General features: G+C 42.5%; 2 protein-coding genes across 8 annotated transcripts; one reads left to right on the top strand and one right to left on the bottom strand.

Annotated features, from left to right (window-relative positions):
• Window positions 1-28,018: 28,018 nt before the first annotated feature.
• PWWP2A (PWWP domain containing 2A) lies at window positions 28,019-71,127 on the top strand. 7 transcript variants are annotated; one of them, XM_024247527.3, is made up of 4 exons: window positions 28,020-28,703; window positions 53,304-54,268; window positions 66,273-66,392; window positions 68,845-71,127. In XM_024247527.3, the coding sequence occupies exons 1-4, from the start codon at window positions 28,120-28,122 to the stop codon at window positions 68,856-68,858; spliced, it is 1,683 nt and encodes a 560-aa protein (XP_024103295.1). In that variant the 5' UTR covers window positions 28,020-28,119; the 3' UTR covers window positions 68,859-71,127. The 7 variants fall into 7 exon arrangements, 6 of the variants coding, with proteins under 6 accessions (XP_024103294.1, XP_024103295.1, XP_024103296.1 ...); XR_008525601.2 differs by lacking the exon at window positions 68,845-71,127 and adding an exon at window positions 57,705-57,809 and having other exon boundaries at window positions 28,033-28,703; XM_024247528.3 differs by lacking the exon at window positions 66,273-66,392 and having other exon boundaries at window positions 28,021-28,703.
• Window positions 71,128-81,416: 10,289 nt separating this feature from the next.
• Window positions 81,417-137,760, bottom strand: TTC1 (tetratricopeptide repeat domain 1). Its single transcript, XM_002816143.5, has 8 exons — window positions 137,624-137,760; window positions 135,982-136,340; window positions 111,777-111,837; window positions 110,193-110,305; window positions 103,811-103,847; window positions 97,362-97,510; window positions 95,831-95,885; window positions 81,417-82,029 (listed from the first exon to the last, which is right to left on the bottom strand). The coding sequence occupies exons 2-8, from the start codon at window positions 136,309-136,311 to the stop codon at window positions 81,896-81,898; spliced, it is 879 nt and encodes a 292-aa protein (XP_002816189.1). The 5' UTR covers window positions 136,312-136,340; window positions 137,624-137,760; the 3' UTR covers window positions 81,417-81,895.
• Between the last annotated feature and the right edge of the window lie 6,419 nt (window positions 137,761-144,179).

Raw genomic sequence — 144,179 nt, 5'->3', positions numbered from 1 at the left:
CCTTGGTGAACAATGAGCTAGAAATAGAAAGGAAGAAGTGTCTGGTGTGGGAGGAGGCAGATGTGAGCAAAGGTCATAGCTGCTTTTGCACCTCAGCTGGAGAACGTTCACTACAGCTGAGCCTTATTAGAAGAGCCTTCAGATTGAGAAGAGAGAAAGATTCATTAAAGAAAGGAAACAAATCTGTTTTATGCCTGCTGCCAGCCAGGTATGATGGTATGATGCATTGTGGTTTTTGTTTCAGATCATCTAATCTTCATACAACAGTTCTTTTTTGTCTTTTTTTTATTATTATTTTTTTGAGACAGGGTCTCAGCTGGAGTGCAGAGGTGCAATCATGGCTCATTGCAGCTTCGACAGCCTGGGCTCAAGTGATCCTCCCACCTCAGCCTCCTGAGTAGCTGGGACTACAGGCACTTGCCACTACGCCTGGCTAATTTTTTTTTTTTTTGAGACGGAGTTTCGCTTTGTCACTCAGGCTGGAGGGCAGTGGAGCGATCTTGGCTCACTGAAACCTCTGCCTCCCGGGTTTAAGCAACTCTCCTGCCTCAGCCTCCGGAGTAGCTGGGATTATAGGTGCCTGCCACCACATCCAGCTAATTTTTGTATTTTTAGTAGAGATGGGGGTTTCACCATGTTGGCCAGGCTGGTCTCAAACTGCTGACTTCAGGTGATCCACCCACCTCAGCCTCCCAAAGTGCTGAGATTACAGGTGTGAGCCAACATGCCCGGCAATGTCTAATTTTTAAATTTTCTTGTGGAGACAGAGTCTCGCTATATTGCCCAGGCTGGTCTCAAACTCCTGGGCTTAAGTGATCCTCCTGCCTTGCCTCCCAAAGTGTTAGGATTATAGGCGTGAGTCACCATGCCCAGCCTCATAATACTCTTGAGGGCAGTAATTATTAACCCACATAGCAAATTGAAAAATTGAGGCCCAGAGAGAGCCCCAGAAAGGATAAATGATGAAGCCAGGATGTATTTTCAAGGTTACCCCAAAAACCCATTATTTTCCAGGATTCTTGCATCTCTCTAAGGGCTAGTGCTCAAGCCACATTGCCTGGAGACTCTTATTAGCCCTGCCTGGTCAGGCATTAGCTCTGTTCTCCTGCAGGTAAATCAGACTTCGCTGCTAAGTGGGTGTGGCTGCTTCACAGACCATTCATTAAACCATTAATTTATCAGCCACCCTAATATGAACTAATAGAATGTTTAAATTTTAGAGTTGGACTGCCTGGGATTTACTGAGGTTTCTTTTTTTTTTTTTGGTTGTTGTTGTTGTTTTCCGAGACTGAGTCTTGCTCTGTCACCCAGGCTGGAGTGCAGTGGCACGATCTCGGCTCATTGCAACCTTCATCTCGTAGGCCCAAGCAATTCTCCTGCCTCAGCCTCCTGAGTAGCTGGGATTACAGGTGCATGCCACCACGCCTAGCTAATTTTCGTATTTTTAGTAGAGACGGGGTTTCCCCATGTTGGCCAGGCTGATCTCAAATTCCTGACTTAGGTGATCTGCTCGCCTCAGCCTCCCAAATTGCTAGGATTACAGGCATGAGCCACTGCGCCCAGCCTGGATTTACTAGTTCTGTGATATTGAGCCTTTTAATCACAAAAAATCAGTATCATTAAAATGGCATACTACTTAAAGCAATCTACAGATTCAAGGCAATTCCTATTAAATTACCAATGTCATTTTTCACAGAATTAGAAGAAACAATTCTAAAATTCATATGGAACCAAAAAAGAGCCTGAGTAGCCAAAGCAATCCTAAGCAAAAAGAACAAAGTCGGAGACATTGCATTATCTGACTTCAAGCTATACTACGAAGCTATAGTAACCACAACAGCATGGCAGCGGTACCAAAATAGGCACATAGATCAATGGAACAGAATAGAGAATCCAGAAATAAAGTCACACACCTACAACCAACTGATCTTCGACAAAGCTGACACTAATAAACAATGGGGAAATAACCCCCTATTCAATAAATGGTGCTGGAAAAACTGACTAGCCATGCAGAAGAATGAAACTGGGCAAACTGGGCCCCTACTTATTACCATACACAAAAATTAACACAAGATGGATTAGAGAGTTAAACATAAGACCTCAAACTATAAAAACCTTCTAGACACTAGCCATGGTGGTAGGCGCCTGTAATCCCACCTAGTGGGGAGACTGAGGCAGGAGAATTGCTTGAACCTGGAAGGTGGAGGTTGCAGTGAGCCGAGATAGTGCCAGTGCCCTACAGCCTGGTGACGAAAACGAGACTCCGTCAGAAAGAGAGAGAGAGAAAGGAAGGAAGGAAATTAAAAAGTGGTCAAAGGACATGAACAGACACTTCTCAAAAGATGATATACAAGTGACCAACAAACATGAAAAAATACTCAATATCACTAATCATGACAGAAATGCAAATTTCATCTCACACCAGTCAGAATGGCTACTATTAAAAAGTCAAAAAATAGGCTGGGCGCAGTGGCTCACGCCTATAATCCCAGCACTTTGGGAGGCCGAGGCAGGCGGATTGCCTGAGGCCAGGAGTTCGAAACCAGCCTGGCCAAAAGTAGTGAAACCCCATCTCTACTAAAAATACAACAATTAGCCGGGTGTGGTTGTGCGCACACCTGTAATCCCAGCTATGTGGGAGGCTGAATCAGGAGAATCGCTTTAACCTGAGAGGTGGAGGTTGCAGTGAGCAGAGATCATGCCACTGCACTCCAGCCTGGGCAACAAGAGTGAAACTCCGTCTCAAAAAAGAAAAAAAAAAGTAAAAAAATAGCAGACGGTGAGGATGCAGAGAAAAGGGAGAAGTTTTACAATGTTGATGGGAATGTAGATTAGTGCAACCTCTATGAGACACAGTATGGAGGTTTCTTAAAGAACTAAAACAGGCCGGGCGCAGTGGCTCATGCCAGTAATCCCAACACTTTGAGAAGCCGAGGCGGGTGGATCACCTGTGGTCAGGAGTTTGAGACCAGCCTGACCAACATGGTGAAACCCTGTCTCTACTAAATACAAAAAATTAGCCAGGCATGGTGGCGCATGCTTATGATCCCAGCTACTTGGAAGGCTGAGGCAGGAAAAATCATTTGAATACGGGAGGCAGAAGTTGCAGTGAGCTGAGATTGTGCCATTGCATTCCAGCCTGGGAAACTAGAGAAAATTTCATCTCAAAAAAACAAAAAAAAAACAAAAAACTACCATTCACCCACCAGTCCCACTACTGGTTATCTACCCAAAGGAAAAGAAATCATCTTATCAAAAGGGCACCTGTACTCATACGTTTATTGCAGCACTCTTTTCAGTAGCAAACTCATGGAATCAACCTGTTTGTCAATGATAGATTAAATTTTAAAAATATGGTACATACACACCATGGAATACTACACATCCATAAAAGAAAAATATGAAATCATATCCTTTGCAGCAGCATGGATGCAACTGAAGCCCATTACCCTAAGCAAATTAACTCAGGAACAGAAAACCAAATAAGTAACAAAAACTTAAACAAAAGGTACACAGGAACATAAAGGTAGAAACAACAGACACTGGGGACTCCAAAAGAGGGGAGGGAGGGAGAAAAGCAAGGGATGAAAAACTTCCTACCAGGGACGATGTTCACTCTGGGTAATGGGTTCATTAGAAGCTCAAACCCCAGATTTATAACATATACCCATGTAAGAAACCTGCACATATACCCTCTGAATCTATAATTTTTTTAAAAGTTGTCATTTGAAGAATAATTTTTTTTTTTTTTAGATGGAGTTTTGCTCTTGTCATCCAGGCTGGAGTGCAATGGTGAGATCTCAGCTCACTACAACCTCTGCCTCCCGGGTTCAAGTGATTCTCCTGCTTTAGCCTCCCGAGTAGCTGGGATTACAGGCATGCACCACCATGCCTGGCTAATTTTGTATTTTCAGTAGAGATGAGGTTGCTCCATGTTGATCAGGCTGGTCTTGAACTCCCGACCTCAGGTGATCCGCCCGCCTCAGCCTCCCAAAGTGCTGGGATTACAGGCGTGAGCCACCACACCCGGCCTGAAGAATAAATTTTTTAAAAGAAGAAAAAAAAAAAAAGTGACCACTTCGTCTTTCTATGCCTTGGGTTCTTCATCTGTGAAATGAAGATTGGACTGTTGTAACAATTAAGTGAGACAATACATATGAACTGCTCAGCACAGTCACTGGTGCATAGAAGAAGGTACACAAAAATTGGGTATTACTGATTGAGTGCCTTCTATATCGTATGCATGGGGCTTGCATTTAGAGATGAGCAAAATAAGATGTGCTCCTTGTTCTCTTGTCTAGTTAAGAAGGAAACAAGAAGTAAATAATCACACACAAATAGAGAAAGCTGGCTGAGTGCGGTGGCTCACACCTGTAATTCCAGCACTTTGGGAGGCCAAGGCGGGCGGATCACGAGGTCAGGAGATCGAGACCATCCTGGCTAACATGGTGAAACCCCGTCTCTACTAAAAATACAAAAAATTAGCTGGGTGTGGTGGCGGGAGCCTGTAGTCACGGCTACTCAGGAGGCTGAGGCAGGAGAATGACGTGAACCCAGGAGGCGGAGCATGCAGTGAGCTGAGATCGAGCCACTGCACTCCAGCCTGGGCGACAGAGCTAGACTCTGTCTCAAAAAAAAACAAAAACAAAAACAAAAACAAAAAAACAAATAGAGAAAGCTATGTGGGAGTACCTGCTTCCTATGGCTAGGTAAGGGAATCGTGATCTGAAAGTCGCTAAGGAGGTGAGGAGAGGGCACAATGTTCCAGGCAAAGTGAAAGGCATGCTCCTTGGCTCTGAAGATATTAGATCATCTGGGTTTTTGAGACCCTTCCTCTCAGAATCTCTGAGCCTAGCCCGGGCGTGGTGGTTCTTGCCTATAATCCCAGCACTTTGGGAGGTGGAGGCGGGTGGATCATCTGAGGTCAGAAGTTCGAGACCAGCCTGGCTAACATGGTGAGGCACCCCCCCGCCAACTCACCATCTCTACTAAAAATACAAAAATTAGCCAGATGTGGTGGTGGGCGCCTGTAATCCCAGCTACTTGGGAGGTTGAGGCCAGGGAACCCAAGAGGCAGAAGTTGCAGTGAGCTGCGATCTCACCATTGCACCCCAGCCTGGGTGACAAGAGTAAAACTCCATCTCAAAAAAAAAAAAAAAAAAAAATCTGTAAGCCTACATGCTGTTTTCCACTATTCCAAGGACAAAGTTTGCATCTTGAAAGCTAATCACTAAACCAAAGCCTTCACAAAGGCCATCAGTGGTTTTACCAAACAGACATTCTTCTCTAACAGTGACTAATATGATTAGTACTGGGTCCAGGCAGGTGAGCAGTTAAAAGGGTGAGTTTTGGGTTAAGGCCTAACTGGGTCTAGGTCTTCAATTTTTGGTGGGCTTCAGGTCACCTGTGGAGACTTTTCAATACATCCCAGGGCCACATCCCTGGGAAATCCCAAGTTGGTGACTTTAAGTAGGGCCTGGTAATCTTCATTTTTCTCATGCTTAGCCAGGGATGAAAACAATAGCATTGTCATTTTGAACTCTGGCTCTACCACCCTCCATCTGGGTGGTAGTTATTGAGCAAGTTATTTAACCTCTTTGAGACTCAATTTCTTTCTTTTTTTTGAAACAGAGTCTCACTCTGTCACCGGGGCTGGAGTGCAGTGGTGCGATCTTGGCTCACTGCAACCTCCACCTCCCGGGTTCAAATGACTCTCCTGCCTCAGCCTCCCCAGTATCTGGGATGACAGGTGCCTGCCACTATACCCAGCTAATTTTTTGTATTTTTAGTAGAGACAGAGTTTCACCATGTTGTCCAGGCTGGTCTCGACCTCTTGACCTCGTGATCCACCCGCCTCAGCCTCCCAAAGTGCTGAGATTACAGGCGTGAGCCCCTGTGCCTGGCCTGAGACTCTATTTTTTAATGTATAGAATGAAAATAATAATATCTACCCATAGGGCTATCATGAAGATGGAATGATATTAATATACAAGAAATGCTTATTAATGTAGTCCTTGGCATGTAGTAAACATCCCGAACATGGTAGTTATTTTTGTTAGCTTTTTTGTATAACAATAGAATATTCTTTTGGTAAGATTGGCAATGGGAATGATTTATTATAGAAATCATAGAATACTATGCAGCCATAAAAAATGATGAGTTCATGTCCTTTGTAGGGACGTGGATGAAGCTGGAAACCGTCATTCTCAGCAAACTATCGCAAGGACAAAAAACCAGACACCGCATGTTCTCACTCATAGGTGGGAATTGAACAATGAGAACACATGGACACAGGAAGGGGAACATTACACACCGGGGCCTGTTGTGGGGTGGGAGGAGGGGGGAGGGATAGCATTAGGAGATATACCTAATGTTAAATGACGAGTTAATGGGTGCAGCACACCAACATGGCACATGTATACATATGTAACAAACCTGCACATTGTGTACATGTACCCTAAACTTAAAGTATAAGAAAAAAAATAATAAAAAGAAATCCTGACCCACAGCAGACTGCCAAATGTCTTATATCACATTCCAGGTAGAACGGAGATATTTTCAAATTAAATTCTCTTCTCAGGAAGTTTCCTTTGAACTACTGAGACGGAGTTTCACTGTTGTTGCCCAGGCTGGAATACAATGGCATGATCTTGGCTCACTGTAACCTCCACCTCCCAGGTTCAAGCGATTCTCCTGCCTCAGCTTCCCGGAGTAGCTGGGATTACAGGTGCCCGCCACCACGCCTGTCTAATTGTTTGTGTTCTTAGTAGAGACGAGGTTTCACCATGTTGGCCAGGCTGGTCTCGAACTCCTGATCTCAGGTGATCCACCCACCTCAGCCTCCCAAAGTGCTGGGATTACAGGTGTGAGTCACTGCGCCCGGCCTGTTTTTGTCATTTATAATCTCTAGGGTTTCCTGGGGGAGAGCATGGTCTCTCCTTTTTGTTTCAGTTGGAATTTGGCTCCATCACTTACTAGTTATGACATGACCTTGAAGACACTAGATCACAGTTCTAAGCTATGGAGTCTGACAAATCAGGTTTGGAGCCTTGGCTCAGCCACTACTGGCTGTGTTACCTTGGGCAAGTCACTTCTCTTTTCTTTCTTTTTTTATTTTTTTGTTACGGAGTCACTCTGTTGCCCAGGCTAGAGTGCAATGGCGCAATCTTGGCTCACTGTAACCTCCGCCTCCCGGGTTCAAGCGATTCTCCTGCCTCAGCCTCCTGAGTAGCTGGGATTACAGGCATCTGCCACCATGCCCTGCTAATTATTGTATTTTTAGTAGAGATGGGGTTTCACCATGTTGGCCAGGCTTGTCTCGAACTCCTGACCTCAAGTGATCCACCCGCCTCGGCCTCCCAAAGTGCTGGGATTACAGGTGTGAGCCACTGCGCCCAGCCCATACCTGACTTCTAATGCCTAAGAGGAAACATGCTCAGTACTAACCTTCTCCACCTCCAAATTCAAATCCTGAAGTTGCAGATTTGGAAGATGGGGAATTAGGGAAGCTATGATCATGCTGCTGCATTCCAGCCTGGGCAACAGAGTGAGACACTGTTTCAAAAAAAAGAAGTCTGGCATGATCTCCCTGAGGGCTGAGCTTCTGAAAGTGAGCCAGGAGGTGGACAAGTCAGAAATCAACTGAGGGCGTGTGTAATGGCTCACGCCTGTAATCCCAACACTTTGGGAGACTGAGGCAGGAGGATTGCTTGAACCCAAGAATTTGAGAGCAGCCTGAGCAACATAGTGAGACCCCATCTCTTTGTTTGTTTCTGAGACAGTGTCACTCTGTTGCCCAGGCTGGAGTGCAGTGGTGCAATCTCAGCTCACTGCAACCTCTGCCTCCCAGGTTCAAGGGATTCTGCTGCCTCAGCCTCCTGAGTAGCTGGGACTACAGGCATGCGCCACCACGACTGGCTAATTTTTTCCATTTTTAGTAGAGACAGGGTTTCACCATGTTGGTCAGGCTGGTCTCCAAGTCCTGACCTCAAATGATCCACCCACCTCGGCCTCCCAAAGTGCTGGGATTATAGGCGTGAGCCACCGTGGCCGGCTGTAAGACCCCATCTCTACAGAAAACAATTAAAAAGTTAGCCTGGGCAATAAAGCAAAACCTTGTTTCAAAATAAATAAATACATACATTTTAACTCAGATACGGTAAGCTCAGTCCTAAATCCTCTGTCCCGTGGGAAAGAGGAGGAAGTGGAGTGGTAACTCCACGGCAGACCCTGGTCTCCCGGGGCCTCGAGCACTGCCTGGAAGATGCAGATGAAGCCTTGGAGTGGCCCTAGTATACATAGCCGTGGCCTCCACTGGATATGGGGCACTAGAGTTTTCTCTATGGGCTGGGTTCAAGCACCAGAGCTTCCTGACATTTCCCATCAGAAGGGAAAATGAGAAAGGTGGGTAGATGGAAATCTCTCTTCCATATTCATGCAGAATGAAGGCAGATGTGTTGATTTCCTTTTAAGTACTTGTGTCACTTCAACTGTAATTACCTTTTCCCAAATTCAAGAAGAGAGTGGGGTGAGGAGGGTGAGGAAAGGATGTGAATCTATAATAAGATTCTAAAAGAATTAAAATCTCATCAAATTTTTACCCAAATGCAAACTGCAATCGCTCTTTGGGGCAATTATGGGGAGGAGGAATTTATAGAGAATAGGCCTTACAGCTGGGTGCGGTGACTCATGCCTATAATCCCAGCACTTTGGGAGGCCGAGGTGGGCAGATCACGAGGTCAGGAGATCGAGACCATCCTGGCTACCACGGTGAAACCCTGTCTCTACTAAAAATAAAAAAATTAGCCGGGCATGGTGGCGGGCGCCTGTAGTTCCAGCTACTCGGGAGGCTGAGGCAGGATAATGGTGTGAACCTGGGAGGAGGGGCTTGCAGTGAGCAGAGATTATACCACTGCACTCCAGCCTGGGCGGCAAAGCAAGACTCCGTCTCAAAAAAAAAAAAAAAAAAAAGAGAATAGGCCTTAGAGTTTATCAGATGTGGGTACAAATCCCACAGCCCCCACTTATTAGCCAAGGGGCTCTCAGAGCCTCAGTTTCCTTATCTGTTAAATGGAGATAATAATAGCACTGGCTTCATGGGTTATACAGAACTGAACAGGACAAAGCATAAATTAGCCCAGTACCTGCAGAGTAGTATGTTCTTAAGAAATGTCACCGAGGGTGGTGGCTCAGGACTGTAATCCCAGCACTTTGGGAGGCCGAGGGGGGCAGATCACGAGGTCAGGAGATCAAGACTATCCTAGCTAACACAGTGAAACCCTGTCTCTACTAAAAATACAAAAAAATTAGCCAGGCGTGGGGCACACATCTATAGTCCCAGCTACACAGGAGGCTGAGGCAGGAGAATTGCTTGAACCCGGAAGGCGGAGGTTGCAGTGAGCCGAGATCGCGCCATTGCACTCCAGCCTGGGCAACAAAGGGAGACTCTGTCTCAAAAAGAAATGTCAACTGCTCTTATCTGGGCAAAGCACTGTTTTCCATAGTTGACCTTTTATTTTTATTTTTATTTTATTTTATTTTGAGACAGAGTTTCGCTCTGTCGCCCGGGCTCGAGTGCAGTGTGGCATGATCTCGACTCACTGCAAGCTCTGCCTCCCGGGTTCACACCATTCTCCTGCCTCAGCCTCCGGAGTAGTTGGGACTACAGGCGCTCGCCACCATGCCCGGCTAATTTTTTTGTATTTTTAGTAGAGATGGGGTTTCACCGTGTTAGCCAGGATGGTCTCGATCTCCTGACCTCGTGATCTGCCCACCTCGGCCTCCCAAAGTGCTGGGATTACAGGCATGAGCCACCATGCCCGGCCTAGTTGACCTTTTAAATTTTATTGGTATTAAAAGTGATTTTTTGGCCGAGCGGGTTGGTTCATGCCTGTAATCCCAGCACTTTGGGAGGTAGAGGTGGACAAATCACCTGAGGTCAGGAGTTCAAGACCGGCCTGGCCAACATGGTGAAACCTTGTCTCTACTAAAATACAAAAATTAGCCAGACGTGGTGGCAGGCACCTGTAATCTCAACTACTCAGGAGGCTGAAGCAGGAGAATTGCTTGAACCTGAGAGGTGGAGGCTGCAGTGAGCCGAGATCATGCCACTGCACTCCAGCCTGGGCAACAGAGCGAGACTCCCTCTCAGAAAAAAAAAAAAAAAAAAAAGAAAGAAAAAAACTCATATTTTTAATAAAATAATAATAGTACATAATAATAGGGGGTTTTTGGTGACCTTACCTGGCAAAATGAAGAGTTGGCATCTCCAAGCTTGTCCTTCAGGAACAAAATGTAGATAAACAATACCTTCCAGACAAAAGTGTTGTAAGAATTAAAGGAGAGAGTCTGGGCATGGTAGTTCATGCCTGTAATCCCAGCACTTTGGGAGGCCTAGGTGGGCGGAATATTTGAGGTCAGGAGTTCGAAACCAGCCTGGCCAACATGGTGAAACCCTGTCTCTACTAAAAATAGAAAAATTAATCCGGTGAGGTGGCGGGTGCCTGTAATACCAGCTACTCTGGAGGCTGAGGAAGGAGAATCGCTTGAACCTGGGAGGTGGAGGTTGCAGTGAGCTGAGATCGCGCCACTGCATTCCAGACTGGGTGACAGAGCGAGACTCTATCTCAAAAAAAAAAAAAGAAGAACTAAAGGAGAGAAATGTGCAGAGGTGCCCAACACAGGCTTGCTAAGATGCAATCAGATTTTTCTTTTTCTTTCTTTTTTTTTTTTTGAGACAGAAGCTGGCTCTGTCGCCCAGGCTGGAGTGCAGTGGTGCGAGCTTAGCTCACTGGAATCTCTGTCTCCCGGGTTCAAGTGATTCTTCTGCCTCAGCCTCCCAAGTAGCTGGGGTTACAGGTGCCCACCACCACACCTGGCTAATTTTTGTATTTTTAGTAGAGACAGGGTTTCTCCATGTTGGCCAGGCTGGTCTTCAACTCCTAACCTCAGGTGATCCACCTGCCTTGGCCTCCCAAAGTGCTGGGATTACAGGCGTGAACCGCTGCACCAGGCCTAGAATCAGACTTTTCTACACCAGCTCTGTCCTGTAGCAAAATAACGTAAGTCACACATGTAACTGAAAATGTTCTGGTAGCCATATTAAAAGCATAAAAAGAAATAGGTGGAAGTAATTTTAATAGTGTTTTTAATTTAATTTATTTAGTTAGTTATTTTTTGACAGGAAGTTTCACTCTTGTTGCCCAGGCTGGAGTGCAATGGTGCGATCTTGGCTCACCAAAACCTCCACCTCCGGGGTTCAAGCGATTTTCCTGCTTCAGCCTCCCAAGTAGCTGGGATTACAGGCATGTGCCACCAAGCCTGGCTAATTTTATATTTTTAGTAGAGACGGGGTTTCTCCATGTTGGTCAGGCTGGCCTCGAACTCCTGACCTCAGGTGATCCACCCGCCTTTGCCTCCCAAAGTGCTGGGATTACAGGGGTGAGCCACTGTGCCCAGCCTATTTATTTATTTATTTTTGAGACGGAGTCTCGCTCTGTGGGCAGGCTGGAGTGCTGTGGCACGATCTAGGCTCGCTGCAACCTCTGACTCCCTGGTTCAAGCGATTCTCCTGCCTCAGCCTCCTGAGTAGCTGTGATTACAGGCACGAGCCACCACGTCCAGCTATTTATTTTTTATTTTTTATTTTTATTTTTTGTATTTTTAGTAGAGACGGGGTTTCACCATGTTGGCCAGTATGGTCTCGAACTCCTGACCTCAGGTGATCCACCTGCCTTGGCCTCCCAAAGTGCTGGGGTTACAGGCATGAGCAACCGTGCCCAGCCAATAATGTATTTTATTTAAAATACAATATGTAATGAGTATTTCAATATGTAATGAATTTTTTTAAAAATCAATGCTTTGTTTTGTTCTATTTTATTTTTGAGACAGGGTCTTGCTTGTTGTCCAGGCTGGAGTACAGTGTCACAAACACTGCTCACTGCACCCTCGACCTCCTGGGCTCAAACCATCCTCCCCTCTCAGCCCCGCAAGTAGCCGGGACTTACAGGTGGACGCCACCACGTCCGGCTAATTTTCTTTGCATTTTTTGTAAAGATGGAGTTTCACCATGTTTCCCAGGCTGGACTTGAACTCCTGAGCTCAAGCAATCCACCTGCCTTGGCCTTCCATAGGTTTTGGGATTACAGGAGTGAGCCACCACGCCAGGCCAATGAGATATTTTGAAAAATTTTTCTCCCACTAATTTTTAAGATCTGGTGTGTGCTTTATACTTACAGAACATCTCATTTTGGACAGGAACATTTCATATGCTCGATACTCACGCAGAGCTGGTGGACACTGTGTTGGGCAGCATAGCTCTGGAAGGTATTGACAGCTAAGCTATAGAGAGACACTGACTCAGCTATTTCCTTTCTTTTCCTGTTTTGAGTCTCTTAAAAACTCAAAAATCGCCAGGCGCGGTTGCTCATGCCTGTAATCCTAGCACTTTGGGAGGCCAAGGAAGGCGGATTACCTGAGGTCGGGAGTTCAAGACCAGCCTGGCCAACATGGCGAAACCCCCACTCTACTAAAAATGCAAAAAATTAGCCGGGTGCAGTGGCGTGCGCCTGTAATCCCAGCTACTCTGGAGACTGAGGCAGGAGAATCGCTTGAATCCGGGAGGCAGAAGTTGCGGTGAGCCGAGATCACGCCACTGCACTCCAGCCTGGGCTACAGAGTGAGATTTCATCTCAACAAAACAAAACAAAACAAAACAAAACAAAAATCAAGCTATGAAAATAATCTTTCCAATTCACTTTACTCACCTTGGAATGTCCTTTTTTCCAAGCACTTGGTTCCTAGGCTGACAAAAAGGAAGCCCTTGGGCTCTGGGTGAGTCTGGCAGTGGGATGCAGACTTTCTCTTTTTGTCTTTGACTTTTAAATATTGAAATAATAGAATCTACTTATGAAGTGCCAGGCACAGTGCTAAGTGACTTACACACATTATTTAATCTTTACAATGATCCTATGAAGTAGGTTCTATTGTTATGTTGTTTCTACATCTGGAGCAAAACAGGCTCAGAGAAGTCAAGTATCCTGTCCAAAGTCACACAGCAAGGAAACGGTAGGACTTGATTTCCCTGAGTCAGAAGGCAGTGCCTTTATTAATGAGTTCTTAGGCAATTCTTTATCATTAGTAAATTGCAGAGTTAGGATTCACATGATTCACATTCACCTCTTTTTTTTTTTGAGATGGAGTCTCGCTCTGTCCCCTGGGCTGGAGTGAGGATTCATATTCACTTCTGACTCCAAGTTGATCTATTCAAACACACGTTGAAGTCCCAGGTTTCTCACTTTAAAAAGGAATAATAATGGTCACCTTGCAGGGTGATTTTGAGGATTAAATGAGCTAATTTACTTGCAAATCTGTACCGGAACTAGAAGTCTTTTGACTGGCTAAGGGAGTTCTAGTTTAGGCCTTTCACTAAGGGTTTATGAGCTGATTACCATCAATTCCCATTACCTTTAGTGACAATCATGGAAACTGTGAGCCCCGTGCTTAGCCCAAGAGTTCAAGAAATTAGAAAACCTGGACCAGGACCATGGCCCTGCACGGCCCTGAGTGATGGAACGCAGTGAACACTAGGCCAGGAGACCGGGGTGCGGTGGGTGGTGGGGGGTGGGGGTGCCTGTTCTAGTCCCTGCTGTCCCTCGGAAGGGCTGAGAAACCTTAAGCAAGTCCCTTCTCTGTAAACTGAAGGAAGAGGACCAGATACAATGTGAATTCCTCCGCGTTCTGACACTTGAGCTGTGCCCAACGTCGGCCCGCCCCACCCTCCCTGACACACAGTGTTTAAAGGCCCCGGCGCCTCCGCCTTGTGACTTCAATGCACGTGGTACTCGGTCCCCCAGTGGGCGGAAAACTCAGGGGTGGCCTTATTATGAATGAATATCGAGCAATAACCGCAGGGTTGAGGCTTCAGACAGAAGTCACTATGGTGACCAAAGCAGAACGAAAGAGTGCAGGCTCCAAGAGCCCTCCAAGGTCTCCTGCCTTTCATTCCAGAGCTCTGCCGGGCTCCCCGCACCGCGAGCTCCGCTGAGTTAAGTGCCTCAAGGTCACGGGAACAAAGAAAGGGCAACTAAATTGGCTTCATCTGTTACCTTCCTAGTCAGCATCCACAGAGCTGGATGGAGTGGGCTGAGTCTGGGCGGAATTCGAATTTGAATACAGGAGCCTGCTCATACGGAAGGGGGTTACCTCTCAAGGTTCCCAGGCCAGGACTGGGTGGGCGGGGGCTGAGGGCGGGGGTAGGAGCCGCACCATCTCCATTGCAACGCCACAAAGACAGCCAAGACCCAGAGGCCTCGCCTCCGCTGGAGGAGGAAAGCGCCTTATGAATCATTTAAAGGCCATGAAAAACTCTCCTGGGACTTGCTTTTCTCCTTCACCCAGCAGAGATATCAGGGCAGAAAAGAATGTGTCATGACCCAAAGGAGAACAAAATGTCCAGGCTGGCGGAGCTCTGACTTCTCATATGGGAACTCTCTTGTCTCTCCAACCCGTCAGATCCTGGGGAACCCAGTTACGCCTATTTTTCTGCACACCCTGTCCAGAAAACCCACGTTTGGGATCTTCCTATTACAAGGCGAGCAGGCCCTATTTTATTCACTTATTTATGTGTTTATTTGCCAAAAAAACAATTCGAAGATTCCCCCCTAAGACATACATGTTCACTGTAGAAAATTTAGAAAATTAGGATAATTGAGACATGTAGATGGCCAAAAAGAAAAGAAACTCCACATTAACCCTACCACCTAGAAATAACCATTTACTTATTTGGTCATTTGTTTATAAATTCTATGAATTATTTTTCTTTTGAGACAGGGTCTCACTCTGTAGCCAAGGCTGGAGTGCACTGGCGCAATCACTGCTCCCTGCAGCCTCTACCTGCCATGCTCAAGCAATCCTCCTACCTCAGTCTACCAAGTTGCTGGGACTATAGGCATGAGCCACTGTGCCGGGCCTACAAACAGATATATGTATATTTTGAGACGGAGTCTCGCTCTGTCGCCCAGGCTGGAGTGCAATGGCATGATCTCAGCTCACTGCAACCTCCGCCTCCTGGGTTCAAGTGATTCTCCTGCCTCAGCCTCCCAAGTAGCTGGGACTACAGGAATGCTCCACCACACCCAGCTCATTTTTGTATTTTTAGTAGAGACAGGTTTTCACTATGTTGGCCAGGCTGGGCTGGAATTCCTGACCTCAGGTGATCTGCCCACCTCGGCCTCCCAAAGCGCTGGGATTACAGGCTTGAACCACTGCACCCGGCTTTTTTTGTTGTTGTTTTGTTTTGTTTTGTTTTTGAGACACAGTTTCATTCTGACACCCAGGCTGGAGAGCACTGGTGCAGTCTTGGCTCACTGCAACTTCTGCCTCCTGGGTTCAAGCAATTCTCCTGCCTCAGCCTCATGCGTAGCTGGGATTACAGGCATGTGCCACCACACCTGGCTAATTTTTGCATCTTTAGTACAGACGGGGTTTCACCATGTTGGCCAGGCTGGTCTTGAACTCCTGACCTCAGGTGATCTGCCCACCTTGGCCTCAAAGTGCTGGGATTACAGGCGTGAGCCACCGTGCCCAGCCCTCCTACAAATATTTTTTTGAAGGCCTATCATATGCAAGGCACTGTACTAGGAATAGAGGTACAGAGATGAACAAGGCAGGTCTCACAAATATTTTTTTCTATATAAAACTGTACACACATACCTTCCTAAAAAATCTCTGCTGTTCTAACACTAAACAAATAAAACTAAGGTAGAGAATAGGAATATGGTATAAAATTGAACCAAAGCAACTTAGAACTAAATATTCGGGTCAGTTTGTGTTTGTCTATGTAGTCAAAGAAACAACTGGAGGTAAACATGGAAATAGCTGCTTGGGAGTGAATGGCTATGAAGTAAATGCTAAGACCGGTGCCTGGGCCCCAGTTCCTGGCTCAGAATTTACATTGGCTGAACCAGGTGATGTCCACACTCCTACGTAGGCCTCCAGACCCTTGGAAAAGACAATGAGAAAAGTTACTGGCTCACATGTGTGATCTAATTTAACATAAACTTCACAGCAACTATTTGAAGTAGAAATGACTTATCGGCCAGGTGTGGTGGCTCATGCCTGTAATCCCAGCACTTTGGGAGGCTGAGGCAGGTAGATCACCTGAGTACTGGAGTTCGAGACCAGCCTGGCCAATATGGTGAAACCCCGTCTGTACTAAAAATACAAAAATTAGCTGGGTGTGGTGGCGGGCACCTGTAATCTCAGCTAGTAGGAAGGCTGAGGCAGGAGAATCACCCAGCCTGGGTGACAGAGTGAGACTCCATTTCAAAAAAAAAAAAAAAAGAAAGAAAGAAATAACTTATCATTCCCATATTACAGATAGGGAAACTGAGACAGAGAACAACTGTGATGGCAGAGAAGCAATTCTATCAAAATGATCTCAGGTTTGTGATTCTTTTATTTTGTCACCCAGGCTGAAGTGCAGTGGCATGATCACAGCTCACTGCAGCCTCAACCTTCCAGGCTTAAGCAATCCTCCCCACTCGGCCTCCCAAGTAGCTAGGACTATAGGCACATACCACCACACCTGGCTAATTTTTTAATTTTTTGTAGAGAAGAGGGAGATGAGGAGTCACTATGCTGCCCAGGCTGGTCTTGAACTCCTGGGCTCAAATGATCCTCCCAAAATGCTGGGATTATAGGCATGAGCGACTGGACCCAGGAATTTTGTGATTATTTATTTATTTATTTATTTATTTTTGAGATGGAGTCTTGCTGTGTCACCCAGGCTGAAGTGCAATGGTGCAATCTCAGCTCACTGTAACCTCTGCCTCCCCAGGTTCAAGCGATTCTCCTGCCTCAGCCTCCCGAGTAGCTGGGATTACAGGCACATGCCACCATGCCCAGCTAATTTTTGTATTTTTGTAGAGATGGGGTTTCACCATGTTGGCCAGGCGATTCTCCTCTCTTGGCCTCCCAAAACACTTAGGGAGGCGGAGGCAGGTGGATTGCTTAAGCTCAGGAGTTCGAGACCAGCCTGGGCAACATTGTGAAATCCTGTCTCTACAGAAAAAAACAAAAATTAGCCAGGCATGGTCATATGTGCCTGTAGTCCCAGCTACTCAGGATGCTGAGGTGGGATAATCACCTGGGCCCTGGGAGGCGGGGGTTGCAGTGAGCCAAGATCGCACCACCACACTCCAGCCTGGGTGACAGAGGGAGACTTTGTCTCAAAAATAAATAAATAAATAAAATAAAAAAAGAACAATCTAATAGCTGAGAAGAAAGTCAAGTAAATAAATGTTCCTAGAATTTTTTTTTAAGGGGATGGGTACAATCAGGGATGTTTAGAATCTAAGGTCAGATTTGACTTGTGGGCTTGGAACTAGAAGGTTTGATCAAAAAATGCACACCAATAAGCCATTTGCCCAAGGATCCTGTCCCAGGGGATGACTAAGGAAACAAAAAAGTAGCCAAAGATCAAAGTTGCCAAGAGTACATTCTTTGGAGACTGACAGGCCTAGTCCCATCCTAATCTCCATCTCCAGCTTTCAAAGTTTTCTTTGACCTCTCTGAGGCGTCGTCGGTTCCTTGCTGGGTTGTTGCAAGGATTAGTGTTCATTTCTGCAAGACACATTGCATGAAGCCTGGCCAACCATCACAATTTACCCAGCACCGTCCCACTTTTTTTTTTTTTTGAGTCAGAGTCTCGCTCTGTCGCCCAGGCTGGAGTGCAATGGCACGGTCTTGGCTCACTGCAAGCTCCGCCTCCCGGGTTCACGCCATTCTCCTGCCCTAGCCTCCCGAATAGCTGGGACTACAAGCTTCCGCCACCATGCCCGGCTAATTTTTTAAAAAATATTTTTAGTAGAGATGGGGTTTCACTGTGTTAGCCAGGATGGTCTCGATCTCCTGACCTCGTGATCCGCCCGCCTTGGCCTCCCAAAGTGCTGGGATTACGTAAAGGCGTGAGCCATCAAGCCTGGCCCACTTTTTTTTTTTTTTTTTTTTTTTTGAGACGGAATCTCACTCTGTTATGAGGCTGGAGTGCAGTGGCATGATCTTGGCTCACTGCGACCTCTGCCTCCCGGGTTCAAGGGATTCTCCTGCCTCAGCCTCCCAAGTAGCTGGGGCTACAGGCACGTGCCACCACACTGGCTAATTTTTTTGTATTTTTAGTAAAGACGGTGTTTCACCATGTTGGCCAGGATGGTCTCAAACTCCTGACCTCATGATCTGCCTGCCTCGGCCTCCCAAAGTGGTGGGATTATAGGCGTGAACCACCGCACCCAGCAGCGTCCCACTTTTAACACTGAAAGTCCTGCATGCCAGGAAACCCCTCAGTCCCAGGCAAACCAAATGGTTCACCTAGAACCACTCCCTCCACAGTGGTGCCTGTGGGGTCAATTTTTGAGGAATTATGCTGACATGGGAATTGTTAAGAATATACAAAGAAAAAGGGGGAGCCGTGTGAAAGGACATCCCAAGACTATGGCGAAAATGTTTCAGGATAGGATCCACATTTTATTACTTGATTCCCCCAAGCTCATCTGGTGGCTGTCTCTCCCTGGCACATAGTAAGTGCTCATAAATGGCTGGATTAATGTTGGCTCTTATGGAGACTGTCCTTAATATTGAGATTTACCTTTGTAGTATGATGGCTCTTTCACCTGCGGTGTGAAGTGAGAATCTGTTATCAGAAGCAGGTGGTAAGGGATGTGTGGTATCCATATAGAGCAGGAAGTTTTATTTATTTATTTATTTATTTGAGATGGAGTTTCGCTCTTGTTGCCCAGGCGGGAGTGCAATGGCGCGATCTCAGCTCACCACAACCTCTGCTTCCTGGGTTCAAGCGGTTCTCCTGCCTCAGCCTCTCAGTAGCTGGGATTACATGCGCCCACCACCACGCCTGGCTAATTTTTGCATTTTTAGTAGAGATAGGGTTTCACCATGTTGGCCAGGCTGGTCTCGAACTCCTGATCTGAGGTGATCCGCCTGCCTCAGCCTCCCAAAGTGCTGGGATTACAAGCATGAGTCACCGTGCCCAGCCCACCTGAAATCTTTTGTTTTCATTTCTTCAAACTTTTAAGTTGTGTGGTATCAGTTTCTGAAATTGCTCTCAGTGATCCCTGCTTCTTGGCATACACGCCCTTGTGGAATCCTCTCTCCTTGTAAATAGCTGGACCTGGTGACTTGCTTCTGAAAAGAGTGCAGCGAAACTGCTGGGATGCCTCTTCTGAGATCACACGACAAAATACTGTGACTTCTTTCTTGCTTACACCAATTTTTCCTCTGGCTCTTTTTGTATGCTTACTCTGATAAAGCAAGTTGCATGTTTTGAGCTGTCCTATGGAGCAGACCCATGTGGCAATTAGTTGAGGGCAGCCTCTGGTCAACAGCCACCAGGGAACTGAATCCTATAAATCAGGGGTGTCCAATCTTTTGGCTTCCCTGGGCCACACTGGAAGAAGAAGAATTGGGCCACACATAAAATACAGTACACTAACAATAGCTGAACAACAACAATAACAACAACAACAACAACAACAAAAAAACACCGCAAAAAAATCTCAATGTTTTAGGAAAGTTTACAAATTTGTGTTAGGCTGCGTGTGGCCCATGGGCCGCTGGTTGAACAAGCTTGCTGTAGATGAAAATGTGAGTTACCTTGGAAATGGACTTTCAAAATACATATGCCCAAATATATATATTTTGTAAGAAATTTATCACAAGGAATTGGATCACTTGATTGTGGAGGCTGAGAAGTTGCATAAACTGCCATGTGCAAGCTGGGAACCCAAGAAAGCCTGGTGTTATTCCAGTCCAGGTCCAAATGCCTGAGAATCTGGGGAGTCGATGATGTACATCCCAGTACAAGGAAAGGAGCAGACTAATGTTCCAGCTCCAACAGGCAGGCAGGCAGGCAGGCAGGCAGCAAAAGAAGTGATTTCCTCCTTCCTCTGCCTTTTGCTCTATTCAGGCTCTCAACAGATTGGATGATGCCCACCCACATTGCTGAGGGCCATCCACTTTATTGAGTCCACTGATTCAAATGCTAATCTCATCTAGAAACATTCTCTCAACACCCCAGAAATATGGTTTAATCTGGGTACCCCTTGGCTCAGTCAAACTGGTATGTAAAATTAATCATCATATGGACCCTTTCCTAGTTAAGCTTTCAGATGAAACCACACCCCCAGCTGACACCTTGATTTGTAGCCTTGTGAGAGACTGAGAGGACTTTGCTGGGCACAGTGGCTCACGCCTGTATTCCTAGCACTTTGGGAGGCTGAGGCAGGTGGATCACAACGTCAGGAGATCGAGACCATCCTGGCTAACATGGTGAAACCCTGTCTCTCCTAAAAATACAAAAAAATCAGCCAGGCATTGTGGTGGGTGCCTGTAGTCCCAGCTACTTGGAAGGCTGAGTCAGGAGAATGGCTTGAGCCTGGGAGGCGGAGCTTGCAGTGAGCCAAGATTGTGCCACTGCACTCCAGCCTGGGTGACAGAGCAAGAATACATCTCAAAAAAAAAGAGAGGACTTAGTTAAGCCTTGCTTGGGTTTCTCACTCTGAGACACAGTGATGAAATAAATGTATGTTGTTAAGACACTAATACCACTAGCAGATATAGATAACTGATATAAATTTACTTACAGAAAAGTACACATAAGTGCAGAGCGTGATGAATTATTACAAGCTGAACATACCTGTGTATCCAGTACCCAGATCAAGAATCAGAAATTATCAGAACCCCAGAAAGCACCACTCATTCTCTTTCAGTCACTAGCTGTGCTGCTCCCCCTCATCTCCTATCAAGAGTAACCCCCATCCTGACTTCAAACAGCATAAATTTGTTTTGTTTGGTTTTGTACCATATATAAATAATATCGGTCAGGTACAGTGGCTCATGTCTGTAATCCCAGCACTTTGGGAGGCCAAGGTGGGCAGATAACTTGAGGTCAGGAATTCAAGACCAGCCTGGCCAACATGGTGGAACCCTGTTTCTACTAAAAATACAAAATACAAAAATTAGCCAGGCGTGGTAGCAAGCGCCTATAATCCCAGCTACTCGGGAGGCTGAGGCGTGAGAATCACTTGAACCCAAGGGCTGGAGGTTGCAGTGAGCTGAGATCACACCACTGCACTCTAAAGTGGGTGACAGAGCAAGACTCTGTCTCAAAAAAAAAAATCATATAATATGCACAAAATAACTTTTTAGCAGATTCTCAGAGAGATCCCCCTATACATGATACATTGAGAACTACTGACTGACATACACACACACAGAGGCAGAGGCAGAGACGACAAATGACATATTTGTCAGCAGTTATCCATCACAGCCTTGGTCTGGGAGCACGTGATCTAATTCTAAAAGAGAATTTTTTATTTTTTTTATTTTTCTTTATTTTGAGACAGAGTCTTGCTCTGTTGCCCAGGCTGGAGTGCAATGGCATGATCTTGGCTCACCACAACCTCTGCCTCCCGGGTTCAAGCGATTCTCCCATCTCAGCCTCCCGAGCAGCTGGGATTATAGGCACCCACCACCACGCCCGGCTAATTTTTGTATTTTTAGTAGAGACGGATTTTCACCATGTTGGCCAGGCTGGTCTCAAACTCCTGACCTCAGGTGATCCACCCACCTCGGCCTCCCAAAGTGTTGGGATTACAGGCGTGAGCCACTGCGCCTGGCCTAGAAGAGAAATATTGATTACCTCGTCAGAAATAGGCCCAGAACAGGAGAAGCAATTCACTCAGCCCCTATGGTTTGATGACCATGCTCTCTCCATGTTATCTTCTGTCTATAATTCTATTTCCTAAGAAACCAGGCCCAGAGAAAACCACTAAGCCATATTTAGCCATAGTTATTCCTCTCCAGGGACCAATACCCTCATGTTTGGGTTTTTACTTAAACTTACTCAAGTTTGGTTATTGAGGATCAGCACCCCTTGAGTATGATCAACCACAGATACAAGGATGAGTTTTTGGACTTAGTTGCTAACAACTACTAAACTATTTTTGCTATAATTGAAGGTCTATGCTAAGCAGTTTATATATGTTACATAAATAAAAAAGCAGACCAGGCTGGGTGCAGTAGCTCATGCCTATAACCCCAGCACTTTGGGAGGCCAAGGTGGGTAGATCACCTCAGGAATTTGAGACCAGCCTGGCCAACATGGAGAAACCCCATCTCTTCTAAGAATACAAAAAGTAGCTGTGCATGGTGGCGGGCACCTGTAACCCCAGCTACTTGGGAGGCTGAGGCGGGAGAATCGCTTGAACCTGGGAGGTGGAGGTTACAGTGAGCTGAGATCGTGCCACTGCACTCCAGCCTGGGTGACAGTGAGACTGTCTCAAAAAAAAAAATCAAAAAAAAAAAAAAAAGAGAGAGAGAGAAAGAAAAGAAAAAAACAGAACGGGCGCAGTGGCTCATGCCTGTAATCCCAGCACTTTGGGAGGCTGAGGTGAGCAGATCACTTGAGGTCAGGAGTCTGAGACCAGCCTGGCCAACATGGTAAAACCCCATCTCTACTAAAAATACAAAAAATTAGCTGAGCGTGGTGGTGGGTGCCTGTAATTCCAGCTACTCTGGTAGCTGAGGTATGAGAATTGCTTGAACCTGGGAGGTGGAAGTTGTAGTGAGCTGAGATTGTACCACTGCACTCCAGCCTGGGCGACAGAGCAAGACTCAGCCTTGAAAAACAAAACAAAAACCCCCTCCAGTAATCTCTATTGGTAAGTAGTTATTATTGAGATGTTTTACAAATGAGGAAATAGGTTAAGCGATTTGCCTAAGATCATGCTCAGATCATATAGGTAGTCAGAGGATGACTGGGGAGTCAGATACAGTTTTATTTTTTATTTTTTTATTATTTATATTATTTTTATTATTTATTTATTTATTTATTTTTTTGAGACGGAGTCTCACTCTGTTGCCCAGGCTCGAGTGCAGTGGCATGATCTCGGCTCACTGCAAGCTCCGCCTCCCAGGCTCATGCCATTCTCCTGCCTCAGCCTCCAGAGCAGCTGGGACTACAGGCGCCCGCCACTACGCCTGGCTAATTTTTTGTATTTTTAGCAGAGATGGGGTTTCACCATGTTAGCCAGGATGGTCTCAATCTCCTGACATTGTGATCCACCTGCCTCGACCTCCCAAAGTGCTGGGATTACAGGCGTGAGCCACCGTGCCCGGCGCTATCTTTTATTTTTATTTTTTGAGACGGAGTCTTGCTCAGTCACCCAGGCTGGAGTGCAGTGGCGCGATCTCGGCTCACCATAACCTCCACCTCCAGGGTTCAAGCAATTCTCCAGTAGCTGGGTCTACAGGTGCATGCCACCATGCCTGGCTAATTTTTGTATTTTTAGTAGAGACAGGTTTTCACCATGTTGGCCAGGCTGGTCTCAAACTCCTGACCTCAGGTGATCCATCCACCTTGGCCTCCCAAAGTGCTGGGATTACAGGCGTGGGCCACCATGCCCGGCCTATTTTTTTTTTTTTTTTTGAGATGGAGTTTCGCTCTTGTTGCCCAGGCTGGTGTGCAATGGCGCGATCTTGGCTCACTGCAACATCTGCCTCCCGGGTTCCAGCGATTCTCTTGCCTCAGCCTCCTGAGTAGTTGGGATTACAGTCATGCACCACCACTTCCAGCAATTTTTTGTATTTTTAGTAGAGATGGGGTTTCACTGTGTTGGCCAGGCTGGTCTTAAACTCCTGACCTCAGGTGATCCACCAGCCTTGGCCTCCCAAAGTGCTGGGATTATGGGCACGAGCTATCGCACCTGGCTTTATTTTTTATTTTTGAGAAAGCATCTCACTCTGTTGCCCAGGCTGAAGTGTAGTGGTGAAATCACGGCTCACTGCAACCTCAATCTCCCGGGTTGTCCCACCTCAGCCTCCTGAGTAGCTGGGATTACAGGCACACACCATCATGCTTGGCTAATTTTTGTATTTTTTGTAGAGACAGGGTTTTGCTGTGTTTCCCAGGTTTGTGTCAAATTCTTGAGCTCAAGTGATCTGCCTGCCTCCACCTCCCAAAATGCTGGGATTACAGATGTGAGTCACTGAGCCTGGCCAGTTACAGGTTTATTTACTTCAACTGAATTTTAGCCACCACATTATAGTATCTTGCAGAGCTTGAGATGAAAGTATGCTCATGAGAGTGAGGATCTGTTTCAGCAATCAGCTGCTTTCCTTATCCCTGCCATTCATCTATTCATTCAACCATCCATCCATCTATTCAACCATCTGTCCAGTTCTCCAACTATCCATCCAATCCATCAACCATCCATCCAATCACCTAGTCAGCCACAAATATCATGTGGCCATCCATTAAACAAATATCAAAGGCATCCTCCATACTAATTCCATGCCAGGAGGAGGCTGAATGCAGAGGTGAATAGATTACAAAAGCAAATGTAAAAGCCAGGTTTCTTTTTTTTCTTTGAGCTCAGGTCTCACTCTGTTGCGAGGCTGGAGTGCAGTGGCATGGTCATAGCTTACTACAGCCTCAAACTCCTAGGCTCAAGCAATCCTCCTGCCTTGTCCTCCCAAAATGTTGGGATTACAAGCATGAGCCACTATGGCTGGCCCAGGCTTTCCACTAGATTTGGAGCCCCCTGAGGGCAGAATCCCTTGCTTTTGTATCTGCAGTACAAAACATGATTTGGGTCCTGTTTTCCTTTTCAACCTCATCTACTCAACTTCTTGCTCATTCCTCAACAAGATTGGTTTTCCTTCTGTTTCTGGAACAAGCCAAGCCCTCTTTTGCCTCAGAACTTCAAACAATTGCCATTCCTTTTCATCCAAATGTTCATCCAGCAATGTCAATAGCTGGTTGCCTTTTCCTTTGCATCTTAGTTAAGATGTCCAATCCTCAGAGAGAGCTTTTGTGACAACGTTGTCTAAAGGAGACACCTTTCAGCCCCTCTGCCAGCTACTTCTATTCTCTCACCCTGTTTATTTCTCTCATGGTATTGCTCACATCTGTGATCATCTTTTTATTCACTGTATGCTCATTTTCCAGTTCCCCAACTAGAAAAATAATCCTCAGGAGAGCAGTTACTAAATCTTTCATATATATATATATATTCACCAGCCTGGGCAACACAGTGAAACCCCTGTGTTGCCTAGGCTGGTCTTGAACTCCTGAACTCAAGTGATATCTTTTGTATTCTTTATTTCATGCCTTCTGCCTGACTAGTCCAGTCACTGAAACATAGTAGTCCTTTAATATTTATTTATTATTTATTAATTTTTTTTGAGACAAAGTCTCGCTCTGTCACCCAGGCTGGAGTGCAGTGACGCAATCTCGGCTAACCACAACCTCCGCCTCCCGGATTCAAGCAATTCTTCTGCCTCAGCCTCCTGAGTAGCTGGGATTACAGGTGCGTGCTACTGCACCCGGCTAATTTTTTGTATTTTTAGTAGAGACGAGGTTTCACCATGTTGGCCAGGCTAGTCTTGAACTCCTGACCTCAGGTAATCCGCCCGCCTCAGCCTCCCAAAGTGCTAGGATTACAGGCATGAGCCACCGCGCCCGGCCCCTTTAATATTTATTTGTTGAATGAATGAATAAGTGAATGAACAATATATGACCAAATCTTTCTAGTATTAGGAGGCTTGAAGAGTAGTGGAGATAGACCTTGAAAGGTAAGGTGACAACACAGAGAGGGCTTTGAAAGCCAAGCAGAAGAAGGTACATTCCATGTGAGCACTGGGACAGTAGAAGCTCTTGAGTTACAGAATGAAATGGTGGCTTAGGACAATGACTTGGTATGCCACAATCTGTTATGAGTCTGAAATGTAAATTACTCATTGCAGCATCTTGTAATGAATTACTACAAGAGGTAATCAGGTCCCAGGACCCGAACTATATTTTTCTCCCTATGGGAGATTATACAATGTAAGACCTTAGGGTCTAGGCATTTCAAAGGGTCTAGGCATTTCAAAGACTCTATGTTGTGTTTAATTAGTTGATTATGGTGAACTATAGACAAAGTATTATGGTGAAAACCCTAAAGGCAGAATCTGTATCTGCTTATTGCAAGTATCTAGCCTGAAGGAGATAACTCTTCGTTGAATGAATGATTGAGTGAAAGTCATGTACTTGGAAGGACCCAGGTTAGATAGGATCTGCTGCTAGCTAGCTGTATGACCCTTAAGATCTTATTATCTTTTTATTTTTGTTTTTTTAAGACAGAGTTTCACTCTTGTTGCCCAGAGTGGAGTGCAGTGGGCAGATCTTGGCTCACTGCAACCTCAGCCTCCTGAGTTCAAGCAATTCTCTTGCCTCAGGTTTCCAAGTAGCTGGGATTACAGGCATGCACCACCATGCTCAGCTAATTTTGTATTTTTAGTAGAGATGGGGTTTCACCATGTTGGTCAGGTTGTTCTCAAGCTTCTGACCTCAGGTGATCCGCCTGCCTCGGCCTCCCAAAGTGCTGGGATTACAGGCTTGAGCCACCGCGCTTGGCCCGCTTAGGATGTTTAACATGGCTAAGGCTTGGCTTCCTCATCTGTAAAAAAGGGAGAAGATTTAAGTCACAGGACTTTAAGTGAGACTTTTGGGAAAATCTCTGGTACAAAATGAACACTAAGTACTTTTGTTTCTTTCTGTATTTTTAAATGATATTCTGAAACTTCCCTGATTGGGATCTTCTACTGGCCTTTCCCCACGAGTCACTTGGTTTGAAATAGGCAGAGCATATGGTGATATTTGTTTATTGCTATTTTCAGTCTTTTCCATGTAAAACTGAAATTCTGACTATGCAATTTACCAGCCGAGTAACCTTGGGCACCCTCTTTGTGCCTCGAAATTTTAAGGATTGAGATGATATGCTATAGTGCTTGTATTAGTGCCTGGTACATGGTACTCAAAAGACACTAGCTGTAATTATTCTTCAGGACTTTATTTTTTTTACTTTCGATGCTAGCAGTTTTTCTACCCTCTCTTCTGTAGGCATTCTCCCAGAAAAAAGGCTGATTCTGAGGTGCCATTTGAGAGAAATAGGTTCAGTAGATTCTTCCAGAGATAAACGAAAAGACTTGATGTGGGAGTAAGAGAAGTAGGGGCGTCAGGACACTGAAGTGAGAGAGCTTTTGTTCTCGTGGCATTGGAGAAGCCAGGAAAGAAAAAGGCTTTAGCAGGGACCAGGTGCGTCCACTTTGCAGTGGACTTGGAGAGAACAAGCAGTGTTCACATATCAGTCCAGCAATGTCTCAAGACTTCTTCCTGGAACAGTTTAATCCAGTGAGGATGGTGTCTCTCCTCTTTCATGAGCATTTTCCTATTTTTGAAATATTAATAAGTAGGTGCTTTGTTCCTAGGAAGTGGAGAGAAGTCAAGGAAAATACTCCTCCTACTCCTCATGGCCGCTGGAGCCAACTGCTATGAGGTTATGGAGAACGTCTTGAACATTCTATTCCCCAGCACCTAGTGCAGTGACTAGCATAGTAGGCACTCAAAAAGTGTCTGTAGGATTGTATTTCAAACTTTAGTTGCCTTTCCCAAAGAAGCCTGTCGTGCCCACACGCGGCCGCAAGAAGTCCGCGCCTAGAAATAACATTTATTCTAAGGATCTCTGCGCAGAGATTCTTGGGAAGCGGTTCCCCTCCCGCATTCCCTTGTTACTCCTCCCCTCGGCCGCCTTTGAAAGAAGTGGCACGCCACATGATTCCCTCCTTTCTCCCACCTCCGAAGACCTGACTGATAATGGGCAGGAGCGTAGGCCAATCATAAAACTTTATTTCCTCTTCCAGCCAATAGCAAGAGGCGATGAGTATATGGCTCCTCTTTTGTGACTTCCCCCGCCCCCTTTGATCCGCCCCCTATTCCTCCACTCAGATTCCACACTTGACAACACATCTGGCCAATGAGAAGTTCCTACTCTGCGTGGGAAGGATGGACTGACTAGATGATAGACGTCCATCCCTGGCCAATGGAATATCACAAGTGCGGGAGGGGTGTAGAATGGAACCAATGGCGAGGTGCCAAAAACGAGCATCAGGGAAAGGGCGGGACGAAAGTGTTCGCGGGAGGGAGGGGAAGGCCCAGGGAATCAAGCAGCGCTGCTGCCGCCGCCGCTGCAGCCGGAGTTGGAGGAGGGAGAAGCTAGGAAGAAAATGGCGGCCGTGGCTGCAGAGGCGGCAGCGACTGCAGCGTCCCCCGGGGAGGGGGGCGCCGGCGAGGCCGAGCCGGAGATGGAGCCCATCCCCGGCAGTGAGGCCGGCACTGACCCCCTCCCGGTCACGGCCACTGAAGCGTCTGTGCCGGATGGCGAGACCGACGGGCAGCAGTCCGTTCCTCAGGCCGACGAGCCGCCGCTCCCGCCGCCACCGCCGCCGCCGGGGGAGCTCGCCCGCAGCCCAGAGGCGGTGGGGCCGGAACTGGAGGCTGAGGAGAAACTGTCCGTTCGGGTGGCAGAGTCGGCGGCAGCCGCGCCTCAGGGAGGGCCCGAACTTCCACCTTCTCCTGCATCGCCGCCGGAGCAGCCCCCGGCTCCCGAGGAGCGCGAGGAGCCGCCGCTGCCTCAGCCCGTAGCCCCGGCGCTCGTGCCGCCGGCGGGCGGGGACTCCACGGTGTCGCAACTGATCCCGGGCTCGGAGGTGCGGGTCACGCTGGACCACATCATTGAGGACGCGCTCGTCGTGTCGTTCCGCCTCGGCGAGAAGCTTTTCTCCGGGGTCCTTATGGATCTGTCCAAAAGGTACCGCGCCTGCCCCCAGCACGCTCCGGTCCGCTGGGTCCCCAGGGAGGGAGTGAGCTCGGGCGGCCCCCTCTCCCCGAGTCCTCGCTTCCCCGCTGCCCGGGGCCCCGCCCTCTGGTCCTGCGCGGCGCGTGGCGCGCGCTCCGAGTGGGGCAGGCGCGCGAGACCAGGAGAGGGCGGTCCCGGCCCCAGGTGGGCGCCTGCGGGGCAGGTGTGCCACCAGGTGGGAGGGCGCGGGTGCAGATGGGCTCACAGGTCTCACCCCTCATGCCTGGTCTTCTGCGACTTGGCCTGGACTCACCGTCACTGGGCGGGTGGGTTAATGCAAGATGCAGATGGATTTTTGCAGAGAACGGCGTTTTGGACGGGGGGACAGGGGGGCATTGCTTGCGAGGAGGCACTTGTCTGTCCTCAAATTAACGTTTAACTTTAGCAGGATTGGAGAAAGGGGTGTGTACATTGGGGTTCCCAAAAGGTTACCTGTCACTCCTTACAGGGGGAAGAGCATTTGTTAAAATGAACCTTTTAACTGTAATTCTTACGGCTAGAAGTCATTCCCTTTAGGTTAACCATTCAACAGAGAAGCGTATTTTGCTAATTTTAATGATAGTTTAAGAACAGTTTAAAGAAGAGATTGGAGATTTTTAAAAAATCTTTTAATGTCAAGGTGGTGTAGCATAAAAATGTTCAAGTAACTTCTAACACCTGGGATACAGTTTATGTATTAAGGACAAGAAGGTTGAGGTTCATCTACAAATTTGGCTTAACTACATTTTCGTTTTTTGATTTAAAATGTTTTTGGGCTCTGCTTTCAACAGGGGAAGAGAACCTGTTCTAAGTCTGGAGTTAACGTTTTTATTCTCTTCTTTTGCAGATATGAAGTGCAGAGACTCCCATTCACGGCTTTCCATTCTGTTTCCTGCAACAGCGCACACTCTGATGGTATCTCACCTGTTTGCAATGGCTTATTAGTATGTTTTACTCTTAAACTTGCTTGCTGTCCCATCAAGACCCAGGAATCCTTCTTTCCCATTTGGGGAAAAAAGCCATTTAAAATTTCATATTGAAGTATGGTGTTTGGGGGGGAAAGATGAGAGCAGTTATTCTGTATTATTTAATCTCAAATATCTTTTTTTTTTTTTTGAGACGGAGTCTCACTCTCACCCAGGCTGGAGTGCAGTGGCGCCATATCGTCTCACTGCAACCTCCGCCTCCTGGGTTCAAGAGATTCTCCCACTTCAGCCTCCCAAGTAGCTGGGACTACAGGCGTGCGCCAGCATGCTGGTCTAATTTTTGTATTTTTTAAGTAGAGCCGGGGTTTCACCATGTTGGCCAGGATGGTCTTGAAATCCTGACCTCAGGTTATCCACCCTTCTCAGCCTCCCAAAGGGCTGGGATTACAGGCATGAGCCATCGTGCCCGGCCTCAAGTATCTTTTTTAAAAATAATTTTGGATTAGGGCATTTGTACTTCTGTTTATGTTTGTTTGTTTACTTATTTAATAGAGACAGGGTCTTGCTGTGCTGCCTAGGCTGGTCTCAGACTCCTGGGCTCAAGCGATCCTGCTGCCTTGGCCTCCCAAAGTGCTGAAATTACAGGCGTGAGCCACTGCGCCTGGCCTGCACTTCTGTTTTCATAATTAGAAAGCAGAATAAGGTGAGTGTGCTTTCTATTGATGTATTTTATTTATTTATTTATTTATTTTTGAGACGGAGTTTCGCTCTTGTTGCCCAGGCTGCAATGGTATGATCTCTGCTCACTGCAACCTCCACCTCACTGGTTCAAGCGATTCTCCTACCTCAGCCTCCTAAGTAGCTGGGATTACAGGCGTGTGCCACCACGCCTGGCTAATTTTGTATTTTTAGTAGAGATGGAGTTTCACCATGTTGGTCAGGTTGGTCTCAAATTCCTGACCTCAGGTGATCCATCCACCTTGGCCTCCCAAAGTGCTGGGATTACAGGCATGAGCCACCTCTCCCGGCCTCTACTGATGTATATAATAGTGAGAGACACTCTGGTGTGTATGCTGTTGAATGAAACAGAAGAGATGGCCAGTGATTGTGTGAGAATCTGGATTTCAAATCTGCAAAAGGAAGGTGCGGAAGGTAAGTTGTTTTTGGAAATGGAATGGATAAGTGCTCATTGTGTTAGTGCTTTATTTGTAAAAAATTTTCTTTGGTAGAGAATTGCTGTTGAGTTTTGGTCTCATGCTATCAGTGCTTAGAAACAGCAATTTCTTTTGTTGGAGGAGCTATTCCTAATATGAACCTTTTCCATTTGAATATTCTGAAGTGAAAGGATCCTATTACTATTATTTTTTTATTTATTTATTTTTTCCAAGACGGAGTCTTGCTCTGTCACACAGGCTGGAGTGCAGTGGTGCGATCTCACTGCAACCTCCACCTTCCGGGCTGAAGCAATTCTCCTGCCTCAGCCTCCGGAGTAACTGGGATTACAGGCGCCCAGCACTTTGGGAGGCCAAGGCAGGCAGCTCACTTGAGCGCAGGAGTTCCAGAGGAGCCTGGGCAACATGGTGAAACCCTGTCTCTACGAAAAAAATATAAAACTTAGCCGGGCGTGGAGGCTTGTGCCTGTGGTCCCAGCTACTTGGGAGGCTGAGGTGGGAGGATCTCTTGAGCCCTGGAGGTGGAGGTTACAGTAGCTAAGATCACACAGTCCAGCCTGGGTGACAGAATGAGACCCTGTCTTAAAAAAAAATTGTGGAAATGTTGAGGAAATAAAACACTAAAATTTAGCAATTCAAGGAATTATTATTGGACTAATGATTGACTAGTTGGATTTCCTTTTTTTTACAGTTTAATCTGGAAAAACGGACCTGCCAATGTATTTTGTAATTTGCACTTATATTGATTGCACACTTTCATGTGCAGTTTTGGGGTTTACTGATGGATCCAGGAGACAGTGTTTGTGTTTGTTTTTGTTTTTGTTTTTAAGAGGCAGGGTCTCGCTATGTTGCTCAGGCTGGAGTGCAGTGCTGGGATCGTAGCTCACTGCGTTCTTCCACCTCAGCTTCCCAAATAGCTGGGACTACAAGTGCGTACCACCACGCCTGGCTAATTTTTTTCCTTTTTTTGAGACGGAGTCTCACTCTGTCACCCAGGCTGGAGTGCAGTGGCATGACCTCAGCTTAGTGCAACCTCCACCTCCTGGGTTCAAGTGAATCTCCTGCCTCAGCCTCCTGAGTATCTGGGATTATAGGCGCCCACCACCACGCCCGGCTAATTTTTGTATTTTTAGTGGAGACGGGGGTTTCACCATGTTGGTCAGGCTGGTCTCTAACTCCTGACCTCAGGTGATCTACCTACCTCGGCATCTCAAAGTGCTGGGATTACAGGCATGAGCCACCGCGCCCAGCCTGTTTTTTTATCTTTTGTAGAGATGAGGGTCTCACTATGTTGCTCAGGCTGGTCTCGTGCTCCTGGGCTCAAGCGATCCTCTGATTTTGGCCTCCCAAAATGCTGGGATTACAGGCATAAGCCATTGCAGCCAGCCAGCTATATTTTCATCCAAATGAAACCTTGAGATTGAGCATAGAGACGTGACTGCCAGACCGTTTCAGAGACTAGGCTGGAACCCAGGGCTACTGAGTTTGTGCTTTTTTTTTTTTTTTTTTTTTTGGACAGAGTCCCCCTGTCACCCAGGCTGGAGTACAGTGACATGATCTCAGCTCACTGCATCCTCTGCCCCCCTGGGTTCAAGTGATTCTCCTGCTTCAGCCTCCTGAGTAGCTGGGACTACAGGCGCATGCCAGCACGCCTGGATAATTTTTTGTATTTTTTAGTAGAGACAGGGTTTCATCATATTGGCCAGGCTGGTCGAACTCCTGACCTCGTGATCCGCCTCGGCCTCCCAAAGTGCTGGGATTATAGGCATGAGCCACTGCACTTGGCCACACCTGGCTAATTTTAAAATTTTTTGTAGAGATGGGGGTCTTACCATGTTGCTCAGGCTGGTTAAACTCTTTTTTTTTTTTTTTTTTTTCCTTCCTTGAGACAGAGTCTTGCTCTGTTGCCCAGGCTGGAGTGCAATGGCACAATCTTGGCTCACTGCAACGTCAGCCTCCCGGGTTTAAGTGATTCTTCCGCCTCAGCCTCCCAAGTAGCTGGGATTACAGGCATGCTCCACCACGCTGGGCAAATTTTTGTATTTTTGTGGAGACGGGGTTTTACCGTGTTGGCCAGGCTGGTCTTTGAATTCCTGACCTCAGGTGATCCGCCTGTCTCAGCCTCTGAAAAGTGCTGGGATTACAGGCGTGAGCCACTGTGCCTGGCCTGAACTCTTTTTTTTTTTTTTTTTTTTGAGACAGAGTCTCGCTCTGTCACCCAGGCTGGAGTGCAGTAGTGCAGTCTTGGCTCACTGTAACCTCAGTCTCCAGGGTTCAAGGGATTGTAGTAGAGACGGAGTTTCGCCATGTTGGCCAGGCGCATCTCGAACACCTGACCTCAAGTGATCCTCCCGCTTCGGCCTCCCAAAGTGCTGGGGATTAGAGGCATGAGCCACTGCGCCAGGTCTGAACTCTTGGCCTCAAGCCATCCTCCCATTTCTACACTCCCAAAGTGTTGGGATTATAGGCGTGAGCCCCTGATACTTTAGACTCTACTAAGCAACTCTATTCATCAGTTGCTTTAAAGTAATTTGTATCTTACTTGGCCATTGAATTCAGCCTCTAGGTAAAAATTAGGAGCTTTCTGTGAGTGCCCATTATATGCTAGACATTGTACCTCATGCTTTAGTTTTTTTATAACCTTGGTAGTGTTTTTAATTTACACGGGAGGAAATGGAGGCTCATTTAATTTGGCCAGTTAACTTGTAAGTGGCAAAGCAAGGATCCAGATGTAGGTTGATCCCATTCTAAAACCTCTGCTTTTTCTGCTTGCATATTAGAAAGCTAGTTGGGCTAAGTTTTAGTTTAAGCAGAAAGTAAAGAATGGCATGTTTCTGAAAGTTGCATATTTCTGAAAGTGAGTGCTTCTCTTGATTTCATTGCCTGTGTGGAGATAATATAAAGGATATGGGTGTTGGAGCCAAGCATATTCTTTAGTTGGGTAACAGCTGTGAAACCTGGCTCTGGAGACTCCACTAGTTCCTTAGCTGAATACCGGGGAATACATAGTAAGCTCTGAAGTTTTGGTTCTTGCCTCTCCAATGAGATTAACATTTGGGAGACTAAATGTGTAATGTATTTGTGCTTTTCTTCAGTCTTCAAAAGGGCTAGTTATTGCTTTTATAAATTTCTTCCATATTTTATGCTTACATTATGCATGGTACAGAAATATCTTTGTAAAATTGGAAGAGCTATCTACTGTGTGGAAAAGGTGTTTGAGTCTAGAACACAGGATTTAATATATGTGTGGATGACTAAGAGTCTGCTTTTGTAATCATTTGAAATGCTTCCCCTCCCTGTTGTATTATTATTTTTTGCATTATTTTCAGATTTATTTGGTTGGAGAACACATTTTTGAGGAGAATCATTCTGTGAAAAAAAAGGAGCTGGACATACATAACTCAAGACAGAAAAGAAAGTGGTACTAAATAGTAAATTATTGACTGGACAGAGTGTTAGGTGCTTGGGCTTTTTTTCTTTTTTTTTGAGACAGAGTCTTGCTCCTGTCACCCAGGCTGGAGTGCAGTGGCGGGACTTCGGCTCACTGCAACCTCCATCTCCCTGGTTCAAGCAATTAATTCCCTGCCTCAGCCTCCTGAGTAGCTGGGATTACAGGCGCACGCCACCACGCCCGGCTAATTTTTTTGTGTTTTTAGTAGAGACAGCATTTCATCATGTTGGCCAGACTGGTCTCAAACTCCTGACCTCAGGCAGTCCTCTGCCTCGGCCTCCCAAAGTGTTGGGATTACAGGCGTGAGCCACCACTCCTGGCCTGGGCTTTAATTGCTAATATTGGTACTAGCCTCTCCTATTAGCACTGTACCTTTGGGCGAATCATTGTGCCTTACTAAGCTCCATTTCCTAGTTCTTAGGCTAATTGATTTAGCTTTGGGCAGTTCACTTAGACACAAGCAAACAAACTATACCTCAGTTTATATGTAAAATGAACAGAATGACCAGGTGGCCTGGTTTTCCCTGTACTACCCTGGTTTGTTATATTCTCCTTTCTATCTTCTAGGTAGCTTTCTTTGGCCCATAAATGACACAGTAATTTTGAGGATATTTTTAGTATCTGGTTAAAATCAGATTTTGTTTAGCATTGTATTTACTTAACACTGGATGCCTGGCCGGGTGTGGTGGCTCATGTCTGTAATTGCAGCAAGTTGGGAGGCTGAGGTGGGTGGATCATGTAAGGTCAGGAGTTCAAGACCATCCGGGCCAACATGTCGAAACCCTGTCTCTACTAAAAATACAAAAAATTACCTGGGCGTGGTGGCATGCACCTATAATCCCAGCTACTCTGGAGGCTGAGGCAGGAGGATTGCTTGAACCTGGGAGGTGGAGGCTGTGGTGAGCCGAGATCGCACACTGCACTCTAGCTCGGGTGACAGAGCGAGACTCTTTCTAAAAAGAACTGGATGCCTTTAAGTGAAGCATGTATTCTCTAGCTTGCTTTGTGCTCTTTCTTTCTTTCTTTTTCTTTTTTTTTTTTTTCGAGAAAGGGTCTTGCTGTGTCACCCAGGCCAGAATGCAGTGGCACACTCACAGTTCACTGCAGCCTCAACCTCCTGGGCTCAAGCAATCCTCCCACATCAGTTTCCCAAATAGCTGCAGCTACAGTTGCATGCCACCATGCCTGGCTAATTTGCATCATTTTGGTGGAGACAGGGTTTCGCTTTGTTGCCCAGGCTCATCCGCCTCGGCCTTTCAAAGTGTTGGGATTACAGGCGTAAGCCACAGCACCCGGCCACTGTTGTTTTATACCCAGCTCTCTTAGTTTAAATTACCTGCCTGCTTCTGAGCTCATTAGCAATGTCTAATTACAATAGTCTAAATGCTGGCAGATGAGAATAATCAATTAACCCTACAAATTCAGTTTGGATTTTCCTGTTCTCAGTTTGTCCTTAATCTTAGCTTTTTAAATTTTGACATATAGTAAGCATTCCTTCAGGATTCTAAACTGTCTTAATGATTATTTTATTTATTTGTTTAGAGACAGGGTCTCACTTTATCACAGAGACTGGAGTGCAGTCGTGTGATCATAGCTTACTGCAGCCTTGAACTCCTGGGTCCAAGCGATCCTCCCACCCCAGCCTCCCGTGTACCTGGGACTAGAGGCTCATGCTGCTGTGCCTGGCGAGTTAAGAAAAAAAAAAAGTGCCAGGCGCGGTGGCTCATGCCTGTAATACCAGCACTTTGGGAGGCTGAGGTGGGCGGATCACCTGATGTCAGGAGTTCAAGACCAGCCTGACCAATATGATGAAACCGTGTCACTACTAAAAAGACAAAAATTAGCCGGGCGTAGTGGCATGTGCCTGTAATCCCAGCTACTTGGGAGGCTGAGACAGGAGAATCGCTTGAACCTGGGAGGTAGAGGTTGCAGTGAGCCAAGATCACGCTATTGCACTCCATCCTGGGCAACAAGAGCAAAACTCTGTCTCAAAAAATATATATATATTTTTTGTAGAAACTGGGTCTCGCTATGTTGCCCAGGCTGATTGCAACCTTCTGGCCTCAAGTGACTAGTAATCCTCCCTCCTTGCCCTCCCACAGTGCTAGGATTACAGGCATGAGCCACTGCACCCAGCTTAAATGATTATTATAGACAAAATAATAAATCATTGGTGTGTCATATTTTTTTTTTTTTTTTTTTTTTTTGAGACAGAGTCTTGCTCAGGTTCAAGTGATTTTCTTGTCTCAGCCTCCTGAGTAGCTGGGAGTACAGGCTTGTACCACCAAGCCCGGGTAATTTTTGTATTTTTAGTAGAGACGAATTTCATCATGTTGGCCAGGCTGGTTTCAAACTCCTGACCTCAGGTGATCTGCTTGCCTTGGCCTCCCAAAATGATGGGATTACAGGCGTGAGCCACCGCACCCAGCCTTTTTTTGAACTTTATTTTTAAATTTTATTTTATTTCATTTTGAGACGGAGTTTTGCTCTTGTTGCCCAGGCTGGAGTGCAATGGCAGGATCTCAGCTCACCGCAACCTCTGCCTCCTGGGTTCAAGTGATTCTCCTGCCTCAGCCTCCTGAGTAGCTGTGATTACAGGCATGCACCACCACACCTGGATAATTTTGTATTTTTAGAAGAGACGGGGTTTCTCCATGTAGGTCAGGCTGGTCTTGAACTCCCGACCTTAGGTGATCCACCTGCCTCGGCCTCTCAAAGTGCTGGGATTACAGGCTTGAGCCAACACATCCGGCCAGTGCAGATATCTAAAAAGATAAGGACTTTAAAGACAACAATCTTACTACCATTATTACACCTGAAATAATAGCAGTAATCCTTTTATAACATCAAATATTCAGTCACTGTTAAAATGTCAGACTGTTGGCCGGGCACCTTAGGAGGCTGAGGCAGGTAGATCCCTTGAAGGCAGGAGTTCGAGACCAGCCTGGCCAACATGGTGATACCCTATCTCTATTATAAAAATAAAAAAAATTAGCTGGGTGTGGTGGCATGTGCCTGTAATCCCAGCCACTCGGGAGGCTGAGGCAAGAGAATAACTGGAATCCGGGAGGCGGAGGCTGCAGTGAGCTGAGATTGTGCCATTGCACTCCAGCCTGGGTGACAGCAAGACTCCGTCTCAAAGAAAAAAAAGAGGACTGTCAAAATTAATAGCTCAAGACTGTTCAGTTTTCAAATTAGGATCCAAATAAAGCTCATACATTGCAATTGGTTGATTTTCTTGTCCTTTTCATTTGTAGTTCTGCTGTTACTTTTATTCACTTGCAATTTACTGTTAATCCATGGACTTCGTAGAATTTTTTACATTCTGGATATAGATACATATATATATATATTTTTTTTCTTTCCCCAGTTGCATCCTCTTGCATTTCCTTGTTTTAAAATAGTTATTGTCCCTCAGGAACAAACTGAAAGGGCAAGAACCACAGCCTTATCAAGGCCTCTCTTCAAAGCCTCTCCTTGTTTTGGGTCAGTAGAAATGATTATGGATATCTTACCTGCTGGCAAACTTTTAGGTCTATCCCTTAAACATAGTCCTAAGTTTAGTATTGCAGACATAAGAAAATTGAACCACTCAAGACTATTTGCAAAGAGCAAAAGCCTTCAGCCCAGGCTTCTGAAGAGGTAGTTCTTCACTCCTCATAGTTATAAAGCCACCTGGAAATCCTTAAAAAAATCTTCTTGCAGAAGCTTTTAAATGGGGGGAAAAAAGGGAAAAATCCTGAAAGCTCTTTCTGAATCATTTTTTTTCGGAGCAGGGGATGTGACAGGAAATAAGGAGTCATGAAGTAAAGGTTTATGCTTGAAAATGCTTGTGTAGCCGGGTGCAGTGGATCATGACTGTAATCCTAGCATTTTGGGAGGCTGAGGTGGGTGGATCACTTGAGGCCAGGAGTTTGAGACCAGCCTGGCTAACATGGCGAAACCCCATCTCTACTAAAAATACAAAAATTAGCCGGGTGTGGTGGTGTACACCTGTAATCCCAACTGTTCAGGAGGCTGAGGCATGAGAATTGCTTGAACCTGGGAGGCAGAGGTCGCAGTGAGCTGAGATTGTGCCACTGCACTCCAGCCTGGGTGACAGAGTGAGACTCTATCTGAAGAAAAAAAAATAAAAACTTGTGTGGCTGGGCATGGTGTCTCTTGCCTGTAATCCCAGCACTTTGGGAGATTGAGGCAGGAAGATCACATGAACCCTGAGGTTTGAACCAGCCTTGGCAACATACTGAGACCCCATCTCTTAAAAAAAATGCTTGTGCATTTTAGTTTTGTGGTATATGCATATTAAAGGGTATAGCTAGCTGTATTTCAGAATTGGTGTTTTTACAAATACTGACTGTGTGTGTGTGTACATGGGGGTACTGTTGCATTAAAAATAATTGATGATTTCCTTAGGAAACTTCAGTTTTCACTAAGTTCTTAAAAGCAATTTGTAGAAAATTTACTTGTTTTTTGAGGAAATATAAACCAAGACAATGATTTCTTTTCTTTACAGAGACCATGAAACGTATGGTGCAATAGCCCTACTTTTGGTGGGAAAAATATACAGCCATTCTGGTGAAGCAGTGAGTAGTGGTATCAGTAGCTTATACTACAGTGTCCAGGTTGAGAACTTAGGCCCTCAAGTAGTATGCTTGAATGATTGTGTTGTGGTACATTATAAGTAATATTTTTTTGGTGATTATTCTGCTTATATGCCAAGATGTCAATAAAGGCTTTACACAGTGAAACAGAGAAGAGGCAAGTGCCAGTCACTCCCTGACCCACACAGCTTTAGGACGCCCACTACTGTGCAGTATGTGTTGAGAGTGAGCTCTTCAATTGCATGTTGCATTAATATGATCTTTTTCAGAAGTGATTATTAGTTGGGCATTAAACCTGGTTTCATTCTGGGTCTAAAGAATCCTCCGGGCCACTCTGCCTATGGGGTAGCCCTGCTCTGTCTATGGAGAAGCTACTCTAGAAAAAAAAAATGAAAAAAAAAAAAAACAATCCTGTAACAAATTATCAATTAAAAATAAAACTTAAAAATAGATTTTATACACTAACTAGATGTGTTATACACAAACTATGCTAGGCATGTTTTATTGGACTTGGGGTTTCCTTTTTTTTTTTATTTTTGAGGTGGGTCTCGCTTTTGTCGCCCAGGCCAGAGTGCAATGGTGCGATCTTGGCTCACTGGAACCTCCGCCTTCCGGGTTCAAACAATTCTTGTGCCTCAGCCTTCCTAGTAGCTGGGATTTCAGGTGCCTGCCACCATATCCGGCTAATTTTTGTATTTTTAGTAGAGACAGAGTTTCACCATATTGGCCACGCTGCTCTTGGACTCCTGGCCTTAGCCTCCCAAAATGCTGGGATTACAGGCATGAGCCACCGCACCCAGCCTGGACTTGGGGTTTCTGATGAAGTTTTCAACCTCTTACTGTAAATAAGACTGTACTTTACTGTGTACTATTTTAAAGTAAAGCTCTTGTTGAAACAAGGTCTGATCTTCCTAAGATCAGGTTTTCTGTGGGACTACTAAAGAATTTATATATTATGTGCTTATCTTCACTGTAATGGCTGAGTTAATTTCATATTGATAAAAAATGAAAGATGTGTTAGTAGTTATTTTTGTCTATAAAGTGCATCATTATTTCCTGGTATTTATTTACCCTGTTTTCCCTAAATTCTTGAGTAAATTCAGACACACAGTACCAGAACAGAAGCTTGTTGTAGTGGCAGGTATTGCAAGAAAGTAATTGGAGATTAAGTTATATTCTAGGTAGATTTAATATAGAATGCCTTTACTAAACACTTTTGGGCAGTGGTTGTCAAAACGAATGTGCATAGATTTCTGAGCTTCATTCCATCATTTCGCATTTTAAACAAAGTGATTCTGATACAGAAGATTCTTGGACCATATTTGGAGATAACTGATTTTTAGGGGGTAGTTTGCCAAAGTATTTAATAGAACAATCAATTTGTTAAGCCTGTTTTAAAAGTTACCGGTTAAGGCTGGTCACGGTGGCTCATGCCTATAATCCCAGCACTTTGGGAGGCCAAGGTGGACAGCTGATTTGAGGCCAGGAGTTCGAGACCAGCCTGGCCAACATGGTGAAGCCCCGTATCTACTAAAAATACAAAAAAATTAGTTGGGCATGGTGGTGTGTGCCTGTAATCCCAGCTACTTGGGAGGCTGAGACATGAGAATCACTTGAGCCTGGGAGGTGAAGGTTGCAGTGAGCTGAGATCTTTCCAGTGCACTACAGCCTGGGTGAAAGAGTGAGACTCTGTCTCAAAAAAAAAAAAACAAACAAAAACGGTTAATGGTTAGTTAACAATGAGACATAATTACAAACTAAGCAATGTATCATATGTGGGGATGGGCAACTTGGGTGGCTGATCTAAATCCTTATTGTAGAGCTGGTAATTAGTCTTGCAAATGATTTCCTGAATCTATAAGTTTAAGCAGTCCGTAATTTTCATTTCTTTACCCTTGAACCAATTTTATGTAGTTGGCTTACTATAGAATAGTGGATTTTAGCCTTTTAAAACTCATAATCCCTATAATACTTAATTTCACTTTTTTGCATATTTCTTGTTTTTTTTAAATGTGTGAGGTTTTAAGTTTTCATTTATTTTTTCCTGCATATTTCTACAATCTAAGAAGGTTGCCAAGTTTTACTTTCTGTGTTTTATAGTAGCTACTATGTATTTTCAATTTCTGTGCTAAGTCCTGTGCCAAATACTTTGTTTACATTGTTTCATTTAACTCTGGCAAATCTGCTGAAGTAAATTCTATTAATCCCCATTTCATAGGTAGACACCAAGGCTCAGAGGTTACTTAAGCAAAATTGCCTAAAATTGTAAATGATAGATAATAGTAGATATATTCAAGATGCCTTTTTGAATGATACACAATTCTCCGGGGTTTGAAAACCTTGTTCTAATTAAAATGTACTTAACTATATTTTGCCATACCACTTAGTTTATGGTTTTGCTGGGGAGTTAACCTGGCAGTTAGAAATAAGAGTTCTCTCTTCCTCACTCACCCAGGCAACAGCTATTTGCTGTAAACATAAATTGCTCTTCAGTTCAATATAGTGAACTTTGGACATTTTTGGAAATCATATTTCTTCTATATGGTCCTGGGTCTTCAATTAGATAACATGCTGTTTTGCCTTGATTGGCTTGGATTTGGCAGTAGTGAAACCTACTTGTTCATAAGAGGAAGTACAAATTGTCAGCTTTGAAGCCTGTTAAGCCCAGGTCAGCGTTTAGTAAGTGCTGGATGACTGAATTTGAAAAGGATTTCAGACTAAAATAAAATAAGTTGTTAGGTAACCTTTCTTTGAGGAATTTTTTTTTTTTTTTTTTTGAGATGGCGTCTTATTCTGTCACCCAGTCTGGAGTGCAGTGGTGCGATCTTGGCTCACTGTAACCTCTTTCTTAATCTTTTTCTGTTTCTCTCATTAGCACCTGGGGCTGATGGCTTATGAGGAAATAGTTATAGTCTTTTAGTAGGTAAGTTTTGTCCCTATAGTCCCCTTCTGGCATGCTTGCTTTCTTTTTTCCATTTTTGTTCTTTTTTTTTTTTTTGAGATGGAGTCTCGCTCTGTCACCAGGCTGGAGTGCAGTGGCGCGATCTCAGCTCACTACAACCTCTGCCTCCCGGGTTCAGGCGATTCTCCTGCCTCAGCCTCCCGAGTAGCTGGGACTACAGGCGCATGCCACCATGCCCGGCTAATTTTTTATATTTTTAGTAGAGACGGGGTTTCACCATGTTAGCCAGGATGGTCTACATCTCCTGACCTTGTGATCTGCTCGCCTCAGCCTCCCAAAATGTTGGGATTACAGCTGTGAGCCACCGTGCCCAGCAATTTTTTTTTTTTTTGCCTTAGAAACAGGGTCTCTGTTGCCCAGGCTGGAGTGCAATGGCATGATCATAGCTTACTGCAGCCTTGAACTCCTGGTCTCAAGTGATCCTTCTGCCTCAGCCTTCTGAATAGCAGAGACTACAGGCCTATGCCTCCACACCTGGCTAATTGTTTTATTTTTAGTAAATTGTTTAATTTTTAGTAACAACAATGTCTTGAACACCTAGGCTCAAGCGATACTCCTGCTTTGGCCTCCAGAAGTGCTTGGATTACAGGCGTGAGCCACAAGGCCTGGCCACCAGTATGCTTTCTAAACATTATTGAAAAGGGCTCATATTTGAGAATGTAAGGGAAAGGGAATTATTTTTGTGTTCTTCTTTGTAATTTTAAGATGATGGGATCAGACTAGAATAGCTGTGCTTTAAGTTTTTTTGTTTGTTTTTGTTTTTTTTCTTTTTTGAGAGGGAATCTCACTCTGTTGCCCAGGCTGGAATGCAGTGGCACGATCTTGGCTCACTGCAAACTCTGCCTCCCGGGTTCAGGCAATTCTCCTGCGCCAGCCTCATGAGTAGCTGGGATTACAGGAATCCACCATCACGCCTGACTAAATTTTTGTATTTTTAGTAGAAACGGGGTTTTGCCATGTTGGCCAGGCTGGTCTTGAACTCCTGACCTCAGGTGATCGACCCGCCTCAGCCTCCCAAAGTGCTAGGATTACAGGTGTGAGCCACCGTGCCTGGCCACGTTTTTAACAAAGTAATTTAGATACATTTAATCACATCACTAGACAGAAGACTTCACTGGCCTCTCTCTCTGTCCTTTTTTTTTTTTCTTTTTTTTGAGGCAAGGTCTTGCTCTGTCATCCAGCCTGGAGTACAGTGGTGCCATCATGGCTCACTTCAGGCTTAACCTTCTGGGCTCAAGCGATCCTTTCACCTCAGCCTCCCAAGTAACTGGGACCAGTGTCACTACACTCAGCTAATTTTTTGTAGAGGCAGGGTCTCCCTGTGTGGCCTAGGCTGATCTCAAAATTCCTGGCCTCAACCTCCTAAAGTGCTAGGATTATAGGCGTAAGCCATTGCTATCACTCTCAGCCAGTCTCCTCTTTTTCTTTTTTCATTTCTTTTTTTTTTTTTTTTTGAGACAGAGTCTCACTCTGTTGCCCAGGCTGGAGTGCAGTGGTGCATCCTGGGTCACTGCAACCTCTGCCTCCCAGGTTCACACGATTACCCTGGCTCAGCCTCCTGAGTAGATGGGATTATGGACGCACACCGCCAGGCCCGGCTAATTTTTGTATTTGTAGTAGAGGTGGGGTTTCACCACGTTGGCCAGGCTGGTCTTGAACTCCTGGTCTCAAGTGATCCACCCACCTCGGCCTCCCAGAGTATTGAGATTACAGGCGTGAGCTACTGCTCCCAGCCAGCCTTCTTATTAAGAGACTGGTTATTCTCCGTCTATCACACTCTTAAACTGGCAGCCCTCTCCACTCAGGCACACTCACCAACATGCCCTCCTCTTTTTCTGCCAGATGGATCACCTTTATTTAATTGCTTATGTAAGCCTCTGAATCCTTAATAATATTTGGAATGGATAACTAGTCTTCACCATTTACCACTCCCTGTTTTGCTCTTCACTTAATCTGCTTGAGCCTTTCTAGGTCCCATTCCCTGCAAAGCCCATTTCCTGATCACTAATCCACGGTGATTTCTTTCCTTCCGAAGACTGTAACCTCATTTGGCATTGACTGGTACATTCTGGTCTCACCTACTGAAGCTGTGTCCTAGGGCTGAGACTGTTTTATACTATCAGACCAGTTAGCATACTTGTTTTTTAAACATTTTATTTATTTTTAAGAGATGGTCTCACTGTGTTTCTGTAGATTTATGCTTAGCGATAATTGAGGTGAATTTGCTGGCATTTACCACTTAAGTTGGATAGATCTTTTTTGTGTGCTTTCTTTGCATAGAAGTATTGGTGGAACTAAGTAAACTGAATTCATGCTTTTAAAAAAACACTTTTTTAGCTTCTTATTTTTAGATAATTTGAAGCATAGCAGAGAATTCTTGTAAACTCTTTCTAGAGTCACTCATTTGTAACATTTTGCCACATTTAATTTGTCATTCTCTATGTAAATAAATTTGTTTCCTGAACTGTTTGAGACTGAGTTGAAGACATCATTCTCCTTTACTTATGCTGGAGCATTTCTTTTCTAAGATCAAAGGAAAACTATAGCAACAGTATAGTTTTCAAATTAAAGAAACATTGATAGAGTACTTTACTTTGTATCTCATGTTTCATTATTTCTTCAATTTTTCCAATAAAAATTTCCTTCAATGTGTTTTTATCCTCTAGTAAATGATTATGTATTACATTTACTTGCAATATAATTATGTAGCAATTATGTAATAAGGACTGTCCCTCAGTTTGGATTTGCCTGATATTTACTCCTGAGAGGTTTAGGTTACGCAGGCAATGTTGTGTTCTCGGAACACCACATCTGCAGGCTCATGATAGCCATGTGCCCTCATTGGCAATGTGTACTTTGATTCTCCCTCAAGTTAGGGTGTTGTCCTGTTTCTCCGCTATATAATTACTGTTTCCCTTGCACTAATAATTCTTTACCAATGTACTGCTTCTCATAAAATTTTCCCCTCTATATTTAGCTAGATATACATTTATTTTTTTCATTGTTTCATATTTTAATTTTTTACTTAATTATGAGATCAGGTCTCACTATGTTGCCCAGGCTGGACTTAATTAAACTCCTGGCCTCAAGTGATCAGCCTCTTGAGTAGCTAGTATTATAGGCTTGAGCCACCATGCCTGGTTGCATTTTTTTTTTTTTTTTGAGATGTAGTCTCACCTGGTTGCCCAGGCTGGAGTGCAGTGGCATGATCTGTAAACTCGCCTCCCAGGTTCAAGTGATTCTCCTGCCTCAGCCTCCCAAGTAGCTGGGATTACAGGTGTCTGTCACCACCCCTGGGTAATTTTTTGTATTTTTAGTAGAGATGGGATTTCACCATGTTGGCCAGGCTGGTCTTAAACTCCTGACCTCAGGTAATCCACCTGCCTTGGCCTCCCAAAGTGCTGGGATTACAAGCTTGAGCCATTACACCTGGCTGCATTTTTTTTTTTTTTTTTGACACCAAGTTTCACTCTTACTGCCCAAGCTGGAGGGCAATGTTGTGATCTTGGCCCACTGCAACCTCTGCCTCCTGGGTTCAAGTGATTCTCCTGCTTCAGTCTCCCAAGTAGCTGGGATTACAGGCACATGCCACCACGCCCGGCTACTTTTTGTATGTTTAGTAGAGACTGGGTTTTGCCATGTTGGCCAGGCTGGTCTCGAACTCCTGACCTCAGGTGATCACCTGCCTTGGCCTCCCAAAGTGCTGGGATTACAGGCATGAGCCCCAATGGCCGGCCACACATTTTTTTTTTTTTTTCTTTTAATAGTTGGTTCTTTGTATGTTGCCCAGGATGGCCTCGAACTCGGGCTCAAGCGATGCTTCTGTTTTAGCCTCCTAAATACTTTGGACTACGGGCATGCCTGTCTTAGATGCACGTTTTTAAAAGTTTTTTGAAATTGTAAAAAAAAAAAAAAAAAAAAAAAAAATGTATTTTAACCATTAAGGATACAGTTCAATAGTGTTAAGTATATTCACATTGTTGTGAAACAGATCTCCGGAAGTTTTTCATCTTGCAAAATTAAAATTCAATAGTTTTTAAACAACAGCTTCCCATTTCTCCTTCTCCACCTGCTGTCAACCATTCTACTTTCTGCTTCTGTGAATTTGACTACTTTAGATACTTTTCATGTAAGTGGATTCATACAATATCTTTTTTATGATTGGCTTACTTAATGTCCTCAAGACTCATTCATGTTGTAGCATGTGCCATGATTTCCTTTTTTTTTTTTTTTTTTTTTTGAGACACAGTCTCACTCTATCACCCTGGCTGGAGTACAGTGGCATGATCTCTTCTCACTGCAACCTCTGCCTCCTGGGTTCACACAATTTTTGTGCCTCAGCTTCCCAAGTAGCTGGGATTACAGGCATGCACCACCATGCCCCGCTAATTTTTGTATTTTTAGTAGAGACAGGGATTCACCATGTTGGCCAGGCTGGTCTTGAACTCCTGGCCTCAAGCAATCTGCCTGCTTCAGGCTCCCAGAGTGCTGGGATTACAGGTGTGAGCCACCACACCTGGCCTATGATTTCATCCTTTTTAAGACTTAAACTATTATTTTGTATAATATATTTGTTTATCTATATATCTCTGTCTAGCTCACACTTTGTCCTTTCATATGTCAGTAGACACTTGGGTTGCTTCCACCTTCCACCTTTTTGGCTAATATCTCTTTGAGATCCTGCTTTCAATTCTTTTGGATATGTACCCAGAAGTGGAATTGCTGGATTGTATTGTAATTCCATTTTTAACTTTTTGTGGTAAAATTTTCTTTTGCATTTAGCTATTTCATTTTTTCTCAGGTTAAACTTTGACATCGTAACCAGTCTCACAAAGAGATGAAATATGAACCACAATGAGCTTGCTTCAGTTTTACCTCTTCTGTGATTTAGTCTGCTGCTGTTTGTAAGGCAAGGTAGTTTCTAAAATCATTGGCTCAAAATAAAATGAATCTGGGTATTATTTTTTTCTTTTTCCTTTTTCTGTAGAGACACCATCTGGCTATGTTGACCAGGCTGGTCATGAACTCCTGGCCTGAAGCTATCCTCCTGTCTTGGCCTCCCAAAGTGCAGGGATTATAGGCATGAGCCACCATTCCTGCTCCTGGCCTTTTTTTGTTTTGTTTTTGAGACAGGGTCTCTGTCACCCAGGCTGGAGTGCAGTGGTCCAATCATGTCTCAAGCGATCCTCCCACCTCAGCCTTCTAAGTAGCTGTGACTACAGGCATGTGCCACCACGCCTAGCTAATTTTTATTTATTTTTATTATTATTATTTTTTTGAGAATGAAGTCTCTGTCTCCCAGGCTGGAGTGTATGCAGCGGTGCGATATTTTGACTCACTGCAGCCACCGTCTCCCAGGCTTAAACCGTTCTCCTGCCTGAGCCTCCCCAGTAGCTGGGACTATAGGTGTGTGCCACCATGCCTTGCTCATTTTCGTATTTTTAGTAGAGATGGGGTTTCACCATGTTAGCCAGGCTGGTCTCGAACTCCTGACCTCAGGTTATCTGCCTGCCTTGGCTTCCCAAAGTGCTGGGATTACAGGCGTGAGCCACTGCGCCCGGCAACACAAAGTAACTGTTAAACCCTAGTGTTCTTCCCCCTTAAAATTTTGGCAGTGGCCAGGTGCGGTGGCTCACGCCTGTAATCGTAATACTTTGGGAGGCCAAGGAGGGCAGATCAATTGAGGCCAAGAGTTTGAGACCAGCCTGGCCAACATGGCGAAACTCCATCTCTACTAAAAATACAAAAATTAGCGGGGTGTGGTGGCACACACTCACTTGGGAGGCCAAGGCATGAGAATTGCTTGAACCTGGGAGGTGGAGGTTGCAGTGAGCTGAAATCAGGCCACTCTGCTCTAGCTTGGGCAGCAGAGTGAGACTCTGTCTCCAAAAAAAAAAAAAAAAATTTTTTTTTTGGCACCTACTCCTAAATTATTAAGAAGATATTTATTTTAAAAGAATTTTGAGGCTGACTGTGGTGGCTCACACCTCTAATCCCAGCACTATGGAAGGCAGGCCGATTGCTTGAGCCCAGGAGTTCAAGACTACTCTGGGCAACATAGGGAGACCACATCTCTATTAAAAAGAAATTTTGTTTTTGAATAGAATTATAGATTCACAGAAAGTTTTATTTTCAAGGAATTGCAGATTTGCAGACAGTTGCAGTATTTTTAATTAAGCCATAATACCTGAATCGTTTTAGTTTAGAATCTTTGGGTAGTGGTTAAAGACTGAAAGTGGATAAGGGTTAGGAGTCACTAATACGTTAACACATGCCTTTATGCTGCACAAAGCGGGTAGGGTATCTTATTACTCAACTCTTGGGAGTATTTGTAGAAAGTTATTTTGGAAAACTTAAAGCAAGGGATACCAGTCAGCCTTTCACCTAAACACTTGTTCAATAAAATCTTGGTGAGCATTCACGTGAGACATAAATGTCTTCCCTTAGAAAAAGCTAAAGCAACAGTGCTTGCTAAAATATCAGATTCCAGTTCCACTATAGGAAAGTTTTATGATTTATGTTTTGGGCAGCGCTTAGGAATTTCCACTGCAAACACTCCGAGGAGTTGTGATGTATTTTTTCACAGACTGTACTTGAAGAATTAGGGTTGTTTTTTTTTTTTTCTTTTTCTTTTTCTTTTTGAGATAGAGTCTCGCCCTGTCACCCAGGCTGGAGTGCTGGAGTGCAGTGGCGTGATCTCAGCTCACTGCAACCTCAGCCTCCCGAGTAACTGGGATTACAGGCGTGTGCCACCACACCTGGCTGATTTTTGTATTTTTAGTAGAGACGGGGTTTCACCATGTTGGTCAGGCTAGGAGAAATTAGGGTGTTTAAGGGACCATAGTTTTGTTTCTACTTTTATTCTTATTAAGTTTATAGTTTCATAGGTTAGTGGATCTCAAACATTTTAGCCTACTTAGAAATCTGTTTTACATCTGGATCCATATATCCTTATATACATGTATGAAACAGATTCATTGCAGTTACAGATATTTACTTCTACTGTTAACTCTGATTTTATTTTAATCATAGTGTGACCCCTGAAATTGGTTTCAAAATTAATGTCTCCATCCTTAGTTTGGTAACACTGCCCTAGGTGTTATCTGTGTAAGGGTGACAGCATGGTTACTGAAATGAAGCGAAGACATAGACATGTGATCCCCATTTCTTCTTAAAGTGATTTATCTTTTTGGTCCTTTGAGGATGTTTTATTATTATTTTGAAATATTTTTCCGCTTTGCCAGGCATTCACTACCCACACACAATTACCAGTTTTATTTCCCCTTTTTCCCTCGTTTGTAGTTTTCACTACAGTTTTCACTCATCATTACACAATTAGGTGCTTCTTCCCTATGTTATTAAAAGCATTTAACGCTTGGGTATCTTGTATGCTTATGTGGGAACAGCAAAGAATAAAAACAATCCAGTTGCGAAATATTAACATTCTTACTGAACTTCATAAAGATAAACATACCAGATTCCATTACTTGATATAAACAGCTATAAAGTAATTGGCCGGGCCATACTTGCATTGAGAGTATAAATTAAAGACATGGGAAGGAGCCTAAATTCTAGCAAAATTGGCTGGTTGCAGTGGCTCATGCCTGTAATCCCAGCACTTTGGGAGGCTGAGGCTGGTGGATCACTTCAGGCCAGAAGTTCAAAACCAGCTTGGCCAACATAGTGAAACCCCATCTACTAAAAATACAAAAATTAGCCGGGCGTGATGGCACGCGCCTGTAATCCTAGCTACTCAGGTGGCTGAGGCATGAGAATAGCTTGAACCCAGGAGGCAGCGGTTGTAGTGAGCCGAGATTGTGCCACTGCGCTCCAGCCTGGGCGACAGTGAGAGTCTGTCTCAAAAAAACAAAACAATCGACCCCCCTCACAGAAAAAAAACCTCTAGTAAATTATTAGGTGTTTTTTGTTTTTGTATTTGTTTTGTTTAATTTTATTTTATTTTATTTGAGACAGAGTCTCTCTCTGTTGCTAGGCTGGAGTGCAGTGGTGCGATCTCGGCTCACTGCGACCTCCACCTCCCAGGTTCAAGCGATTCTCCTGCCTTAGCCTCCCAAGTAGTTGGGACTACAGGTGCATGCCACCACAACCAGCTAATTTTTGTATTTTTAGTAGAGACGGGGTTTCACCATGTTGGCCAGGCTGGTCTCGAACTCCTGACCTCAGGCCTCCAAAAGTGTTGGGATTACAGGCATGAGCCACTGTGCCTGGCCTTTTTTTTTTTTTTTTTGAGACAAAGGCTTACTCACTGGCTCAGGCTGGAGTGCGATAGCGCGAACATGGCTCACTGAAGCCTTGACCTCCCAGGGTCAAGCAATCCTCCCACCTCAGCCTCCTAAGTAGCTGAGATCACAGGTACATACCCCCACACCAGGCTAATTTTTCCTATTTGTGGAGACATGGAGTCTTCCTATGTTGCCCAGGCTGGTCTCAAACTCCTGGGCTCAAGCAATTTGCCCACCTCACCCTCCCAAAGTGTTAGGATTACAGACGTGAGCCACTGCATCAGGCTCTAAGTTACTAGTTTGAAAATAAGATTAAATCACTTACATGAAGCAAATTAAATAAAATAATATTAGCCAAGGAAAATGGCTGCAGTGTATTGACCTATTGATCTTTATTTGAATCCTTTAAGGTCGGAAATAGTGTTTCATTTTACACATGCAAAAATGAGTTTAGAGGATACAAACAGTTGATAAAAGACAGCTGTGAGACTTCACCTCAAACATTAAGATAAGTATGATTTAGTTAGTCCTAATAAAAGGAAGGGAGCCAGGCATGGTGGCAGGTGCCTGTAGTCCCAGCTACTTGGGAGGCTGAGATGAGAGGATTGCTTGAGGAGTTCAGGAGGTTGATGCTGCAGCGATCTATGATCGCACCACTGCGTTCCAGCTGGAGTGAGAGTGAGGCACTGTCTCTATAAAAAAATTTTATTCATTCAGCTATTGAAACGTGAACATGTGATGGGGGCAAAATTATGCCTTCTTACGAGTTAGAAAATGTTATTGTTCATGCAAGTAGTGGTATCACATCAACTAAGTCACATTGTTTATGTTGGTTCTGCATTAAAACACAAGAAGCGCCTCTTTTGTCCTGTCATCTTTTGAAAAAGTGGTCAGTGAGCACCTATGTACTGTGTAAGAAAGGGTTAAATGCTTAAAGTTACTTTGAGTTAAGTAGTCTGGAAGCAAACACTTGGTTACCAGAAGTTAGAATGGAGAAAGCAACTTTCTGTGCAGTCTGATACAATAGGAGGGTACCTTTCCTTTTTGGGCTATCTGAGACCTAATCTTGTCTTACCGTAGGTTAAAAAAAAAGCCTTTCCTTTTTATGTTTTGTAAGTATTTGCTGTAAGTTGTTGGTTTGTGGTAGCCAGACTAACAAAGAATTTTGGAAAAAAAGTATTCAGGTGCTAGAATAATACTTGGTGTATGCTGGCTCTTTGTAAATCCTGCCCACGTTTAGGTTTGTCCACAGCTGTTAGTACCTAATATCAAGATTTCTTCCTAGCAAAGGTATTCTGAACCTTTTTGGGAGCATAAGAACATTTCCAGCTGGACACGGTGGCTCACGTCTGTAATCCCAGCACTTTGGGAGGCTGAGGTGGGCAGACTGCTTGAGCTCAGGCATTCACCTGGACAACATGGTGAAACCCCGTCTCTACAAAAAATACTAAAATTAGCCAGGCATGGTGACGTGTGTCTGTGGTGCCAGCTACTTGGGAGGCTGAGATGGGAGGATTGCTTGAGCCTAGGAGGTCGAGGCTGCAGTGAGCTGTGATGGTACCACTTGCACTGCAGCCTGGATGACAGAGTGAGATCTTGTCTTTAAAAAACAAAACAAAACAAAACAAAACAAAACAAAAAAAAACATTTCGGAGAATCTGAGCACTGAAGATTTGTAGTGTAGAAAAGACAGACATATGTAAAACATTGGCATCTAGCTTTGAAGGTTCCACGTGACTGACTACCTGAAGCCAATTTTTGGGTTTAGATCTAAGCCCCTTTGCCTTACAGGATTGGCATTACAGTTGTATTGTGTTAGATACTGTTGGAATCAAGTAGTGCATGTAGTCAACATGCTAACCTATATGCTGAAATTATTTGGTAGTGTGATTTGATTTTATGTGAAGAAAACTTAGTATAGCGAGTTTATTTTAAGGATCAGGTTCTTGATATTCAGCCCAGGCACGTTAAACCACTGTTATTTCTAACCCTATTTATGAAATAAGGTTATTAGAAACTGAGAATTTTAAAGATTTGTATTAGGTACCGTGGTTTGCAAACAGAGTCTGGACCCGTAATGGAGTTTTCAAATCAGTTTAATGGGTCTGACTAGCCTTAAAACAAGTGAAGTAGACCAGAGTAGAAAAGAAATTATGTATCACAAAATACAAGGTTACGTACTTGGTGAAACTTTTGCTTAAGTGCGTGTATTTATGTATATATGGATGCATGTATACATTCATAAGTGGTCTTTTTTTTTTTTTTTTTTTTTTGAGACAGAGTCTTGCTCTGTTGCCCAGGCTGGAGTGCAATGGTGCGATCTCGGCTCACTGCAAGCTCTGCCTCTTGGGTTCACGCCATTCTCCTGCCTTAGCCTCCCGAGTAGCTGGGACTACAGGCGCCTGCCACCACGCCCGGCAAATCTTTTTGTATTTTTAGTAGAGACGGGTTTTCACTTTGTTCGCCAGGATGGTCTCGATCTCTTGACCTCGTGATCTGCCCACCTCGGCCTCCCAAAGTACTGGGATTACAGACATGAGCCACTGCGCCCGGCCCATTCATAAGTGTTTTTATTGGATTGCAATGCAGATATATTTCTTAATGTGAGATGATTTAAAAAGAAAGCCACAGCTCTGTAACTGTTTGCTTTGGAAGTAGTTTGAGTATCTGAGTTATTGGTATTTTTGTGTTTTGGGAGACAGAATAGGTAACTAGTTAGGATGCAAGAGTGAAAGAGCAACTTTCTTTGAATCTTCAGTGATTAACCAATAAAGTTGAGATGGGATTTTACTTATTAAGTAGTTTTGGATAGTTTGAAAGCTGTTATAACCAGAGGAAGAAATATATGTGTGTTTCACAAAGTTGTAGTTGCATTTACTGAAAATGTTGTATATGGTTCAGTGAATGTAATATATGTGATGCTTAACATAAAGCTATCTGAGAAAACATTCTTTCTGATTCAAGACTGGAAATATCTACTTTAAGTATAGTCAACTATTCTGGCATTGCTTAGGGCAGCTGTTTGTTTTTACCAAAAATGTAGAACCTAAAGAAATGAAGGTCTTTGGACTTTTGGGGGAAGAGATAGTCAGTAGATTTTTGTGGTCTAGTTTTCGGGAAAGGTTATATAAATATGCATCAGGTGTTGTTTACGTTTAAGAAATTGAATTATAGATGTTAACTTAATGTCTTCTTTTTTTCTTCCATTTCCTTCAAAGGTTTGGGCCCCATGGTATCCCTGTGACAGTATTTCCCAAAAGGGAATATAAGGATAAACCAGAAGCCATGCCGCTCCAAAGTAATACATTCCAAGAAGGGACAGAAGTCAAGTGTGAAGCAAATGGTGCTGTTCCTGATGACCCTTCTCCTGTCCCGCATCCTGAGCTGAGCTTGGCTGAAAGCCTGTGGACTTCCAAACCACCACCTCTCTTCCATGAAGGAGCACCTTATCCTCCCCCTTTGTTTATCAGGGACACATATAACCAATCAATACCTCAGCCACCTCCTCGGAAAATTAAGCGACCCAAACGAAAAATGTACAGGGAAGAACCCACTTCAATAATGAATGCTATTAAACTACGACCCAGGCAAGTTCTGTGTGATAAATGTAAAAACAGTGTTGTTGCTGAAAAAAAGGAAATTAGAAAAGGTAGTAGTGCAAGTGACTCTTCTAAATATGAAGATAAAAAACGGAGAAATGAAAGTGTAACTACTGTGAACAAAAAACTGAAAACTGACCATAAAGTGGATGGGAAAAACCAAAACGAAAGCCAGAGAAGAAACGCTGTGGTTAAGGTTTCAAATATTGCTCACAGCAGAGGCAGAGTAGTAAAAGTTTCTGCTCAGGCAAATACATCAAAAGCTCAGTTAAGTACTAAAAAAGTTCTCCAGAGTAAGAACATGGATCATGCGAAAGCTCGGGAAGTGTTAAAAATTGCCAAAGAAAAGGCACAAAAGAAGCAAAATGAAACCTCTACTTCCAAAAATGCACATTCAAAAGTCCATTTCACACGTCGGTATCAGAATCCTAGCTCAGGTTCCCTTCCACCCCGGGTTCGTTTAAAACCACAGAGGTACAGGAATGAAGAAAATGACTCTTCTCTGAAGACAGGACTTGAGAAAATGAGGAGTAGCAAGATGGCACCCAAGCCCCAGTCTCGCTGCACCTCTACCCGCTCAGCAGGTGAGGCCCCTTCAGAAAATCAGAGTCCCTCAAAAGGCCCTGAAGAGGCCAGCAGTGAGGTTCAGGACACAAATGAAGTGCATGTGCCTGGTGATCAGGATGAACCACAGACATTGGGCAAAAAGGGCAGCAAAAACAATATCTCTGTTTACATGACCCTAAATCAAAAGAAATCTGACTCTTCCAGTGCTTCAGTGTGTAGCATTGATAGCACAGATGATTTGAAATCTTCCAACTCTGAGTGTAGTTCTTCTGAAAGCTTTGATTTTCCTCCAGGCAGTATGCATGCACCTTCCACCTCCTCCACTTCCTCCTCTTCAAAGGAAGAGAAAAAGCTCAGTAATTCCTTGAAAATGAAAGTCTTTTCCAAAAACGTCTCCAAATGCGTCACACCAGATGGCAGGACCATATGTATAGGGGACATTGTTTGGGCCAAGATATATGGCTTCCCTTGGTGGCCAGCCCGTATTCTTACTATAACTGTGAGCCGGAAAGATAACGGCCTTTTAGTCCGACAGGAGGCCCGTATTTCATGGTTTGGGTCTCCAACAACATCTTTCCTTGCTCTTTCACAACTCTCTCCCTTTTTAGAAAACTTCCAGTCACGCTTTAATAAGAAGAGAAAGGGCCTGTATCGCAAGGCTATCACAGAGGCAGCTAAGGCTGCCAAGCAGCTGACCCCCGAAGTGCGGGCTTTGTTGACACAGTTTGAAACGTGAACATGGGCAGTAAGGTAGGCAAGACCATTGGAAGTCACCACAGATTTTCTAGTCTAGTTAGGAATAATTTCTACAAAATAGCTTGGCCAGATTGGAGAGAGAAGTTGCACTCGGCTGGCTTTTTAATACTTACCTTATAGCCATTTTTAGACTGAGAGCTTAAACTGAACATATAATCAAATTTTGTGTTAAGGAAGTGAGATTTTAGCAGTATTTTTCAGTTTTGAAGTTCAAAACCATCCCAAGGCATAGGAGCCATAGCCTCAACTGAAATTGAATTTTTGTAGGGACTGTTAATTGCCATTTGTACCTAATACTGTATATATACACATATATACATATATATACACGTATATATATATATATGAAATATAGCCTGTCACTGTGTGACACAGGTTGCATATTTGGAATTGCAATAAGGGCTTGGTGAGCTGGGGGAATAGTGTGGCTATTTAATGACTACTTGTTTTTTAAATAATGAACACTTAGCCTTTCTATGCGCATAATGGTGTAAAAGTTAGATGGTTAGGTGTTTGACAAACAGATGCTTGCTGTTCAGTTACAGACTGGGGAAATAGCCCAGTGTTTGGGATTAAAACTGTCAAGACTGGATAGGTGTTAGTCATCACTGTCTTTCGTCCAGTGGGGATTTAATAAATACTTTCAAGCTTCTGGTTTGGGAGTTTAGATAGGTTTGATTTTGGATTTGTAAATAGTGATTGCTAAATTTGGTCAGATTTCTCCTGACTGGCTGTTCCTAAATTCTTAGGATATGTCCCAGTAAAATTATACTTTGTGAATTAATTGTCATATGTGTAATTGTTGCATTTTGGATGTACCTAATTTGATAATTAAAACAAAATAATTTCCGTTTAAGGTATCTGTTTGCAGGTCAGAAAATGAGAAAATGTAATTGTGTAATGCTCTGAAATGTAAAAAAAAAAAAAAACCAAAAAAAAAACTGTAAATAAAATCAACTAAATCCAAATTATTTGTGTGTGTTTCTCAAAAAGCTTTGAAAAATTTCAAGATGGTAGAAAATTATTCTTTGTAAGAGTGTTTAGAAGAGATGAAAAATCAAACTTTTATTTTGCTATTTGCCCTATCAGGGAATATATTATCTGAGATAAGGAAACTTCAAATGAGAGATGAATCAGTATATTCTCAAAATAAGATTTTGTAGTATAGAGGTTTGATAATGCTTTTAGATTTGATACCCCCTTCCTGCCAATTTCTCATAAATGTGTGAATTTTAATTTTTAGCCTTAATATTTCATCACATGCTTCCTTTTTTTACATTTGGGTAATTACAACCGGTCTCTTCTGTTTGGTTTTCTGCCTCATGTATCACTGCTTTTGGGGCTAGTAACTTAGCTTACTATTTTTCTACATGGTCCATCTGTCCCTAAGATTTGATTTCTTATTTTCCATTTTTAGCTTTGTATTAGTAGTGAGAAATATATCTGATTGGCTGTGGAGGCAAGTTTATCTCAAGATTTTTAAAGTTGCTTTCATACTTTTTGTGTCTTAACTTTTGGATATCTAATTTCAATACTTTTAGAAATTTAAAATTTAGCAGTTTTTTGTGGATTTCTAAATCCAATTTGAAGTAGTTATTATGGAACTCATAATGAAAAGATTAATGGAGATTGAAAATCAATAGTCTTGTCAGCTTTCTTAAGGTTATTGACTGATTGCGAATTTCTGCAAAAGCAAGTAGAATTTCTTCTGGGGAACTCACTCAATGCTTTTTGATTATAATAAACACACATTTTAAAAACAGATGTTTCACTTGAGTAGAACATATTCTTTCCTGCAAACAGAAACAACTATACTTAAAAAAAATTCTTTGAAATTCACAGTGTGGTTGAGAAGTTAAAAGGAACTATCCTAAAAGATTTTCCGAGTATTTGTTTCAGATTAATGAACTTGTTCATTCAGGTGTTTTTAAAAGTTTGAAATCTAAAGTTCAGAAAGACTTAAAAGTCACCAAAATATGTAATTCCAAGGCTTTGTGTAATGATCCGGGTGAGTTTTATCTTAACAGTAGTTTGAAGTGGACATTACTAATATGGTCAAGTGCTTGGTAAATGTGCTCTTGTGGCATAAACCAAATTGGATTTGTTTCAGAAGCCATGGGGAAAGAGAAGAAAAAAAATCATGATTGTTGAATATAAAAATAACAATCAGTTTTGTGGAACACACCTTTGAGGAAAAGGTTGAGCATATCACAAATGATATGCCAAATGACCCCTTCGTTTTAAACTGGCAGTCTGGCATATTTCATTTGTAGTTTCAGTAGGGAAGCAAGTTTTAAAGAATCTCTAATCTTAAATGTGTATTCTAAACTCTAATAGCGGAATATTAAAAACTTTTATTCCAATGGAAATGTCTTAGATAAATTTGTCCAGTATCTACTGCAGATGAAGATAGAGTTGAATTGGGTAGTTGTAGCCACTTTATATTTCTCTTTGAAGTGATAAAAGGCACTTATTCTTGATACGGAGATAACAGAAGTGGGTATTTTTTCCCCTTGGAGTGGGAGTAAACTGGCTTAGCCCAAATCTGCGGCTTAAGTAAGAGTCGTGGCTAAAACAAAGGATTGGCCAGGGGAGAAACCAAGTGAAGGAAGAGTTGTGAAAGCTAAGAATGTCTTTATTTCTGGAAATTCTCAGAAATGTAAAGCATTAGAGTATTTTTCCCTTTTTACTTTCTAGAATTTATAGACCAGGAAGCTGACTAATCATTTGGAAGGAACATCCATTCAACTCTCATTTACAGATGTGGAACCAAAGACCAAACAATTATCTGTGAGAGGCCAGGTGCGGTGGGTCATTCCCATATTCCTAGAAGTTTGGAAGGCCAAGGTGGGATGATTGCTTGAGGCCCGGAGTTCGAGATCAGTCTGGGCAACATAGACCCCCGTCCCCCCTGCCATCTCTGCAGAAAAATAAAAACTTAGCTGGGCATAGTGGCGCACATGTGTAGTCCCAGCTATTCACCTGTATCCTAGCTACTTGGGAGGCTAAGATGGCTTGAGCTCAGGAGTTGGAGGCTGCCAGTGAGCTATGATCACACCACTGCACTCTGGTCTGGGCAAGAGTGAGACCCTGTCTCTGAAAAAAATCCTATATATCAGTGAGATAGAGAAACTAGGATTCACTAGTCTGGAGCCTTTTTGCATGAGGTGGTGGTGTGTCCCTAGATGGTTTTGATGGGGAAAAAATCTGTAAATAGTAATTGTAGATTAGTACTAAGTTGAATAGGCAGGAATTTTGATGTGAAAACAGACTGGAGGCAAAGAACAGGGAACTGATACTAAAATCAACGAAATGAATATATCTTCACTGGTGAGCCTGAGTATCTAAATTGCAACATATTAAATTGAGTTACACTCCTATTTAAGCAGGCTGTACTTTTCTAAAAATTGGTTATGTTTAAAAGGTCACAAGTCTAGAATAACTGAATTGGGAATTGGAAATACCTTAAGTCTATAATTTGTATCTAAAATTAGGTTTTCCCTTTTAAGTTGTGAATTTTCTATGGTCTGTGCTGCATGCTTTCACTTTTATTAGTACTTGCAGCCAAAGAGATGGGCAAATGTCTAGAAAAATTAATGTTTTGATTCAGGAATTTGTGCCTAGTGATGGCCTCCAATAGGGAATTTTCTAGAGAGAATGAAGACTCAGTTTCTAAGTTGGGGCAAATTTAGTTTTCGTTTTGGTATTCTTCTTATATTACAGCTATTAAAACAATCTCTTAAAAAATGCCGGATATGGCTGGGCACGGTGGCTCATGCCTGTAATCCCAGCACTTAGGGAGGCTGAGGCAGGTGGATCACCTGAGGTCAGGAGTTCGAGACCAGCCTGGCCAACATGGCGAAACCCCGTCTCTATTAAACCCCGTCTCTACTAAAAACACAAAAATTAGCTGCGCATGGTGGCATACGCCTGTAATCCCAGCTACTTGAGAGGCTGAGTCAGGAGAATTGCTTGAACCCGGGAGGCGGAGGTTGCACTCCAGCCTGGGTGAGAGAGTGAGACTCTGTCTCAAAAAACAAACCAAAACAAAAAACATGCCGGACATAAGGGAATTCAGAAATAGGATACCATGCCAATTTCGAGGAGAAAATAAAACAGCGAGTGTGCATTAGTTACTTTTACCTGGTTCTGATTTAGTTAATAGGCCCTTTATATTCCAAATTTACAGTTTGTGTAGATTTACCGTATTCCTTCGTTCAACAAATGAACAGGATTAAAAAATGAAAGCATTAGCTAATAGTAATATGTTCTGTTGTGCTATTTTTGAACGAAGGAATAGGAAGTTTAAAGTCACAGTGATATAGCTGATCTGTATATTTTTAGTTTTCCAGGGTATTTTGGTGTCTTTACCATGGATAATTGACACTAACATAAGATAAACAACTCTTTGTCTTATCTTTACTCAAGTAAGAGACCTAACGTTTATAGATCCAAACAGGATTTTTGTTTTCCTTTCCTTGTGGCATTGTATGGAAATCACTTTCTCCTTGTTATATTAATGGAGCACTGTGATTTTTTTGTGTGGTATTTAAAAAATTGTAGTTAAATAGATGTAAAATTTATCATCTTAATCATTTTTAATTATACAGTTCTGTGGCATTAAATACATTCACAGTGTTGTTCAACCATCACCACCTTCCATCTGTAATTTAGTTTTGATAGAAATTTTTTAAATTAGGATGGCACTTTCTAGAAGGTGTTGGAAATTAAGTTACAAGAGTGTTTTTCTTGGTCAGTGGTGTGATTGGAATATGCTGCTGGCATTGCCCCACTTCCAGGATTCCTTCCTGATCAACCTGTAGTACTATACAAGGAAATAACTGTAGCTTACAATGCTAATCGGTGCCCCAGCCCCTCCTTATTTTTTTATTTTTTATTTTTTTTGAGATAGGGTCGCAATCTGTCACTCAGGCTGGAATGCAGTGGCGAGATCACAGCCTAGACTTCCTGGGGTCAAGCAGTTCTCCCACCTCAAGCCCCCTGCCCCTACCATAGCTGGGACTACTGGTGCATGTCACCATGCCTGGCTATTTCTTAAAAAATGTTTAGTAGAGACAAAGTCTCCCTTTGTTGCCCAGGCTGGTCTCAAACTCCTGGGCTCAAGTGATCCTCTCGTCTTGGCCCCCAACAAAGTGCTAGGATTATAGGCATGAGCTACCATGCTCGGCCAGTGTCTCCCATTTTTAAGAACTGTAATTGCCAAATTTTTAGGTGAATTAGTGTGACTGCACTTACCTAGAAGGTAGTTGGTTTTGGTTAAAACTGTTCCCTTCCAGTAACATAAACTTTTATATCAAGGCATATTTGTTTTCCATTAACTGTACTGACATAAAAAGTGGAAAAAGCAAGTAAATTTCAAAAAATGGTATACATATTATTAAAATATGACAAAAAGTGTGATGGTATGTAAAACTTGGAATGTAGTTTAATTCCATTACTAATTTAAATGACTTCCATATTCAAAATTGACAAATTATTTATGAGGCTGAACATGGTGGTTCACGCCTATAGTCCCAGCTACTCCAGAGGCTGAGGCAGGAAGATGGGCTTCCACCATGTTGGCCATGCTGGTCTCAACTTCTGACCTCAGGTGATCCACCTGCCTCGGCCTCCCAAAGTGCTGGGATTATAGGCGTGAGCCACTGCGCCTGGCCTGGCACATAAAGCCTTGATGTTAAAAACACACCAATTGCAAACTTGGTTTAAAGGTGAATTAAAACAAATATGTATATATATATATTTATTTATTTAGAGACAAGGTCTCACTCTCACCCAAGCTAGACTGTAGGGGTATAATCATGACTCACTGCAGCCTTGACTTCCTGGGCTCAGGCGATCCTCCTGCCTCAGCCTCATAGCTGGGGCCACAGACACATACCATCACACCTGATCAATTTTAAAAAATTATTTGTAGAGACAGGGTCACACTATGTTGCCCAGGCTGGTCTTGAACTCCTGGGCTCAAGCAATAACTTCCACCTCAGCCTCCCAAAGTGGTGGGGTTACAGGTATGAGCCACTGTGCCCAGCTAAATATTTTTTCTTCACATTTCTGATATTTTTGTAAAGTATCATTAAAAAGAAGTTGAAAACAGTCATTATTTAAATATGGAAGTTTCTTTGTGTCATAAGAATGTGACAGTTATAAAGGCTGGGTGCGGTGGCCCACTTCTGTAATCCCAGCACTTTGGGAGGCTGAGGCAGGCGGATCACCTGAGTTAAGGAGTTCGAGGCCAGCCTGGCCAACATGGTGAAACCCCATCTCTATTAAAAATACAAAAATGAGCCAGGCATGGTGGCGGGCACCTGTAGTCCCAGCTGCTCAGGAGGCTGAGGTAGTAGAGTGGTGTGAACCCAGTAGGCAGAGGTTGCAGTGAGCCAGGATTGTGCCACTGCATTCCAGCCTGGGTGACAGAGTGAGACTCCATCTCGAAAAAAAAAAAAGAATATGACATGTGACAGCCGGGCGTGGTGGCTCACACCTGTAATCCCAGCACTTTGGGAGGCCAAGGCGGGCGGATCATGAGGTGAGGAGTTCAAGACCAGCATGACCAACATGGTGAAACACTGTCTCTATTAAAAATACAAAAATTAGATGGGCGTGCTGGCACGCACCTGTAATCCCAGCTACTCAGGAGGCTGAGGCAAGAGAATCGGTTGAACCCGGGAGGCAGAGGTTGCAGTGAGCTATCACGCCATTACACTGCAGCCTGGGTGACAGAGCGAGACTCCATCTCAAAAAAAAAAAAAAAAAAAAAAAAAAGAATGTGATAGTTACTTCCTTATACTGACTTGGAAATCTGAGTCTTAACCAGAAACCATCATTAAAACTTCTCATAACTTTTTCTATCCTGGTTGTCAATACCTACAAGGAAAAGCCAAATACTTCATAGCTGAAGTGTTAGCTTGTTATGATCACACTTTTTCCTCTTCTCAAATAAAAACCTTGTAATTATAATGCATATCAGGGGCTGAGTGCAATGGCTCATGCCTGTAATCCTAGCACTTTGGGAGGCCAAAGTGGCTGGATCACCTGAGGTCAGGAGTTCAAGACCAGCCCGGCCAACATGGTGAAACCCTGTCTCTACTAAAAATACAAAAATTAGTTGGGCATGGTGGTGGGTGCCTGTAGTCCCAGCTACTCGGGAGGCTGAGGCAGGAGAATCACTTGAACCCAGGAGGCAGAGGTTGCAGTGAGCCAAGATTGTGCCACCACACTCCAGCCTGGGTAACAGAGCGAAACTCCATCTCTAAATAAATAAATAAATAAATAAATAAAATGCATATCAGGTGTTAGCAAGGGCTTCTTGTTTATCTTTTTCTTTTTTTTTTTTTGTTTTTTACTATTTAAGGTAATTTTGTACCCTTCAGTGTCCCTCATTTAGAGTCACTTAAAAGCTATTGAAAAAGCCTAGGGATGTCAGGTAAAATATAGAATTTTTTTATTGCCTGTGGAAAAATTTTTTGTAATGTGAGAGTGTCATCAAGTTGAGTGTAAAAGAAAGAAATGGATACTTAGGAGTATATATATATAACTTGCCAGGATGCAGGTGAGTTTAAGCATTCATTAACATTTTTAGGACCAGGTGCCTTGGCTCATGCCTATAATCCTAGTATTTTGGGAGACCGAGGCAGGAGCATCATTTGAATCCAGGAGTTTGAGACCAGCTTGGGCAACATGGTGAAACTCTGTCTCTATAAAAAATACAAAAAAATAAGGTGGGCTCGGTGGTGCGCGCCTGTAGTCCCAGCTACTTGGGAGGCTGAGGTGGGAGGACCACTTTAACCTGGGCGGCTGAGGCTGCTGTTAGCCATCATCCTGCCACTGCACTCCAGCCTGGGCGACAGAGTGAGACCCTGTCTCAAAACACAAAAAAGATTTTTGCAACAGTAGTGCTTAATAGCAGGCTTTTATTGAGCAAAGAACCATTCCCTTTCACTTTTCAGGCACATGGCTCAAAGTACAAGCTCTTGAGCTAGATTTGCTGGATTCAAAGCCTGACTTGGATCAGCCACTTACACATTATGTGATCTTAGGCAGGTTACTCCCAATATCATCACCTGTGAAATAAGGAGAATAATAGTATCTCCTCATAAGGTAATTGTGAGAATTTAGAAGAATATTTAAAGCAATAAAAAATGTCTTGCATGAGGCTGTATAAATACTTGCCATCATTACTACCACTGCAATCACTTTGTGTTGCACAGTAAATTCTGGTAGCTTTTGATACTATCATTCTGCAACATATACTCAGTATAAATGGAAATATGTTATAACAATGTTATTTGTACCTGAAAATTTTGAGAAATCATAGTATGATTATTCACAAGTCTCTGGACGTAGCATGGACTCACTAGTTTTAATAGGCATTTGTAGAGGTTAACTGAATCGAAGGTCATGAGGATTATGGTTAAAGGAGACCTGTGTTAACATTTCAACTCTTGCCCCATTCATTTATTTAACACACAAATTCCAGTGATCTGGTACTCACTTTCCTATTCTACTCTCCCTTATGCCAAACACAGGGCCTGGCATGGGGGGAAGTGATTGTCTTCTTGGGAATGAATGATGAGCAATTCTGGTTCAGACGTGTCCTAATGACCGATGACCATCTCAGATGCCCCACACATCCTGAACCCTTTCCATGACACATAAGTATCTGAGCTGGTAGGGCCCAATGCAGTGGAGGTCCTATTAGGAGAACTTTACAAAGATGTTAGAACTACAAAGCTACATTTGTCAGCTTTTGGGTAAATTAGCTGATTTGCATAGATGCCGTGTTTCCCTGGGACCGTAGCATTTTACTATTTTAATGTTTTGCTGTATGGAGGAAAAGTGGAGACTAATTTGAACATTTTCGTTTTTATTGCTGCTCATATGATTGAGTAGATTGTCTCCTCTTTCTAGGAGGGAAATGCCACACATTCCAACGCCTTGATCTGTGTGTGGTTTGGCCATATTTTCCAGAGGATAGTCATTTTTACCCATGGGTCATTTTGGGGATGCTCTTAATCACAAATCTGTCATCTCCCCCAATAGTTTAGTTTTAGCAAGGAATCTGGCTGAGAGTGGCACATCTTGGTGTGAGTCCTGGTATATTGGGAAGAATTACATGCAGTTTGTCTAAAAGAGCTGGTTAGAAAAATAGCACTAAGGTTAGAAAGCCAGAAGGGCTATTGTAAGATGAGATACTGTTGATGCTTTTCCTGCTTGTTCATGTTGCATCATGCTTTACTGTATTAAGAAAATTCATTTTGAGTGTTCATTGAGATAATAGGTATGTCTATGCTCTTAAGTTTTTAGTTTTTAATTGTGGGCTTTTTTAAGAGCATAAGCTCTACTTCTTTCGTGCACGCTAAGAGGGAGATTGAGGGTTACCCTGTTCTGGTTTGCCCATTACAGTTCTGCTGCTTCCCAAGAATAGTTGCCATTGTTGCACTTAAGCTTTCTCTCAAAGGACAAAATAAGTAATTTCCGATGAAATTGCCACCTTTTCATGGGTCTCTCCCGCCACTTACTGCATCACAGCTGGGTCTCCTTGGCTCTTCCTAATGGATATCCTGTACTAGTGGTATATTTCTAAAGAAAAGCCTCGAGATCCTAAAAGCATTGAGGGGAAGATTATCTTAAACATTAGCACAAAAGACTCACAAACCAGGCACTGTGGACCAGGGACTGGTTTGTTAATATTTTGGCATTTCAGGGGGTTGCAGGTGAGGAATTGCACAGGGAAACATGAGATCATTCTTTGACACATCTTGACTCTCCTTGCTTAAAATTGAAAAGGAGATTCTCTAGAATGATTGTTGAAACCTAACAAGTTTTACTTGTAGAGGGAGAGGTTCAAAAGATAATTTCTTTAGTCCACTCAGATTCCCTTATTCTTGTGTGATTGCTGTTGGGTTATAGTTGATAGTGTATTAAGTTTTTCCATGAACAAAAGGATAAATACCTCATTATTAAATCTCACCCTAAAAATTATTTTCCCCTGAGTTAAAATTCAGAATTATTTTTCTAGATCAGGTGTATACAAAATCTTTTCAGTGTCAGAAAAGCCTTTTATAAATAGGTTTTCATAATACACTGCTGCTTCTAATTTCACTTAGCATTAAAAAAACAATTATTATGAAGACTGAATGTTATCTAACTAATGATCTCAGAGTTGACTACATTGATGTGATAGGTGAATTGTTTTTTATTTCTAGTTAGGAAAGTAAGCAAACAAGCAAATATGTTTAAAAATTAGGCTTAAGATAGCAGTCCTTCATTTAAATTACGCTTAGTATTTGAAGTCTGTTTTGAAAGCTTAAGTGTCATAAAAAAGCTTATCTTGTTATAACTGTTATTTCAATGAGGTATTACCTCACACAGTAAATTTAGGTCCTGAATAGTATGCAAGTGTGGTTATTGGGATTAAAGTGGAAAGGGGTTGAGGCAGTTTTTGGTCATTTTGCTAAAAAGGGTCAAAAGAGGCTCGGTATGGTGCCTCATGCCTATAATCCCAGCACTTTGGGAGGCCAAGGCAGGTGGATCACCTGAGGTCAGGAGTTTGAGACCAGGCTGGCCAAAATGGTGAAACTCCATCTCTACTAAAAATATAAAAAATTAGCCAGGTGTGGTGGCGGGTGCCTGTAATCCCAGCTACTCGGAAAGCTGAGGCAGGAGAATCGCTTGAACCTGGGAGGTGGAGGTTGCAGTGAGCTGAGATCACGCCCCTGCACTCCAGCCTGGGCCAACAAGAGTGAGACTCTGTCTCAAAAAAAAAAAAAAAAAAAGGGTTATTGAGCTCATTAATTATGTAGTGTGGACAGAGATGACAGGTTCAGCCTTATCTTTGAATACTGACTGAGAAGATCAGGACTTCTCCAACACTAGGCTAATGTGAGATTAGTAAAACATTTTTTGTTAGGAACACCCAGTGTAAGTTAGCATTTCCCCTTTCATTTGTTAGTTTGCTTGGAGGGCAGAATCTTGGTGTGCCCCATGGCATCTTGCTGCGGATTTGACTTGAGCCGGAGAGTGCCCTCTCCTGGCAAACGCTGTTGTGTCTACACAGCTCTCAAGTCTGTTTTCATTTAGTACCAAAGCTTCTCTTTCTGTGAAGCGAGCAAGTTATCCAGAATAAATTTGTTATGAAAATTCACCTGAATTTTGGTCTTATTTTAAAACTATTTTTTTGGTAAAATGGATGGATTAAAAAACTCAAATGTTTTATTTTTGTTAACTTGGTTTTTTCTACCATAGGTCTCAACAAATGGCAGCTATTACATCAGACAGTGACGAGTCCTGCTGCTCCCTTACAGTGTCTGACAGACCACTGTGGATTCAGACTGGGAGCATTGAAGTTAACAGTGAAACGGGCAGGTCTGTCTGTTTTAAGCCCTGCCACAAAGTGAAGAGGGCATCATGTCATCACTTAATCATTCCTGAAGTAGATTAGGCTAGACTTAAAATAATTCATTAGTTATTTTTCTTTAGTTTTCATTGACTTTGGTAGCCGGGTGTGCCTCGTGTAGGTGATAGTTTTAATGAATGAAAATAACTTTCCATTGATACTACCTGCCATGCCAAAAAACAGCAGTCTCCTATGGGCTTCTGTGAATTGAGGGCAGATTCTCTTAGGGTGGTAGAAGTTGGGTGTGACCTTGCAGAATTATGTCAAATAGCAACTGAGTCTCCATGGAAAGTCAAAAATACTGGATTTCTTTTATCTTTTCACTATCTCAGTCTTCTTAGTCATTACTTCTTACTGTATATATATAAGAATATATATGTGAACACATATGTGTATATATATTCTTAGTGAATTAGTCTCAAAACCATTGTCATTTACATAAAGCAAGTCAAAATTCCAGAGAGTGGTAAAAGATAGTGCTGAAATATAGTCTATTTCTTTAAGTACATTTATTAATAACTCCTTGGATAATGCCTAAAAGGCTTATTTTGGGCCCTTACAGGGTAGGAAAAGTTCAGGGATTTCTGTGTGTTTGCAGTGCTTTGAAACTTACTACTTTTATTGCTTCCTTGAAGTAAGGCTGTTTAACCCTCTGGTGTTTGTACAGCTAGCAAAGAACTGTATAGTTGCATGGAAGCTGTAATTTGCAAGCTGGGTCAGAATGGCAAATTTTGGATTAGAGATTGCAGCTGGGATTTTGGACACTTATCTGCCTAGGAGTGGTAGCTACCCTTAAGATGCGTATCTCTTGAGGGAATAGTGTTTTTTATTTTCTGCATCTCTCATAGGAATAGTAAGATCTGTTTGATTCCTTGCCTTTCCTGCCATAGATTTTAACTGAACTTAAATAGGCCTCACTAAAATTGAAGCCAAATATTGAGAGTCATAAATAGAAGGAAATGGAATTGTACATGGGATTGGGTGTTTACCTTTTTTCTTTCAGTTTATAAAATGGGAACATTTGCTTCCAAAGTTCTGTGTGAGCCTTAATCTATTAGTATTGTAGTCATATTAGTACAGTATCTTAGTTTTAGAAAGTAAAAACTGAGCTCAATGTCAAATTTTAAAACAGTGTAAATCATTTTTTTTTTTTCCAGAAGCAGGGACTACATTCATCTTTCATCTTGATGTGTGTAGTATTTGTCCCTAGAGGTCACTTTTCATTGCTTGAGGAGAAACATGATAGAATACCCAGTGAAATGTATTTTGTAGGGCTTGATCTAGTAAGCGAAGGAAGCATGGGAACACCGGAAGGCAACACAAAATCAAGTCAGTTCTGTCAAATCATGGGGAAGATACCTCCTGTGAAATGTTTGGAAGTTAAATAATGGGAAGGATGGAGTGGTTTTTCTGTTTTCCTTGTTGCATTGTGTTTGATGTGTTTGTTATTATTCCACTGAAATACCATTTTTGGTGTGCTTTTGACCAAAAATTCGTCTTTCTTTCCACGGATCATCGCTTTTGGAACTCAAAGTCGTCTTGGTACTTGGGTTTCCAGGTTTGAGAGGCATAACCAGGGATTGTAGAGGGTTTCAGTGGGCTTCTTTCTACTTCGTAGTATTAGAGGGAAGTTAGTAGTGTTGGTCATTCTGGTCATGCTATTTAGCAGTAATTTTTGTAAGCCTTGCCCTTTATAAACACTGCACTTGGAGTCCTGCTTCTTGTTGGAGGTATGGTGAAGAGGCCTCTGCTGATATCAGGTTTGCTGGTGTAACAAGGGATACTGGTCCGTCTAACCAGTGTACATGTGTTGTCTTCTAGTATCAAAATGGTGCTCTTCTTGCCTTCTGATGTGCTGTGTCTACTTCTGGGGAGGCACCCTCCATTGCCTTCTTTTTTTGCTCTTTGCAAGTGTGTGGACAGTGTGACCTGCTGCTGATTTGTACATAGCCTGGCTCTGTATATAAATTTGCTCCTTAAAACTGTAGGCTAGTCTGTGCTAGTAGAAGGCTGTTGGTGCTTCATAGCAGTCCCCAGCAACTAAGCTGACTCTCAGAGCAGTGTACTGTGAAATGGCGATATAAGGAACAAAGTTAAAATTCCCCTGTTACTAGGCATTTATAAGCAAGTATTTTAAAAAAACACTCAGTTGCACATTGATTATGTAAAGATGACAGCCATTTTACTTGTGTTGGAAACTGGCCTGATAATACTTCAGAAATAATATGAATATTTCTGCTGGTTTAGAGTGGCAGTAAGTTGTTTTCTCAAAACAACATCGGTCAGGTTTAACCGATTTAAAAGAAAAAATCAGGTGTGATCCCACAATCTATGTAGGGCTTAAACAACAAGGACATCATTTTCCTCATATAATTACTTGTGCTTAACTACATTTTCTTCCTTTTCTTTACTATATTTCAGCACAAAGACATTAGCAGGCTGCTGGTTTCATGGACCTGTACCACAATGACACAGAGAACACCAGAGCATCAGGACTGAATGAAATTGGAGTTTTTAAAGCTGCACTAAGAAGTAAATGTTAAGGCAGTGGTTAAAAACAACAGTATATAAAGGGGCACTTGCAAATTGTGCTATCTTAAACCGAAGAAAAGGTATTAGGGAATATTTTATAAAAAATAAACTATTGCAATAAATTATGCATGAGATGAGGAGAAAAATGATGTGAATTACACACACAAGAACTCACTTGAATTTTATGTATGAAGAAACACTGACAGTAACTTCTTTGGAATGTGAAGTTCTTATCAGTACAGTTTGGACAGGCCTAAAAGGCATGGGATGATGCAGAAATGCTGAATTACTTTTCATACTTAAACTTTGTGCTTTCTCCAAGGTTTAGGTTAATCAGTTCAGATACGAGCAAATATTTCTAAAATGGCTCTTCTATGAAAAGCAGTAGTCACATATGCCAAGGCCAATGTTTCCTTCAAGGTGCCAGTAGAAACAACAGAAAATCACATCCTGCTGAAAGGATGGCAAAGTGCCCCGCCCCACCCCACAAACACAATTTGGATCTTTTCCTTCTTTAATAAAGCAGGGCTGTATTATCTTGAATATATGTTTGCTTGTTAGAATATATTAAGATATATTTATTTGCCACTAGTATTTAACATTTTGTGCACATTTTCATAATTACATTCTTACCTTTCAAATTTTGACTCAAAGTGGATAGGCTAGTGTTGATCTTGGAGTGCAAATGTATATACTCCAAGAGCTAGTTCTTAATTCTGCTGAGTTGGAAAGCCTTTTATTATTGTCTGTATCCTTACTGGTTTTATCTAGTTCAAAAAAGGTGACAACGTCTAATTTTTGATGTGGACCTCTCTCCACAGAGAGCCCCTTCTAAGTGCAAGAAATTCTAACAGGTGTCAGTAGGACTTGGCCCTGGGGGACAAGTGGCAGGAACAGGATCCTTTAAAACGTGTCAAACTTTTCATGCATGGAGCATGAATTCTTGCTAATAGAGACTGTAATTTTTTTCTTGTCCTTGGTAAATATATAAAAAACCTTAACTTTTCTTTTTTAATGAATGGAGAAAACATGAGAAAACCAGATGGACCTGTTAGTACTACATTTTTAAGGCATTTTATATTTGATGGTGCCGTACTTTTAATAATAATAAAACTGAAGTTTTTTAGTGGCAATACTGATTTATTTTTTAAACCAGAAAGATAATCCATATTGATTACTTATTACAAAAAAGGGAAAATATGCCAAAAAATAAAAAACCTTAAAATTCATATGAAGCAACGTAACAGATGACTGAGCACTTGGCTCAAGTAGTCAGACTTTCCATAATGTTACTGTGTAAGTTTGGAATTACCTAATAACCCCAGGCTCAGGATTAACAAAAGGTTCTGGGTGAGTTTTAAAACATTTAATATACCTATGATTTGTTTTACAACTTGAAGAAAAGGCAGGCAGTCTTGTGTCTAATGAGCTTAATGCAAATTCTAATTACACTGCAAATAATTTAAAGTTTTGATTGCATTCTACAGTTGTCTGTTTGGAAAATTACATATTATGAAGTCATTATATATTTTATCAAATCAGAAAAAGTCAGCTCAGGAACTGTAGCAGCAGGGAGTTCTAAAGATGACATGAACTATACTATAGGGGTGCCCTACTCTATATGGCCAGGGCTTTGGTTTGGGTCAGTCTTGTTCTTTCAGATACATAACACCAGCAGTACCTTTCAGGCTCACTTCAAGAACCAGATAACTCTCCCAAACCATGATATATGAATTGTATAATCAAGATTTTTAATTAAGCTTTAGAATTCTTTATTTGTGTAGAGTGATGGAAATGACCAAGAAGTAATAATATAAAGCAAAAGAATTGGGAGAGATCAGGTTTTAAGTATATAAATATTTTTTTTTTCTCATGGCATATTCTCAAAGGTGTTTTGTTACAAACCAGATTTTCATTTTTTAAAAAATGAGACTTGGTGGTATTTAAAATCTACACCTACCATATTGCTGTTTCACTTTCATTGCTTTAGTTGCTTAATATTTAAGCTTTGCTTCATGCTACCTTTTGTCTGTATTTCAATCTTCATAAGCCTATTTTGTTTTGTAGACTGGAATGATAAAAATTGTTTCTCATCTTAAGTATGCTCAGAGTTTTAAATGTTAAAGAATGTTGTGTAACCTTTATCCAATAAAGTCTTTGATTTTTTAAAAATTTAGTTATTTAAAAATTATGTTTACTTTTTAGGAGTTAGTTTTTAAGGTTTTTTTTTTTTTTTTTTTACTATTAAAGTTCAAGCACTAGTTGTACTTTAGGGAGGTGTTTTCAGTAGCAGTGCTTCCTAAGGAGAACAGCCTGTAGGTTTCTAATCACTAGGAGATTTTATGGGACCTCTTTATGATGAAGGATGGAGGAAGGGTGAACAGTTTAATTAGGACCCTGTGCACAAATATAACTGCTTTTTGATAGAAACAACCTACCCTTCAGAATTGGATGTAATTAAATATCTGCTGCTGGGTTTGTCTTGTTTTCTTTTGTTTTAATTTTAAGGAATCCTGCCCTTATGGATAAGTGGTTGCTTCTTTAAGAGCCCAGCACATTCAGTGAGAGGTCAAGGGTTTGACCTAAGAATCAGAAACACTTGGTTATCAGGAAAAAATTAGCCTTTTAAAACCTACAGACAGTTCACAGGACTGACCCAGAAACTTAGGTCAATGTACTTTTTTTTTCTGTTCAAGAAAAGCAATCCTTTGGCTGCCTGTTATTCCAGAGTACATGAAGGCTTTAATCTCAAACACTCTCCCATTTCAGTTTATCTAAATGAGTGTAAAAAAGAGACCACAGGAATCTGGCTCTGCTAATATCTTTTTTCTCTCAGATTTCTCACTAATGAAAATGGAATAGGGAGAACCAGGGAAGATTAACAAGCCATGTGCTCATTATCTGAGAGGGCCTACAGGAGACTCATACTGATCCTGGTCATGTATACATGTATCAATATATTTATAGACACAACTCCTACAAGATGCAGGGAATGAGTGATGCAACCAATAGAAGCAACTGAAAATCTTACCAATGCTGGCCTTCACATAAGAAAGCGTCAGTTCATTTTTCCTTTTTCAAGTAAAGATTTTTTTTTTTTTTAATTTAAAAAATAGAGACGAGGTCTCGCTTTGTTGTCCAGGCTGGTCTCAAACTCCTGGGCTCAAGTGATCCTCCTGCCTCGGCCTCCCAAAGCGCTGGGATTATAGGCATGAGCCACTGCACCTGGCCATGATTCTTTTCTCAGAATAAGAAATTATTTGAATAAAGAGTTTTTTTTTTTTGAGACGGAGTCTTGCTCTTGTTGCCCAGGCTGGAGTGCAATGGCATGATCTTGGCTCACTGCAACCTCCACCTCCCAGGTTCAAGCAATTCTCCTGCCTCAGCCTCCTGAGTAGCTGGGATTATAGGCATGCACCACCACTCCTGGCTAATTCTGTATTTTTAGTACAGATGAGGTTTCTCCATGTTGGTCAGGCTGGTCTCAAACTCCCGATCTCAGGTGATCCGCCTGCCTCGGCCTCTCAAAGTGCTGGGATTACAGCGTGAGCAACTGTGCCTGGACTTTATTTATTTATTTATTTTTTTGAGACAGAATTTCGCTCTTGTTGCCCAGGCTGGAGTGCAGTGGTGCGATTTCGGCTCACTGCAACCTCCACCTCCTGGGATCAAGCGATTCTCCTGCCTCAGCCTCCCAAATAGCTGGGATTACAGGCATGTGCCACAACTCCCAGCTAATTTTGTATTTTTAGTAGAGACAGGGTTTCTCCATGTTGGTCAGGCTGGTCTTGAACTCCTGATCTCAGGTGATCCACCTGCCTCAGCCTCCCAAAGTGCTGAGATTACAGGTGTGAGCCACTGCGCCTGGCCAGAACATGTTATTTTTTAAGCATCCTTTTCTCTAGTGATTAGCATGCTGCCAAATCTTTGCTCAATTGGAATGAATTTTTTTTTTTTTTTTGAGACGGAGTCTCACTGTGTCGCCCAGGCTGGAGTGCAGTGGCACGATCTCGGCTTACTGCAACCTCTGCCTCCTGGGTTCAAGCGATTCTGTCTCAGCCTCCTGAGTAGTTGGGATTACAGGTGCTTACCCCCATGCCCGGCTAATTTTTGTATTTTTAGTAGGGATGGGGTTTCGCCATGTTGGCCAGGCTGGTCTTGAACTCCCGACCTCAAGTGATCTGCCCACTTCGACCTCCCAAAGTGCTGGGATTACAGGTGTGAACCACCACACCCGGCTTGGAATGAAATTTCATGGCCTTAACAATTCCTTTGCTTTGGTACCAAGAAGGTAGTGAGCTTGGGGTAAAGGAGAGTATGATTCAGGAAAACTGTGCCAGAAGAAGAGAGTGCTGGCCAAACACAGTGGGAAGACATTGTTTTTAAGCGTTAAGAGTACTTTCAGGGTTAGCCCTTTCATTATTTCCTTGTGAGGCAAGTTTGTAGAAGCAGCTGTCTATAGAGGGAAAGTGGGTTGGTGATGTTAAAAGAAAGATGTTTTTGGCCGGGCGCGGTGGCTCACGCCTGTAATCCCAGTACTTTTGGGAGGTCGAGGTGGGTGGGTCATGAGGTCAGGAGATCGAGACCATCCTGGCTAACACGGTGAAACTGCCTCTACTAAAAATACAAAAATTAGCCGGGCGTGGTGGTGGGTGCCTGTAGTCCCAGCTACTCGGGAGGCTGAGGCAGGATGGCGTGAACCCAAGAGGTGGAGCTTGCAGTGAGCCGAGATCGCGCCACTGCACTCCAGCCTGGGCAACAGAGCGAGACTACGTCTCAAGAAAAAAAAAAAGAAATGTTTTTATACTAATAACCTGCCGTAGTCTAATGAGGTAGGAGACATGAATTCTGTTACCAGTTCTATCAATGACCTTTGACAGCAAAGTCACACAGTAGCCTCATTGGCAAAATGAGGTGTAGAAATCCATCTCACCGAGCTCTTCAGTTCCTACTCAGCCAAGGCCAAAACCCCTGGGGAGATGTTAGGATTTTTTTTTTTTTTTTTTTTTTTTTGAGACGGAGCCTCGCTTTGTTGCCCAGGCTGGAGTGTAATGGTGCAATCTCGGCACACTGCAACTTCCGCCTCCCGGGTTCAAGTGATTCTCCCACCTCAGCCTCCCGAGTAGCTGGGATTACAGGCACCTGCCATCATGCCTGGCTAATTTTTGATTTACTTATTCATTTATTTATTTTTGAGACGGAGTCTCACTATGTTACCCAGACTGTAGTGCAGGCACCTGCCATCACGCTTGGCTAATTTTTTTTTATTTATTATTTATTTATTTATTTATTTGAGACGGAGTCTCGCTCTGTTGCCCAGGCTGGAGTGCAGTGGTGCAGCCATGGCTTACTGCAGCCTCAACCTTGTGGTTCAAGTGGTCTTCCTGCCTCAGCCTCCTGAGTAGCTGGGACTACAGGTGTGCACTACCATCCCAAGCTAACAAAAAAAGAAAAATTTATTTTGTAGCGACGGGGTTTCCCTGTTATCCAGGTGGTTCTGAACTCCTGGGCTCAAGCGATCCTCCCACCTCGCCCTCCGAAGGTGCTGGGATTACAGGCCTGAGCCACTGTGCCCAGCTCATAAACTACCCCTTGAAGGGTTGTAAGCAGTCGTTCTCATGCGCTAACATTATTTTCACCCTACCTCTTGGACTGGCTGGTAGCAAGTAATCCATTTTTTTAATTGACTTTTTTTCAGAGTCCATGCTAATCTTCTATCATTCCAATTTTAGTATATGTGCTTCCGAAGCAAGCACAGTAATCAATTTTTCATTTTCAGAAGCATTAATGGGTCTGGTCTAGTGTGAGGTCAGGATAGCTCTGCACACAACAGGAGGAAGTGATTGCAAATTATAGCTTCCTTTCCCTGTACAGCTTTTAATTGTGCAGTTCACTGAAGGAACAGATTTTTCAGCCACTTCTGGTGGAATGCGCACATACTTTTTAAAAGGAAATCCAGGTGATGGAAGGATTAAGCTTGTTACTATCAAGTACCGAGGAAGCAGGCTGGAAAGAATCCTAACTGAAATCACTTCAAGGAGATCTGACTAGGATTGTGTGGGTATGTATCAAGTACACAGTATCCACAGATAAGATTAGAGGAAGAGTTTCTCTTCCCTATCCTCATCCCTCCTGTATTTTTTAAGGGGAGGGACGAGCATATGGAGGAAACCGGCACAGTAATGAAGGGAAGTGATCACAGAAAACAACAGGAAGGAACATACAATCCAGCTGGCAGCGACCATCGGCTGCAGGCTCATAAGGCTGCATCTGAATGGGGGCTACGCAGCTGAGAGCCAACAGCTCCAGCCTTTCCTCTTAAGCCAAGGGCAATCTGGAGAGAGCACAGATAACAAGCAGAGGAAACGGATAAGGGCTCGTCAAGATATTTCCCATCCTATGTGGTGTCTCAGATTTGCGCTTTGGTCTTGGGGGACTATTGGACTCTTCCTCTTAAAGATCTTTCCCAAGATTAAAGCAGCCATTAACTTGCACAGCTGTCTTAATCATAGCCTTTCCCTCTGACATCCCAAGTTCTGCAGAACTGGTGGTAAAAGGATTTGCAGGCCTGCTTAGTTCTTGGGATCAGACCACGCTTGCAAAGATGTATCTTTCATCAGGTTTACATCTGACACCTGCCGCCAGCTTCTCATCCCACTATCTATTCAGGCAGTAAAATGCCTCTAAAAAGCTCCTGCGCCAGGTTTTCCTGCACCAACTTAGATTCTAGCTTGAAAGTTGAGTGAAATGTTACTTACCAGTAGTCTCAGAGGCCAGCTCAGAGACTAAAGGAGCACCAGAAATAACTACTAAGCCCAGCAACATCTCTTTCTTTTTGAGACAGGGTCTCACTCCCAGGCTGGAATGCAGTGGTGCCATCTTGGCTCACTGCAGCCTTGACTTCCTGGGCTCTGGTGATCCTCCCACCTCAGCCTCCTAAGTAGCTGGGACTACAGGTGTGTACCACCATGCCTGGCTAATTTTTTGTATTTTTACTAAAGATAGGGTTTCACCATGTTGCCCAGGCTGGTCTTGAACTCCTGGGCTAAAGCTATTCACCCGCGTTGGCCTCCCAAAGTGCTGGGATTACAGGCGTGAGCCACTGCGCCTGGCCAGCAACATTTCTTAAAGCACTCCCCTACTTTCAGTTACATAAAACGTTGTAGGAACTGCAACTCTCAACATTTATGGATTACACAAACATTCATGTCTTTGGCTATATCCAAGCAGCTCTGAAGGACAGTGTATGAGGTCTTGTCATTTTGCCGAAGCTCAGATGTATGCCCAGTGCCACGATGTCCCTAAAGTTATAGGGACATCTACAACATGTAGGCTTAGCGACTCCCCAGCCTCCACATTTAGACATGGTATAACACTCTCTCCTTAAGTACAGTTATTTGTAAAGTGAGAAGATGTGTGTTTTGCAGGGAATGGGACAAGGAGCAAAAGGCTAAAAAACAACCACAACAAACTGGCTGCAGTGCTTGTGATGGAAGGGAAGCACACATGGAAAAGCATAGTTTTGTTTTGTTTTTTCTTTCAGAGACAGGGTCTCTCACTGTTACCCAGGCTGGAGTGTGGTGGCTCGGTCATAGCTCACTGCAGCCTCGAACTCCTGGGCTCAAGTGATCCTCCTGCCTCAGCCTCCCAACTAGCTGGGGCTGAAAGCAAGTGCCACCATGCCTGGCTTGGTTTTAAAACATTTTTTGGTAGAGATGGGGTCTTAGTATGTTGACTAGGCTAAGGTCTTGAACTCCTGGTTTCAAGTGATCCTCCTGCCTCAGCCTCCCAAAGTGTTGGGATTACAGGTGTGAGCCACTGCACCCAGCTAGTTCTTAGAAAAATGGTTGAGATTTTTAAAATAGGTGAATTTAACAGCATGAATCCATGAGTAAAATGAAAGAATGAATCCACAGTGCACTCTACACAGAAAAACCACCATATGAGTATGAATTTGTTGTAGAAATCCCAATTTCCTGGGGAAGCCTCCTGCAGAGCTCTGCCCCAACCAATGGAAAAGCTGCTTTTGTGAAAACTGGAAAAGTAGTTACGATACAGTGTGGGAATATACAGAAAACACAAGACTTGATGGAAATGTGGCCTGGAGGTGAGGAGACTGAAACGAAAGGAAAAGTTGGGGATTTTTTAATTCTTGGAAATATCCAAGATGCAAAGAATGAAAACTTAAAAACCAGGAGACAAATGCTTACATGCCAGGTTGAATGTTCATTCTACATGGCGGTGCAAGACAGGCTAGACTGGCTTAGAGTGACCTTCTTTACAGAATGCTTTATTTTTATTACGTATTTATTTTTATAGAGATGGAGTCTTGCTATGTTGCCCAGGCTGGTCTCAAACTCCTGAGCTCAAGTGATCCTCCCGCCTTGGCCTCCCAAAGTGTTGGGATTACAGGCATGAGCCACTGTGCCCAGCCTACAGAATGTTGTTTTGAGCTTCATGGGTATGATTACTGGATTCACTGTTGAGAAACCCTAGCTGAGCCCTCCAAATTTGCCAGAACTACACACTTAACAAAATAACACTACTAAGAAAGTTTACTTGAGTAACTAGGTCCAGAAACTCCAGGGTGAGGTGGCCACTTTGGGCAATACCGGGTTAAGTCACAGATAAGTTACTGACCTTGATTCGGCGATACCAAGCTGTTGTCTCTGTCTCCCACTGCATTCTTTGGAATGTGAAAAATAGCAAGTAAGCCTTTTTTTTTGAGATAGGTTGGTTTCACTTTGTCACTCAGGCTAGAGTGCAGTGGCATGATCTCAGTTCACTGCAGCCTCGACCTCCTGGGCTCAAGCAATCCTCCTGCCTCAGCCCCTCATGTAGCTGGGACTACAGGCACACACCACCATACCCAAGTAGTTTTTTGTAGAGACGGGGTTTCACCATGTTGCTCAGGCTGGTCTTGAACTCCTGAGCTAAAGCAGTCTGCCAGCCTCAGCCTCCCAAAGTGCTAGGATTACAGGCCCTGAGCCACTGTGCGCCGCTGAGAAAAAATAGCAAGTAAGCCTCCTAAGCTGACATGTGAATTACTTGCTGGGTCTTAAAATTTATGGAGATGACTAGTTTCTATTTATCTTGAGGTAACAGATATTGGTTAGTAGTGAAGGAGACATTTGAAAAAACAGGCATTAAACGGCACAGAATTAGAAGACTTTTGAATAGTGATGGTTGTTCACACTAAAACCACCTCTTGTGGAATATCCTTTAATACCAGTTTACTAAGTCTCTAATACAGTGGTAGCTGCTGGTGCTATTAACAACATAAATGTGGCCCTTTCCATGAGCTCATGGTCTACTCAGGAGGCAGATGAGAAAGAGTAGATATTTTAAAGAATGTTTCTCAGAGTCTCCAGGGCAACTCTAAAAGATCAAAAATTATTATTATTTTTTTGAGACAGGGTCTCACTGTGTCACCCAAGCTGGAGTGCAGTGGCACGATCTCAGCTTACTGCAACCTCCGCCTGTCGGGTTCAAACGATTCTCCTGCCTCAGCCTTCTGGGTAGCTGGGATTACAGGCGCCCGCCACCACGCCCAGCTAATTTTGTATTTTTAGTAGAGACGAGGTTTTGCCACATTGGCCAGGCTGGTCTCAAACTCCTGACCTCAGGTGATCCACCTGCCTCAGCCCCCTAGAGTGCTGGGATTACTTGAGCCACCGCACCCAGCCTCCAAAAATTATTTTGACCCATTGCAATACTGTTGGAATAAGAATATGTACAACGTCACAGTGTGATTACCTTAAAAGTAAATTCTGGTATGCTTTTTTGGTGGGGGGTGGGAAGCATCACAGAACTTTTTATTTTTTGAGATGGAGGCTCGCTCTGTTACCTAGGCTGGAGTGCAGTGGCGTGATCTTGGCTCACTGCAATCTCTGCCTCCTGGGTTCAAGTGATTCTCCTGCCTTAGCCTCCCAAGTAGCTGGGATTACAGGCATGCGCCATTGTGCCTGGCTAATTTTGTATTTTTAGTAGATGGGGTTTCACCATGTTGGTCAGGCTGGTCTCGAACTCCTGACTTCAGGTGATCCACCCGCCTCGGCCTCCCGAAGTTCTGAGATTACAGGTGTCAGCCACGGTGCCTGGCCAGAGCTTTAAAATCATACATTCTAGCAGCAATAGGCAAATATAGGCCACCTTCCTTCCTTAACCCTTACTTTCTACTTTTGAAATCTGAAGATTTTCTATGGTCAAACATTTTCAAAAGGTTTGAATATATCTTTTCTTGCAAATGTTGGAAGCAGCAAAGTAACAGTGCCAGATAAAAACTCCTTGGCTTAAGCAAGCTCACACCTACTGGGATCCTTTCCTTTCCAGACAATGCACTGCTTGGCCCACCCACTGGGAGCATGTAATGTTGGCCTTGTGTAGCATCCTATAAGATTTCAGTGTGATTGAGAGGAAGAGGAGGAGGAAGAAGCCTAAGAAACAAAACCTCTACACTCAATGATGGTCTTGGGCATCTTCTCTTAACCAAAGCTGTTTCTAGACAAACAAGTATATTTCCTATTCCTTGCTGGCACAGATAGTCCTTCCGGAATCTCAGCCCTGATTTTGCTAAGTCTCAGCCATTGAGCTCAAGGCACAATCTGACAGTAGTTCTCAGTAGTCCAAGGATCCATAGGCGCTCTGGAGACCACTTCAAGGCGTCTTATCTGTATTTTGTATTATGAAAGCTATTTTCATAAAACAAAATTTTGTATTATGAAAACTGTTTTCATAATACAAAATTAAAGGGTCTGTTTTTTTCACTGTCATCCTGTCAGTGACTGCATTGTGATCTCAGGACAAAATGAATATAGGAGGTGTGAGACTCTTGCTGTTCTCTGTCAAGCCATGCATTAAAGAGATTTGCAAAAATGTCATTCTTCTCACTAAAACGTGTCTTTGAGTTGGAAGATTTTTCCATAAAAATTTTAAAAATTTCAGTAAAACTTTTTTTTTAGAGACAAGGTCTCGCTCTGTCACCCAGGATGAAGAGCAGCAGTGGGATCATAGCTCACTGCAGCCTTGAACCCCTGGGCTCAAGCAATCAATCCTCCTGCCTCAGCCTCCCAAGTAGCATGAAGCCACTACGCCTAGCTAATTTTTTTTTTTTAAACTTTTTTTTTGTAGAGATGGAACCTTGCTATGTTGCTCAGGCTGGTCTGGATCTCTGGCCTTAAGCAATACTCCTGCACTGGCCTCCCAAAGTACTGTGATTACAGGCATAAACCATCCATCGTTCCTGGCCCGACATAAAATTATTTATAGTAACATGAAACGTTATTTTTCAAAGGGATTACTTTAACACTTTCTATCTTAATTTTTAATATACTAAATATTGATAGAATGCACATAAATGGAAATACTCTTAAAATTTTTTTTTCCAGACTATGAAGGGCTGCTGAAATAAAAGTTTGGGCACGGTGGCTCACGCCTGTAATCCAAAGCCGAGGTGGGTGGATCATCTTGAGGCCGGGAGTTCAAGACCAGCCTGGCTAACATGGTGAAACTCTGTCTCTACTAAAAATACAAAAAATTAGCCAGGTGTGATCGTGCATGCCTGTAATCCCAGCTATTCTGGAGGCTGAGGCAGGAGAACTGCTTGAGCCTGGGAGGCAGAGGTTGTAGTGAGCCAAGATCGCGCCACTGCACTCCAGCCTGGGTGACAGAGCGAGACCCCGTCTCAAAAAAAAAAAGAAAAAAAATTGAGAACCACTTTCTAGCATAATGCTGGCTGCACAGGAAGCACCGAACACTGACTACCAGACCATCTAGCATTCCACATGGTTTCCATACAACTTGTGTGATTTTTCACACACACATTTTCGGGAAAACTGGATGCCAGATTTAACATAGCTTCTTCTGAGGTTCACTTTGACCAAAAGAAGAAAAAAGATAAAAAGCTTTTAGGAACAGATGAGAAGAACCACATAGTCCTTAACACTGGGAGTACGACTGACTACTACAGGCCACTTAGAGAATTACATGTGTAATTTACTTCCAAGATGAAACATGCATGTCAATGCTTTTGACACTCAAACCAGAGCAACTGCAAGCTCCTCACCAGCATCAACTGAGGAGCACAAAATAGTCTATCTTTCACACCTCTGGGTTCATGTAGTTTAAAAGAATATGGTTTTGTTCTGGGATTCATATACTACCATTCCTCAATGAAGCTCTTTTAAGTTAAAGATATTAACATTTGGTCAAACACAGATTTATAATTATCTACACAAACCTGGTGGGGCCCAAGATAGCTTGTAAGGTAGACTTTCTGAATTCTAGTACATGGTAGAATGGTCAACTCTTCAAGATAAATCTTCAAGGCAACAAAAACTTTGGGCAGATCTGTGGAATCTAGAATCAGTAACTCTGCTTGAAACCAACACTGCTCCCAAAGCCAGAGAAGGCTTCTGCCTTAGTTGTTGTTACGTGACAAAATTCACAACCTAACCCAGACCTAAGCACAGAAAGCTTTTATTACCACAGAGGAAATCAGGAAATGCTGGAGGCAGCCTTGTTAGCTGTGTGATCAGGGAGGGGACAGGCAGGCGGGAACCCGTCATCAATCATGTCTGGGCAGTCTCCCAACCAACAGGTTTGTTTGGTTCAGGAGAGGCTTTTGCTGGGCTGTCTGTGTGTATGATCAGGAATGTCAGCCTCGACAAATGGGCTTCTTCCTGGACGTAGGACAGCCAGAACTGGGGACACCAGCTGCACAGACACCACCTTAAAATGGAAATCAAATTAGGTTCATTACATCAGGAAGTACATTTCACCCTGATCATAAAAGAGGGAAAAGGGAGCACTGGGCTCTAGTGGATAGCCTTTCTTTTAGATAAGATGCTTTTAAAAGTTAAACATTGGCAGGGCCTTTCCCCTAGCTAACAGCAAGCAGCACACAATTCCAAGTCAGCTTGTAAAGCTATTGTTATCTTTGTTATCTGTTATTATTTGGATTTTGAACGAAATTGATGGAGTACGAGCCGGTAGAGGAATCCTGTTTGATCTGGAAATTTTCCGTGGAGAGCCCAAAAGGTCGGAGAACCAAGTTCCCAAGATCTTTTAATTTACCTGTAATGTAAAAGCAAAAACTCAAATGAATACAGGAATGAACAGAAGCAGGAAGGCACCAATTAATCTTGCCTTACCACTGAGTACAAAATATAAAAGTATCTCTTTGCAGTTAAAGAAATGCCTACTTTTAATATGATGAAAGCTTCCAGGAGAGTTCCCAGCCCCTATTCCCCACTCAGCAGTGCAGTCACTTCAATGCCATCCACCCTAAGCCTGTGCTTGCATAGACGAGAGTGGAGTCCTGCTGGCTCTCTCTGGGAGATCAAAGCCTCCTGCCCTAACTGGCCAGTACTATCAGAGGACACAGGCTTCTGGGGTGAGTTCTGGGAAAACCAACTGCTGTGTCAGTGAGGCTCAAGGCACCCTGCCAAGCCAGGTCTGCCTGGTAGTGAGGGCAGAGGTCCCTCCAAGTCTCTTCTCTCTAGAACGGCTGCAGCCACCTGCTAAATTTAATTCAACTCAGCCCGTTTCCACTGAGCTTGGATTCATATTCAACAGCTTCCTGCTTTCCTAAGCAAATCCTTAGCTTCTATACCAGACTAGCCATTTCTTAGAAATGGGATCTTGTTCATTTGCACAGCAACCTCAATAAGACCTCAATAGTCCAGGCTCCTCTTCCCAAGTTTCAGGCTTTATTTACACGACTTGGGTGAGGTATATAGGATGGGCATGGTGGCTCACGCCTGTAATCCCAGCACTTTGGGAGGCCGAGGTGGGTGGATCACTTGAGGTCAGGAGTTCAAGACCAGCCTGACCAACATGGTGAAACCCTATCTCTACAAAAAATACAAAAATCAGCTGAGGGTGGTGGCATGCGCCTATAGTCCCAGCTACTAGGGAGGCTGAGGCAGGACAATCGTTTGCACCTGGGAGGCAGAGGTTGTAGTGAGCTGAGATTGCGCCACTACACTCCAGCCTGGGTGACAGAGACTCCGTCTCAAAAAAAAAAAAAAAAAAAAAGGTCATGGTATATAGCCAACGATTCTTGCTAAGCATGGTGACTCATGCCTGTATTCCCAGCACTTTGGGAAGCTGAGGCAAGAGGATGGTTTGAGCCCAGGGGTTCAAGACCAGCCCGAGCAATGTAGTGAGACTCTATCTCTACAATTTTTTTTTTAAAAAAACAAAAAACAGTTCTTATGCTGTTTTAAGATATAAGGAACATTTGAAACTAGGAATGTTCCAGAAAATTTTGGCAGGGATGGGTGAATAAACAGTTTCAACCCTTTCTAAACTGCTTTAATTTTTCTTACAGGTCTGCTTCCAGTGGAGGTGAGAATGGGGGTGGATGAAAAGAGAAATCCCTAATCACCAGAGGTACAGGCTCCTTCCCACTTCGTAGCAGCTTTTCTCACTCTGAGGCCTCCCATCTTAGGGTAAAGAACTTAAAGGTGCATGGCCTTGGCTGGGTGCAGTGGCTCACACCTGTAATCCCAGCACTTTGGGAGGCTGAGGCAGGAGGATCACATGAGCCTAGGAGTTTGAGACCAGCCTAGGCAACATAGGGAGACCCTGTATCTATAAAAATTTAAAAATTAGCTAGGTGTGGTGGCACACACCTGTTGTCACAGCTATGCAGAGGCTGAATTAGGAGGATTGCTTGAGCCCAAGGAGTTCAGGGCTGCAGTGAGCCATGATCATGCCATTGCACTCCAGCCTGGGTAACAGAGCAAAAAAGACGCATGGCCTTTACATTTTACAGGCCTCCCTAATAACTCATGGTGAGAACTTTTAGTCTCACGCTTAAGAACTAGCCCAAGGAAGATCACTATGTCCAGAGAAAGGCCAACCCATCTTTGGATAAAACAGGAAATTGAGAAAGCTCCCAGAACCTGGGATGGCCATTCTCCAGGCAGGCCTCCCAAACCTAAACCTGGGACACACACGTTCCGTGCTGCTGCTTGTGTCAGGAAATCACTGGCATAAACCCTGGGTGCCTGCACACGGCAGCGGCACAGCCTCGGGCACATGGGCCTAAAGGGAGGGGCTCACAACAAGCAAGAGAAAGACAGGGCAGCCTCAGGGCGACCTGAGTTAGCAACACCAACCAGGAACGCTGGCAGTTTGTCCTGGGGTTGGAAAAAGAGGACAGGAAGGGGGGAAAAAAACCCATCAAAAGCAGCCCAAGAAAATGTTGGTACTGGGAAATCCTTGGCTCTTGTGATATGGAGTGAGTGAAGTGAGAATGAGTATCAAGAGCCACTCACATCAGACTCCCAAGGAGGGGCAGCTCCATGGTGGAGAAGCCTCTGGTCCAGGCCTACTCTGGGTGGTCCACTGAGCCCAGGGCCACTACGTGGATGGAGGGATCACTGCAAGCCCATCTCCAGTGCCAGAAAAACAATTTAAAGTACAAACTGGAAATGTTACTTGGCATCTATCATGTGAGCCACTGGGATGTAAAGAATAAAAGTAGCTTCCACACACAATGCTCACAGTCTAGTGCGGAGGCAGACCCAAAAGATGGAGGTGTGCCCAGAGGTGCTTGCTGACCTTGCAGTGGCATGAGGAAGCTTTTTCAGAAGAGGCCACATGCCACATTGCTCTGGGGGATGGGAATAGGTCCAGGGTGGTAGCATGTCACCGTGCTCCAGAGATGGCAGCTTCCTCAGGCAGCAATGGCTTGGCTTTAGGCTGGTCTGCACTAAAGGAGGTTTCCCTCTAGTGCAGAAAGACCACTCCAAGCTAAGACTGCAAATATTCAAACTGCCGACGAGAGGAAGAATTCTCTTTCCCAGGCCCTCACTTGCCTAACTGGCTAAAGGGCCCGTCTGCCACAAGCCACCTTTGAACTTTTAGCTTGGATGATTCTATGGTGTGGCAGTCATGAAGATGTATTTCTCCAAATGCAAGGGACAGAGTGGCTGCACTCTAAAATCCATCAGCACATTCATGCAGAGGCCACCCTTCCCACCTGCTGCTTCCAGCCAATGCCTGAGCATGGGAGGAATAGGCCAGGGACTCGTCTGAGGGGCAGCACTGGCTCCCCAATGGCTTTGCTGAAACTTTCTCAGCACCACACTCCAGTGGAAAACTCCCCCCTTCCCCCAGCCCTTCCTCCTCCACAGGGGTCTGCCAGCTCTGCCAACAGCCTCCAGCTCCCAGCCCCATTTTCCCTTGCAGGTGTTTCCCCCAATAAATCTCTTGTACTTTTAATCCTATCTTGGCATCTGTTTTTTGGACGACCCAAACTAACACATAGATAATTATTCTTTCTCCTTCAATTCCAGTATCTCTGCCTTTGTAACATTTCACATTAGTTTCACCAACCATCACTTACAGGGGGGGAAAAAAAAAGAAAATGCAAAATTCTGCTTTCTAAATAAGACTACATATATATAATACCTGGCAGGTAGTAGACACGTAATAAAAGACACACAAATAAATAGTCTCTGCGTTAGAGAAGACCTAAGGTCATCTGACATAGACTAATTCAACCAACATGTACTAATTACATGTGTGTGGCACCTTGCTGTGTGTGGTAGAGATGCAAAGATACATGACATGGTCTATACCCCAAAACAAGCTTAGAATTTGACAAGGAAGAAAAGACACACACACAAAACCGAATTCATATGCAGCTGAGTTAGAAAATGCTGTGAGAGTCAGGAAGGGGAAGAGTCCTTCGGCTGGGGCAGGAAGACAGCAAAGGGGTGGAGGAAAGAAGAGATCTGGTCTATCTTTGTCTAAGAGTTTGCACTTCAACCAGGCACCAAAGGCCATAGGACTGCAACCATATGAGACAGAGGTGCTGTCTGTACAAGCCCAAATAGCGTGAGCCAATGCACAGAGGTAGGCAGGCGAGCTGTGTGTCCAAGGGTGCCGAAGCGGGGCAGGCAGGTGCCTCCTGCCAGGCTGTCCTGAGCCAGGCCCGTCAGTCTACAGTTCCCATGCCACAGGAGGCCACTGACAGCTTGAGAACTGAGTTTTCAGGGTTAGTAATCCTGTGAAAAAATGAAGAATGAACCAGAAGGGGAGACCCTGGGGGTGGTTCTGACAGAAAGTTAGTCCCACATTGTGGGAAAGAGGCCATTTATTCACTGAACAAACATTAAAATTTCTACAATGCTTGGGTAGATGGGCTCTGAAGCCAGAGTGTGGTCAGTGGAACACAAAGAACAGGGCAAAACAGTATGGTAGAATCAACAAGTTTTTAGTGACTGAAAAATTTACCTTTTGCCATTTGTGCCGATGACAGAGAAGCAACAGCCTTCAGTAGAGCTCAGTCTCCTAAATATATGCACACGCACACATTTTTCTGCCTGCTGTTTAGAGTCAGGTTGGGTGCTCAGAGGCTAAAGCAGCTTCCTTGTATCCAAATAGGATCATCTGCCAAACTAGCCTATCTGCCACACTTTCCACTGGCTGTCAAATTCTGTCTTCCCTATCTGGACAGTAATCAATGAGGTTTCCTTGTTTCCACCTATAGCACAGGCTGCACCATCAACTCAGCCTGAATATGTCCCCATGTCCTGAACTATTAGGATCTCGTCTATCAGACTAGATCCCATGGCAAAGAGAAGAGTATAGAACTACTCGTGCTTAGACCAGAATGTTTAGAAACAGGGATCAGAGTGCTTGCCACTGGGTTCAGTTGATAAATATTAATTTCTCTGCCAAGTAGCATATCACCATAACCCAAATGATTTGTTATACATAATTTCTGTTTGGAGATACTGACTGTGCATCAGGCAGTTTACCCTGAGCATAACCAGGAATGCTGTGTTTTCATCTCCTTAAGATCACTTGGGCATGGATTCGATGGAACGGCTCCTTTGGGACTTTCTTCTCCGTTCAGATGAAACAAATTGCATACAACTGAATCCTAATACCACATTTCCTCCTGTGAGGCAGGAAACTAAGGCATGCAGCTAACTCTAGCTTTTCTCTGAGCAAAAGGCAAATCAAGAGAGCCCAGCATAGAAAGGATAAAATTCATGCCCAATTGAAATTCTTATACAGGCAGACTTTATTTTGTTGTGCTGTGCTTTTTGTGCTTTACAGATATTGTGTTTTTTACAAATTGAAGATGTGTGGTAATCCTGCATTGAGAAAGTTTGTCAGCACAATTTTTCCAATAGCACGTGCTCATTTCATGTCTCTTTCATATTTTGGTAATTCTCATAATATTTCAAACCTTTTCATTATTCTTATACCTGTTATGGTGATCTGTAATCAGTGATCTGTGAGGTTACTATTTAATTGTTTTGGGGTGCCATGAACTGCACCCACATAAGACAGCTAACTGAAATGGTAAGTACGGTGCATGTTCTGACTGCTCCTCTGACCAGCCACTCCCTTGTATCTCTCCCTCTCCTCAGGCTTCCCTCTTCCCTAAGCCACAACAATACTGAAATTAGGTCAATTAATAATCCTGTAATGACCTTTAAGTGTTCAAGTAAAGGGAAGAGCCAGACTTTAACAAAATTAAAAGTGCTACTTCAATGAACACATGAATAAGAAAGCAAAACAGCCTTATTGCTTACATGGAGAAAGTTCTAGGTGTCTGGATAGAAGATCAAACCAGCCACAACATTCCCTTAAGCCAAAGCCTTGGATTACCACAGCAAGGCCCTAACTTTCTTCAATCCTACCAAGGTTGAGTGAAGAAGCTGCTTTAAGGAAAGAAGCCATCTCCACAACATAAAAGTGCAAGGTGAAGCAGCAAAGGCTGATATAGAAGCTGCAAAAAGTTATTCAGAAGATCTAGCTAAGATCACTGATGAAGGTGGCTACACTAAACATGTTTTTAGTGTAGATGAAACAGCACTATATTGAAAGAAGATGCCATATAGGACTTTCATAGCAACAGGAAAGAATAATTCAATGCCTGGCTTCAAAGGACAGGCTGACTCTCTTGTTAGGGGATAATACAGCTAGTGACTTTAAGTTGAGGCCAGTGCTCATTTACCATTCCAAAAATCTTAGGGCCCTTAAGAATGATGCTAATGTCTACTCTGCCTGTGCTCTAGAAATGGAACACCATAGCCTGGATGACAGCATATCTATTTATAGAATAATTTACTGAGCATTTTAAGCCCATTGTTGAGACCTACTGTTCAGAAAAGAAGATTCCTTTCAAAAAATTGCTGCTCATTGACAATGAGCCTGGTCACTGAGGAGCTCTGAGATGAACAAGGAGATTAAAGTTGTTTTCAAACCTCCTAACACGACATCCATTTTGCAGCCCATAGATCAAGGAGTAATTTTGACTTTATAGTCTTATTATTTAAGAAATACACTTCATTGGCCAGGCACAGTGGCTCACGCCTGTAATCCCAGCACTTTGGGAGGCTGAGGCGGGTGGATCACGAGGTCAGGAGATCAAGACCATCCTAGCTAACATGGTGAAACTCTGTCTCTACTAAAAAATACAAAAAATTAGCCGGGCTTGGTGGCGGGCACCTGTAGTCCCAGCTACTCAGGAGGCTGAGGCAGGAGAATGGCGTGAACCCGGGAGGCGGAGCTTGCACTGAGCCGAGATCGCACCACTGCACTCCAGCCTGGGCGACAGAGAGAGACTCCGTCTCAAAAAAAAAAAAAAAAACAAAAGAAATACACTTCATATGGCTATGGCTGCTGAGATGGTCAAAATACTAACATTAACAGGAGTTTAAAAGAAGTTGATCTCAACCCTCATGGATGACTTTGAGGGGGTGAAGACTTCAGTGGAGGAAGTTGCTGCAGATGTGGTAAGAATAACAAGGTAACTAGAATTTGAGTGGAACTTGAAGATGTGACTGAATTGCTACAATTTCATGATAAAACTCGAATGAGGAGCTGCTTGCTGTGGATGAGCAAAAAAAGTGGTTTCTTGAGATGGAATCTACTCCTGGTGAAGATGTTGTGAACACTGGTGAAGTGACAACAAAGGATTTAGAATATTACATAAACTGGCCAGGCACAGTGGCTCACGCCTATAATCCCAGCACTTTGGGAGGCTGAGGTAGGTGAATCACTTGAGTTCAGGAGTTCGAGACCAGCCTGGCCAACATGGTGAAAACCCATCTCTACAAAAATAGAAAAATTAGCTGGGTGTGGTGGCATGCACCTGTAATCCCAGCTACTTGGGAGGCTGAGGCAGAAGAATTGTTTGAACTCAGGAGGCGGGGTTGCAGTGAGCCAAGATTGTGCCACTGCACTCCAGCCTGGCGACAGAATGAGGCTCTGTGTTACACACACACACACTCAAATATTACATAGCCTTAGCTGATAAAGCAGCAGCAGGGTTTGAGAGGACTGAGTCCAATAGTGGAAGAACTATTGTGGGTAAAATGCTATCAAACAGCACTGCATGCTACTGAGAACTCTTTCATGAAAGGAAAAACCAACTGATGCGGCAAACTTCCTTGCTATCTTATTTAAAGATACTGCCACAGACACCCCAATGTTTAGCAACTACCAACCTGATCAGTCAGCAACCATCCACGTGGAGGCAAGGCCCTCCAGCAGCAAAACGATTACAACTCCCTAAAGGCTGGGCTCATCGTCAGCATTTTTTAATAACGTATTTTAAAATTAAGGTATGTACATTTTTTTTTTAGACACAGTGCTGTTGCATACTTAGTAGACTACAGTATTATATAAACATAACTTCTGTATGCACTGGGAAACCAAAAAATTCTTGTGACTCACTTTATTGTGCTGGTCTGGAACTGAACCTGCAACATCTCTGAGGTACGCCTGTATTTGACCTTGGGTAAATTCGAGGGCTGAAAGAAGCCTTACCAAGAACTTTCAAAGGAGTGGGAACCATTCTCCTAAGAAAAGCCTCAGGATAGCAACTAGGAAATGAAGACAAAAGCAAAGCACTGAAAAGCTACTGATATTCTCTACTGAGGGAACAACCAACCACAACAAGGAATTGGTTTCTTAAGCCATGTGGCCAGAATGCAAAATCCTGCCAGTGTACAGTCTGTAATGACAGATATCAGGCAGAATAGTATGAAGACAAATGTGGAAAAAAAAAAAAAAGACTGGTTTCTGTACCTACATGTATGGCTTCAGCAGCTTTAAAAGGGGTGGTAACAAGTCAGTCTTTCTTGTAAGCCTCAGTGAGGGAGCTGATTCTAGGACCTTCTACTACTTGCAAAGCAGAAAAGCACACAATGTCCAGGCGTAGCCAGAAGAATATGCTGAACTTGGCAATGACATGTTAATTCTATCTCTATATATAGCTCTTGAATATGGCACTCATACAAGATGAGATACATATTTTTTTCTTTTGAGACAGGGTTTCACTCTGTTGCCCAGACTGGCATGCAGTGGTGCCATCACAGCTCACTGCAGCTTTGATCTCCTGGGCTCAAGCAATCCTCCCACCTTAGCCTCCCAAGTGGCTGAGACTACAGGCACATGCCACATGCCGGGCTAATTTTTTATTTTTTTGTAGAGACAGGGTCTTGCTATGCTGCCTAGGCTGGTCTTGAACTCTTCAACTGCAGTCTTGACTTCCCAGGCTCAAGTGATCTTCTTACATAGGCCTCCCAATGTGCCAGGATTATAGGCATGAACCACCATGCCAAGCTCCAGATGGTATTCTTAATTCAGCTCACAATGTGACCTCATCAGATTGCTAGTGGCCAGGAGTGAACAACTGAGTGACTTTAAGAATCAGGACACCAGGAATATGTTCCTAGAAAGTGAAGGCATGAGTGGAAAACCTGGGTTGGATTATGAACAAGGCCCACATGTGTGCCAGAGTGGCCAGGGCAGGGAGCAGCAGCAGGTGCTGGTGAAAGGACGGTGGATTACTGGGGCAATGCCCTGTCTTTGTGTTATGGTTTCTTTGAGGGAAGTGGATAAGTTTCAAGTAGCTGCTCTAGGTCAAGGTCGGGATAGGCATCTGGCAGCTCTTGGTTAAGTTAGGAAGAGCAGCATCTCATGGAATGGTCAGAACACAAGCCATACTTGTGTTCTGGGACCTACTCCCTACCCAGCACCTGGGGCAAGGGAAGCTTGTTATCCCCTGCACACCCAGTAAGTGGTAATGTAACTGACTCTATTCCTCCAGTGGCAACTTGTCCAAATAGAGAGCTGAGATCTGAAGTCTAGTGAATTGGAAGACCACACATTCTGAAATGTTTGCTTTCTAGTTTTTCTCTGCTGCAGCTACAACACAAAGAAGAAAAGATAAAACTCAGTGCCATGGCTGCTTTTGCTCAGGAGGTGTCTCTCAGAGCAGAGCTGAACGCCCCTCTTAGCCATGCCCTCCTCTGTCCTCTAACCCCTCACCTGAGCTGCCTCTACACTCCGTCTCTCAACTCATCAGGGTCATTAAAGTTGAGTGTGCATCAGAAACACTTGAGAGGTTAAAACTTAGATTGCTGAGCTCCATCTTAAATCTCTGATTCAGTAGGTCTGGGGTAGGGCCTGATATCATGCATTTTTGGCAGGTTCTCAGGTGCTGATGTTCTGGGCACCATATCTGAGATGCAGCCCCAAAAGGTTAACTTGCTTTGCAACTGGTGATTAGAATCTTGATGAGAGAGTTTATATTAAAAAATGAATTGTAAACACCCATCTCTAGTGATTAGAGGGCTAAAGCTGCCTGGGTAGGGCTTCCCCATTAGACAATGTGAAAAGTAGCCCATGCAGCCTAGGTTACTTTTTGGAGAAAGTAGATGACTCTATCTGCTACCTTATAGTTCAATAAACTGAGATGACAGATCAAGGAAGAACCAAAAATATATACATACAGATTTTATTGACAATTTCACTTGCTTGAAAGACTTCTTGGCTGGGCCAGCATATGGGATAAAATAACTTGCAAATGATGACAGACGTCTTTACCCTATATTCTTTTCTATTTGGAATCAAAGCTTGTTTGGAGACCTGTATCATCATCCCAGTACAAACCTCTTGCCCTCCCAGCATGGCTGCCATAAATAATGACTCACGTGCAAAGAACCAACCCCCAGGAAAGCACTCCTCCCATAAGGTGACACAGCCACACTTCTCAAGGGACTCCTGAGGGCAGAGCAGTAACACTGGGAGTTTGTCCTAAGTATCTTACAGTTGAGCAGAGGAGCTTCAGGGTAGCTGAAAGTGTCTCGTCAGTTTTACTTTTAAATTTTTTTTTCCTATTTACCTATGTGAGCAAAAAATTTACTACTGTAAAATTGAAACAATGAAATATACCCATAAAGGCTTAGATATACTCATAAAGGCTGTGTCTGCCATATGAAACCTGACTTCAAATCTTTATGTTCCTCAAACTAACCTGATTATTCTGATTATAAAATGCTATACTGTACATTTGAATTTATATAAAACACTACTTTTTTTTTTTCTATATTGTGGTTTCACATGAGATTTTTCTTTTCTTTTTTCTTTCTTTTTTTGTTTTTGAGACAGGGTCTTGGCTCTGTTGCCCAGGCTGGTACCATCATAACACTGCAAACTTGACCTCCTGGACTAAGGCAATCCACCTCAGCCTCCCAAGTAGCTGGGACCACAGTCTTGTGCTACCACGCCTGGCTAATTTTTAAAGATTTTGCAGAGATGGGGGTCTTGCCATGTTGCCCAGGCTGGTCTCGAACTGCTGGGCTCAGGCAATCCTCCCACCTTGGCCTCCCAAAATGTTAGGATTACAGGCATGAGCTACTGTACCCAGCCAACTTTTTTTCCAGCTATTTAAGAAAACTGTGAAATCATTCCATTAGAGAGAAAGCAAACAAAGCATCAATGACTAGCTCCTCAAAAATGCTCTGAGCCTCCTGGGATGCCATGTCCAGGGTCTCTATTTCCATCTCATCACACTATCAACCACACATACCCTTAAGTCCTTAAGTCCTTTTAAACCTTACATTCCTTGATTATTATGGCTGGGAGGCTAATTATCCCAGAGAAAAGGACCAAAAAAAAAAAACCAGAAACAAACAAACAAACAAACAAACAAAAAACCAACCCCCAACTCCAGCTGCTGACCACTTTCCTCAAGTGATCGTCTTGATGCTATCACGATCATCTTCTGTGATCAGCAAGGACTGTGCCACTAGGACTAATGGCCACCCTGGGTCTCTTGTTCTAAAGATTATAAATAATGGGCTAGAAAGGGCAAAGCAAATAATTGTTCTACCCACTAATAATTCCTATCAGGATTTTTTCCCTCAAGGAGTACATAGCTCTTCTTTCTAATGAAAAGGAAATTACAGAGATGGAAGAAAAAACAAGTTAAAGAATACTGAACACATCTAAATAAAAACCCATTTTGTACTACTCAAGGTGATCTACAGATTCAATGTAATCCCTGTCAAAACACCAATGACATTCTTCACAGAAATAGAAAAATCCTAAAATTTGTATGGAACCACAAAAGACTCTGAAAGCTAAAGTGATCCTGAATAAAAAGAACAAAAGCTATAGGCATAGGCATCACACTACCTGATTTTATAATTTTCTTTTTTTTAAAGACAAGGTCTCACTCTGTCACCCAGGCTTGAGTGCAGTGGCATCACTGTGGCTCACTGAAGTCTCGACCTCCTGGGCTCAAGTAATCCTCCCACATCAGCCTCCTAAGTAGCTGGGACTACAGGTGCATACCAGCACACCTGGCTAATATTTTTAGTGACAGGATTTTGCCATGTTGCCTAGGCTGGTCTTGAACTCGGGCTCAGCCTCCCAAATTGCTGGGATTACATGTGTGAGCCACCACACCCAGCCCACACTACCCAATTAAAAAAATTTTTAACTGCTTATTCTCCATAGAAGCCATCATTTTAACAGGAACTAGCATAAAGATCACACAGTCCACTGTGAAAAGCTTGCTCAGAACTTCTAAGTGATATTAATTTGCATTCAGAATGTCTGGCCTCTAGGGATCTCGCAGAACATGAACCAAAGTTACCTCATCTGTAACAAGGAGGGAAGAATACCAGAAAAGCTCTTGTGGGGGCTGAAATTCCATGTAAAGAGTGATTTCTCTCTTCTAGGTTATCTATTGTGGGGTAACACCTAGAGCAGTATCTTATTCATGATTTTTATACTCATTAAGGGAAAAAAGGAATCTAGCCATTCAAACTACACATGTGTAACAACACATATTATTTACAAAGCAACTTAAGTTGGTTAAGTCTAATGGCAGGTGAATTCATTTTAGAAGCAACTGAAGGAATGAATTCAATTTGAATTTTTTCAAATGAAGAGAATGACATAAGAAAAACCCAAAGCCTTGGAGACAGAAAATTCTGGTGCATTAGAATTTATAAAGACAAGGACAAATGGAAGTTTTAATTCCATCTGGAACTAACAATAGGCAGTAAGATTCAGTTTGCACCAGTCCCTTTACTAGACTGGCTTTAAAAAAATGGACTAAGAGACCAATGCCTTCCAGATCCACTATGGCCATTCACAAGGTCATCTTTTTTAGCAAGAAATTCAAATACTAAATGCAAACAGTTTTTTGTTGTTTTATTATTATTATTTTTTTCCTAAAATAGAGCATCATTGTTAGTAAAAATAGGTGAGAAAATGCACTTTTCCCTCTTCTTTGAGACAGGGTCGTGCTCTGTTGCCCAGTCTGGAGTGTGGTGGCACCATCATCGCTCACTGCAGCCTCTAACCCTTGGGCTCAAGTGATCCTCCCATGTAGCTGAGAATACGGGCAGGCACATGCCACCATGCCTGACTAATTTTTTGTGGAGATGGGGTTTCACCATGTTGCCTAGGCTGGCCTCGAACTCCTGGGCTCAAGCAATCCTCCTACCTTGGCCTCCTAAAGTGCTGGGATTACAGGAGCCACCGTGCCCGGCCAAGTTTAATTAAATATGTAAATTAGGGGAAAAGCTCCCCCATCCCCCTCCCTTTTTTGGAAAATCTGGGGAAGGCTCCAGAGCTATCCTGAATCTGAAACAGCAATCTTTACAGTCTGAGTCTACCCGGCAGCGGCCAGAAGTCTCTGGATAGTTTAGGTTAATGGCCTCCTCTCAATCAGCTTGGCTATCAGAATGATGCTTTGGGAAATTTGTTCCCATTGTCTGGATGCTCATGTCTGAAGGCCATAAATGCCAGACAGGCTCAATTTATTTTAAATGATTTTTCCTTTAGGGCCACATGATTGCAATTTATAAAATGTAATTCAAACAACAGATTTAGAAAATACTCAAAAAGGAAAATACATGGCAGATCTTGACCAGCGAAGTATCAGACAGGTTACAAGTAGTAAAGACTTAAGTCTGTGTTCAGGAACCCTCACTCCTCTTAAGCAGATTGCTCGTGGGAGGTTCTCTGATTCCAACTCTAAAATGCTTTGGCAAATACGAGAAATAACTAAACATGGATCAAATGAATCCATTTGCCTTACCCCTACCCTCAGTCTTCTTTCTCTTTACTCCTAATTCCTGCCCTCTCGTGTGTTCTCAAACACTAAAGGGACTTTGAGTGACATTTTCTAAATAAAAATTCTCATGATCTTGACTGCATCCTAATGAACCTCAAGGAGTGATTATTCAATGAAGAAACTAAACTGTTTTTATTAATTGTTATCTGAAATCGAGGTTGGTGTTATCCTAGGATTTTAAATCCCATTTAAGCATAATCCCAGGGAACTGAATTATGCTTAAATTCTTGCAGGCAAGAAAAATTTCCAAGAAAATCAAAAAGGAAATCTGGTTTCCAAAAAAGCCAATACCCTCTCTAAGCCACGCTGCCCCTTCTGGAGTCAAAATAACTCAGAAGTCAGTAGCCCTGTGGTAGAGTCCGAAACTTTCTAACTGATGTGTTCTCCTCTAGTATTCGCTATGTCCCCACCCTAGGTTCCTAGCTGTTTATGATCAAGCAAAGTAAGAAGTAAGCTTACCTAACATCTCTTCTTTTAGTCTTTCATTACGTTCTTCAATTTGCTTAGGTAATCTCTGAGAAAAAGAGGAGAAACAAGGGTTGGTAAAAAAAAAAAACAAAAAAAAACCTTTCCCTTTATTTTGAATTTGAGAAACACGAGAATCCTAATGTGGAAATAAGATCAAGTTAAGTATATGTCTATGATCCTATTAAATAAGAAAAAAAAAAAAACCCAAGTATTTATATTTGTGGTGCGCTACATAAAGACAAAAGTTCTGTTTGGGCCAGGTGCAGTGACTCCTGCCCATATTCCCAGCACTTCTGGAGGCCAAGTTGGGAGGATTGCTTGAGCTCAGGAGTTTGAGACCACCTTGGGCAACATGGCAAAATGCCATCTCTACAAGAAATACAAAAATTAGCTGGGTGTGCTGGCATGTGTCTGTAGTCGCAGCTACTCGGGAGGCTGAGGTGGGAGGGTTGCTTGAATCTGGGAGGTTGAGGCTGCAGTGAGCCATGACTGTGCCACGGCTCTCCAGCCTGGGTGACAGAGACCCTTTCTCAAAAAAAAAAAAAAAAAAAAAAAAAAAAAAGTTTTGTTCGGCTCTGTTTCCAGTTCTTAATAGAAAGTCTACACTAAAGGAAGGCATCAATACAAATTTAACAAATATATACAGAAAAAAGTCTGCAAGGATACATATCAGATGTTTACAGTGCTATATTTCTATTTTTAACTTTTTAAAAATTCATTTGTATTTTTTGTTTTTTTAAGATAGAGTCTTGCACTGTCGCCCAGACTGGAGTGCAGTGGCATAATCTCAGCTCACTGCAACCTCCACCTCCTGGGTTCAAGTGATTCTCCTGCCTCAGCCTCTCGAGTAGCTGGGATTACAGGCATGTGCCACCACACCCAGCTAATTTTGTATTTTTAGTAGAGACAGGGTTTCTCCATATTGGTCAGGCTGGTCTCGAACTCTCGACCTCAGGTGATCTGCCCTCCTCGGCCTCCCAAAGTGCTGGGATTACAGGCGTGAGCCACCGCACCCAGCCCATTTGTTTGTTTTTAAGATACAAGGTCTTACTCTGTTGCCCATGATGGAATGCAGCAATGTAGTCACAGATCACTGCAGCCTCCAACTCCTGGGTTCAGTGATCCTCTCTGTCACCCAGGCTGCAGTGCAGTGGCATGATCTCAGCTCACTGCAACCTCTGCCTTCGGGGTTCAAGCAATTCTCCTGCCTCCCGAGTAGCTAGGATTACAGGTGTGTATGACCACATCCGGCTAATTTTTTGTATTTTTAGAAGAGATGGGGTTTTGTTGTGTTGGCCAGGCTGGTCTCGAGCTCCTGGCCTCAAGTGATCTCTCCTCCTCGGCCTCCTAAAGTGCTGGGATCACAGGCAAGAGCCAGCACGCCTGGCCTCCCACCTATCTTGATAAGCTCCTCAAAAGCACAGAAATGGAATTTAATTGTGTCTGAAAGGATTATTTAGGACTCACTGGGTAGCAACACAAAAAATAGAAGGAAAAATATTTAAAAAATTTTAGGTTTTACCATACAAGCTTCTCTTGCTTGATGTATTGATGGATCTTTTTCTAATATAGATTTATAGTCTTCCAGGGCTTCATCTAGCTTGTCCGTCTTCTCATACAACTCTGCTCTCCTCAATATTGCCCTGATATAGCTGGGGTTTAATTGAATTGCTGTAAAAAGAGAAGAAATAATTTTTATCACAAAGAAAAACGGCCTACATATCTTTGGCTATATCAGATTCCTTCATCAATCATCCTCCAAGGATACGAAAGGAAGAGTCATTTGCCAAGTGTATACCTGATGCTGGAAAACTTTTTCTATAAAGAGGAAGATAGTAAAGATTGTAGGCTTTGTGGGCCAGACAGACCATCTGTGTCGCAGCTCCTCAATGATACTATTGTAGCACGAGAGCAGGCACAGATAATATGTAAACAAAAAAGGATAGGTGTGTTCCAATAAACTATTTATGGACACTAAAATTTAAGTTCACATAATTTTCACATTATCATGAAATATTTTTCTTTTGCTTTCCAATGATTTAAAACTGTAAAAACCATTCTTAGCTTTTAGGCTATCAAAAACAGGTGGCAGGCTGGATTTGGCTTGTGGCTGTAGTTTGCCATAACCTGGTCTATACTCCAAGTCCTGGTTTTTGCCTACTTGTCATTTACCCAGGCCAGGCCAGGCCAGAACAGAGTTCAAGTGCGCAGTGAAAGAGTGAGAGAGAATTTTTTTTTTTAGACAGAGTCTCGCTCTGTCGCCCAGGCTGGAGTGCAGTGGTGTGATCTTGGCTCACTACAACCTCCTCCTCCCAGGTTCAAGCGATTCTCCTACCTCAGCCTCCCACGTAGCTGGGATTACAGGCATGCGCCACCATGCCCGGCTAATTTTTGTATTTTTAGTAGAGATGGGGTTTCACTATGTTGGCCAGGCTAGGTGAGAGAGAATTTGAAGATACAAATTAAAGAGTTAAGGGAAACCAATCTGGTGGCAGACTATCATTCTCTTTTTTCTAGGTCTTGAGTACTAAGATTATATTTCTAGTTAAATCCTCACTGTTCCTTCAACCCTCAAACTACTGCTCCAGCACTATGAGGTGGTTGATGCATAATATCTTTTCCTTTATCCAGCATCAGCTGCCCTTCCAATAATCCTTTGCTATGTTTTGGTTCAACATACTGCATTTCTTCTAATTTCTTCCAAGTTGTTTCTTTTTCTATTAGAAAGCAGTGCTGGCCGGGTGTGGTGGCTCAGGCCCATAATCCCAGCACTTTGGGAGGCCGAGGCAGGCAGGTCAATTGGGGTCAGGACTTTGAGACCGCCAGCCTAGCCAACATGGCGAAACCCCATCACTACTAAAAATACAAAAATTAGCTGGGCGTGGTAGTGGGGGTCTGTAATCACAGCTATTTGGGTGGTTTAGGCATAAGAATCACTTGAACCCAGGAGGCGGTTGCGGTGAGTGGCGATTGCATCACTGTACTCCAGCCCGGGCAACAGAGAGATAATACTGTCTCAAAAAAAAAAACAAAAAAAAGCAATGTCTTGGCTCTAGAACTTTTTTCTTTTCTCATAATCTATCCTTAATTTTTAAATTCATGCTTTCTGTGAACATTTATTTAGTACTTAATATATATGTCCAATGTAGTATGTCTCTGGGCTACAGTGGTAAACAAGACAGACACAGTCCTTGTTCTCATGAAGCCTTATGCTATTCTAGTAGGCAAGAATAGACAGGTATATAATTTCAATAGTCATAGTACTATAATGAAAAATAAAACAAGGTCATGGAAATGCAAGTGAAGCGAGAAATTAGGTAACTTCAGAAAGTGGTCTCAGAATATGAAGAGGGACTATGTGAGAGAGGCCAGCCATGTGAAAGGCTAAGGAGGAGCGTGCCAAGAAGAGGGACCAACAAGAATAACTCTGGCATGTGAGTTACCAGGCTGGGGACCAGAGGCTGAAATGTAGGGCCATGGAGGACCTTCCAGGGAGAGCAGGGAAAGAAGTTTGGACTTTTTCCTGAGTGTGATGAGAAGCCACTGGAAAGTTTTCAAGCAAGCTTCAGACATACTCTGATTTACATTTTTGAAGGACTGCTTTGGCTGTAGTGTCGGGGGGTGGGGCAAGACTAAAAGCTGTGAGATCAGCTGGAAAGCTAATGCAGTGGTCCAGATGAGAGAAGATGTTGGCTTGGTCTAAGCTGGAAATAGTAGAGATGGAAAACAGCAGCCGGATTAGATTAAGTATGTCTTTAAATTTGAGCCCATGGAACTTGCTAATTAATTAATTAGCCATGTGGCATGAAAGAACAATCAGCGACGACTCCAAAGGTTTAACTTAAGCAAGGGAACGGATGGTAATGTCATTTATTAGAATGGAAAAAACTAACTGCAAGTTTTGTGTGTGTATGGGGGCTGGGCACGTTAAATCCGAGGTGCCTACCAGACATCCAAGAAGAAAGAACAACTTTGCAGTGGGATACAGGACACTAGACTACAGGGTAGAAGTCAGAGCTGAAGACAGAAACTCTGCCATACACATGGCATGTATTTATTAGTTTTATATTTTAAAATTCATTAATTTTGGCTTTTATCTTTATGAAAATACTCCTTTTGTTTCCCTTAATTGCATTTTTGTTGCTCCAATTTCTTTTTTTTAGACGGAATCTTGCTCTGTCACCCAGGCTGGAGTGTAATGGCGTGATCTCGGCTCACTGCAACCTCCACCTCCTAGGTTCAAGTGATTCTCCTGCCTCAGCCTCCTGAGTAGCTGAGATTATGGGCACGTGCCACCACGCCCGGCTAATTTTTGTATTTTTAGTAGAGACAGGGTTTCACCATAATGATCAGGCTGGTCTCAAACTCCTGACCTCATGATCCACCAGCCTCAGCCTCCCAAAGTGTTGGGATTACAGGCGTGAGCCACCGTGCCCGGCCTGTTGCTCTAATTTCTTAGGTTAAAAAATCCATGCATTTTCCTTCTGTCTTAATTTAACTTTTAAAATGACAAAAATTGTGTATATTTATGGTATATAACATAAACATAAATATAACATAACATGTTTTGAAATATACACACACGGTGGAATGGCTACATTGTGCTAATTTATAGATAGTATTTAAAGCTTCAGAACTGAATGAGATCACTTAGGGAGAAAATACAGAGGGAAAAAAAAAGAAGAGGGTCCCATGCTGGACTAAGATCTAGAGACTTCCAAAATGTTGAGGTTGACATAAAAGCTAACATAGGAGAATAAGAAGGAATAGCCAACGAAGCAGGGAAAAAATGAACAGACTTCATTAAATTTAAGAGAGAATTTTAAAGGAGAAAGGAATGATAAACTGTATTAAATGCAGGTAAGGTCACGTAAAGTTAGGCTAGAGAAGCAACGACTAAATTGAGCAAGATGAAACTGTTGATGACCTTTACAAGATGGGTTTCAATGGCATGGATAAAACAAATGCTCCATGGAAGTGAAGTAAGGAGAAAAATAGGAGAAGACAAAGTAGAGACAGCCAAGTATAGACAATTATTTCAATGAAAGGGATCAGATAAATGATACAGCAATTGAAGGGGAATATTGGGTCAGGAGAAGGTTTTCTGAAAGAACCCCAACCTTGAGCTGGGGGCAGTGGCTCACGCCTGTAATCCCAGCACTTTGGGAGGCCGAGGCAGGCAGATCACGAGGTCAGGAGTTCGAGACCAGCCTGGCCAATATGGTGAAACCTCGTCTCTACCAAAAATAGAAAAATCAGCCAGGCATGGTGGCATGCGCCCGTAGTCCCAGCTACTCAGGAGGCTGAGGCAGAAGAGTTGCTTGAACCTGGGAGGCGGAGGTTGCAGTGAGCCAAGATGGCACCACTGCACTCCAGCCTAGGCGACAGAGCGAGACTCTGTCTCAAAAAATAAAATAAAAAATAAAAAATAAAAAAAGTTAGCTGGGTATGGTGGCATGCACCTGTAGTCCCAGCTACTTAGGAGACTAAGGTGAGAATGAACTTAAACTTTATGTCAAGGATGAAAACCCTGGAGCTCCAATATGACCTCAGAAATAAGCTAAGTTCTTTGCCAAGGTTTATGAATTGAGAGAGGGGAGAGAGACAGAGAGAAAGAAAGAGCGCGCGCGCGAGAGAGAGAGAGAGAGAGAGAGAGAGAGAGAGTGTGTGTGTGTGTGTGTGTGTAGGGTGGGGGAGGTCGGGGGCTCTCGATACAAACAAACCATATTGATATAAATGTAATTGCCTATGAATACAATGCATGTATCCATAAAGACCATGTCTGACCACATAAATATTAGTTTAAGCAAATCCAAAAACAAATGCAGAAAACACTTTGGTTGGAAAACACTTTCTTCTCCTTTCCCTCATTTTCTAGGCAAGGCTCCTACACTTCGGGCTGCAGCTGGAAGTAAACTGTTTCATATGGAAATGAACTATTTCTTACAATATACCATGCTAATCACGCTTACAAGGCATTTTTTCACCATTTGGTTACAGAGAAAGAAGCTCTGAAAACCAGCAGCTTGTTCCTAATTTAAACTTCCCAAACCCATACATCCTCACATAAAGGAAATAGGTTAAATAACTTCTTCCAAACAAAACAGTACATTCAGAATTAGTTCCAGTCCAACTTGGTAACAGATCAGAAGTGGTCTTCTATATTATAATATAGAAACAGTTTCATTCAGATACTATAAGGAAATACCAAATATAAAGAAAAGAAAGCCAGTAGAGAGGGCACCAAATTAATTAAATAAAAAATTGGAGTGTCAGAGGCATCTGAATCAGAGTGGCTCCATCTTGAATAGGGGCTGGGTAAAATAAGGCTGAGACCTACTGGGCTGCATTCCCAGGAGGTTAAGGCATTCTTAGTCATAGGATGAGACAGGAGGTTGGCACAAGATATAGGTCACAAAGACCCTGCTGACAGAACAGGATGCAGTAAAGAGGCTGGCCAAAACCCACCAAAGCCAAGATGGCGATGAAGTGACCTCTGGTCATCCTCACTGCTCCCTAAATGCAAATTATAATGCATTAACATGCTAAAAGACATCCCCACCAGCACCACAATAGTTTACAAATGCCATGGCAACATTCAGAAGTTACCCTATATATTCTAAAAAGGGGAGGGACCCTCAGTTCTGGGAAATCTCTGCCCCATTCTTGGAAATCTCATGAGTAATCCACCCCTTGCTTAGCATATAATCAAGAAATAACCGTAAGTATACTTTACTGAGCAGCCCACATTGCTGCTCTGCCTATGGAGTAGCCATTCTTTTGTTTCTTTATTTCTCTAATAAACTTGCTTTTCCACTTTATGGACTTGCCCTGAATTATTTCTTGTGAGAGGTCCAAGAATCCTCTCTTGGGGTCTGGATCAGGACCTCTTTTTGGTAACAGCAGGGGAATACATGCTTAGTGTGACAGGGGATCTAGATAACATATAAGGTTCTCTTCCACTCTATGATTCTCCCAGAAACTATTATCCAAAGAAGAAAAACTAAAAAAATAGAAAACACAAAAATAGTGATTTGCTAGAAAAACTTCTGAGACTAAGCCGCAAGAAAAAGTGATTATGTATATTCTCCACATGAAGTTGGTGAGAAAGGCAAGGCACCTGTCTGGCCTATCAGGCAATTTTCAAAAAACAAAACAAAACAAAAAACCTCAAAACACAAAAAAACTGTAGTGACCCTATGTCTGAGGTGTCCCTATAAAAGTTAGTGGGGTGATAAGACCTTAATAGAACTTAGATATCATATAGCAAAGGCTTCATTCATTGTGTAGAATCTGAAAGGGTTAAAAAAAAATGATGTAAAGTAGGTTTGGAAGAATTATGACACCTGAAAAGACTATCAATTAACTAACAGAAACTGTCCCTCATCACAGTTGTCCCCCTTCTCAAAATACACAGATCCAAATGCTCTAATAGCAGCTACGATCTTCACTTTGAATCTCAACAGAAAGTAATTCAGAGACTACAGGAGGGAAATTCTATTCCATGAGTTCTGTTGCCAAGAGAGCACTGAAGTTTTCTTTTTTCTTTTGGAGACAGGGTCACTCTGTTACCCAGGCGGGAGTAAGTGGCATAATCACGGCTCACCACAGCCCCAACCTCCTGGGCTCAGGTGATCCACTTCAGCCTCCCGAGTAGCTGGGACTACAGGGGCATGCCACCACATCTGCTTAACTTTTGTATTTTTGGTAGAGACAGGGTTTTGTCATGTTGCTCAGGCTACAGCACCAAAGTTTTCTTCATGTATTTACCAGTAGAGGAGAAACTGATTGAATTATCCATTCAAAAGGAGTTACTCTATTATACAGTATATTTGAAAATAATTATAAAGTCACCTCTTGCAAGGCCCCAGAGGAAGGGTACACATGTACAAGTGCACACCTGACCCAAAGCCCCTCTGTCTGACATAATGCTCCTGTATGTTAACATGTAATAAGATAATAAAGCTGTACCTTTGCTGCAGTCATTGATGGCCATTTCTTTCTTGTCCTAAAAAGAAAAACAGTATTAATATGTGTTGCCCTAGTTTTATCTTAACGGCCCAAAGGCTTAATGACATGATCTGATCACTAATAACTGCTTATGGAGAAACAGAATGGTTTTCAAAGAAATTACGTAAAATCTGAATGTTACTTCCAGACAAAACTCAAAATTAACACGGGGATGGCTCTGATCTGAAGCCCTCCTGGTAACACTTATTCAAGTCGCTTTTTTCTGAAAGTGTCTTTAAAGATTGTTCTAACTGACCTATTACATTTGCAAGACACTTTACATTAGAATGCTGACATTGAGAAACTTTGTGACCTAAAACAGGGCAAATGACTGACATGTGAATAACTGAATTACCCTCCTCTCTGGCTAGTGGTTATACTATCATACCCCAAAGTGGTATATTTCAGAAAGTATACAGATGCTCCATCTACAGACACACAGTGGCTTGTCATGTAGTCTCAGTTATAAACCTTAATTTATCCATGATCAAACAAAAATACACAACTCTTAAACAAAATATCTAACTAATTGAACTTTCTGAATCTAGAAGCATGACATAGCGGAAAGAACACTGGATGGCAAAGAACTGAATTCTGGTCCTGACTTTGACAATAACCTGCTCTTTAACACTGCCCATGCTATTTTCCTTCTCTAGGGCTCAGTTTGTCTCATCTAAAATAGGAGCAGGGTAGACTTGATGTTATATAAGATGTCTTGCAGCTCTAAAATGTCCATTTTCCTGAAATTAGGAATTTCTGTATTACAGAAATAAATTATTTCAAATAAGTGTTCAATATTCTCACAATGCCTACTGTAGCAAATACTAAATATTTTGCAGAATATTTCACAGCAGTGTCAGCCAAATTGTTTCAGGATTCAATCAAAAGCAGTTCCAGGGCTGGACGCAGCAGCTCATGCCTGTAATCCCAGCATTTTGGAGGACCAAGGTGGGCGGATGACTAGAGGTCAGGAGTTCGAGACCAGCCTGCCCAACATGGTGAAATCCTGTATCTACTAAGAATACAAAAATTAGCCGGGTGTGGAGGCGGGTGCCTGTAGTCCCAGCTACTTGGGAGGCTGAGGCAGGAGAATTGCTTGAAACCAGGAGGTGGAGATTGCAGTAAACCGAGTTCACGCCACTGCACTCAAGCCTGGGCAACAGAGCAAGACTCCATCTCAGAAAATAAAAAAAAAGTTTCAAGATGAAGAATGATGACTTAATGAGTGTGGAGTATCCTTTTAGGATGATGGAAAAGTTCTGGAACTAGATAGTGGTGTTGGCTGTATAACACTGTGAAGGTATTTTAATCCACTGAATTGTATATAGTCATGCACTATATAATGATATTTCAATCAATGATAGACTGTGTATAAAACAGTAGTCCCATAGGAGTATAAGGGAGCTGAAAAATTCCTATCACCTAATGACATAGTAGCCGTCATAACATCATGGCATAACCTACTACTCAGGTGTTGGTGTGATGCTGGGGTAAACAAACCTACTGCACTGCAAGTCATGTGAAAATATAACACAGGCCGGGCATGGTGGCTCATGCCTGTAATCTCAGCACTTTGGGAAGTCAAGGTGGGCGGATCACCTGAGGTCGGGAGTTCGAGACCAGCCTGGCTAACATGGTGAAACCCCATCTCTACAAAAAATACAAAAAAATTAGCTGGGTATGGTGGTGCACACCTGTAATCCCAGCTACTTGAGAGGCTGAGGCAGGAGAACTGCTTGAACCCAGGAGGCAGAAGTTGCAGTGAGCTGAGACAGTGCCATTGCACTATAGCCTAGGCAACAGAGTAACTCTGTCTCCAAAAAAAAAAGAAAGCAAGCATAACACATACATAATAATTGATAATAAATGGCTGTTATTAGTTTATGTATTTACTATACACTACTTTTTATTATGTTAAGAGTGTATTCCTTCTACTAAAAGAAAAGTGTACCATCAAACAGCCTCAGGCAGGTCCTATAGGAAATATGGAAGTATTCCAGAAGAAGGCATTGTTATCATAGGAGATGGAGATGACAGTTTCATGTATGTGTCGCTCTTGAGGACCTTCCAGTGGGACTAGATATGGAGGTGGAAGACAGTGATACTGATGCTCCTGATCCTGTGTAGGCCTAGGCTACTGTGTGTATTTGCATCTTAGCTTTCAACAGAAAAGTTTAAAAAGTAAAAAAAAAAAAAATTATTTAATAGAAAAAAGCATATAGAATAAGGATATAGCTGGGCACGGTCACTCACGCCTATAATCCTAGTGATTCGGGAGGCTAAAGCAGGAGGACCACTTGAGGCCAGGAGTTCAAGACTAATCTGTGAAACACAAGACCCCATTTCTAAAAAAGGTAAAAAAAATTAAAAGGAAACCAAACAAAATTAGCTGGGAGTGGTAGTGCAGGTCTGTAGTCCCAGCTACCCAGCTACTGGAGAGGCTGAGGTGGGAGGATCGCATGAGTCCAGGAGTTCAAGGCTGTAGTGAGCGATGACCGTGCCATTGCACTCCAGCCTGCGCAACAGAGCAAGGCCCTGCCCCAGCTCAGAAGAGAAAAGGACACAAAGAAAATATTTTTGTAGTTGTACAACATGTTTATGTTTTAGGCTGTTATTACAAAAGAGTTTAAAAAAATTTAAAAGTTTATAAAGAAAACAAGGCACAGTAAACCAAGGTGAATTTATTAAAGAAAACTTAAAAAAATAAATTTAGTGAAGCCTAAATTTAAGATGTTTATGAAGTCTACAGTAGTGTAATGTCCTAGGCCTTCACATTCACTCACCACTCACTCACTGACTCACCCAGAACAATTTCCAGTCTTGCAAGATCCATTCATGGCCTATACGGTATATGTATGTGTATGTGTGTATATGTGTGTGTGTGTGTGTGTGTGTGTATCTATATATATAGATGCACCATTTAAAAAATACTGCATTTTTACTGCACCTTTTCTGTTTAGATACACAAATACTTACCATTGTGTTCCAACTGCCTATAGTATTCAGTGCAGAAACATGCTGTACAGGTTTGTAGCCTAGGAGCAACAGGCTATACCATATAGCTTAGGTGTGTAGTAGGCCATACCATCCGGATTTGTGTAAGTATACTCTATGATGTTCGCACAATGATGAAATCACCTAATAACACATTTCTCAGAATGTATACCCGTTGTTGAGTGACTCATGACTGTACTTTAAAATGGCCAACTTTATGTTATCTGTATTTTACCACAATAAACAAAACAAAAAAGGTTTCAGGGTCATCTGGGACCTTTTTTTATTTCTCTTTGAATGTTCAGCATACCAATTCAAATATTAAAAACTCTAAGAAGTCCTATAAGTAATCTGTATAACTTTATATAAGTCAGTATTTTTCCAACTTACCACATTTCTATAAGTCAAAGACACACAATTTCACAGTGTCTGAAATAGAAATAAATCTTTACAATTTATGTGTACAACTGTTGTGGTGGTGTTCTTTGTGTGCCTAGAAGTGATTATTAAGCTGTAGTGCATCTTATCCACTGTCCTCCTCAAATCAAGGAATTATGGAATTTTATTGCAGAAACTTTTGTTTGAGGTTCATAGTCTACTAATACCTCAGAGGACCTAGGTGTTGTTTGCTGCTTACAATGGTAGTCCCCAAAGTGGAGTGTGTGGAAAAAAAAAAAAAACACAACTTTACCATTCTTTCATAATTTTTGTATATAGGTAGCTATCTATCTATATAAAACAATATACATAAAATATAATGACAAAACAAATGTACACAATATATAAGGACAAACAAATCTAACTATACATATAAAACAATGTATATAATATATAAGGACAGTAGTTAAAAAAAAAAAAAAAAGAGAACCTATTCTTTTAGGGCTCTGCTCTTGTGTAGCTAGCAAGACCTAGAGCTGAAACTCTGCCCTAGCTCCAGGTTACCTTTTCTCTCTCTAGATATGAAATGTGAAGTGTGGCCAGGGGCACTGAGTCAGGGATGCTGAGCTTGCAAACCTGCCTTTCAGAAATTCTTCGTCTTTACCTCTTAAAGCAATTAAACCATCATTTCCTTGAAAAACTTAGAATATGCTCCTTAAATTGTGTCAGGGTACTAGTCCTAGAAGTTATCAAGTCTCTCATTTTAGAGTCTTCATAAAGTATTAAAAATGCAACTTAAGGCTGGGGACGGCGGCTCACGCCTGTAATCCCAGCACTTTGGGAAGCTGAGGTGGGTGGATCATGAGGTCAGGAGTTCGAGACCAGCTTGACCAACATGGTGAAACTCCATGTCTACTAAAAATACAAAAATTAGCCAGGCGTGGTGGCGGGCACTTGTAACCCCAGCTACTCAGGAGGCTGAGGCAGGAGAATCGCTTGAACGCGGGAGGCGGAGGTTGCAGTGAGCCGAGATCACGCCACTGCACTCCAGCCTGGGTAACAGAGTGAGACTCCGTCTCAAAAAAAAAAAAAAAAAAAAAAAAGGAACGCAACTTAAAAGAACAGAAAACTTCACCAACAAAACTATTCTTTGAACAGCCAACAATCATAGAGCAACGCTCTTTTGAGTTCTCCTCAGATGTGACAGACAATACTAGCAAGACCATACATTTTCCTAACTCAAGAACCAGACTATTTATGTGAGCCCAAACCTAGAAATATCAATAACTTGGGCAACTGTGGAAACAAAGAATCCCAAATCCCAGGAGCCAACTGGGTATGGTGCATTTCCTCTGATACTGAAGACGCATCCTTGATCCTATTTCACAATGACAATGTCCAGTCTAAGAATGTGGCAAAATGGAGAAGCAAATCCAAAAGATCAGAATTTTCCAGGTAAGTGTAAAAACTGTTAGATGTTAATTCTGATTGCTGGTGGGACACATTAATGAATATTGTTTTAAATAAAGTTAAACCAATTGTTTTGTTTTCTCTAATACAAAATGTTGGTTTGTATACTCCAAAATTATTTCTTCTCTCATGCCACATGAAATATTCCAAAAATACTCTGCTTTGAAGATTGAATCCTATACAAGTTCTGGTAAAAAAAAAAAAACAAACCGTAACCTTTCTGCATGTCCAAGCATTCAAGCACCCACCCCCCCCAATCCCTGCCCTGGGGCCTTTAAAAAAAAAACAAAAAACAAAAAAAACCTTGTCACCTAAAGTGACTGTGGTAGTAGAGGCATTTGAGAATTTCAGACAGTATCAAAGAGATATCTGATCTAAACAAATGAAAACACTGCCACTTCCAATCTGGAGCCAGCATCATGGTTGCTTAAAGGTATGTTAAATAACCTATCCTTTGTACTTTGGATGTAAGTAGCCATAGTTTAAAAAGTGATATTGTTTAAAAAAAAACAAAAAGGCAAAAACCACTCTCATTTCAATCCAACGATTATGAAGACTAAATAGGAAAATCAGACAAATCAGAAACAAATCTAACTTTTTTTTTGAGACAGAGTTTTGCTCTTGTTGCCCGGGCTAGAGTGCAGTGCACTGCAACCTCCGCCTCCAGGGTTCAGCGACTCTCCTGCCTCAGTTTCTTGAGTAGATGGGATTACAGGCGCCCACCACCATGCCTGGCTAATTCTTGTATTTTTAGTAGAGATGGGGTTTGACCATGTTGGCAGGCTGGTCTCGAACTCCTGATCTCAGGTGATGCGCCTGCCTCGGCCTCCCATAGTGCTGGGTTTACGGGTGTGAGCCACTGCATCTGGTCCAAATCTAACTTTTAATACCGTCATGGTATAAAACAAATATATTTGTACTCTCACCTATTCCATACTCACCTTGTTATACTAGGTTCTCAGTCCTTTGGAAATACAAAATGTTTTTAAAGTTCCTTGATACTTATTTTGCATTTAAGGGTACCTTTTATCCCAGCTGTTGGAGATTTCTCCAAGTGTCCATACTTTGAACAGAAAAATCAGAATCCTGGGAATAACCGTCTTTAAAGATGCTTTAAAGCCCAGAGTTTTTACCAGTGTTTCCCTGTGCCTTTGCACGTTTATCTAGAATTCCAGAGGCCTAAAATAAGGATCTAGAGCTATTCTAGGACATGCACCGCTTGGCTCATTGCTTCATTAACCTGCCCTAGTTTAGCAAAAAATTTGCCAGCCCTCCTTCCATGAAAGTATTCACTCAGCTACTTTAACGGGGAATGTTAACAGTAATCTGACTCAAGTTTTTCAATAGATTTTCTATTCTCCCTGTGGCCTTTACATCAGGGAAATATATGGGCAGGAAAAGGGAGGCAGCAACCTCTATGCTAGTTTCTGGAGAGAAACTATGGTATGAAAAGACTGCAAGTCCATGTGCTTTTTAAAAAGAAAAGGTCAAAGATACATACCTGTTTCATCCTTGCTGCAGCTCTATTTGAAAATAGAATCGACCTCTCCTTTTGGAAGCAGGATGGGCACATTTCGAGGGCTCGACTATAAGAACTTTCAGCTTCTATATAATCTGAGGATAAGATAAAGGATGAGTGGTCATTATGATTTTATTCCTGATACTACTATATTCCACAGGATCTCAGAAGCACTGTTTTCCATCCATAGGATGAAGGTTTTGAGTTAAAAGATGGTCACAGTCTATTAAGTCTGGGGCAGTAAAAGTCATTTCCTCTTTTCTTCTCTGTTTAAAGGAACAGTGCTTGCTTGTGCCAATCTCACAGGCTGTGCTTGGTGAACTGACAGCTGAATATGCTGTCAGTAACAAGCCCTCAATACTCAGGAGTCCTGGCATTCCCTTAATGTTCAGTTTTCATTTGGCTGCGCAATTCAGAAAGGAGTTTTCAAAGGAGGTTAGAGAACTGCACAGAGGAGAGACTAAACTGGGATCCATGGCCTGAGATAAAGAAAAAAATTATACATATTTGTTTTCATTAAATCTGTTGTGCTTTCATACAGTCAACCTGGCTAAAACAGCATCCGTGAAATGTCTGAAGAGAGACATTTGATAGAGCTAAAAGGAACAATGTAAAAATCAATATTTAAATCAAGACCTTAAAAGAGAAAATGGTGAAAAAGAGAATTATGGTCAGGATACTAATAGAAAATTGCCTATGTACTCTTTCTCAGGTTTGAAATATTTAATATTAACATACAAAAAATATGCTTCCAAAATTAGAAGTGTTTACTCTATTAGAAAAAAATATTAATGATTACTAAACCAAGATATAGGAAAAAAAAAACCCTAAAATCTGAAATCAGGTAATAGGGTAACTTTTGGAAAACAATAAGAAAAAAATTAAAAACCTGAAAATAACTAGCAAAAAATGTTAACACTCCTAGATTTCTGAAGCATATACACTTTAAGATGTGACAGAAGACTTTTGCTCTAAGATCAAATAGTTAACCCAAATTATCAGAATGAACCCCACCAACTTATTTCTAAGCAAATGACATGAAGGACATGAAGAATCTCCCTACTTAAGGCATTCAAAGAAAATGGCACATGAAAGAGCAACCTTTCTGAAGCAGTTTGGAGAATTTAAAAAAAGAAAGAAAGAAAGAGCAATGAAAGGACAGGCAGCCCTAGGCCATACCAGAGCTGTCAGGCCGCTTTCACAGCCCCACAGCAAGTGAGGAGTGGCGACTCTGCTTTCACAGAAATGCAGCTCATAACCTTTAACATTCCAGGTTAGTGTTTTCCAAAGCAAGAGCTCAAGAGTTTTACCCCTGATTCTAAACTAACAGATAGTGGATTACAGAAAGACTATGCATGTGCCAAGAGACAAATGGTAACTTGTCACCATCAGATGAATAATTTGGCCTGGTTAAAAACTCAAAATGCCAAGGTACTGGGAAGCAACACTGTATTGTGAAGTCTGGTTTTGGGGTTTCTTCAAATGTACTTTGGGGTTTCTTCACAGACTCTACAACAGGATGAGGAGTCAAGATTACCAGATTATCAGTGCTGAAAGTTATCTTACCTCCTTTCTTAAACTGTTCATTTCCCTCCTCCTTTAGTCTAGTGCTCTCTTCTCTTCTTTTCTGAAAGACATCAGAGAATTACGTAATTTCTCACAATATTATTATAAGTGAACAAAAAGGTGAGCTTTCCTTATGCACAAGTCTATTTAATAGGCAACAGTCTGACTTTTGAGAACTGGATCAGTTTCATCAAAACCTTGTACAGTGATAGAGGAAAAAAAAAGCATGACCATCGGGCTAATTATCAATTGCATTCTCGATGTTTAAAACAAAAAACGTACGTTTTCTTGGCATGTCCTTTGCTTTCTATGTTTCTATCTTTTGCATGGAATGATAATTACAGTATCACTTAATTTCTACTTAGAAATGAAACTAAATAACATACCCACTGGTGTGCATACCAGTGTAAATTCAAATTCTAGCTTCTAGTACTTACTAGTTATGTGACCTTGGACAAGTTTCAGAATCTTTCTGAGCCTTAGTTTCTTCATTTCAAAAATGAAGCTTTAATAGTATTATGGACTACTGTTTAATGGATTAATGTCATAATATAGGTAAAGCTGCCCATACAGTGACTGAACCCTTCATGGTTTGTGTCATGAAGGAGACACAGTATGCTAGGAGAGCACATTCGTGGGTACAAGCCATGTCTGTAGGGTTAGGGCAGTATACTGTTAGCAGGTTAACATAGGAAAATGTGAAGAAACCTAAATAAGTCTGTCTGTCTTTTCTTAGCTTATTCAAACAACTCAGAAACTCACATAGATGGCCAAAAACTCATCAAACACAAAGGCTGAGAGGATGTTATTCTGCAAAGCAAAGTAGACACATGCTGAGTGTGTGCACTTTTTTGTGGAACATCTTAACAATATAACTGGCACAAGCCAAACCAGAAGAGTCTGTCTGCCTGCCACCTTTTGACAGTGCTTTAAAACAAAAACAACAAAAACCCCAAAAAACAGAAAATCCACCAAAGTCCCTTTAAAAAAAAAAAAAAAGAGATAGGGTCTCACTATGTTGCCCAGGCTAGAGTGCAGTGGCTATTCACAGATGTGATCAACACACACTATAACCTTGAACTCTCGGGCTCAAGTGATCCTCCTGCCTCAGTCTCCTGAGTAGATGGGACTATAGGTGCACACCACTGTGCTGGGCTCTTTCCTCCTTCTTGAAGCTTCTGATTAAGTAATTTCAAAGGGAGGAGATACAGTTAGCAGGGTATTTCATGCACAAGAGAAGCCTGGAACCTAAATAATTGGTCCTTTTAACATGAGGAACTGATATGGTCTGTGTCCCTACCCAAATATCCCCACAGGTCAAGGGACGGACCCTGGATCATGGGGGTGGTTCCCCCACGTTGTTCTCATGATAGTGACTTCACTCTCATGAGAACTGATGGTTTTCAAGTGCCACACTTTAAAACCATCAGCTTTCCCTTCTCTTTCCGCCATGATTCTAAGTTTCCTGAGGCATCTGTAGCCATGTGGAACTGTAAGTCAATTCAACCTCTTTTGTTTATAAATCACCCACTCTCAGGCAATTCTTAATAGCAGTGTGAAAATGGACTAATACAGGAACCAAAATAAAAATATTCTTTCTCTGGAAAAGATTTGTCAATATGCTATTGATGAGACTGGGTATTTCCCAAATGTCTTATTATTACACTGCAGATTAAACAGAGCACTTGATGAATCTCAATGAAGAAACTAAAAGGTAAGTACAGAGTGAATCTAATTTTTATGGTATGTACTATGTGCCAGACACACAGCAGGTACAAATAACAATTCATTTTAAGATATAATGTATCTGAGGGAAGGGCTATTCTAAAGGAATTCAGAAAAAAAATATAAGAATATGGCCATATTTACCTAGTACTACCCATAAGAAAGATGCTTAGACTGTAATGATCTCTACTGTATTGATAAGGGTTATTGGATGCAAGCAAAAGACTATCTTAAGCAAAAAATTTCAGGGGGCAGGTTTATCGGAAAGATATCAGTGCTCACAGAATCAGTGAGAGGCTTAACGAATAGGCTTAGAAAGCAGGTAGAACTTGGCCGGGCGTGGTGGCTCACGCCTGTAATCCCAGCACTTTGGGAGGCTGAGGCAGGCAGATCATGAGGTCAAGAGATTGAGACCATCCTGGCCAACATGGTGAAACCCTGTTGGTACTAAAAATACCAAAAAAAAAAAAAAAAAAATTAGCTGGGTGTAGTGGCAGGCGCCTATAGTCCCAGCTACTTGGGAGGCTGAGGCAGGAGAATCACTTGAACCTGGGAGGCGGAGGCTGGAGTGAGTCAAGGCCGCGCCACTGCACTCTAGCCTGGCGACAGAGTGAGACTCATCTCACAAAAAAAAAAAAAGAAAGAAAGCAGGTAGAACTCAAGGAGGCTCTGTTAAGAAGCAGAATGCATAAGTGTCTTTTAGTGAAAGACTTGCCAGGACAGGGCTGCAATGACAGCAAATCAACTTTAACAATTCCATTGTCTTTGCTTTACTCAATCTAGATTCAAGGTCTTGGTCAGAAGCATCTAATATACCAAGCATCGATCACAAGCCTTGGTTATCAGAGGATGAAGTGAGAGACATGGAGTACTGCCACTTAACAAGATTACAACACAAGAGAATTCCTCCAAATAGGAAAGGGTGTTGGATGCTGGAGAGCCAAGACAACATAACAAATTCAGTTAACAGTTATTTAAGAAACAAATTCTTTAGAGAGGGGTTAAATCATCAAGTTACTAGAGCTTAATGCCCATCTTTTAAGAGTTTTCAATTTCTTTAGCATTGACTGTAAATCTTAAGCTACTTTCTGATCTATAATCTTCTCTTCAGAGCCAACTCATTAGGAATATTCTATGAACACAGATGAATCAATCAGACTGCCGGATCAGGCTCTTGTGAAGTAAGCGTGTGTGTGTGTGTGTTCCTGTTTTAGGAAACCAATCATTCTTTGGGAAATTTATAACATCAAGTTCCCAATGGGCAAAGCCACGTCTCAAGTATCCAGAAAGGAATTAGTGCTACGGGCCAGCCTGAGCAGCCAGCTTGAGAAATACTCACCATGTCTTTATTTTTATTTTCAGAGACAGGGTCTCCTTCTGTTGCCCAGGCTGGAGCGCAGTGGTACCATAAGAGTTTACTGTAACCTTGAACTCCTGGGCTCAAGTGATCCTTTTGAGTAGCGGGGACTATAAGCAAGCACCACTGCCTCTAGGTAATTTTTTTCTGTTTTTAGTAGAGATGGGGTCTCACTGTGTTGGCCAGGTTGGTCTTGAACTCCTGGGCTCAAGCAATCTTCTCATCTCGGGCTCCTAGTGTGTTGGGATTATAGGTGTGAGCCAGTGTGCCCAGCCCTCATCTTGCCTTTATAACTTGAAGGACTGAAAGTTGAGGTAGCAAAGTGAAAGGATCCAGAATGTAATTCTGAGGTTATTCTTTTTTTTTTTTTGAGACAGAGTCTCACTCCATCACCCAGTCTGGAGTGCAGTGGCATGATCTTAGCTCACTGCAACCTCCGCCTCCCAGGTTCAAGCAATTCTCGTGCCTCAGCCTCCCAAGTAGCTGAGTTTACAGGCATGCACCACTACACCTGGCTAATTTTTTGTATTTTTAGTAGAGATGGGGGTTTCGCCATGTTACCCAGGCTGGTCTTGAACTCCAGACCTCAAGTGATTCGCCTGCCTTGGCCTCCCAAAGTTCTGGGATTACAGGTGTGAGCTGAGGTCAATTATTCTAAGTAAGGCATCCTATTGTTTCAACGGATAAATCAAAACCCAGTGGCCCACTGAGTAGAAAACATTGAAAAAGAACTGCTGCTTCCCTCTCCACAGATTGTGCAAATTAAGAGTAATGCAATTATCAGTATCATGCTGAACATCTCCTTGGAAACAGCTAAAAATAGCACTTTGAGGAGAAAGTTGAACTATTTCCCAGCTGTGCCGAGACTGAATTGATGATCCCAGTACAAAGACTGGAGTTTTTTTCTGCTGAATACATTCTTTCTCCAAAGGATGACAGGCATATAGTACAATATTATTGGAATCCAAGGATAGATATGATAGATAGTGTATAGGTCTTCCTTAGCGTGCTAGATGCCAGGAGCATTCACACATATGTGAGCCGGCAGTGCTGATATTCTGCAGCAATAGCAGAGGAAAGTCTTTCCAGGTTCTGTTCTATGAACAGAAGCTTCTAATGTGCTTAAAGCCCTACATACCTCCACAATGCCTTTTAACACATTCCAGAGAGGGCTCACAGGGAAACATCTGATCTTGAATTATACTTCCATAGAAATGGAAACCAAAGAAATTTTATAGGGCTCTTTACTCAGTACTTTCTTCTCCATCACTGAAAACTTAGGGGGAAACAGTGACATTATCCTGCATTGTAAATCATCACAGGAACTGCCAAGGAGAGCCCCAAACAGCCAATGCTCTCGATGAATGGAGTTTATTTCAACAGTTACTACCACAACTGTAAACTTCTCAACTTGGTATTCAAAATTCATTACAACCTATACCAGTACAGCGCTTCACTGCTGAAAATCTGCTGTCACATACATTAGCTCATTTGTTTTTCAAGATAATTTTGAGAGGTGGGCATGGAGGTCTTGACTCATTTTACAGACGAGAAAAATCAAGATTCAGAAATCTCTTGTTCACACTACATCAAGCTTCTATTCCAACCTACTCAACCTATGCAACACAAGTCCTCTCTGCTAGACAGTCTGATCTCACTATTGCCTCTCAGAGCTTACCATGCTTATCCTTCATTCCATTTGTTTGCTTATGTGTCCCCCATGTCCTTCCATGGAATAACTCTTCCATAACCTCCTCCCAACTCTCTAACACCAAATTTTCTGTAGTTTTCAAAGTCTAGTACAAACCGTAGCTCCTCCCTGGGGCCACCTTTCAGTTCTTTTCCCACATTATCTTTCTTTGAATGCAGACTGTACATACTGCTTTTAATTTTGTAATTCAATTCTGCCTCACAGATTGTTTTAAATTATAAACACAATAAAAGCACTGCAAAAACTTTGGAGTGTTACTTAATGCTTAAATGGTTTCACATGTTGTAGAGCGCTTTTTGGCCCTCAGACCTGGGCAGAAGAGGCTCCCGTCAAGGCCCTCCTCTCTGGTGGGCCCCACCCATATCCCATATGGCCCTTTTAAACTATGCTCCAGGTACTGAGTTCTCTAGGATTTCCAGTTCAAGTCTCCCTAGCCCACTTCCAGGATCTGCATGGGCATTTTACCTGGGTTTATTCTCCCAAGGGTGAACTTTGTTGCAGGTTTACATAATATTCCAGGAGCAGTATTCTGTACTTTGCCTACCCTAGATGTTGCCATATCTCCAAGGAGTCCTAGATCAATTTTTACTTATTTATTTATTTATAGACAGGGTCTCGCTTTACTACCCAGGCTAAAGAGATCATATCTCACTGCAGCCTCAACCTCCTGGGCTCAAGCAATCCTCCCACCTCAGCTTCCCCAGTATCTGGGACCACAGGTGCACACCACCACACCTGGCTATTTTTTTTTTTTTGTAGAGATGGGGGGTCTCACTATGTTGCCTAGGCTGGCCTTAAACTCCTGGGCTCAAGTGATCCTCCCACCAGAGCCTTCTAAGGTGCTGAGATTACAGGTGTGAGCCACCCCATTCAGCCAAGTCCTGGATTCTTTTAGTGTGGAATAGTGTTTAGAAACAAAGATCTGGGTGTTAGTGTGTTCACTGTTACTAGGGCATTACTGCTTTTAGGCCCTCTCAGTGAAGAAACCCAGGAAATACATCTTAAACAAAATGAAACCCTTATGAGTCCAAAGAACACATACAAGTGAAATCCAACAACCCAGGATTCTTCCTCACATTCCTCCACAGTGAAAACTCTGGTTCTCAGAAAAGCCACTTTACTAATTTGCTCTATCCTACAAAAAACAAGAGTTCCAAAATTACTATACAAATATCATTACCAACAATGAACCTACTATGTAAAGTTCAAGGTTTTGTTGCAGTCAAGAGTCTGTGTCGAAAGTTAATGGAATTATCTTTTCTATATAATCAATTCATGATTGTTATGTTAATTTGTTTCTGTTTATGGTCAATTTTAAGGCTTAGTTTTTTTCTCATCCTTTCTGATTTATTTTTTGAAAATTAAAAAAATTATTTACACAGTTCAAAATAGGTGGAATTTCTGATGTGGTGAAGTAAGGAGGTTGTCAAATCCTTTTCCCTAAAGCCAACTACAAAACTGGGCAGGCTAGGGGCAGTAGCTCACACCTGTAATCCCAGTACTTTGGGAGGTTGAAGTGGGCGAACTGGCCGAGTCAGGAGTTTAGACCATTCTGGGCAATATGGCGAAACCCTGTTTCTAGCAAAAAGCCAAAAAAATTAGCCATGTGTGGTGGTGCGCACCTGTGGTTTCAGCTACTCTGCAGGCTGAGGTGGGAGGATCGCTTGAGCCCAGGAAGTTGAGGCCATGATTGTGCCACTGCACTATAGCCTAGGCAACAGAGTGCGACCTTGCTTCAAAATAAAAATAAAAAGAATAAGTAAACTTGAAGTTGTATCGAAAGAAATTATCCAAGAAATTTCTTGGATCCAAGAAATCCAAAGAAATATCCAAGCCGAAGAATGAAAACAAAAAGACTGAAGAAAAATGAACAGGGCCCTCTTGACGTGAATGGAAGACTCAGAAGAAGGGAAGAAAGAGAAGAACAGAACAAATATCTGAAGAAATAAAGGCTGATAACTTTTTTTTTTTTTTTTTTTGAGATGGAGTCTCGCTCTGTTGCCCAGGCTGGAGTGCAGTGGTGTGATCTCGGCTCACTGCAAGCTCCACCTCCTGGGTTCACGCCATTCTCCTGCCTCAGCCTCCCAAGTAGCTGGGACTACAGGCGACTGCCACCACGCCTGGCCAATTTTTTGTACTTTTAGTAGAGACGGGGTTTCACAATGTTAGCCAGGATGGTCTAGATCTCCTGACCTCGTGATCTACTCGCCTCGGCCTCCCAAAGTGCTGGGATTAAAGGCGTGAGCCACCGCGCCGGCCAAGGCTGATAACTTTAAAATTTTGATGAAAAATGTTAATCTAAAGATACAAGAAGCTCATCTCAGTGAATCGCAAGTAGAATAGAAGATCTACATCTGAAGACACCAGAGTGTCAGAGCTGTGAGAGAAAAAGACAAAGAGAAAATGTGAAAGCCACAGGAGAAAAATGATAGAAGAGAACAAGACTATTAATTTCTGACTTCTCACCAGAAACAGCGGAGGCCAGAAGGCAGTGTAATGATATACTTAAAGTGGTGAATGAGAAAAATTTTCAACAAAGATTATATGTTTAACAAAACTACCTCAAGATGAAGGCAAAATAAAGACTTTCACAATGAACAAACAGAATTTACTGCTGTGAAGCCTGCCTCACAAACATATTAAAGTCCTTCAGGCTGGAGGAAATGACAGTAGATGGTCACTCAAAACCACAGGAGGAAATGAAGAACATCAGAAATGGTAAGTAGATATAAGACTCTAATATTATTTTCTCTCTTCTTCAATTTCTTTAAAAGACAAAAGATTATAAAAAGCTGTAATTTTGACACTCAGTGGTTAGGTTTACAACATATATTGATAAAATGTACGTGACAACGATAGTTCAAAGTGGAGGAGAGGAAATGGAGCTATGCTAAAGCAAAGCTTCTATCAATATATTTCACTGAAATTAAGTAGTATTAAACTAAAGTAGGGCTGGGCGCGGTGGCTCCTGCCAGTAATCTCAGCACTTTGGGAGGCCAAGGAAGGCAGATCGCTTGAACTCAGGAGTTTGAGAACAGCTTAGGCAACACGGCAAAACCCCGTCTCTACAAAAAATACAAAAATTAGCTGGGCATGGTGGTGTGCACCTGTAGTCCAGCTACTCAGGTGGCTGAGGTGGGAGGATCACCTGAGCCCAGGGAGGTGGAAGCCGCAGTGATCCATGATTGTACCACTGTACTCCAGCCTGGGCAACAGAGTGAGACCCTGTCTCAAAAAAACAAAAACAAAAACAAAAGAATCCCGAAAAACTAAAGTAGACTATAAAAAAAGTGCATTACAATTCCTACGGCAACCACTAAGAAAATAGCTAAAAAGTAAACATAGTTAATAAAATCCAAAGTATTAAAATAGCATGCAGAAAATATTATCTAATACAAAAAGAGGCAGTAAAAAACAGGAATAAAAAACACATGAGACTTGTAAAAGACAAATGACTAATGTAAATCCAACCATACCAATAAGCAGATAAAATATGAATGGACTAAACAACTCAAAGAGCAGAGATTATCACACTGGATTTAAAAAGATTCAATTATATGCTGACTATAGGATGCACACTTTACATTCAAAGACATATACAGGTTGAAAATAAAGGTATAAAAAAAGATACTGTGTAAATAGCAACCTTAAGTAGCTGAAGTGCTATCAGACAAAACAGGCTTTAAGACAAGATATATTACTGGAGACCAAAAAAGGGGATATTTCATAATGGTAAAAAGGTCATCAGATTGGGAAAACATAACAACTATAAGTGTATACGTATCTAACAGCAGAACCATAAAATACATAAAGGAAAAACTGACTGAATTCAGAGGAGAAACAGACAATACAACATTAGTTAAAGATTTCAATACCCCAATATCAGAAATTCTTTAAACAACCAGAGGTACAATACATATGGAAAAACGTACAGAAATATACTGCTTAGTACACCGTTGCAAAATATACATTCACAAAACTACTATACAAATTAAGATAGAGAACACTGCCAGAACCTCAGAAGCTTCCAGTGTACTCCTTTCTAAATTCTCTCACCCCGACATTCCTAGCCAAACAACTTTTCTTCATAACTTGAAGGAGCTAAATAATTGAGGTTGTCATACTTCTATAACATTGTGGAATGTATGCTTGCAACCTTTAGAAAACCAAGTATCTAAAAATGATTTTTAAAGAGATCTTCTAAGTTCTATTCTAGACTGAAATATTTTATGGTCTATGCTCACCGAATTCGGACTTACTAGCTATAGTTAACAGTTCCGGATTGCTTTTATCTGCTAGTCATTTAATCCTTATGATCCCACTTTATGCCAAGTTAAATGATAGAGCTAGGACAGATCTAACATTTCCAAGTTCATATTTTTAGGTGAGGTTGTGCACATCTATAGTCCCAAGTACTTGAGGGACTGAGGTGGGAGCATCGCTTGAGCCCAGGAGTTGCACTGGCAACGAAGCTAGATCCTATCTTTTAAATAAAACAAAGCAAAACAAAACAAAACAAAACAAAACAAAGTTCATGCTCTTAACCACAAGACCATACTGTCTTCCACAGGTGTGGAAATAAAGAATTGTTTGCAGGAAGTAGAACTGAGTAACGCACAGAAACTGCTGCAAAAAGGTGAACTCACAGAACTTATATGCTTCACAGTTCTAAAGAAAAAGTCACTTCTAAGGAAAAGAGGATGACACTGCTCCAAAACATGTTATTCAGTTCCAGAGCTCTGACCTATAGTCATTTCGAGACCTATGTTAAAAATAAATCTCACTGGGTGTGGTAGCCCATACCTGTAATCCCAGTACTTCGGGAGGCCAAGGACGGTGGATTGCTTGAGCTCAAGAGTTTGAGACCAGCATGGGCAACATGGCAAAATTCTGTCTCTACTAAAAAACAAAAATTAGGCCAAGTGCGGTGGCTCACACTTGTAATCCCAGCACTTTGGGAGGCCGAGGCAGGTGGATTACCTGAGGTCAGGAGTTCGAGACCAGCCTGGCCAACATGGTCAAACCCCATCTCTATTAAAAATATAAAAATTAGCCAGGTGTGGTGGCAGGTGCCTGTAATCCCAGCTACTCAGGAGGCTGAGGCAGGAGAATCACCAGAACCTGGGAGGCAGAGGTTGCAGTGGGCTGAGATTGCACTACTGTACTTCAGCCTGGGTGACAGAGTGAGACTTCATCTCAAACACAAACAAAACAAAAAAATAAAAATAAAAATACAAAAATTAGCTGGGCATGGTGGCTCATGCCTGCAGTCCCAGCTACTCTGGAGGCTGAGTTGGGAGGATCACTGGAGCCCAGGAATTTGAGGCTACAGTGGAATTATGGAATCGTGCCACGGCACTCCAGCCTGGGGAACAGAGCAAGACCTGGTCTCAAAAAAACAAAGCAAAACAAAACAAAAACAAACCTCTTCCTCACTGAGTCAAGGGCTTGGACCATAGGATTTAGGATGTTCTATTATTATTATTGTTACTCTTGAGGTGGTAGCATCACTTGAGCACGAGTTTGAGACCAACTGGGGCAACAAAGCAAAACCCCATATCCTGAAAAAAAAAAAAAAAATTAGCTGGGTGTGATGGCAAGCCCCTGTAGTCCCAGCTATGAGGGAGGCTCAGGCAGGAGGATCACTTGAGCCCAGGAGTTTAAGGCTGCAGTAAGCTATGATCATGCCACTGTGCTCCAACTTGGGCTACTCTCTCTTAACAAAAAAAAAAAAAAAAAAAAAAAAAGACAAAGGAACTATCATCAACTAGAGAAAACTAAGGCAACATGAAAACTAAATGCAGTGGATCCTGGAACAGAAAAGATGATGTTCATGGAAAATGTGATGAAATCTGAATAAGGTCTGCAGTTTATAGCGTTGTAATAATGTTTATTTCCTGGTTTTGATAACTGCACTATGGATATGTAAGCTGTTAAAATCAAGGGAAGCTGGAATCTACTTTTTGCTACTTTCTAAAAAATGTTATTTCAAAAATAAAAAGTTAAAATAGAAGTCTCCACCTGGGAAATAATTTTTATCTTTCAAGAGCTAAATATAGTCTCCAGTAAGGACATTAAACCCCTACCTCAGTAGTGACAGTTTTTCAACATACTTATGGCACAGAATGTGTAGGCACTGTGCTCATGTTCACAGCACAGAGAAGGCTCTCCCCATTGCCCCCGGACACTTACATGCTAACCAGAGTATACTGATTGAACACTACCTGCAAGAAGTGTGGCTGTAAAGGCCACTTTGCAAAAGATTGTTTCATGCAACCAGGTGGGACCAAATACTCTCTGATACTTGATAAGGAAGAGGAAAAGGAAGAGGCAAAGTCAGCAGAGTTTGAGAAGCCTGACCCCACAAGGAATCCTTCTAGAAAAAGAAAGGAGAAGAGAAAGAATAAGGAAGTCACATCTGACTCTAACAGCTCAGACTCTGAGAGTGATACAGGCAAGAGGGCAAGGCACACATCTAAAGACAGCAAGGCAGCAAAGAAGAAGAAAAAGAAGCAGCACAAGAAGAAGCACATAGGAGTGGAAAGATTAGGCAACATGTGACATGCCTTGTACACACTGCTTTGTGCCCATTAAGCCTTGTATTTGGAAGCTTAGTCATCTGTGTCCATCTGGATCTGTTTCATGATAAAACACAAAACTACCTAAAATAAAAAGGTAAGCATAGTTACATGTCTCCCTAGTTGAATTATAAGTTTCTTGACAAAGAAAACCATATTCTTCAAGAAAACTTCAGCCTGGGCAACACAGCAAGACCATGTCTCCACTAAAAATCAAAAAAATTAGCTAGGCGTGGTGGCTCATGCCTGTAGTCCCAGCTACTTGGGAGGCTGAGGCAGAAGGATCACTTGAGCCCCAGAGGTAGAGGTTACAATGAGCCATGATTGCGTCACTGCACTCCAGTCTGGGCAACAGAGCAAAACCCTATTTCCAAAAAAAAAAGAAAAAAAAGAAAGAAAACCAATTTTGCCTTTTTTTTTTTTTTTTGAGACAGAGTTTTGTTCTGTTGCCCAGACTGGAGTGCAATGATGCAATCTCAGTTCACTGCAACCTCCGCCTACCAGGTTCAAGTGATTCTCCTGCCTCAGCCTCCTGAGTAGCTGGGATTATAGGCGCACACCACCACGCGCTGCTAATTTTTTTGTATTTTTAGTAGAGATGGGGTTTCACCTTGTTGGTCAGGCTGGTCTTAAACTCGACCTCAGGTGATCCACCCGCCTCGGCCTCCCAAAGTGTTGGGATTACAGGCGTGAGCCACTGCACTTGGCCAATTTTGTCTATTAATTGCAGGTACTAACAAATGTCTGCTGGAATGAGTAACTCAATTTCTAGAATTACCCTGAATCTGTAGCATATGTGGGTTAATTTTCATTTAACTAACAAAGAAATAAAGGTGGAAACTATTACAAGTGTCCTTTCTGAATAAAATAAGCAAATCAAGGATTTAAATATTATAAACTACTTTGCATAAACAAGATATTCTATAAAGAAGACAAATTACTTTAAATACTAGTTAGGATGAAAAATGGTATACTAATATTGCTAAGTGAAGACTCTTCCTGTAAAGCAAATATCCATGACTTGGCTATAATCTTACCTTGTAATTTCCTATTTACTAACATAGTACTCCTATCTGCTTAGATTACCTATACTAGATTAGATGCCTGATTCCGTGGCTGTGTAACTCATTCAATGAGCTAAAACTCACAATACTTTTTACGTGCCAGACATTGTGCTAAGAGCTTCAAATGGATTGATTCACTTGCTTAAAATATTAGAAGTAGCTTGAATTTAATTTTTTGACAACAAAAAAACCACCCTCCAAAAACCCCAAAAATCCAAGCTAGAGAACTTCAACTGATATAATTTAAAATCCTGGGGTAGCATGGCAAAATGTTAGAAAGTGCTCCTCTAGTCCCTTATAAATAAACCACTCTTCAACACACTACAATGCAGTGGCTGAGTCGGGTATTTCTTTTACTTTAGGTCAGTGAATACAACATAAACACACTTGACTTCGAGCTTATAAGGTATACCCCATCTATCATTATTAAATAGTTAAAAACTTGCATGAAATACATTTAAACAATAATCTCATATTTAAATAATCCTATGGTAAGCATGTGCTCAACAGACAAACAGGGAGAAAACCAAGACTCTTACTCCGGCAAACTTATGTCCATATTATAAATCTATCAGCAGCTCTCTGCTGCCCTCTGCAGTTTTGTGGAGTAATTGCTACAAAATAAAACGGCATACACTTTATGCCAAGCACAGTACCCAGGGATCACAGTACCCAGAGATCAATTACTGGAGTAAAAGAGAGCGTAAAGAGAGCTACACACTTGCTCAGCTGCTGGAAAATGGAGGCACATGCAACAAAACTTTCTGCTTTAGTCTTATCTAGGTGGGACGAGAAAAGTACACTTGGAATGCAAATATTGGAAGGGCTAGGGACACCAGTTCTACAAATTATTCTGAAGGGAATTCCTTATCATTAAAAAAATAAGCTTTTGGTTTTGTCTTCTTTGAAATCAGATATCACTTGCTTTACACACATAAAGACATATCTGTTCTTTCCACAAGTCACCTTTACAGGTCCTCTAGGGAGGCATGAGGGAAGATCTTTAGATCTAAGCCACAGTTAGAACCTGCCTCTCAGTAGGTGTTATCCTTCCGAGGAAAAAAAAATGACTGATCTATGAGGAATTCATCTTGGAAATAGTCCCTTGTTTCTTAAATCAGAAAATTCTATTTCCCAAAACTCAATCTTTAATAGAAAGAAATTTTCCATGTCAGGACTGCTTAAATTCGGCCCAACAAGTTGTTTTTAGACCTTAATCAATGGATGTGGGTAAAAGAAAATCTCCTATTCAGTTCTTCCGATGTTGAATGCAGTCAATGTATGGGTTAGGCCAATACTTGTTTTGGAAGCTTAGTCATCTGTGTCCATCTAGATCTGTTTCCCACGGTGTGGCCACAGTTCTTTCTATACGGAAATTACCTGGGAGGCTTGCTAACAACGCAGATGCCTGGTTGTCGCCTCACAGGTGTGTGGTGTCAGACACTTCTCAGGCTGTGCATGGTTAATACATTTCCTGTGATGCTTAGATACAATAAAGTCTAGAAGCCACTGATCTACACAAAGTGACCTTTCTTAATAAACACAGGAAATACTGAATGTCATTTTAACTTTTCTACCAGCAAATAATGTAAACACACCTCTCTAACTTCCAAATGTTTTAGAGCAGCAGTCCCTACCCTTTTTGGCACCAGGGAATGCTTTTGTGGGGGACTATTTTTCCACGGACCAGGGTCTTGGGGAAGGGGGTGTTCGTAATGATTCAAGCACATTACATTTATTGTGTACTTTATTTCTATAATTATTAAATTGTAATATATAATCAAATAGTTATACAATTCACCATAATGTAGAATCAGTGGGAGCCCTGAGCTTGTTTTCCTGCAACTAGACGGTCCCACCTGGGGGTGATGGGAGACAGTGACAGACTATCAGGCATTAGATTCTCGTAAGGAGCAGGCAACCCAGATCCCTTGCATGTGCAATTCACAACAGAGTTCACGAGCCTACGAGAATCTAATGCTACCACGGATATGACATGAGGTGGAGCTCAGACAGTAATGCAAGCGATGGGGACTGGCTGTAAATACCAATGAAGCTTCGCTCACTAGCCTGCTGCTCACTTCCTGCTGTGTGGCTGGGTTCCTAACAGGCCACAGACTGGTACCAGTAGATGGCCGGGGGTTGACCACCCCTGTTTTAGAGCAAGCAACCCTTATTTCCTCTGGTTTAAACTCAGGATCAGGCCAGGCAGGGTGGTTCATGCCTGTAATCCCAGCACTTTGCGAGGCCAAGTGAAAACACCTCTACAAAAATAAAAATAAACGAACTCGGGATCAGAACTCTAAGCTCCTTCTAGGATTTGATTTAATCGTTTGTAGACAGCATTAAGTTCAACAATGGTAACTCTAAGAAGCTGGTAAAAATGACCACCTTAGTTCCAAAGGATGCCCATTAGAAATGAAAGAAAAAGAGGCTGGGGCGGGCGGATCACTTGAGGTCAGGAGTTCGAGACCAGCCTGGCCAACATGGTGAAACCCCATCTCTACTAAAAATACAAAAATTAGCCGGGTGTGGTGGTGGGCACCTGTAATCCCAGCTACTTGGGAGGCTGAGGCAGGAGAATCACTTGAACGTGGGAGGCGGAGGTTGCAGTGAACCAAGATCATGCCACTGTACTCCAGCCTGAGTGACAGGGCGAGACTCTGTCTCAAAACAAACAAACAAACAAACAGAAAACAAAACAAAAAAAGAAAACAAGAAATGAAAGAAAAGGTAGGCAGGAGGCAGGGCGCGGTGGCTCATGCCTGTAATCCCAGCACTTTGGGAGGCCAAGGTGGATGGATCATGATGTCAGGAGTTCGAGACCAGCCTGGCCAATATGGTGAAACCTAGTCTCTACTAAAAATACAAAAATTAGCTGGGCGTGGTGGCACACGCCTGTAGCCCCAGCTACTCAGGAGGCAGAGACAGAATCGCTTGAATTCGGGAGGTGGAGGTTGCAGTGAGTGGAGATCGCACCGCTGCACTCCAGCTTGGGCGACAGAGAGGGAATCCATCTCAAAAAAAAAACAAAAAAAAAAACCAGAAAGAAAGAAAACGGAAACAAAATCAGAAAGGTTGCTCATGAAGTTAACAGGACTATGCAGGCCACTATGGAAGAAGTTACTGAAAACTTTTTGGAAGCAATCAAGAGAGTATTCCCTGCAAATACACCCACAGCCACAACATTGATTAGATTATGAAAATGGTGCAATAAGGTGGCAGAAACATGGAAGTCCAAAAGATTAAGTAATGTGGAATTTAAGAAAAATGACAGAGGGAAGAGACTGAAATATAACTTCTGTTCTAAACTGAAAATTCTAAGCTTTGATAATGGTTCCTAAAGAGAAAATGACCTTAAAGAATAATCCTTAAAATTTTCAGAGCCTAATGTTTTAAAATCCCAGATACCAGGCATTCCGAATCCATGTTCACCAAGCAACAGACTTTTGGATCCCTTATGTGTACATGTAAATGAATACCATTTGCAAACCACTAGTGAAAGGGAGCAAACCCATTGAAATGACTAAATCTGCATTTTGGCTTACAAATAAAAAATGTTTGTTTGCAGGAAAGAATTAAATCACCAGAACCTGGATGAGTTCAAAGTTCCTTCATCTTCTTCATATTAATAAAGGCCACACCATCTATCCAGTAGCTGAAGACAAGGAATCATTCTAACGTCTCACTCCATCCCGCCAATCGAATCCACTGCAATGTGTGGTCAGCTTTACCTCTGAAATATATCCCGAGATCATTCACTTCTCTTCAGATCCACAGTTCAAGCTACTATCATCTTCACCGGGCTACTGCATTAGAGCCTAATTGGTCTCAAATGTTCTATTCATGTCCCTCCTCCATCCTCATACCCCTCCATTCTCTGTATAAGAACTGAATTCTCTTATTAAAATGTAAATAACTTCTGTCTCTCCCTGGCTTAAAATTATCCATCTGTTTCCTTCTGCACTTGGAATAAACTTCAAGTTCTTTACCACAGCTTAGGAACTATTCCATAATCAGACCCTTGCCTACTATCAGCCCACTCTCTTCCTTAATCATTATGCTTCAGCCATCGGCTCTTCCACTCCTTGAACATGCCAAAACACCAAGCTTGTTGTTACTTTAGGGCTTTATTCAACTGCTCTCTTTGTCTGCAATGCTTCCCTCTCAGACGGTCACACACTTGGCTGCTCCCAGCGCCACCCACCCCCAAGTCTCTGCTGAGAGGCCACCTCTCCAGAGAGGCTTTCCTGACCAGCCAATCTAAAGCAGTCCTCTCCACCTGTCTTAGTCAGGTTGCTATAACAAAATAACAGACTCGGTAATTTATAAATAAAAGAAATTTATTTTGCACAGCTCTAGGGGCTGGAAATTCCAAAATCAAGGCACCAGCAGATTTCGCGTCTGGTAAGGGGCTTGTTCTCTGCTTCAATATGGTGCCTTCTTTCTGCATCCTCACTTTGTGGAAGGGGAGTAGAAGGGCCCAACAGGTTCCCTCAAGTCTTTTATTGGTATACTTTATAAGGATACTAATTCTTCTAATCACCTTCTAAAGGCTCCACCTCTTAATACTACACATTGAGGATTAAGTTCAACATGAATTTTGGAGGGAAACATTCAAACCATAGCACCATCCTTCCAACCCAACCCATCCTTCATCTTAACATTTTGTCCTAATTCTCCAATGAGAGAAGAGAAACCCTGTCTTGTTCACTACTGTATCCCTCAGGGCCTCAAACAATGTCTAGTGGGTGGAAGAAATGCAAATATTACTTGAATAAATGTGAGAAAAAAATTTCTGTAACTTGTAAGGCCAATTATTGGCTCTCATGGGGGAGAAAAAGATGCTATTCATTCAACAGCTATTTAATGAAGGAAGACTGTGCAAAGCCCAGGACAGTGGTCCTCAAGCCTCAGCATGTGCATATGAATTACCTAGGAAATTTACACATGAGACCTAAGAAACTGCACTGTGACAAGCAGTCCATAAAAGGCGATTTTCTTATGGAATCAATACTAGCATTCTGCAGTATGTGCCATAGGTTCTAATACTATAAACACTCGCTATGGTCTGAATGTGTCCCTCCAAAATTCATGTTGAAACAATCCCCACTGTGTTGGTATTAAGAGGTGGGGCCTTCTGGGATGTGATTAAGTCATAAGGGCTCCAACCTCATGAACGGATTAGTGTCCTAATAAAAGAGGTTGAAGGGAGCTGCCCTGCCCCTGCTGCCATGTAAGGACACAAGTGGTGCCATCTGTAAGGAACAGGCCCTCACCAGACACTGAAATTGCTGGCACCTTGATCTTGGACTTCTCAGCCTCCAGAATTATGAGCAATAAATTTCTATTATTTATAAGTTATCCTGTCTAAGGTATTTTGTTATAGCAGCTCCAACACACTAAGATAGCATTTTTGTATCATAATGTTATTATTGCAATTCTCTTCTGCTGCTACATCTGTCCTTCACCTTAGCCAAGCCTCTCAGAACCAGTTATTTGCTTCATATACCTAGTACATCTCAAATGTTAGCTAAAATTCCATTCCTGTGGGTAGTTATATCTACATTTAAGCTTTCACAAATAGTTAAGATTTACTGCTGAAATAAACACACAAATACACTATACTCTCACTGAGAGCTTTTCCTGTTTTTACCAAATCTTAACTGTTTTCCTCCTCAATTACTCTTGATTTATGAGTCCTGCTGAGAAGTGACACTACACTTGAGCCTGAATTATCTTCCCAGCCACAGGACAAGTGAAGTTAGCTTGATTAACAGACTTTGGCTACTATTATTTGGTTGTGTCCAACAAGAAACCTTTAATAATACATAGACCCTATACGGAATAGCACTCCTTTCCCAAATCATCAGGGGTCAGCTTCATGTGCTTTTGTGGTAGGGCACACACTTTGGTTGTAAAGTAATCAATTTTTATTTATTTATATTCTTAAAATGGAATAATGTAATATAGGCTTACTGTAAAAAAAAGCAAATATTGCAAAATTGCATTACATATAAATTAAAATTCCCTAATAATCACACCTCTCAAAGTTACTTACTGCTTATACTTTGGTGTATACCCTTCAAATTTATATGTATAAACATATTTTCACATAGCCTTAACTTAAATCATCACTGTTGTATAACCTGATTAATTAATTTGATATTATATTACAGGCAGCTTCCCACGTCAATACCTACGATTCATCTTTTTAAAAAAATTTTTTAAATGATTGATTTATTTATTGAGACAGAGTCTCATTCTGTCACCCAGGCTGGAGTGCAGTGGCGCGATCTCGGCTCACTGCAACCTCTGCCTCCTGGGTTCAAGCAATTCTCGTGTCTCAGCCTTCTAAGTAGCTGGGACTATAGGTGCGCACCACCATACCTGGCTAATTTTTGTATTTTTAGTAGAGATGGGGTTTCACCATGTTGGCCAGGCTGGTCTTGAACTCCTGGTCTCGAGTGGTCTGCCCACCTCGGCCTCCCAAAGTGCTGGGATTATAGGCATGAGCCACTGCACCCGGCCAAGATTTACCTTTAACAACTGCATTTATACTACATTCATGTAACAACAAAATTTAAGTAATACTCTGGGAAGAACATATTTTTCTCTCCTACTATACCCTCCCAATAGGTCTGACACCAGATGAGAGTTTTTCCCACACTAAACAATTCTCCAATGGATACCAACGGGGTGTCCTATAATTCAATTCAGTTCTGTCACTATCTCCAGGTAGACAGTGTCTGATCCCACAGGTTAAGAGTTTAGTCTCACAAGCCTGGCCCCACTTCAGACACTAATCACAAGTCCCAGGTTGTGACCTATGATTCCGACTGAATGGTTAGCACAGGGTTCTTACCACCCCCTCTGTGGGTTCAATAATTTGCTAGAATGGCTCACAGAACTCTGGGAAACACTTTACTTACACTTAGTTTATTATAAAGGACATTATGAAGGATATAGAACAGCCAGGTGAAGAGACACACAGGGAAAGGTAGAGGGAGAAGGAGTGCAGAGCTGCCATGCCCTCTCTGGGTGCTACCCTCTTAACACTTCCATGTGCTCATCAACCTGGAAGCTCATCAGATTTCTTGTTCAAGAGTTTTTATAGGCCAGGTGCAGCAGCTCACACCTGTAATCCTAGCACTGTGGGAAGCTGAGATGGGAATATTGCTTGAGTCCAGGAGTTCGAGACCAGCCTGGGCAACATAGTGAGACTTCATTTCAAACACAAAAAAATTTAGCAAGGTGTGGAGGAGGGCGCCTGTGGTCCCAGCCATTTGGGACACTGATGTAGGAGGATTGCTTGAGCCCAGGAGGTTGAAGCCTGCAGTGAACTATGATCACACCTCTGCACTCCAGCCTGGGCAACAGAGCGAGACTTGGCTCAAAACACAAAAAGAAAAAAGTTTTAATGGAGCTTAATCTCCAGCACTTGCCCTCCTCCTTTCCTGGATTTCGGTAGGTGGTGTCAAAAGTTCCAACCCTCTAAACCTCTAATCACTTAAGTCTTTTTGGTGACTGGCCCCATCCTTCCTTAGGCTATAGATAGGCCACACCCTAAAAGTTATCTCATTAGGATGAACTCAGGTGTTATCAAAAGGGGTACATTAAGAATAACAAAAAATACACTACACTATCAGAAAATTCCAAGGGTTTTAGTGGCTCTGTAACAGGAACTAGGGACAAAGACCAAATATATTTACTATACTACAAATACCCTAACATTGTCTAGCTTTCCAAAATTATGAATGACGCTACAACACATCTATGTATATACATTTGTGTATATTTCTAATAATTTCCTTGAAATAAATGGCTACAAGAGAATCAGGGTTAATGCTGTCATGTCCAATATGGTTGTTACGAGCCACATGTGACTATTTTATTTTAAAATTATTTATTTATTCATTTTGAGACAAGGTCTCACTCTGTTGCACAGGCTGGGGTGCAGTGGTGTGATCATGGCTCACTGCAGCCTTGACTTCCCAGGCTCCAGGGATCCTCCCACCTCAGCCTCCTGAGTGGTGGGGCTATAGGCTTGTGCCACACGTGATTATTTTTATTTTTATTTTTAAAGGCTTTTAACAAAATTTTAATTAAATTTTTTTTTTTTTTTTTTTTGAAAGACAGGGTCTCACTATGTTGCCCAGGCTGGTCTCAAACTCCTGGGCTCAAGTGATCCTCCAGCCTCAGCCTCCCAAGTGCTGGGATTATAGGAATGTGCCACTATGCCTGGCCCATGTGACTATTTATTTATTTTCTGAGATGGAGTTTTGCTCTTGTCTCCCAGGCTGGAGTGTAATGGCCCAGTCTTGGCTCACTGCAACCTCCACCTCCTGGGTTCAAGCAATTCTCCTGCCTCATCCTCCTGAGTAGTTGGGATTACAGGAGCCCACCAGGCCTGGCTAATTTTTTTATTTTTGGTAGAGATGGGGTTTCACTATGTTGGCCAGGCTGGTCTCGGGTCGAACTCCTGACCTTAGGTGATCTGCCTGCCTCAGCCTCCCAGAGTGCTGGGATTATAGGTGTAAGCCACCCCGTGTGACTATTTAAATTAATTAAAATAAAATTCAGTTCCTCAGCCGTGATAGCCACATTTCAAGTGCTCAACAGCCTGATGTAGTCAGCAGCTACCATACTGCATGGTGCAGGATGTAGAACATTCCCATCACTGTAGAAGAATCTATTGATAGCCCTATCTAAAGAAATGTTCACATAAAAATTTGGTATCTGCATCCCATGAAGTGACATAACAATTTAAATTCCCATTATTAGTATATGAGTTCCAACATCCTCTCCTTGTCAACATCAGATCAATATTCTGATCTGATAGATGAGACATAATGTTTTAGTTTGTATTTTTTTTTTTTTTTTTTGAGACAGAGTCTTGCTCTGTCACCCAGGCTGGAGTGCAGAGGCCTGATCTCAGCTCACTGTAACCTCCATCTCCCAGGTTCAAGCGATTCTCCTGCCTCAGCCTCCCAAGTAGCTGGGATTACAGGCACACACCACCACATCCAGCTAATTTTTGTATTTTTAGTAGGGACGGGTTTCATCATGTCGGTCAAGCTGGTCTCGAACTCCTGACCTCATGATCCGCCCGCCTCGGCCTCCCAAAGTGCTAGGATTACAGGCGTGAACCACTGGGCCCAGCCTGTATTTTTCATTATTATTAATGAGGCTGAAAGTCTTTTCACATTTTTTGGCCATTTATGTTTTTTTAGTCGTTGTTGAACTATCTGAACTTTATCTATTTTAAAAGATTCAAATATAATACTATCCTGTTCCTGATGAGCTATTAAAGCCAAACCATATATGCAGAAGACATTTCTTCAATTTGTTTCACTGGCTTCTTGAAAATTTCGGAAAGATATTTATCAAAATAGCATAAAAACACCTAATACAGTAGTACCACAGTTAGCTGAAGGCAATCTGCACTCTTATAGGTTGTTTCCTTAAAGTAGAGTCAGTGGCTTACATTTCTCTAAATAATAGGACTAGCACTGCAGTATGTTACTGTTATGAGATCTTCTTACAAATTTTCAAATTAGCTATGAAAACACTTAGACATATAAATTAATAGAAAATATTTATGTTTTAAACATGAATACTACTGTATGATTATGTTTATATGAATGTCTGAAACAGGAAAAAACCACCTATGGGACAGGAATCAGAAGAGTGGTTAACCAGAGTCTGGTGGGGTTGGGAAAGGAACGACTGATAAGGCACACAAATGGAGTTTCTGACATGATGGAAATGTTCTCTATCTTGATAGAAATGTGAGCTATGCAGGTGTATACAATTGTCAAACTCATTGCATTCTACACATGAGAACTGATACACAATTTCACTAAATTATATCTCAATTTTTAAAAGGAGGGAAAAAAATGAAAAAAAGCATTGTTCTACTTAGAATATTAAACTTACAGGCAATAAAAATAATTATCCTCACTGGGTGTGGTGGTTCACGCCTGTAATCCCAGCACTTTGGGAGGCCAAAGTGGGAGGACTGCTTGAGCCCAGGAGTTGGAGACCAGCCTCGGCAACATGGTGAGACACTGTCTCTACCAAAAAACCCACAAAAATTAGCCAGGCAGGGTGGTGCAAGCCTGTTGTCCCAGCTACTCAGGAGGCTGAGGTAGGAGGATCCACTTGAGCCCAGGAGGTTGAAACTGCCGTGAGCCGTGATCACATCACTGCACTCCAGCCTGGATGACAGAGTGAGACCCTGTCTTAAAAAAAAAAAAAATCCTAAAAGTATTTATAGAACTTAAAGTATGATTTTCTGGCCTAGGAGACACAGAAAAAGTTTTACTAAATTAGAGGTGGGGATCAGACTTTGTGACACCTTGAGCCAAACCATTCAACTGTCAAATCCAGAGGGCACTAGAAAATTAATATAATTTCAGGGCAAAATATATTAAGGTATCAGAAAAGCACTGCTAACTTTTTAACACAGATGCATAATCAGTGTTTCTAAAAAGCCTGAAACCTGTTATAATGTTATGGAACAGTACTTAACTTTTTTGAGCTGTATTTGCTGTGGTAGTTTATGAACTTGGCTCACTTTTGCCCTTTTTCCTCCTGTTCTGGTGGCGCACACTAGCACAAAAGCGAACATGTTCACATTAAAGCTAACTGATTTGATAATGAAAAGTGTCTACGGAGAGAGAAAGAGATGCTCCTTCCCACCCCAGGCTACCTTCCCACCTCCATTGTTAGGCTTAGGCTGAACATTTATTATCTCAACTCAATACCAATGTATCACAACCTGTTCAGTGAGTGAGCTCCTTAGTGGCATAAACTACAATCTAGTTCAAGTTCTTTGTAGACAAACTCAAGACATTACAGTAACTCTTCAGAGACTACCTTGCTTGTGCAATCAGAAGGAAGTAGGACAGCAGGACTTCAGTCTCCAAAAGTGAAGGCTTGCCCAGTTAAGGGTGTGGCCCCAGGGCAAAGAAACAGGAGAGTGTACATTTTATTATTAGTCTATCTGCTTTGTAGGAAGACAGATGTTTTTGTTATTACATTCTACATTATACTCTAGCTTTGGAATCCAACAGATTTGATTTGAGAATTAGTTTTGCAATTCATTAGGTGTTTGCTCTTGGGCTAGTTACTTCATCCCTCTAAGCTGTTTCCTTATGGGAAATAACAGTATGTATCTCATAGGCACGTTGTGATGATTAATGAAAACACAAGTAACATTTTAAGTCAGTGGATGGCACATTGTAGGCATTCAACAAAGGATAGCTAGCTATAATCATACACAATTCTGTTCCTCAAGACCTCTGCAACCAAAACCCCACCAAGATATTCAGGCAGTCATATTTTGCTAACAAGTGATTAGCATAAACAGGAAATGTTCATAAACATAAATGTAGCATAAACATAAAAATGTTCATTACAGAAATCTCAGCAGCCAACCATAGAAAAGGTCATAACAGAAAACTAAAAAGTATATATACATTTTGAAAATAAACAAAAAGACTGTTACATTACAGACTCCTGAAGTACAAGATGAACATAACTCAAGATTCACGGAAAATAATGAAAATTTCTTTGCTAAGCAGACACACTCAAGTGCTTCCCTGTCATGCCACCGATTTATCTCAGATCCAACACTACTAAAGCCATAAGAAGACAAAGGGGCAAGTTATTCTTTACCACAGATGAGGTGGTCTGATACAGTATCGAGCACATTTTAAAATGCAGTGTTAAGTGGCAGATCTTGCACAATAAATAAACTACTTACCTGTTTCTCTTCATCCGACATGTTTTTTTCCAGTTCTATTAGGTATTCTTCATCTAGTTCAGAGGAATTCACATCTTCATTAGATTTGTTCTCAACCTTGTCCGCTCCTGGCTCCTCCTCAAATGAGGCACTGCAGTCATGAAAACACTCCTCTTCTCCCTGGTCCTCCTGGAGATGGGCCTCATCATCCCTGAGCAGCTTACTCTGGGAATGCTGATTTTTGGGATCAGGAACTGGAGGACCAGCACACTCGGCTTCCTGAGTATCTGTAACCTTCAAACCATTTAACAGATCCTCTGGAACCCTACAGTTCTCTGACTTCTCCCCCATGCTGCCCAGTGAGGGAGGTGACGCTAAAGCTGGGGGAAAACAAAACAAAACTGCTATGTAATGGTGCTTATATTTTTAAAAGTTCTGTTTCAAACCTAAACAAACCTCTGCATTACAGCCAAAAAACACACCGTAACTTCCTTTCACTGGAATTCATTATTTAAAAATATAGCTTATCATAAGTAATAATAATGTCAAACGTCATTTTAACTGAGACCCCTTTTCTGGTCAAATCTGGTACCAGATCTTTTTTTTTTGAGACGTAATCTCAGTCTGTCGCCCAGGCTGGAGTGCAGTGGCGCGATCTCGGCTCACTGCAACCTCTGCCGTCCGGGTTCAAGCGATTCTCCTGCCTCAGCCTCCCTAGTAGCTGGGATTACAGGTGCCTGCCACCGCGCCTGGCCCAGAACTTCTTAAAAGCAACAAAAGAAGCCGTTTTTAATGCAATTCTTCCACGTTTCACCGTTCGTGTTCTGTTTGGATAGCAAAAATTAGGCAGAAAATAAAACAGTGACAAGTAAAAGGAAGCAGCCCTAATCTCCATTCAGAATGAATAACCAAGGCACGAGTAAGAAACTACGGTCCGTCTTTTTAGTACCACCACAGGAAGTCCAAGAATACGTTTCTAGTAGATTTCAAAATAAAATCCGTGCCACAATTGTGATCACTTTAACCCAAATGCGTGTGGTAGAGCCCACGCAGCTTACACTGGAAGGGGAACCCTGGCGCAGGTGACCCTAATCAGGATTACCGTGGGGGCCAGAGTCAGGCATTAGAAAGCGTGACTCTGAACCCTAGCTGCCCAAGAGAACACTAGAGATACTTTAGAAAATACCACGGCTCAGACCCTGACCAAATTGATTTACTAGTGTCGCGTCAAGCAAGGGCATCAGGTTTATTTATTTATTTATTTTTTCATCCCAGGTGATTCTGATGCGCAGCCAATTGCGAACCACTGCTGTAGAAGCTGAGTCAGAGCATCAGCAGCCCAGATACCTGCAAAAATTTGCGAGAGATTTGCAAAAATGTAAATTGCTCTAGTCGCAGCAAAATCACTCCAACGATCCTTGTATCACGACAAGAGTCTGAATTTGCCCTAGTATGTTCCAAGAAAACTTAAAAAACCAGCAAGATCTTAATACGGAGACTTCGCCTCCACAGCAATGTCTTGCTTCTCTTCGCTCCCAGGTCTACTGGAACACAGGAGTTTGAGCTCCTAGGGTTAGGGAAGCGACGCCTCGCGCTTCCCAGCAGATTATTCCCTAGCTTTGTTCCTCACAGCCAACACGCTTAGACCCATAGGGTTACTCACAACCTCACAGCTTCTCCGGTCTCCACCTTCTTAGACTCTGAGAGCTCCTACTTCCGCTCAGTCAGGTGCACTTCCGTCGATGACGACTAATAGCGTCGCTATTGGCAAAGCATCCTGGGAAATGTAGCGAAACTCTCAGGGAGGAAAGGCGTGGTCGCTGTGTGACGTCATTGTACGGCGTGACATTTGAGAGATGGTTGCCATCTTGGGTTACGGCAAGACTGCGCGTTACTCTGCACGAAGAGAAAAAAGGACAAAAGGAAGTCTGTCCCTGTGGTGTTCGTTTCACTATTTATTTATTTATTTTTGAGACAGAGTCTCAGTCTGTCGCCCAGGATGGAGTGCAGTGGCGCAATCACAGCCTCTACTCACTGCAGCCTCAACTTCCTGGGCTCAAGCGATTCTCTTGCCTCAGCCTTACGAGTAGCTGGGACCACAGGTGCGCGCCACCACGCCCAGCTAATTTTTTTGTATTTTTAGTAGAGACGTAGTTTCACTATGTTGCTCAGGCTGGTCTTAAACTCCTGGGTTCAAGCGATCCTCCCTCCTCGGCCTCCCAAAGTGCTGGGATTATAGGCGTGAGCCACCGCGCCCGGTCCGTTTTTATTTTTTAAGGGCTAGCCAAGTCAAACAGTGGTAGTGGAGAAGAAACAAAAAGATCTGTAACTGGTTGTGATCAGTTAGTTGTAAACACCACTGCACTCAGACTAACCTCAATAATATTTAAGACTGTAAGGGAACCCTGAGACCAAAAGTGGTTGCCCTATGCATTCATTCGAGAAATGTTCACTGAATGTTTATTAGACCCTGGGCATTGTGCTGGGATCACAGAATTGAATAGTACCCATCTTCAAGGTAGCCAGACAGGTAACCAGCAATGACAGCAGAGAATTCGTTTTCTGTAATTCACAGAACCTATTGCAGAGATAGATAGCTGGAAGAGACTTTTTCAGGAAGAGTGTGGAAACTTGTTTTTTGAATTCCCATCTAAGTGAGATTATGCATACAGTTGTATTTTTTGTAAGTTGAAAGCTTTATATGCTAAAAGAAAACATCAAAAATATATCATATTTTTGGTTTTAATATTTCTGAATATTTTAAAATACCCCCAGAATTTAAAAAGTGTAAATGGAGGCTGAGTGTGGTGGCTCATGCCTGTAATCCCAGCACTTTGGAAGGTGGACATGGGAGGATCTCTTGGGGCCAGGAGTTCGAGAGCAGCCTGAGCAACATGGCAAAACCCATCTCTATCTATATATACGTGTGTGTGTGTGTGTGTGTGTGTGTGTATAAATTAGCTGGGCACAGTGGCGCATATCTGTAGTCTCAGCTGCTCAGGAGGCTGAGGTGGGAGGATGCTTGAACCTAGGAGTCAGAGGCTGCAATGAGCTGTGATCACGACACTGCACTTTGGCCTGAACAACAGAGGGAGACTCTGTCTATATTTGAAAAAAGAAAAAAAAGAAAAAAGCAAATGGTTAAGCCTCTTTAAGCGGCCCTGTTAATTCAATTCTGGTGTAATGGAAAGGCTGTAAACTTTGGAGCTAAATAAATAAGTAACTAAACCCATAAAACTTGAGTTACAGTCTCAGCTTCCTTTACTAGCTGTGCAACTCTGAACAATAATTCCCATTGCTAATATTCATAGACTATATGCTTATTAAGCACCACATGCTGTGAAAAATGCTTTAGGTGGCTTATTTGATTACTGAGTTCTAATTCAGGCTTTGCCACTGAGTAGCAGTGTGATTTTGGGGCCAGTTGCTTATGCTTCTAAAGTTTTTATTTTACTTTTTTTTTTTTTAAGAGACAAGTTCTCACATTTCCCAGACTAGTTTCAAACTCCTGGGCTCAAACAATCCTCCCGTCTCAGCCTCCTAACATGCAGGGATTACGGATGTGAGCCACAGGGCCCAGCCAACTTTTTAATGTATACATTTACCTCATATGTAAAAATTGGGATCGATAACAATGGTACCTACCTCACAAGCTTGTTGGGAGAAAAAATATCTAGAAGACAAGGAGCACAGCGTTTAATGAATATTAGCAACAATAATATTATATGGCAGGTCTTGTGCCAGTAGCTGGGGACAGAAAGCCTAATGAGACAGAATCCTTGCCCTTCCCCATCATCAGGAGCTCACAGACTAGTGGGGGAGTGGAGAAGGGAAATAAAGAAGTTACTGAGCCCAAAAGAAGAGCAATCTGCCTTTCTTTTTATGCCAAAAGAAACCAAAGTACAACTGGCCCAATTTGGTAGGTCTTCACTAATAAGATACTTGAGTTAGGCTGTAGAAAGAGGAATAGTTCACTTAGTGGGGGAAAAAAAAAACCCAAAACCAGGATAGGTAGAAGGACATGGAATCTGGAGCATAAAAATATCAGAAGCATTTTTAGGAACAATCAAGTAGTTGGATGCTGTTTAAGTGTATATAGAACACAAAGCAAAAAAACAAATTTTTAATGATGAAAGCCAACTCATCCATTCCTGGAAACATGAAGATTTTGTTTCTTAGTCCTTACAACTATCCTGTAAAAGGACAAGAAATGTTTTTGATTCAGAGGATGGTTCTGTTTGTATTTTCCCAGGGCAGAGACCATGTTTGCCCTGTTTACAGTTGTAAGGGATCAGTGAACATCCTATTTCAGAAATTGATGGCCAAAACACTGGCCACTCAGCTCTCTGAGTTGAGTAAGCAGATACTGACACTTTTGGAGTTATAAAGTTGTTGTAAGAATTAAATGGTGTCATGTCTTATCTAAAACACAGAAAATGAAGTGCTCAGGATAGAAAAAATACTTAAAATTTTTTTTGAGGCAGGTTCTCTCTCTGTCACCCAGGCTGGAGTGCAGTGGCGCAATCTCGGCTCACTGCAGCCTTGACCGCCTGGGCACAAGCAATCTTCCCCCCTCCAGCCTCCCGAGTAGCTGGGACTGATTACAGGCACTCACTACCACACCTGGGTAATTTTTGTATTTTTTGTGAAGACGGAGTTTTTCCATGTTGCCCAGGCTGGTCTCAAACTCCTCAGCTCAAGCGATCCGCCCACCTTGGCCTCCCAAAGTGCTGGGATTACAGGAGTGAGCCACTGCATCCAGCCGCTTTAATATTAATAACATCTAGCACAGTAAGTACTCAATAAGTGTTTGTTGTTATTGTAATCATTATTACTATTAATGAAGATCTCACAGATATTACCATTATTATGATTAATTACTAATAGTGATTTTATTATTACTATTGTTAATGAATACTACTACTATTATTAATAGTGGCAATATTTGTGAAGCTTTCATTCACACCTCCCAGATAGGGAACTGAGCACCCAAGTTTGTTGAAAGAATCAGTGCTGAACATAAATTATTGAATAATGAATAAATGCTAGGCATCATACTAGGTCCAGTGGTGGGTATAGCAATAAATAAAGAAAGTAGCAAAAGAATCAATTTCTCTCAGTGTTTTTTTTGTGGGGGGAGCAGCTCAGTGGTTTCTTAATGACACATGTCCATCATCTAATCAGTTGTATTGAGCCCAGCTGGTTTTGGGGATAAAACCTTATATTCGGGGACCCTCTAAGTCCTGAGCTCCATTCTCTCTGTTTCCCCTGTGACTGAGCTTCTTGAGCTTGCCAAAGGAGGCTCTAAAATCCAGAAACAGTCAGGGATGCTAAAAGAACTCCTTGAGAATGAGATGTATATAAAAATAAATAAGACTGGGCATGGCGGCTTATGCCTGTAATCCAGAACTTTGGGAGGCAGAGGCAGGAAGATTGCTTGAGGCCAGGAGTTTGAGACCAGCCTGGCCAACGTGGTGAAACCCTGTCTCTACTAAAAGTACAAAAATTAGCTGGATGTGGTGACACAGGCCTATAATCCCAGCTACTCGGGAGGCTGAGGCACGAGAATCGCTTGAACCTGGGAGGCAGAAGTTTCAGTGACTTGAGATCGCGCCACTGCCCTCCAGCCTGGGCAACAAAGTGAGACTCTTGTCTCAAACAAAATATATAACAAAATAAAAAAAAAAATAAATAATTATGATGTAGATTATGCATTCCTACAGTGTTTCCAAAAGATGCTTTTGTTTCTTATTTTTTCCCAGTTCCAATCTTTGAATTAAAATTTCTGATGAGACGTAATCAAGAATTAGCATTCTGTGCATTTATATGTCTACATTTTTGTTTTCCCTTAGATCAGCATGCCCAATAGAAATACAATGTGAGCCACATATGTAATTTATTTATTTATTAGAGACAGGATCTCACTCTGTCACCCAGGATGAGTGCAATGGCATAATTCTAGCTCACTGCAGCCTCAAACTCCTGGCCTCAAGTGATCCTCTCATGTCAGCCTCCCAAAATGCTGTGATTACATGCATAAGCCACTGTACTGGGCCACACATATTTTATTACTTTATCTTTATTTTGTGACAGGGTCTCACTCTTGTCACCCAGGCTGTAGTGCAGTGGCACAATCATAGCTCACTGCAGCCTTGACATCCTGGGTTTAATCCATCCTCTCACCTCAGCCTCCCAAGCAACTGGAACTACAGGTGAATGCCATCGTGCCCCTTTTTTTTCTTTTTTCTTTTTTCTTTTTGTAGAGAGAGGGTCTTGCTATTTTTACCAGGTTGGTCTTGATTTCCTGGCCTCAAGGTATCCTCCAGCCTTGGCCTCCCAAAGTGCTGGACTTATAGGTGTGAGCCACTATACCTGGTCAAATTTTAAATTTCTGGTATCGGCATTAAAAACAGTAAAATAAGTAAAATTAATATTTACTATTACTAAATGCAATTAATGTTTTATTTAATCAAATATGTCTAAAATATCCTCTGGGCATGTGATGAATATAAAAATGTTTATCAAGTTTTTTTTTTTTTTTTTTGAGACGGAGTCTCACTCATTCTTTTGCCCAGACTGGAGGGCAGTGGCACGATCTCGGCTCACTGCAACCTCCAGCTCCTGGATTCAAGTGATTCTCCTGTCTCAGCCTCCCGAGTAGCTGGGATTATAGGCATGCACCACCATGCCCGGCTAATTTTTTGTATTCTGAGTAGAGATGGGGTTTCGCCATGTTGGCCAGGCTGCTCTTGAACTCCTGACCTCAGGTGACCTGCCTGCCTTGGCCTCTCAAAGTGCTAGGATTACCGGTGTGAGCCACCGTGCCCAGCCGTAACAAGTTATTTTACATTCTCTTTTTCTTACTAAGTCTTTGTGGTCATGTGTGTATTTTATAGTATATCTCAATTTGGACATCAAATTTTCATCAAAAATACTTGAGTCTGCATTCACATTTCATAAAATCTATATTTTAAAAAATTGATTCGTATATGTAAGTTTTTTCAAACATACTTCCCAGTAACTGAATTGAATATCAGTTTTTAAATTTAAATTAATTAAAATTAAATAAAATCAGAAATTTAAGTCCTTGGTTGCACTAGCCACATTCCAGATGCTCAGTAATCACATGTGGCGAATGGCTGGTGTACTGGACAGGACAGGCTTAGACTTTCCAGAACAACTAACTATTATTCATAGAGAATTTACGTGCATCAGGGGCTGTGCCCATTACATTTGTAATTGCAGGTAATCTTTACAATAACCCTGGCCTCTCTTGTTTCTTATAATCTTTTCACAAAGCATCAAAACTGATCTTTTCAAAAAACAAATCATGGCTGGGCATGGTGGCTCATGCCTGTAATCTCAGCACCTTGGGAGGCTCAGGCAGGAGGAGTGTTTGAGGCCAGGAGTTCGAGAGCAGCCAGGGCAGCATAGTAAGACTTTATTTCTAAAAATAAAAAATAGCCAGGTGCCATTGCATGCGCCTGTCATCCCAGCTACTCGAAAGGCTGAGTGAGGAGGATTCCTTTACCCCAGGAGGTCAAGGCTGCAATGAGCCATGATCACACCACAGTACTCCAGCATGGGTGACAGAGCCAGACCCTGTCTCAGAGATTTAAAAAAAAAAAAAAAAAAAAAAGGAAAAGAAAATATGAACCTTGTACAATTCTTTTATTGACTACCCACCCTGATTAGAATAAAATCTAAAATCCTTACCATTATGCATAAAGCCCACGTGATCGGGCCTCTGCCTCCCTCTCTGACCTCATCTTGTACCACCTTCCCTCTTGACACTATGCTACTCTCTGTTCCTAAAACAACATTTTTTTTTTTTGAGATGGAGTCTTGCTCTGTCGCCCAGGCTGGAGTGTAGTGGTGCAGTCTTGGCTCACTGCAATCTCCCAGGTTCAAGCGATTCTCACACCTCAGCTTCCCAAGTAGCTGGGATTATAGACGCACACCACCATACCCGGCTAATTTTTGTACTTTTTTTTTTTTTTTTTAGTAGAGACGGGGTTTCACCATGTTGGCCAGGCTGGTCTTGAACTCCTGACCTCAAGTGATCTGCCCGCCTCGGCCTCCCAAAGTGTTGGTGTTACAGGCATGAGCCACCGCGCCCGGCCCTAAAACAACACCTCTTTTCCCATCCCCACACCTTTGTGCTCCATGTTCCTGTGGCTTGATACCATTAACAGCTCTTCCTATGGTTATTGCTCATT

The sequence above is a fragment of the Pongo abelii genome, chromosome 4 (assembly GCF_028885655.2).
Source record: "Pongo abelii isolate AG06213 chromosome 4, NHGRI_mPonAbe1-v2.0_pri, whole genome shotgun sequence".
NCBI lineage: Eukaryota > Metazoa > Chordata > Mammalia > Primates > Hominidae > Pongo > Pongo abelii.
The sequence above is the reverse complement of the archived record's forward strand: the minus strand, read 5'-3'. Positions and strand labels throughout refer to the sequence as shown.

Bases quoted from the DNA above. Each gene is read 5' to 3' on its own strand.
- PWWP2A (XM_054556167.2), top strand. From the start codon at position 28,120: ATGGCGGCCGTGGCTGCAGAGGCGGCAGCGACTGCAGCGTCCCCCGGG. The intron at 28,704-53,303 runs GTACCGCGCCTG...TTTCCTTCAAAG, and splicing joins CTTATGGATCTGTCCAAAAG to GTTTGGGCCCCATGGTATCC.
- TTC1 (XM_002816143.5), bottom strand. From the start codon at position 136,311: ATGGGGGAGAAGTCAGAGAACTGTAGGGTTCCAGAGGATCTGTTAAAT. The intron at 110,306-111,776 runs GTAAGATAACTT...TCTTATCCTCAG, and splicing joins TGAACAGTTTAAGAAAGGAG to ATTATATAGAAGCTGAAAGT. The intron at 82,030-95,830 runs GTAAGCTTACTT...TTTACATTACAG, and splicing joins ACTAAAAGAAGAGATGTTAG to GTAAATTAAAAGATCTTGGG.